Source organism: Artibeus jamaicensis, unplaced genomic scaffold (assembly GCF_021234435.1).
Source record: "Artibeus jamaicensis isolate MK-2021 breed Jamaican fruit bat unplaced genomic scaffold, CSHL_Jam_final contig_490, whole genome shotgun sequence".
Lineage (NCBI taxonomy): Eukaryota > Metazoa > Chordata > Mammalia > Chiroptera > Phyllostomidae > Artibeus > Artibeus jamaicensis.
In genome coordinates, this window is record NW_026521861.1 from 7,556,585 (window position 1) to 7,678,480 (window position 121,896).

Consider the following 121,896-nt stretch of genomic DNA (forward strand, 5'->3'; position numbering starts at 1 on the left):
AAGCCAACTGCTAACAGAACATTAAAAATAAGAGCCAAATAAATCAAGTAATAGAAATATACAAGTATGTCGAGAACTGTGAAGAGTTTGAGGTTTTCCTCATTGCTTACTCCCTGTTTGCAAGTGATCACTAATAAGTGATTCTGCCAAAGTTTCATAAACACAGAAAATCAAGATTCCTGGGCCACAGGCAAGGCAGCATGAGTTTTACGCTCCCTTCAGGTCCCCTTGTCCCCCAGGTCCCCTTGTCCCCTAGGTCCTCAGGGATGATGCAGAGCAGCTGGGTTGATGCTGTATGTGCCGTGAGTCTGCATAACAGCTGAGGAACCCAGAATCTGGGAAACCCCAATCTTGTTTTGAATACATTTGATTGATTATGCTATTAGCGTTGGCCCATTTTCTTTTTCCCCTTTATTCCCCTCTGCCCTGCACCCCCCTCCCACTAGCATTACCCCCACTTAGTTCATGTCCTTAGGTCATACATCTAAGTTCTCCATTTTCCATACTATTCTTAACCTTTCTCTGTCTGTTTTGTATCTACCATTTATACTTCTTATTCCCTGTACCTTTTCCAGCATTCTTCCTCCTCCTCCTGCCTGCTGCTAACCCTCCATGTGATCGCCATTTCTGTGATTCTGTTTCTGTTCTAGTTGTTTGCTTAGTTTGTTTTTGGATTTTTTTAGATTCAGTCATTGATGGTTGTGAGTTTGTTATCATTTTACTGTTCATAGTTTTGATCTTCTTCTTTTTTTTAGGTAAGTTCCTTTAACATTTCATATACTAAGGGCTTGGCGATGAGGAACTCCTTGAACTTGACCTCATCTTGGAACCACTTTATCTGCCCTTCCATTCTAAATGATAGCTTTGCTGGATAGAGCAATCTTGGTTGTAGGTCTTTGGATTTCATGACTTTGAATACTTGTTTTCAGCCCCTTCTTGCCTGTAAGGTTTCTTTTGAGAAATCGGCTGATAGTCTTATGGGAACTCCTTTGTAGGTAACCATCTCCTTTTCTCTTGCTGCTTTTATGATTCTCTCCTTAGCTTTAATCTTGGATAATGTAATTATGATGCGCCTTGGTATATTCCTCCTTGGGTCCAACTTCTTTGGGACTCTCTGGGTTTCCTGGACTTCCTGAAAGTCTATTTCCTTTGCCAGATTGGGGAAGTTCTCCTTCATTATTTGTTCAAATAAGTTTTCATTTTCTTGCTCTGCTCTTCTCCTATGATTCAGATATTGGAACATTTAATTGTCCTAGAAATTCCTAAGCCTCTCCTCATTTTTTTTGAATTCTTGTTTCTTCATTCTATTCTGGCTGAATGTTTATTTCTTCTTTCTGCTCTAAATCATTGATTTGAGTCCTGGGGAAACCCCAGTCTTTTATAAGGACTCTATTAGCAAACCTGCCCAAACTTTGACCCACAGAGAGGCATTATCTTTATTATCTTGGGAAGCAAACAAATCTTCCCTTTGATCTGGAGAATGATACTATACACTCCAAGGTTGTTTTTTATATAAACATCTTTGAAAAGACTACTCCAAACAAAAGCTGATATAAAACAGGAAGAAACACAAGAGACCTGTAGATATTTATTATCACTCAACCATATCAAAGTACTTAAAAGTTTAAAGATAAACTTTTAAGATAATCTACTACAACCAGGAAATAGATGGGAATGAGGCAAACTGAAAGGAAGAAGAGGTATACTGATCTCCACCATCGTTCATAGTAAAGAGTCCATGGTGCCAGTTAAAAATTACAATATTTTTTTTAAGTTAGACCAGATATACTTGCAACTTGAGAAATAAGCCATGCAGCATCACTTGCAAAAGCAACATGTCCATTTATCTGTGAAGTTCCAACTGAAATGTGACTTCCTTGCAGAGGCCCTCCTTGAACACAGACCGCATTCGCTGTCCTTGGTGTCATCACCCATAGTTGCCAAGGTCACACTGCTAGTTAGTGGTGGAGCTGGTGCAGAAGTCTGCACCCTCTGTCGCTCAGCACTGCTGGCCACTCACGGATGCATCGAATTATATTCCTTTGACACCTAATAGTACATTGTTTGTTTTGTCCTCTAACTTTTCATAAATGCAAGCCTTAATTCTCCAATTTCTTCTAAGGTATCCTGAGCAATAGCTTATGTTTTCCGAATACGGGACCTAGTGTGAAACAAGTAAATCATTCAGAACATGATACTGAACATCAATGAGCATTTGAGGAGCCCAAATAAATGCAGATTAACCACACTGCCTTACAGCACACAGGTAACAGACTGAAGGAGAAAAGCCAGGACCAACTCTACCTCCTGACTCTAACTCATTATCTGCCTCTAGTGAATTATGTGTGAAATCTCTGAGGTTGTAAGGAGAAGCCACATACAGATGGTGAAAGAGCTTTAAGGGGTGAATAATGCATGTCTTATATTTAATGCATGAGAATGCAAACGCAGATAATTGCACAGAAGAGGTCAAACTTCCATTCCCTGCAAGGAGGCTGCCTTCTATCTTCTCAGCAATAAATGAATCACTGGCTATTATATATTTTTAAACATCGAAGCAGCACCCCTGAGATCCATAAAGTCTGTTTTTCTCTGATCTTTTTGCTGCAAGCCATTCTTCTAGTCACATACTTTCATATGTCTGAGCAACACTAAGGAGTCTGCACCCTTCTGAAAAGCAAGTGTCACAGCTATAGTTCCTAATAACAGCAGCTACCACGTTGCAATTAGAGGAAAACTAAAGCTCACCATCCTGATGACACAGTCTGTAGCCAGTATGTAGATGGCACTGAGAAAATTGAAACTTTGTCAGCATAACTGTAACACTGTCAGCTTTTTTAGCTTTTCTCTTAAAATGCACTCAATTTTTTACACAGCTATTACTTTTTGCCATCAAATATCACTTTGGAAGAAGTTAATAATTTAGGAACTTTTATATGCTTTTTAAAAGACTAATACAATAAATACATGAAACGCCATAAACAGAGACCCCTCTCTCCTGGGGAATTTTGGGTGGCTGCTTCAGTCGGCACCATCAGCACAGGGTGTCTGGGGGGGGGGGGCGATAAAGAGACACTCCCAGGTTCCTGGAGGCCAGAGAGAGACTCAGCAGCAGCACTGGAATGGTTTAGGGGCATGCTGTGACTTTCGTTTGGAAAAGAAAGTTTTTCTACTCAGCACTGGTCTCATCCTTCACTTTTAAATTTAAATAAAGCATCTTTTTATTGCAAAGACTTTAGTCTGAAGGCTGAAGTTCATTGATAAGGGAAATGCATTTCCGACATGATGGTGGCAATGAGCTGACCGAGTGCTCGCCACGTGCCAGGCTCTGTCCTTGGTGCCTCACACATGCTGCCTAGCTTAACCCCTAAGTACCACTTGGTGGGTGCTATCAGTTTACAGAACATTGTACAGAAATGAGAACTGAAGCACAAAGTAACTAGGCTATGGTCAGACAGCTAGTGTGAGTCACAGCTACTGTGACTACTATACTTTACTGGCTTCTAGCAACAGCTACCAATTAAGTGCATTAAGCACATGCCAATGGGCCACATGCTAAGCATTTTCTCACTTGATCCTCTAAAAACAAGAGGTAGATCTTTTGTATTCTCATTTTACAAATGAGGTAACTGAGGGTTATAGAGATCAGCAACTTATCTATAAATAGATTGTTCCCATTACCTAATTTGTAACTCTGTACTGAAATACATTAAAAGGTGTGTAAATTTGATCCTTTTCTGGGTTTAAACTTTTCTTGTTTGTGCCCCTGGAACCTCATTCTCAATTTTTCTCAGCACACATAGAGCCTTTGCAACTAGAGGATCTCATTGGGCCCTGAAAGAAGTCTTCCAGCTCAGGACCCAACCACAGTTGACCTGCCAAAGGATAACCAGGTGTCTCTGAAGAGGAGAAAGCGGTGAAATCTTGAGAAACACCCCTGGGTGATGCAGAGGCTGGGTGAGACTGTGGCGCTGGGGTGGCTTCAGCAGGCCTCTGGCTCTCCATGCTGCCTCTAGTCAGAGCTGTGCAGTAGAGGGAGAGAGGACTGGGTGTCCTGACATAATCAGCAAAGCCTTTGTTTTCTGAGCCTCAAAGTGATAACCCTGTGAAATACCCCACCTCTCTCCACCAATACATCTCTCACTTTTGCATTATCTCTATAGCAACCAGGAATGCATCCAAGCCCTTGAGGACATGTTTCTCAGCCTTTCTACCTGCCTCAGAGTTACATTTGCTAACATAAGTGTGTCATAACCTGAAGGTTTCCAGCACACTTTTGAATTACCTCAGTGGTGAATCCTGAAGTTCCAGGGATTAAACTGCCCCTTTTCACACCCATACTATGCAGCTTATCACCTGTGTGTAAACTTGAGCAAGTTAAGCTCAGTAAAACCAAGCTTCTTCCTAGTTGAAACAATGAGGACAGGAATATAAAAATATTAGCAGGACTGAAAGGGATAAGTACTGAAAAATAAAAGCTACAATGGTGACTGGATTTTAGAAAGTGCTCAGCAAATGTTAGCTGTGCCATCGGGGGGCACCCGGCCACTTTGCATCCCTCTAGCTGTGCAATGTGTTGGTTCAATGGACATGGCAGATGTGTCCCAGGTTTTACCCCCACAGGCTCCCAACCCCTTTGCCTTTGGGAGATAGTGATCACACCCTTCACCGTGTGATACCCCAATTCTGTTTTCCAGTTGATTCCCTGTGGGTCATCTCAGAAGCCTGGTGGGGAAAATTAGGGGATGTACAGATTAGAGAACCTTGTGGTGAAGCACATAGGCTAATAAACCAGCCAGCTCCACACCTTGCAAGCCAAGTACCCTTGGAGACTGAAGAGAATTGGTTTTACTTGCCAAAACACCCCTTCTAAAGTGCCTCCCTGTTTGAGAAAATGAGTTGAAGGGATTGAAAAAAACGCCACCTCTTCCCTATCTTTGTGAGGTTTTCTAGGAATAGAAGCAATGAAGCCCTCCCCTCACCTCTCCACTGCCCAGTTTTCTTCTGAGGAATCTGAGATAAGAGACCTGAGTACACAATCACGAATGTTGAGCTGCTCCATGAGAAGCACCTCAGTGTGACACTCAAACAGGATGAAATCCCTCACTCATTGGAGCAAAGCCCAGTCTGTAAATCAAGGCAAAGCTGAAAGTTTTGTGCTGTTTTTTTTTTTTAATGATGCTATATTCCAACCAATGACAAAGCTACACAGAATCAATACTTCCCACATTTTCCCAAGGCACACCATCTGTCCTGATCCAACTGAATGACCTACTACAACACACAGGAGCAACTTCTGCACATAGGTCCTCACACCTCCCATCCCCCTCCACCCCTGCCCCCTGCTCCCCATCAGCCTGGGAATGCTTCTCTTCACCACCAGTCCTTTATCCATCCTCCAAACCCAGAGCACCATCCAGGGCTTCCATGTGGTGTTTGGACAGCTCCTGCTCTCAGAAATCCAAAGGAACTGGCCATCTCTACCAAGCAATGTTTCTCACACGGTGATTACTCGTTTGCTACAAGTGCTAGAAATTGCTTTTCTACCTAATTATTATTTAAAGACAGACTTCCGGCCAAGATGGAGGCGTAGGTGGAAACACTGTGCCTCCTCGTACAACGAAGTTTAAAGACAACAAAGTTTTAGTAACAAAAACGCAAAGCTTTCATTTAGAATGGAAGGGCAGATAAAGTGCTTCTCAGATAAGGTCAAATTCAAGGAGTTCATCATCACCAAGACCTTATTAGAAATGTTAAAGGGACTTACCTAAGAAAAAGAAGATTAAAAAGATGAACAGTGAAAGGACAGCAAACTCACGGTTATTAACAACCACACCTAAAACAAAAGTAAACTAAGAGGACAGCTAGATCAGGAGTGGAAACATAGAAATGAAGATCACATGGAAGGTTAGCAACAGGGGAGTGGGAGAGGAGAAGGGGGGAGAAGGCACAGAAAATAAGTAGCATAGATGGTAGGTAGAAAATAGATGGGGGGCAAAATAGTAGGGGAAATATAGAATCTAAAGAGCTTGAGACATGAGGTCATAAACTAAAGGGGGGATGTTGGGGGAGGGGTGTGCAGGGTGGAGAGGAATGAAGGGGTAATGGGACAACTGTAATGACATAATCAATAAAATATATTTTAAAAAATAAAATAAAAATAAAGACAAAGACTATGTCACATGCTCCTCCATCTTTTCACAGCATAATAGGTTCAGTAAATATTTGTTGGTTGGTTCATAATAACTTCTGTGTAAATACTGCAAATTTTGTAATAACCCATCAATTTGAATACTTCGCAATAAAATATTCCTGCTCCATCTCTCATCCAAAGGACACTGCATTTTAAAACCAGGGGGGAAATTCCTCACTGTTTAGATTAATTGGCTGAAGCTGAAGGAATTGAGGTGGCTAAGATCACGCAGCTAAACAGGAGCCGGTCTGGGGCCAGAGCCCAGATCTGCACGTGTGCAGTGCGGTGCCCTTCCTGGAACTCGGCCTGCTGCCCAGGCCTGCACTCTACTTGTAAGTTGGCCATCACGGTTCAGTACGGGGACAACCAGACCGGGAGTCAGCGGGCATGGGGTCACGACCTTGTTCTTTCACTAATTTACTATATGGCCTTGGGAAAGTCATTTAACCTTTGGCCTGAGACTCCATAGCCACAAAAGGAAGGATGACAAACACTGCATGATTTAATTACAGCCCACAGGCCAAATCTAGGTCCCCCCGGTTTTGTACATGAAGTCTTATTAGCATACCCAATCATTCACTCGTTGCCAATGGCTTGTTTCAGGCTATAAGGGCAGGACTGTGTAGTAGCTAACACAGAGAACATACGACCCACAAGGCCAAAATATTTACTATTTAGCCCTTACAGAAAAAAATTGTTGCGGGGGGAATATATATATATGTATATATGTATATATATACATATACATATATATATACACATATATACATATATATATATAATTGTGTGAATCTAATACAGTTTAATAGTCTATCCAAAGGCTCTTTTAAACTACAAGGTGCTATGCCCACATTCTAAAAATCACTGTTATTGGCAAAAATAGTAGTAATAGCAACAGTGAATTATAAAAGGCAATTACAGTGAGAATGGTCAAAGTTTTCCTGGTTTAATACATGCCATCTCTGGGGCAGTATTGCTTGATTAGAGATCACCTTGCTCTTGTTCAGCGTAATGTGTTTTTACAGAACCTGTGACACCTTTAACAGATTCTAGGAACACTCAAGAAATGACTAGGTCATCTGTGCATAAACTACAAAACAAATGTTTTCAGGAGAACGTCCACGGAGGGCATCTGCCCTCACTTTCCTCACTAACCTGACCTGGCTGGCAGTGGGGCACCAGCCTGCACTGTAAGCACCTTGAAGGACTTGAGGGATGGAGTTAACATTCGCCTAGACGTACTGCCTTGACACACATCGACCTTTAAGGTTAGGCCCGATGCTCTGCATGTATTAAGCTTTTCCATTTGCATTTTGAGAGAGAGATTGGGGGCTCAGAGAGTGGTTTTGCCCTGGCATTTGCTCTGGCCATGGCCATTAGACAAGGAAGACAAATTGTTCCCAAGAAAGTGTGGATGTGAACCATGTCCAACTCGCTGTCATGGTAATGACACAGGATTTTGTCGAAAAACCTCAGACAGCCATTGAAGGACCTTGGAAGAGCTCTTCCTCTGATGTAGCCACACGTGGAGAGGGGGTTAGAGGACAAGAGCAGAGGTGGAAACTGTCCAACTAATGCAGGCTGGAGACCAGGGCGGTGCTGAGTAGAATTGACATGGAGGTGGAGATAAGCAAACTGTCAGTGACAAGGCGAAGATGGGGGTGACTTGGAAAGAGGGGGCAGGAGGTAAGACAGGCACGGGATCTACATTAACCCAAGTAAAGCTTAGAGCTATACAAGGGCAGTGAGGGAAAATCCAGCCAGTTTAGTGTTTCCCTCAAATTCACTGCCTGCCCCTCTTTCAAATAGACTTAGAGACCCATAAAACCAATTCTCCTTAGAGCCCTTTATTTTGCTCCAATAATACTTAAAACTGTCATTTGCTCCAGTTTGATTCTTAACAACGCCTTTTTATTTCCCTCTTCAAAAAGCCATTTTACATGATCTAAATATAATAACTATTTAGTAGTGATAAATAATTTGTACTTAAACAATTATTTTGTTACATATTATCAGCTTTAAAATGTTGAGAGTCTGAGGCCTGCCAAAGAAAGAAATTATTTTATTTACAGGAAATGGGCTGAAATACTTGACCTTCCTGGCATGAAGGAGGCAGGAATGAGTGGTATGAGATGAGGCAGGATACACGAGGCTCCAGTGCCAAGATTCCTGTCTTTGTACATGGATGTTTGTACACGTGTGTACGTGTGTGTATACAGGGCAGTTTGCAAGGAAAGATAAGAAATTCCTACACGATGTGAATTCTCTCCCATCCCCCTCACTAAGAAATTCCTCTGAAGTCTCTTTACCAGAAACCCCAAAATATCAAAGGCAAATACTCTTCAGAGAGGTGAAACAGAAAGCTTTGATGAGCTCTAAATGACTCGGTGGAAACATACGTATAAGATCCGTCATCTCCTACAGCTGAGAATAAAGTAGTGGGCCTGTCAGAGCTTTGATGGACGAACACTGAATTCATAAACCGCAACTGGCACTTCCAGACATCACGCTTTTAGTATCTAGGCACCGGGTACCACTAGGCTGTTGGTTGGGGTAATAGTAACCAAAGAACATATTTCTGATTTCACAATTTTGCAGAGATCAGCATGACTCTTAACCAAACCATGTTGAAAATGGGCTTTATTTCTGCCCATATGGACAGGCTTCTCCAAGGCTTGTCTTCACCCAGCCCATTGCCCCGGAACTTGGTTGTGTTTGTATTATGAGAATGAGGTCTCTAGTAATTTGGCTTTATGAGTGTGTTTTCTAATGACAGGAATGGACTCCTTTAGACCGAGCCACGGTTTTTCCCCTGGATCACCTCAGCATCGATGTCTCTATGAAGAGGCTGGGACAGGGGATGAACTGGAGGCTACTGGAGACCACTTAGCCCCAATGACCTCCGTGCCTGCAGCTGCAAAAGGAGACGGGTCTCATGCATGCTGCTGAGTGCAGACCAAATGGAGGTCCATGGTCAGACAAGGGCACTTTTCAAATGGATAGTGTTACATCCACGCAAACCACTGGTATCATAGCTGTAGGAGTAACAGCAGACTAAGTCATGAAATGTAAACTTTACCCATGCCCATCAGGACTTTGGTCCCTTCTATTTGTGACATCAACATTGCTTCCATGGTGTCCACGAAAATGTGTCTTGTAAATTTAGATCGTACCTTTGAATGTCTGAAGTATTTTAGAAATAACTGATATAAAGGTTTATGTGCACAACGCAACTTAATATTGTCAGATTAGCAGCTCACCCAATGTGGGCATCTGCCACCATGTCCATCACTAATGTGGCCACATGTGGGCGCTCTTGTGTACGTAAATGTGGAAGCAGACCACTCACCTGGGACACTGACTGAAGCAAACTGACTTTCCATGTTTAAATTTGTTTCTCTAATGCATTGGATTTATCATCATCATCATCATCATCATCATCATCATAAGATTAGCATAAGATTAGCATTAGCACTTTTGAGAGGGAGGTTTGTGCCTCTAAGTGGTTTAAGTCCTGTTTGTGCTTTGAACATGGGTATCAGTTAAAAAACACCATTCTCAGGAAAACAGGAAATTTAAGTGTTAGACCCACTCAGCTCCCGGACCTTGGGAGAGGATTTATTTATGAAAGTGAGACCCTGCAGCCGGAAAGCCAGTTTCTGCCCTCTGTTTGGTGCTCCCCAACTGTCTATCTGGGTCTGCTTTCTTAGATACTTCTAAACAACATCAGGGGGAAAAAAGAAAGGTTCAATAAAAGTTATTGTGAACATGGAATGCTTAAAAAGAATGAAGCACCAAAAAATTGTGTAACAGAAAGAATCAGCCAATGCTTATAAAGTCCTAATTTTCTCAGACGTCATTCTAAGCACTTTACATAAACACGGTTGGCTAGTAGTAAAGAGTAGATTTAATTAAAAATTTACCCATATAGTTATTCACAATTTTCAAGCCAAATATCAACGCCTTTCAGCCCTCTCCACATACCACTCTGCCGGGACCCCAGGACAGGAAGTAGAATTATCTCCAAGCCTCAGGAGATCTGTCGGAAGATAGTGCAGACTGTTGCATCCAGCAGGGCCTCAAGCAACCAATGGAAGGAGCGTCTTTCCCATTGTATCCTGGGAAGGCAGCGAAATTGTATCCTTTCCTTCTTATATAATCCCCCCTGCCAGGATGAAGGTGCTGGCTGTAGTTGCAAACCCTGTGAATAAAAAGATAACAAAATGCACATTTCACTCCATTTGTGGGTATTTCAAAGGCTGGCGGGGTTGATCAGGGGACAAGGAAGGAATAACATGGCAGTTATTTAAAGAACCAGAGGATCGATTGCATGCCTTTGTCCAACTGCTGCTGGACTGATACGTCCACAAAGAAAAGATTTAACATGTTGGCTCCCAGGTGCAGGAACTAAATAGACTCTGGCTTTTTTGTTGTTGTTCCCTTCGTTTTCTGTCTCTAAAGGATATACCAGCAATCTAACAACTAGAAGTTTCTCCAACACTAACACTCACTAACAACTCCCAAATAGATCATGGGCAGGCTCTATAAATGTACAGCCTTATTGGTCACTGGTGGAAATAAAATAAAACTAACATTTTGTAGCTGGTGAGCTGACTGGCTGGTGTCACAGTCGTTCATTTTGTTAACTGAGCATTTTTTTGTGTGCCAGGTACTCTATCTATCAGGAGCTGGGTGGGATTTTAGGGGAATAATATACTTTCTGCCTTCAGTGATACCAAGGGGGTATCTTTGAGTATCACTCTGTGCAGGCACCATTGTGAAAGACCCTTACACCAGTCCAAGAGATAGGCACCATCATTGTCAATCACTACTTCACACATAAGGAAACTGAAACACAGAGAGAGGTTAAGTACCTGGCTCAAGGTCACTGGCCAGTGAGTAGAGTTGCTGGGACTTGAACCCCAGTGATCTGGCTTTAGTGCTCATGAGACTGACCACTGCACTGATCACCTCTCCTGTGGGATATGACAGATAACAGGTGTGATCACACCTTTTGGTCAGTACTCCCCAAATTGTCTGCAAATATGTGCTTCAGAGAAGAAAGATGACTGATTTAAAAAGCCTTCAGAGAGGAGGAGAGCCATACTAGTCTTCTCTCTTTTCTTTTTGTTACCTAATACACAGAACTTCACAGGCAAATGTTGGGGGAGGCCATTGGCAGCTTTTGGGAAGGGCGTGAGTCATCCTGGTACAAAGAGCTGTTTGTCACAGTGTTTCTCAAACATTGATACAAATATAAGTCGCCCCGTGCACTGTTGAAAGGCAGGCGAGGCCCCGCTGAAGGTTGCACAGGTGGTCTCTGAGAAGCCAATCAGAGGAGGCTTGGCCCACAAACTCAGTATCAAATGGACACACGGGCACAGAAGACCAGCTCCTAGCAGGGTCTCATTCCTCTTCTTCAACAAAATCTGAAGCTTCCACCTGATCCAGTAAAACTCTGAACAACCTCTTTTTTAACTTCCCTCTTTTACAATATATTTTATATGTTCTAAGGAAAACAATTACCTATGCATGAGAACATCTCCCTCATTCCACATTCATTTTCTTAAAAATCCCCAGCTTAGAAACGTTTTAAGTCTGAGATTTAGCTAGACAATTATTTATTTAATGTGTATTATGTTTCTTTTAAGTAATTAATTATCTAACTGTTAGAAAGAAAAATAGTTGTTTTCTCTGAGTTTCATCAGGGTTGAAAGCTCTGATGTGTAACTTTAGACTTTCCTTCCCTGGCAGAAATTAAGCAGAATTTGTTACTATGAAATTAGCAGGATTGATGTGTCTTTGTGGCTAAGGCTCTGATTTCCTATCGAGGTGTGAGTGTGTGTTCACACGTGGCATTACGTGTGCCCATGCATACATATATATTCATAGATTATCATAAAACGGGAAGTGTATTTAAACAAGAGACTCATTTTTAATCTCAATGGCCACGAGTGGAAATAAGTGACTAGGGAGCGTATCCCCTCCCACCCTTGTCAAAATACATGTCTTGACTAACTCCCCAGGAGGTGGTATAGGATACTTCAGTTAGTTGTTAATGACTCAATGGGAACATAATGATCAAATCCTCTGTATTTTCCAACAAGTAAGAATAGATCCCATGAGTGTAGGGAACTGTGCTGCAGGGCAAGTTGGAATAATCGACTGGGACCTGGGATCATCAGGGCACAAAGGAATTTGAGGAACAAAGGAAGAGCCCTGAACTCTGTGAGGCGGTAACTGGAGCACAGGTAACCGAAGACCAACCTGGTTAACTAATCAACTCCACAGATTTCTGGGGACCAGTTTTGTCTTCTAACTGATATATTAAAATCAGACATGATTTTTGCTCACGTGGATAGTCTGCAAGGACTAGCTTGACTCTCTTCACTGCTCCAGAATTTTTCTTTGTTCTGTCTCAGGCACACAGTCCGATCCTGGGCTGTCTTCCTTATTAGAAACAGATTTGGTATTTTTTAGAAAATTCTCAGATAATCTTCAAACCCTCATGCCCCCTTGGGAAACTGGACTTTTATGAATGGAGAAACCCTTTGAACTAGGATACAATACAAAGATTAAGGGTTGAGACTTTACATTCTCTCTCTCGCTCCCTCCTTTCTTCCCTCCCCTCTTTCCCCCTTTTGTGCCCTTTTACTCCTTTTCTCTCCCTTTTTCTCTCCTTACTTCTCTCCGTCTTCTGGCTTATTTACATGTCTCATCCACTTGTTCTTGGCTTACTCCTACTAGCTTCAAGAACAGATTAATATTATTTCTTTTAGAAAGTCTCCTCATCAACCCATCTTCAGCCTCCCAGTCTCCAAATTATATTAAACACCATCTTCTGGGCTATCAGAACATCCTGTCCCCTCTTTATCATAGTTCTTATTTTATATTGTAATTTATCCTCTTACTTGAATTATACAAATGTCACTAAGGGGTCATCTGACCCCTGAGATTGGAATAACATGTATTGAAGGAAAAAATAAACAGATAATGATTATCCTGAGAATGGGGGGTAGTTAATGACTGAAAGACAGTATGAGGGGTGAGAGGGGTTCTGGTAGATCCGTTTCTTGATATGACTGCCATTACGAGAAGGTATTTACTTCGTGAAATGTCATTAACCTGTAAGCACATCATTAGTGCATGTTCGATATGTATTTTATTCTTCAAGAAATTTTACACTAGAACAAACAAACCAAAAAATATACTAGCCATTCCAAATCCTAATTGAAAAAAAAGGACAAGTATAAACATAGAAAAATGTTTTTTTAGGTGCCTAACCCCCCTGTGAATCTTTACCATATTTAAAGGGAATAGTAACTATTAGAAGGAGAAATACTTCAGTTCCATATAACGGCAGGATGCTTTGGGAACGAATCCTTGTTTACATAGCCACCTAACACAGATTTCCCTTTTAAAATATGGAGTGAATACTGAAGAGTCTGATTTGTTTTAATACCTTATATGCTAAAGCGTTATGGTTGAAAGGTTTTCTTAGGCTCTGCCGAGAAAGAAATGTCAATCAGCCACAAAGTCAGGCAATAAAGAGCTTTATTGGGGTTTGTGCTCCCGGTCAAGGTTCTCTGGTCTGCAGAGAGGGGCTGGGGAAGTCGCGCCCAAGCAGGGAATATGGCGGGGTTTTATTTCAGCTGGCTCTCTTCGTGGGAGCTGGCTCTCTTCATGGGTCCCCTTTGAACAAAGCAGCAATATATCATTGGTGGCTTTCCTTGGTCTCAGGTTGCTGTGCAGATATCCACTTTGGCAAAGCCCACCCCTTTGGCTCTCTGGTTTGACATCAGCCGTATTTTCTAGATTGTAGTCCGGCCACCATTTCGTCCTACCCCACCCATTCTGACAATGATATTTAATAAATTGCATTTAGGAGGCATTAAGCTGAAACCTACTGTTACCAAAATCACAGAACTCTAGCAGCATTTGTCACCCTGCCATACAGTGTAATGGAATACTAAGGATGTCAGGGACATGGGGAGACCAGGCATATATGAAAGGGATTCTAGTCAGACCCATTAACATTGATCACATTTAGATAAAGGTAACTCTTTCTTTACTATTAAAGGTGACCCTTCCATTATGCTGGAACCCGTGTTTCCAATGAATGGGCTGTTGAAAGTTGGCAGTAAGGAACTCTGAAACTTCTTCAGACACTGAGGAGAATAGTGGTTTCAGTTCATAAAACAGCAGGGGATGGATGGGAATCTTGAACAAGCACCAACCTATCTCTGAGGCCCTCGGGCAAGCTTGCCAATAAAGAGCATCTTCTTGTAGAAGTCAGCACCTGAAGAGGCAAGCGTGTGTGCTGGAAAACTGAAGTTTAATACATGTAGATCTATGAGAGCATAATTGGTACAGCCAATTTGGATCATTATCAGGCAATTGTAGTCAAGTTGAGAATATGCATCCTCTGTGACCCAGCAATTCCGCTTCTTGGTATGTGCCCAGTAGAATCCTGCCCACAGATATCCATGGAGACATGCTTAAGACTCTTCCTAGCAGCAATGTTTGTAATTCTAGCCACATGAAACTAGGTAAATGAGTGCTGACATGTTCATACAATGAAATACTGCTCAGCAGAACTGCACAAACAAGAATGACATGTATCAACATGCATTTATCTCACCAATGTGCTTTTCATTATGAATGCAAGTTTCAGAAGAATGCAATATGGTATTACTTTGCAAATTTTTAAAATGGCCAGAAAATAATGTACTTTTGTTAGGGATTCATACATACATAAAAAATAAGATCAGGATTCACTTGTGCATCCATCCATCTGTTTATTCATTCAACAAGTATTTATGGTCTACCTTGGGCTAGGCACCCTTTTTGAACTACAGAGGGAAATGAGAAAAGTAAAAAGAGTAGTCACTGTGCTCACTGCAATAGCACATATACTAACATTAGTATGACACACAGATTAGCAGGGGCCCTGCTCAGGGATGACATGAAGATGTCATCTGTGAAGCATTCCCTTAAAAAAGGGGGTAGTCAGTGACCTCAAAGGTTTGCAGTCTAGACGGCATGAAGTGACACACAGGGAAATACAGACAACAGTGTAAACATTTCACAGTGAAGGAATCTGTATATAAAAGGAAGATGCAGCTGAAGGCAAAAGTGCACACAGACCCTGTCTCTCAGGCATGTGGCCAACAATGAGAGGGACCGTGGAAATGAGGCAGACCCAGCTCCACCAGAGCCCAGGACATCAGCCCTGCGCTGGCCTCCTAGCTCTTCTTCCAGGATGCACTGCAGTCCGTTATCCAGCCAAGTGCTCCCACTCAGCCTGGGCTGTTTCACCCACCTTTTGCAGTGGCTGAAATTCTGCACAAGGGATCATTTCCTGCTGTTTTGTGCATCTTTTTCAATGTAAGTGTCACCACTCCTCACCTGGAGGTGTAACAATGATGGGGCTATATTCGTCAGTCATTTGGTGGCCTTGTGTTTGAAGAGCTCTTTGAAGCTCTATTTCCCCCAGAGTAATTTATATAAAAACATGTTGGTTTAGACTAGAGCCTATGCTCTCCTTCACAAAAGAACCATGATGTGCATTGTAGGAAGGCTCAGTTGTCCTTGTTACCAACCACTTGTGGGAACTTGGTGGGGTGGGTTACTGGTCAATGCATGACACCAGAAACTGAGCAGGGAAAGTGGATGGGGCAGTGTTCTAGCATAACCAAGACAGGGAATAACTTGCAATATTTTTCACAGCCTGTATGATGCTAATGACAGCAATAACCAGTCAACTAAATAGGAACAGATATGCACACATATTATTTGGGTCATAATTCCAAAGATGTCCATTATCATTAAATGGCACACAGAAAGCCCAGAAGTAGTTTACGGTAGAATTAGCATTGCTCTTGCATTAAATACCCATTAGACATCTGGAACCCAAAACATAGTAGCTAAACATTACTACCATTACTAACATTTAGAGTCCATGATTTTAAATGCTTTAATAAAATGCACATGTGTGTTAATGTATGCTTTATAGCTTCACAGCCTGTTACAGGAGGATTAAATCTAACCCTGACATTGTCCAGATGAGCACACTGAGACCCCAGATGGGTTAGGTAGCAAAGTTTAACCGTTTGTGAAAGAGCTCTCCTTATTCCCCCAGCACAGAGCTTTTCACCTTCCATCAGCGAACATAACAGTGCTAAATCATTGGCAATAACTCCTAGAGGCAGTGGCTCTCACTTCAACTTCCATTTGGGCTTGAAGTTTAGGGATGATGCAGAAATAAGATAATTTTCCATTCATGAGCAACCAGGGGCTGGGCAAATAAAAGGAGGATTGTCGCTTTCCCCTCTGAGCAGGGGAAGAGGTGGGCAGTAGCTGCCTGCACTCTGCAGGATTCATTAACCATGAGTGCCCCTTGCTCAGGAGTACTTCATAAAAATCATGCCTATCCTCTCTCAATGGTGATATCTACACTGCAAAGAAATCAGAGGAGTGAGTGCAATAAACATGAGGCATATAAAACTCAAAATAAAAGAGCAAGCACTTTAACTTCCCTTGAAATATACAATCGGCTGAATCCCTGGGATGTAGGTTTGTTTGTTTGTTTGTTTGTTTGTTTGTTTGTTTTCACTGTAGAGAAAAGGGAGAGCTAAAATTGCTGGTCCTTGGTCCTGGACCGTGTGTCTGCAGGCAGGCTTGGTGGCCCTACAAAGTCTCCAGTATCCTATCGGTTGTGTTGGAAGCAGGTCATTCATTTGTTCTTCCATTGGTTCCTTTGGGGCTGAGCAGTAGTGCCGATGTCTGAATTGCTCTGCCACCTGCATATTTAACCCAAGTTCTTCTCCATGCGAGGGCTTTGGGGGCATCCAGCCTAGTCCAACTTGGGGGCAGGGGTCACCTTCCCTGCATGCCTCTGACTGGCCCTAAGAACAGGTCATTCTACCCAGCTGTTAGTTAGTAAATCACAGGGCTGCCTCAACAGCCCCTCCAGATGGCCCTGGGTTTAGCTGGTGTCCCCCGTTGACTGAGCAGTGCTTGTTTTCCCAATGCGCTGATCCACAAACTTCAGATCCTCCTGTTTGGATCGCTAACATTAGTGTATGGCATTTTCCTTCATCTTGGTTCTCTGAACCCAGTCACCTTACCATCTGTTATTTACAGTCTCTTAGGATTGGATGAAATGTAGCACTGATCTTGCACTTAACAGCCTTACCAGGGAGGGGTTAGCCCCAGACAAGGCAGGCAACTGCCATAGGACTAGCTGCAGAATCTAAACCTGCCCTGATCCAACATGCTATCCTCAGCACCAGCAGGGTGGCTGACCTGGTGTCCACAATGCCACAGGCTATAAAGAATCACACAGTTTAATGTGGAGATCGCCCCTGGTGCCATTGAACATAAAGCCACCAGAACAGGAAGGAAGCTGAGAAGTAGCAAAGGCAGGCACTGATCCCAGATTCCACCCTTCAAGTCTTTTGCTCTTTCTGTCCCCTCATTAGCTGGATGGCCTTAGGATGGCTATTTCACTTCTTTGAGCCTTAAGTTCATCATTTATAATATGGAAATAATAATACTAACTCCATTCACAGACAGTTATACTTATTATATAGTTCTTGGTGTGGAGCCAGGCACATGATAAGCCTTTAATAAAGACTGGCTTATCGTTATCATCCTGACTAATAAAATATATGAAAATTCCTGGAATATAGTCACTGCCAAACATGTGTTTATGGAAGGGTGTAGATTATTCATGGCCTTTTTAAATCTCTTTACAGATTTATAGAAAAACAGGTGCCCATCAATCTTTTCACCGACTCTCTTCTTCCCTGTGCCAAGTAATTATTGCTATGGTTTGTCGAGGGTCCCAGGAGAACCATGACACAGTGTCAGTAGTGATACTTAGACACTGGTGTGGCACCAAACAGTGTTTACAGTTTTCATCTCTTGCTTCCTTCCAACACCCAAGTTGGGCATTTGAACAGGCGTTATCCTTTTTCAGCTGAAGTTAGATCTTCTAACCTTTACTTAACTGTCAGCAAGGAAACCAGAGGCCAAATCATACAATTTCTCACTCCGGTTCCATATCACAAGCTGAATCTATCACCTGCTCCAAACCCCTCAACACCTGTGAATTGGATGGTTAAAAGCAGCCATGTCACCCGTTCCTCAGTTCTAAGTTTAGATTCAAGAAAGCCATTCTGCAGTGCATAAACTGTCGGTGCGCTCACCCCTGTGTAAGGGACAGTGGTGACCTGACATACCTTTGTCCATAAGGTGCCTGTGGTCTCTTTGGAGGGACAGTGTGACCATCATGAGGACAGCAGCATGAGACCAGACACAGTGTCATCACCACAGGATAAAAAGGCATTTGAAGATTGCACTAGAATCTGACTCCATGTAGATTAGATGCTTGATTTTGTCAATTCATTCATATCCTTCAGTTTCAAGTTACTCACAGAAGATTTTTGATTATTCTTCTTCCAGAGGTGACCTGGAAACAAGACAAGCAAAATGAACAGTTAGGAAAACAAAGATACAAAGGATTGCCTGCTACAGATCTGGCCCAGGTTGGGGGGAAAGATCTACATTTTACACACATACACACACACACACACACACACACACACACACACACACCAAGTATTGGCATAAGAGGAAGAGAAGCAAAAAAAAAAAACAATGTTACATTAGTTTCAAATTTGTCTGGTCTGGGATGCATTTTTTACTTCCCATTACAAAACCCCATTGGATTTGTTAAAGGGCCTTGGTCTCCTGATGAGCGTCTGTATGGCTGTGGCATCATCTAGATCAGAAAGAAATAAACCTCTGGGTGATTGTGGTTAGGACATTGCAATATGGTGACCCATTAAGAAAGCCAACCGACATTAAGGAGGATGAAACTTAGAAAGACTTACTGAGAGCCGCCTATGCCATTCCATTCCTTTACAAAATAAGTTGCAGCGCAGCAGAGACATTTGCAAGACAAGGGCTCCTGGAAAGTGGAAGGTACTGAATATATTCACAGCTGTCTCCCCTCGGGGTTTCGGTTTTGCTCCAGAGCCGGTTTCAGAGTCTTATTTCAATTGAAAGCTTTTACTTGATCTGAAATGCATTGAGGTTTCATCAGGTAGAATCCATTGAGGGAAATTACTTCCTGCAATGATGTACGACTCATTCATTCACATCTCTGAGCTATTTAGAGGAAATAATCCTTGGACTGTATCATTGGTTTAAAAACCACTGTTGTCTGTCAGTATAATTTTAAGCCACACAGGATCATTAGTTGGGAAAACATACTTGAAAGGATATACAACTATTCCTGTCACTGGAATGGTATGATTTATGTTGGAGAGATAGAGCACTGGAAATTAAACTTTTAAGCATAAGTCATCCTTAAGACTGACGTCTGAGCCCCTCTTCTCCTTTAGCATACCATACAACAATCCAAAGACTTCATGAAAGATGCCCAGAAAATATAAGGATATTTCTAGGGGTACAGAACAATATTGTGAAGGCATCCAGAGTACAAGTGCAAAATTATCGTAATGATAAAATGCATCTCCATTGGCTCACTCAGCAAAAAGCCAAGCAGCTGCTCTCAGGCTTCATTATTCTATTTGCCATTGTTCCATTGGACCATTAAGCAGCCTTAGCATTCGTTCTCAGTTTGGTGGCCTCCTTGAGGGCTGTCAGTGTCTGGCTGCTGACAGCTTCCTTGGCCATGAATTAGGAGGCAAAAGTGCTGATTATATCTCTGCCCAAACTGCTGACGCTGACTCCTTAGAGCTCTGCTCTCAACTTTCAGATCACCTCTTCTTCTCTCCTCCCTACAAGGGTAAAATTCAATATGAGATGAAATTCAATACAAGATCCATAAGTGTCATGTTGAGGTTTTACAGGGCAGAATCTTATCTTTTGTTCTCTCTGTATGTCTGACCACCCAGCACCAGCTGAATCATGCAAATCCTTCCTAGGAATTAAATACAGTATGAAATGACTACATAAACTACTTAAGCAGAGGGATAATGGAAAAGGCAAGGGTGAGTGGAGCCAAAGTTTAATAAAAGGAAAATACTATGGTTTGCTGGCCGTTCTTGGGCTACCATCAGGACTTTGGGTTTCTGGCTTGCACAGAAGAGGAGGTACACCCCAAACTACATGTTCTAGGAGGTGAAGCAATTTCACCCAGTGGGGCTGTGGTGGGATCTGTAGATGCTGCCTTCAGAGAAAGGCAGGCAAAATTTCCAGATAGAAAGTACTGAGATACGTGCTGCTGCGGGTTCTCTTATTGCAACCTTACCATTTTTTAAGAGTACAGCTAATTACATTATAGAAAGTCCTTTGTTTTCAATTTTCCTATCGTCCTCTCATGATTTTGCCTTTTTAGCAGGAATCCCTGGAAGCAATACCACACTCCTTTCGGTGCCTCATACAGGAGGCACATAAACGTATGTGCCTTTCACAGGCTCTGTGACCTCTTATCACTTGACCTGGGGTTTCTCCACTGCGGAGTTCATCAATAAATACATGGTCCATATTTGAAGCCACATGTTAGGAATCGTCGGTTTTCTATCATGAAAAGTCTTCCCACCCAAGGGAAAAAAAACTCAACCTGCCCCATTTTCTTAATAAAAGGACTGAAGGCAACAGCGTTCCAGCTTGGTGGTACAAAATAGGGCTTCGTCCTTTCCCAGCCTGGACACCCATCAGCTTCAAACCATACACACGATATTACATTGCAAAGCAATGGAGCAGGAAGGCCTTGAAGATGAGCAGGCCTAAATTTGTTTTATAATGGGAACCATGAGGTCCCCAACTGTGAAGTGCCTTTCCCAGGGCCCCCCTTGAGTCACTGGTAGAAGTGGGAGGACAGAGGGCTCCCGGAGCCCCTGGTAGCTGTGTTTTCCCCGCACCATCTTGGCTCCCAGGCAGGGACCTAGCAGGTGCCACAGTGCCCTTCAGCCAAGAACAGTCATTGGAGAGCCCAGAGTAACCTCAAAGCCTTTGGAAATGCCTGTTTATCCCAACCTAAACGGCAACTGTGCTATGCCTTCCGCCTTGACCAAAGATGGAGACTGTGAAAGGAGGGGTCAGAAAAATGTCCTAGAAAAATTGTTCTTGTGCTTAATAACTCTTATTATTTTATTATGATTAGCAGGGCAATAGATATTTAGGGCAGACTACTTAGACACTACAGGGAGGAAAAGCACTCGGATGAAAATAAACAATGACCCACATTCCTGCCACAAACGAATAAATACACTTTCTTTAAATCTTTCTGTCTCTTTACATATGCATGCTACAGTAGATAATAATATGTGATGATATAGAATAATATTTTTCTACCTAGCTAACCAGCTGCTTTTTAACAAAATAAATGGAGGTTATTATAGTTTCATAATTGCATATAGACTTGATTACTAACTTATAGCTTGGCAACTTTTTCCTTTAAAGATTCACATAAATAATATTAATGATTGCATAGTGCCCCACAGTAAGAATACATCATTATTTACTTAACCAATTTTTGGAAACTTTAGGGGAAATAAATATAGGAATGCATTTTAATTTTTAAATTTATGTCTTAAATTATTAATGAGGAATAACATTTAGAACATATTTCTGGGTCTTGCCATTTCCTTATTCGTGACTGATATATACATAGCTTTGAACACAGAAAATTTCTCAATATTAATAATAGTAACTATTTCCTCTCATAGATGTTACAAGTATTTTTTCATTCATTATTTACCTTTTACTTTAATTAAAAGTGATGTGTCTATGTGTATATTTATTTTAGGAGTTAGAAGAAAGGGGTGGAACCCTTCTTTCTAAATAAATCTATGAAATGTGAAAATTCAAAGTTTGTGTATTGACATCAAGGACACTCTTACAGGAATGGATGCCTGAGCATAACACATCTGGCATTTGACTCTTTATCTTTGCTACAATCCTTGCCAGGCCGGCACACCTGTTTCACAGCCTAGTTCTCTCTGCCCAGCATTTAAGGCAGTAGGTGTTCTTGCAGGAAAAGCAATAAATCTGCAGGAGGGAGAAACCTATAATGTCTCGTTCAAGATGCTGAGTGTGAGAGACTTTGGTGGATATAGAAAATGCCAACTATATTGACACTAAGCTGTTCAGAAAATAGGCCATTGAGCCCTGATTAATGAGCATTTCCCACCTCCCTTACACCCAACCTTTCTGCCACTTACTTCTGCAAACTCCAGTGCATGGCCCCAGAGGAAACACTATTTTCTCTGGCTTTGCAGTCTCTTTGCCTACCTCCAGTATTGTTTTCCAAACCACATAGACAGCAATCATGTTGGTGAAAAGAATAAAATAACTATTAGGCTTAAAAAGGCAAGGAAAACAAAGAAAGAACTCTCGAATATGAAATGTCTACTGAAAAAGTTCTTTTTCTTGTACCTCTGGACTACCAGTTAACTTTGTTTTTTCTACTCACAACTCAATAGCAGCATCAGTATGAGTTAGCCATGTAAAAAGGAAGGTGGAAAATTTGTATCTTTAATGTCAAGATCAGACCCAATCCTTCACAAGTCTTTCTCAACCTTGTTTTCATCGTCATCCCCCAAAGGCTTTTAGACATTTTTTTTTCTAATGGCCCTCCTCCAATGAAAGTTTAATATGGCATATATACTGTATATCTCTCTATGTACTGTATCTATTGCTATATATTAAAAGAAGACTTTTTTCACAATTTCCCTCCTGTGAGAACCAGGGTCTGCTGCTTGAGGGCAGTATCACCCCTACTGAGAATGATCTACAATGTTTTCTCTCAACAACCCATCCATACTCACCTTTAGGATCAAGAATCTCAAAAACTAAAAGGAAACTTATCGTTCCACTACTTGAATTGCTCTTACACATTGCTTTGTAGTGGACTCACCTAGGGAGACTCATAAAACACAAATGCCGGGCCTGGATCTAAGACAGACTCTATGAGACTCTGTGTACCGGTGGCCCGCATAACTTTTTTAATGCCAAGAGACTTAGGTGCACACTCTAACTTTTGAACCACTCATCAAGCCCACCATTTATGTAATCATAACTTTTAAAACAGCTTCCTTTTGTTGAATGCTAATGACTTTCCAGGCCCTGCCCTAACTCTCCGTCTCAGACTGCATAAGTAAACCCACAAGTTAGGCACCACCATCATTTCTTTTTTACAGACTGGGAAACTGAGACGTAAAGAAACTAAAAAATGTGCCTACTGAAAGAGAACTAGCTGGGCGATCTGAAGCCAGAATTATCACTCTAGTCCACACAGCCACACAACCACCCCTGTGCCTAAATCATCTTTTGAGGTACAAATTTTTTTGTAAAAGACACACACACATACACACACACACCACTATTCATCTCAAACTCCAGGATAAAAGCATGTTCTGAGGGGAATAAATAAATGGGCTTTAGAGTCTAGTAAATTCTGGTTGGAATTTTAAATCCTCCATATTCTCAGTATTTTACCTAGGAATTTCCTAACCTTCCTGAGGCTCAAAAATCATCACTTGTAAAATGGGCTTCATTGTACTTTGTAAATAAGAGTGATTGGGGGAAATATAATAAAATAATGTGTATAAAAGTCCTGGCCTAGTGAACACATTAACAGGTAGCCAATAAATATTTGTTCTTATCCCTCGACCTTCACTTTTCCCATCTCTGACATGCCTAGTGAAAATAGCTCACGACTTGCATAGTGAGCCAACGAGAGCAGAATAACATCCGTTTGGGACTGATGGCAGCAGCTCCCAACAAGGGCTCTGGGGTATACTGGTGAGTGCTCTTCACAGATGTACAACCAAAGTGTACTCCATGAGTATAATCAATCTATTTTTGCAACAACTGAACAGTCACATTATTCGGATAATGAGTAAGAAGTCAAAGGTGAGCTTAACATCAAACTGAAGAAAAAGTGGAGTCTTGAAAGAATGTTGTCCTTCGAGAATATAAGAGAATGCTGTCAAGGCAATAAGCGGTCTAACAGACCAAGTGACCGTGACAGTGACAGTGACAGTGACCAAGCAATGTGGTGAAAACTTTTGCTTTTGTAGCAAAAACGGAATGCTTTTGTAGATATTGTGTGTCCTAGGAAGTAGACTCGGAGATGTAGATTGGCACGCAGGATATTAATTCAGAGAATGTTTTCCAGAATCATTGCATGCAGGGGAAAAGAAGTATCGTCAATAGAATTGTGAAGGAGAAATTAAAGCATGCCACACACAGTCACAACAGTGTCCTCAGTTGATTCCTACAGGAAGGGAGTGTGAACTTGGGGGAAGCAACTCCCTTCAGCTGAGGGAAATGCTCAGACAGGGACTCAGCTGAGAGCGGTCAGGGGCCAACCCCCTCAGAAACTGGGAGGATGAGAATCTCGGCCCCAAAGGGAGGAGGGCGGTGCTGGGGGTGCACCACGGCATCACGACAGTCCACCCCTTTGAGATGATGGGATTCTCTTGCTTTGCATGATAAGTTCTGGGAGCACCTCCTTCAATATTCTGGTTGATCTCCTTTCCTAGGAGAAAGTCACACTACCGAGTCCATGGTGGAGAATTAATTCTTCATCCTGAGGACTTTTTCCTTATTCACACATCCTGACTTCATTCAGAGTGGTGTCTGCATACGTCCTCTGTAGAAAAATCTTCTTTACTTACATAAGAAGACTAATAGAGAATAGGTCATGGGAAGAGGTGGGAAAATGAGGTCCACAGAAAATGTGTCCAGTTTGAAAGTTTGTACAGCTGAACCAAGTAGATGCGGCATGAGTCGGGGCGAGAACGCAGAGAAGCACAGTAGTAAGAGGAGAGGGAAGGTGGCCTCCTGGAAGGCAGATTGGAGCAGTGAGAGGAACTGACAGACTTCAGGGGGCGTGGCCTGGGGAGGTGGAGAAGGACAGTGCCCAAGTGTGAGGTCTGGTCACACATGCAAGGGACATCTTAAATGACCAGCTTTGGGCATCTGCAAATCTTTTTTCTGCAATCTAGACTGACCCAGAGGGAGAGGTTGACTTGATAAAGGAAATGAATGATGTTGGTCTACGGGTCTTTAAGGGAAAATATGCAGATTGCTCTGCAAATGGGACAAGGACCTTCTTGGCCTTTCTCTTCCACGGTCCCTTCTCTGGGTGGGGGTGGGGCGAAGGCATTCCTTTCCCTCTGATACTCTGTGTGTGTATGTCAGCCACAAATAAATGTCCTTTTGCCAAAAGATAACAAGCCAAAAGCCAGGCATTTCAATTCCTAACCATTGGTGGCCACACTGCCAGCGAGGCCTCCCTGATCAATAATAAGATCTGAGGGAAGCGGGGCCTCCCAGACTGAAGTTGCTGATCCTCCTCCCAAAGTTTTCCTGCTGAGGCGTTAACAGGTGAAATTTTGCTTTTGTAGAAAGTGCCATTCCTGCAAAGGGCAGCCCCATATTTCTGTGTGACTTGAGCAATGTCATTACTGCCCAGAGAATGGAGAGAGAGGGGATTTACTGCTTAAAAGTCTCCTCGATAAGTCACTGGCCTCAGCAGAGATGCATATCCATAATTTATGGAGAAAGCGATCAATCACTAGAAAATGCGTCCTGCCCATTTTAAGTGAGCCACTGGTCTCCAGGCTCCTGTCAGCCCATCCCACAGAACCGGAGGGCGTGGGCCAAGGACACCTGGTACTGCCTCTCTCTCCATTGGTTTTCAGGGCCCAGGCAGGAATGTCGTCCTTGCCTGAGAACCTTCGAATCCTAGAAGGGAGCTGGGGTTTGGAAAATAGGCTTATATTTATAACAGGAGGAAATAGGAGAGAAAGAAGGGTCCACACTTCATCAGGTCTGTCCCAAAGGGAGCAAGCAGCTTTGGCTATTTCTGCAGGTGATAAGAAAGTGTGCATGAGTCAGCAAATCTTAGAGATCTGGCCAAATAAGATTTGAGATTGAAGGCTGGGGGTCAAGCTGGGGATACAGAGACACGCAGTGAGCACTGACTTGTGTAATCCACTTGCAAGATAAGAAGAAAGGGCAAGACAGAGACTGAAGGGAAAACGAGAGCAAGTGAAGGACAGAAGTAACCCAAAAAGGAAAAAGAAAGTGAGTATGTACTAATCCAAGAACCAGAGGGAGACAGAGGAAGCTGCAACCTGGAATCATAATGTATTTGTAATTGCTCAGCACTGCAGCTACCTTGGCCCGGATTTAACATCATTCTTAGCAAATGCACAGGAGCTCTAAGGGATACGTTTCCCATTTCCTGAAATTTATGAAAAAATGGAAAAGCCCAGACACCAGGGCAGCTTGGCAGACCTTTCATGTCACACTGGCCTGAGCTCCCACTGGTCTTCTGACCACACAGAGGCAGCCCTGGGACCACTGCTTCCTGACCCACAGGTCCTGTCCGTGAGCCCCTTGCCCTCTGGAGAGGAGAAAGACTTTGGCCAAGAGGAGAAACTGGAGATGTTCCCTCTCCTGCTCCCACCGCGGCGTTGCTCTAAGGACCTCTGTGGACCGAAGTGAGCAGCGTCCCCAGCACTCTCATTTCTTTCATGCCGGGCTCCCATTCGGGAAAGCGTCCACTCCTCCCCTAAGATAATCTGCTGCAGAGACGTCTCTTACACCAAGACGCCAGTAGAATTTCTCCCCACTCTGCGTTTTCACATTTTAACTGGGATCCAGGCCTAAGTCTAAAACAATGAATTGCCAACAGTGGGATTTTAGTTAATAGCCAGCCTCGTGAGTAGCCTGGGCCTTAGTGAATCAACCTTGATATGGCCCATTAGACACTGAAGGACCAAGCGTCTGCTTGGGTCTTTGAATTATGTCCTACCCCTTGTGACACTTGTTCCAAACACCCTACTGTATCATTAGCTCCAGGGCCGTTGAACGCATTCTTCTCTTTATCTGGAACTCTCTTTTCCAGCTCTTCATGTAGTTATTACTCCAACTGAGCCTTTATATCACAGAACAACTATCCCTTCTTTAGGGAACTCATCCACGCACCATTCCTCCACAGCATGTGTGATTCATTCCTCCTTCCTCCTAAAGGCCCTCAGGTCACACCAAGCTTGGCAGCTTCCTAAAGAGGAGCAGTGTGGGTGGGATGGAGTGGAAAGAGGAGATGAGTAAGTCGGAGAGGCCAATTAGTTAGGCCCATGAAAGCTTAATTCAGAGGCAATCAAAAAACTCTTAAGGGCTTTAAGCAATGAAGTGGTGAGATCTGATTTATATTGCAAACAACTACTCCAGCTACTGCTGGAAACGGATGAGGTAGGAGGCAACCTCGGAAGCAGGGAGATCAACTGGAACGGTTAAGCAGAGTGGGACTGTGCTCAGGGTATTTCGTGGAGGTGCAGAGGAGTAAATGGACTTAGTGCATGTTTGGGAAGAAGACACCAGCGATATATTCATAGGTTGAATAGGGTGTTTGGGGGAAAGAGCAGAAATAGTTTTCTCCCAAAAACTAGTAAATGCTGCATTAGTTATTGACATGAGGAAGAGTGGATAGGAGCAGCGGGTAAGTGAGGGAAGCTGGTGTTGTTTCAGGGAGTCAACTTTAAAGTCTCTTGGATACCCATGTGGACATGTCAAGAGAGCAGATGGAATTGCTAAGAAAAGCTCAGAGCTGGGGTAAAGTTATTGGGCAATTATTGACTTACAGAGTCAAGGTTGCTATCTGAGTACAGTGGAGAGAGGGGCTGACATTGATGTTTGCACATGAGTGAACCTATGGAAGCTAACTGAGTTAGAAGGGAAAGACGTACCTGAGTGTGAATAAGGAGAAAGTTGTTACAGTCAGAGGACTGAAAGTCACAAGGAAGTTGTGTAACTGAGGAAGTGGCAGACGTGAAGGAGGGGAGACGGAAGGAGAGGCCACGGTGGTCAGAGAGTGGATTTAAGGAGGCAGAGACCTCCACTCCAGACACACCTGGTTGGGCCAGCTGCACCCCATGCCTTTGTTATGCTGATGCTGTTGCTCTGCTCCAAAACGCCTCCTTCCTTTTTAGGCACCCGCCCTTCCATGGCTGCTGTTGCACACTCTGTAACTTGAAACCAGCTTGATGTGCCTGTGGGTTGCCTACACAGTGACCATTAAATGGGCCCCAGAAAGTCTCCAGAGCCATTTATGAACATCCTGCATCACTTCCCCCTGCTGCTTGCTGCTCCGCATGACTTCTCACCCAGCTGGGCTCTGCTTGGCTCTTGTACTCTCCGCTCTAGTCCAGAGTCCTGGGTCTCTGATCCATGCAAAAATCATGCCTTCTGTCCTGGATTCCCTGGGGTGGTAATCACTGCTTATTTCCAAGGAGCTGAGCCTCCAGCTGGCACGGTAGGCACCCAGCTGGCTCTGACAGGTTCTCCGTGAGAGAAAGAGGATTGGGCACCCCGCAGACTCCCCCCCTCCCCCCTCCCCCGTCCCCTCCAAGGAAGCCCTTCCGTAGCAGAGGCCATCTCCACATAGAAGATCCACCTCCCATTTCCACTCCACACTTGAGAATATGGTCTCAACGGCTTTATAAGCGGGCTCCTCCTTGCATATTTAATTATCTGTAGGGGTGTTATTCTGCTCCTTAGTCACTTTTTTTATTTTTAACTTTTTTGTGTGTGGAATTTGGTCTCCATCTTTCTGCGCACTTTCACCCTGGGATGTATTTTCCTTCCTAACTTCATAGCTCTGGAGCGCCCTCTTCTGCTGTTTTTGTGAAACATTCACAAAACGTTGCCTCCCTTTCTAAAACTCAGAACACTCCGTTCACCTGAACTTGGTTTTCTTCGTCCCTGCTGACCCGATGTGGCTCACTGTAGATCCTATTCCCAGCAGTTTCTATTGGCTGTGGGGCTTTGTCTCGGAAGGGAATTTTGTCTGGTTAGTTTAGAGAGTTTGTGGGGCCCGGACTACCACCCAGGCCCCTTCTGAACTCACCACTTGCTGACAGGCCAAGTCTGAAAAACTCCCAGTTTCAGGAACTACTCCTGACCAGTTCTTTGAGGTTCCAGTGGAGTCCTGTCCACCTATCCGGGGGACTGCAGCTACATCAATGCCCCGTTGTTTGTTTTCCTCCCCTCCCCTCCCCTCCCCTCCCTTTCCCTTCCCTTCCCACTTTAGAACTTGCATGCAGTGTGGTGGTTTTTCCCCACCTATTTATATTCAGGGTCAACTGGCTTTTTCTGTAGATGTCCACTACAGATTGGGGGAAGTTGGCGGGGTGCTTCCATCTTGTCGTTAAAACTATCAGGAAGATGAATAGAACAAATGAGCAATAGGAAGAAACCTGTTCTAAGCTGAAAGTATGTGACAGACAAAGGTCCTGAGTCTTCCTACTTCTGAGGAATTAGTAGAAGCCAGTGTGACTGGACACTTACTTGTGAGACATGAGTCAATATCCTGAAACGATGCATGAAGAAGAAGCCAATGTAGATTATTCAGGATACTGCAAGCCACAGAAGAGATTATGGATTTTATCTTATAGGCAATTCAAAGTCATCAAAAAAGCTGAAAAGTGTATGCAACCTTCCAACAGAGCTGGGAAGGAGGACCCCTTTGCTCCTCCACTGAAAGAACTAGGTTGGGTATCTTTGGCTGTGAACAATGATTTGACCACAGAAAAGATGAATGAATGCACCGTATGATGTGGTGCATCCATTGCCCATGAAGAAGTGAACCAAGATAGGAGTAAAAATAGTCCCGGGGGGGGGGGGGGGGGAGTCCTGAGAAAGGAGGGACCAGATTGAGAAGGCCCCACACAGCCCTCGCTCAGCGAGTTCCTGGAAGCCACGGGCCTTTCTTCACATCAGTTGCTACTGGGAGGAAAGTGGTGACAGAGCCATAGAACCTGTGACACAATTGGAGCTAAAGAGAGCCACTGCATTAGATTGAATAGAGCAGCACGTTTTTTTTCAAGAGGCTGCACCTCCTCTTACAGTGTTCAGGGCTCTGTGTCAGAAGGTCAGCCACGTTCACCTGTCAGGACAGTTCGGATAATGATGACTCTCCTTTCTTGCTATTCATATCAGTTGCTTTTTGTTACAGTCACTGATGTTTTGCGAGCCAGCTTTGTAATGAGTCTTCTATATAATGTAATAGTTGGCACTTTCCCATTCTCATTCCAACTTCAGCAAAAGTGTCAGGGAAAAATGGAAGAAAGGAGAATGCCTGTGATTTGGGTATTATTGTTATCTACATTACATAAAGGAAAGTTGCTTAGATGGCCTGGAACGGTCTTTCTTGGATATCATATATTCAATAAATATATAAAGCAGAGTTACTTTTTCAGTCATTGATGATTGAATTTCTAGAACTCATCTAGGCTTCAGTTTTAAACTGTGCCTTCAAGTTTGGAGTCATTGGGAATTATTTGTGGAAAGGCACCAGGTGATACGATGTAAGCCATAGGCCACTGGGAGTTCAGCATAGCTGTGGTCAGCTAAGGTCAGTTACATGGAGATGAGTACAGGTGTGAGCCATCAGCAGCCAACACCTGCAGCTGCTGAGGGATGAGCGTACCACCTGGCCAAGGTAATCGGGTGGGGCACCAGTCACATCTACTACCTGGGCTTAGGTAGGACCACATTTGTGATATTTCTAACAACATTTTGGATAAAAGGATCTACTCAGTAATATCTTAGGCTTTCCAGAAAGGCTAAAGGCTGTGACGTTTACTTACTCTGACATTTGATCTTAGTGACACTGCTCTGGATGTGGTCTCAGTCCTAAGCTGTGCCTCACTTCGAAATGGTTAAAAGCAGTTGCATTATTCAACCCTGAAAGACCCAGAAAATCTAGGCTCTCACTGTCCATCTGAATCTGTTTGCAAAACTTCTTTTCTTCGCTCATCTTTTTCCTTTACTACTTTATCAAATAAAGCTAACAGCAACCAGCACATTTCAAATTCTACTGTGAAACTGGCTAACCCAATGCTCAAGAATATTGTTTTCCAGATTACCACAGGTGATCACTTTGTGAAAGGTTTACTAGCACACATGACTTGCCATTCTTCCAACATCCTGTAACAGTTCCCACGATGCCATCTGTCCTCCAAGAGGCCATGCAATGATTTTAGATAAGTCTTCGAAGGTTAGTGAAGAATTGGGACCAATACTATAATTAATACAGCACCTGCCCCCAAGCTGGGCCAAGGAGAATTCTTTTCATGGGGATGGACAGAGAAGTTACCCCGGTGGATCTGATCCAGATCCTTTCTGCCATGGGACTCGCTGCAAAGAGGATCTGTCTGCAGACATGAAGCAGAGGAACAGAACAAAGCACGCATGTGAGACGCACAGAGAAGTTTCCCTGGATCCCCCTCTCTTTGCACATTCCTCCTCCCAGCTCTTTCCAGGGGCTCAGCTGTGTTCCCTTGCTTCTATGAGTCCCCCTGCCCCCATCTGTATGATGAATTCCTGTTTTTGTTTTACACTAGCTCTAGTGGTTTCCTATTACTTGAAATCAAATATTCTCGGCTAATTAAGAAGAACATGATGTTTCTGAGACAAAAATCATGCATCAATCCTCATGTGGTCCAGCACCCCAGCCTCAGCCCCAGCCTCAGCCCCAGCCTCAGCCCCAGCCAGTATATCTGCATTTGCTTACGCAGCAAAGAAGGGCAATCTTCTGGATAGAGGGAAACTGTGCTCATATACTCACTTCATATTTGATGATGATGATGATGATGATGATGGTCCCACTGGACAGATATGTTCTATAGCAGATGAGATCGATGGCCCATGGAGACTTGGAACAGGCTTTTAAAAGGCCATCTCTTTCAGGAATCCTCCCTAATACAAAAATGAGGCAACTTCTCATGTCCATGACTCAGAATTTCTTGTAGAATGACTTACATTGATGTTTGTAATAAATTCAAGTTGGAAAGATGGCATTTGTTCTTATAGTATTTTGTTATGTTTTAACACAACTTACTTATTGTATATCATGTAATCTTAGGCAGTTGACTTAGGCCTCAGTTTCCTCATCTGTCTAGTGGAAATAATAATGTCTAGTGGATATAGAATTATTATGAAAATTATAATAGAATAGTTTGAGCTTATTCCATAGAGTTAGTCCCCTTTCTGCCTCTCCTGTTATTTTCTCCTTCACATGTCTTGTGTTAAAGCATTGTACACGAAAACCCCGTGGGCGAACCCCTTTTCACAGGAAAAATGAGGGGCGTCACCTCGTGACCCTCCAGTGTTTAATGATCCTTGTATCAGACATGTCTAAACCCACCACTGGACAAGAAACTGCCCCATTCCTCTCAAGTCCTTTGAGGTCTGTGTATCACATCTCCTGAGAGTGTTAGAACCAGAAAGGGCCTTAGAGTTGGTCTATTTAATGTAATCCTTTCATTTTATAGATAAAAGCACTGACCACAAAAGTTAAGATGACCAGTTCAAGGTTATGGTTAGTACAAAGCACAGATTAAAACGCAGATGGACTTTTTTCCAGTCCATCTTCCACTCTGTTACCATACCTAACAGATCAAACTGAAGACATCACAATTTTTTTTCTTGGTTAGTTTCCTGCTAAATTTTTAACTGTTAAAAGAAATGGGGAAAGAATCCAATACTCCTTTCACTTTATCTCGGCTCTAGATCACGCACCGAAAATTTTAAATCCAGAGAATAATGGAAGAGGCACAATTATGGATGTCTTTCAGAGAGCAACAAGAGCTAAGCTATTCTATAGAGTTTAAATATATGAAAAGCAACAATCTCCGTGGAGTTCAGCAAGGAAACACAAAAGCCCTCCCAGACCACCCACGTGGTCCTGCTTTCAGGAACACCCAGCGGGAGGCCAGCAATACCCAGAGGGAGGCTAATTAAGGCCACCTGAACCATTGATACCCAGTGTTTGTTCAAACAACTGTAGCATTGAGAGAAGAAAAGGTAAAGAAAACGCCACTTTTGTAGCTGATTCCAAGAGAGGCAATGCTGAGGTGTTTGTTTCACCAGAGCATGTTGCAACAAGAAACCCAGCCTGAACATACACGGCTGTTCAGTTGGGAGGTTTGCATTAGGACCAGACAATACCATGAGAGGCTGCTAGGCTGGACCAGTGGTTTCTCCATGTGTGACTTGGATACAGAACAAGACTGCTTTCAAATGGAGGACTTTACAGCAACCCATATCTGTACCATGCACTGAGGTGGCCACGACAGTGGCAGAAGGGGAACCCGGTCTCCTTGACCTAACTAGAGAGACAAGGCCACTCCACACCAAGACTACAGACACCAGAAACACCAAACCTCAAAGCCAGGTGGCTGAAGCAGCCATGAGAGTAGGAGGAGTCAGTCCAGCTGAGCAGAGACACCTGGGCTTGGAGCTAAAGGAAACTTAGGAGGTGAAGTCCTGACTTTCTCCCCCTTCCTGGTCGCCTCCTCTTGGACCAGTGGGTCTTCACCTTCATAGTTCAGTTTGGGTCACTATAGTATCGCCTACCACTGACCTCTCTGTGTTCCTACTGAGGATTTATGGGAAAACGGGGAACCAAGCTCCTGCTTCTCAGCTACGGCCTCATGTTCCCAGCACTGGCCAAGGCTGTGTGGGAAACTCTTCACCAACTCAGTCAGTCTCAACGCAGGCTCTGCTTACACACTTTCAGGGGGACCCCCATCTTCCTCTCGGGGAGCACTGTTCACCCTCATTTCTTTATAATCACATCTCCTAATAAGGCTCTAAAACAGTCTCCTTTGTCCCGAAATGACTAGTTTATTCATGTACCGCAGTGACTCCTGTAACCACTGGGCTTTCTACCCACCAGTTCCCTTTACTTGTGTTTTTGAATGATGGGGCTCCAGGATGACTGATGGTTGGTGTTTATCTTTGTAACACCAGTGAATGCCTCCACTCTTCTGATACATATTTAACGTGGACTCAAATATCCCAGTGAGCTACCCACAATATAAGAATGAAAAGGTTCTCTAAGAGCCTTCTAATTTTCCCAAGACGTATGCTGTGGTTGTTATACTGCAATTGTTATCCTTAAGTATTTTATTACGTGTTATTTAACAGCACACTGGCTGCCGTGCAGAAACAAAGATTTGTTTCCTTCTCAGTGAGTTAACAAGTTAAATCAGAAAAAATCAAAGAAAGTCAGAGAAAGCACACCAGGGAAGGAAACAAAACACTAAGGGGATTGGCAGTTACTTTGTAAGAGAGTGGGAGGTGCCCGGAAGCTGTAGGTTTCAGAGAAGGTGTTTCGCACACGTGGGAACCAACCAGAAGATACTAGTGAGACCCTTGGAGGGCTGCTTCCATGATTTAAACTGGCAACAAACTAGTGTCCAGTTGGAAGAGGTTTCCATTACTCAGTTTAAACAGGTGTTGTTATTGTTCTAATCACTTTGAATGCCCACCCACAGGTCTTGAATTTTTGGAGGTTACTCTTGGGTCATTCCTAGGTGGGTCTCACACCTTGCTCTCAATAGACTTGTCTCTGAGTGGGTTGAAAACTACATTGTCATTCTTCGAACAGAAGGGAGGAAGTGGCCGGGGTGTACAAAGTACTACTGGTTTCGAGGATAGAGTGGGGAGCAAAGAAGACAGGGACTTGGTCCTCATGAAGCACACATTCCAGTGGAGTGGACACACTTACATGTGTACCTGTGTGATTGTGTGTCTAATTCTATCTGCTCTGGAGGTGAAGTCCCATATATCAGAACTCATGACAGGGACCCCACCTGTCTGGGAGTGAGGGTGGTCTGAGAAGTTTCCCCTGAAGATGGGGTGATAGCAATGCTATGAGACGTGAGTGGGGATTAATTAGAGGAAGGGGAGGAGACTGAGGGGTTGGCAGCATCTGAAAGCCCATTAGCACAGTGGAGTAATGCCTGTGAGCAAATGGACAGTGGTCACTGTGGCGACAGCACAGGCAGGACTGGCCAGACAGGGGTCCCGAGAGCCAAACAAGGACCAGGTCAGGCAGGCATCTGTGGCTAACATGGACAATTTTGAATTTTATTCCAAGAACAATGACAAGTCATTGGGGCACGATAAACCATTGAATTTGTGGTTCAGTAACTATGAAAAGCTGAGTGTTTAAATCATACTGACCTTCGGCTGATATAAAGAAACAGTTCTTTGAATCTTTCCAATTTGTGTATGTCTTTTTACAGAATTTAAGGCCTCTCCACATTCATCTGGAATCTCCGCTCCTGACTGCCCCCATAGGAGGTAAAGTGGGGGTGCATCTGGTTCCCGTCTGGCTCTGGAGACGGTACAGCCCTCCTGCTTTCTGTGTGCTATGCATCTGCCCTCTTGTGTTTCCTCCAGAAATCTACTTTGTAAACCCAAGTTCAACAACAGAGCGACAGGGGAGTGTGAACCACGGAGAGGAAGGTACCATGTGGTACAGAGTGACGCTGTCTTCCTCACCCCCACGCCCCAGTCCTCCCACGACTGGTGTTTGAAACTCGGGTGATGCAGGTTGACGGGGACAGCTAAGGAGTTTCGAACTAGATTAAACATCCATTTGAAGTGAACAACCTAAAAGCTGATCAGATCCCCAGAGATGATTGAAATCAACATCTTCATGACACACTTCAATTTAGAGGGAAAGAAAAAGGAAATGAATGAACAAAATGAAGAAGGCAGTTCCCTGTTGACCCCGGGCCATGGCTGCCCCTCAGATCCACTCTGAGGGGCATTTTCCCCATGGCTAGTCCTTTCTTTGAGCAAATCCTGGCTCAGTCCACTTCCTGTCCCTCCTCCTACCAGCCAATAACTACTCTCCACCCCGTCTATCTCCTACCTCTTTTCTCTTTTTTATTCTTATTGACTTCTTTGTGGAATACAACTAAATAAAAGAAAATATATGAAGAAATTGTACACAATAATATGTCAAGAACTTGTAAGGCTCATCTCCATTACATGGTAGAATGACTTTCCCAGGGAAATAAGACACCCGCCACCTCAGTTATTTAAAACTCAACTGGACAAAGTCACCGAGGATATCCTGGCAGGAAGGCTCCAGTTTCAGCCACCCTGGAATGAAGAAAATGGTCCTAAAAGGATTTTTCTCTCTTCCTCTTACTTTTTCTCTAGGCCAAATTCTCTGACTCGTCCTGAATTCAGTTATATCCATAGACAGATTCCTGGGGCCAAATTCATCAGACACTAGAAGAAAAGTAGCGGCAGGGTGGGAGGGATATTAAAGATTCCCTTCTCCAGCTATCAAGGAACACCCTGGGCCCACGAGAAAGAATCCGTGCAGCCTTCTCATGCTCAGCCTGCTCTTGATTCTGTGATCAAAGGAGAAATTCCCTGGAAACAGGAGAGTAAGTTCTGCTAACATTTCCTGGTGAAAACTGCTCTGTTAGACCTAGCTTTCTGCAGTGTCTGCCTATCATTTTTGTCCATCAACAACTAAATTTTTATCCTCCAAATAGCATCTGTTTTCCCATTACATGTTTATGGTAATTTCTCTGAAATCTATTTAATACTGTTTTTTCTGTTACAACCCTACAGAGCATTGCAAAAAATTTTTTCAAACACAAAATATATTAAATATAAGCATTACTATATTGGGGCATATCAACGTCCTTACCACCTAGCACCCTTGGGTCCAAGGAAAGAAGTGTTGTGGTTTTTTTGTGTTAGCTTCAGATAATCAGATTCCTTGACTTTACCCAAACGTCAGTGAAAACATCTACTGTGATTTAATAATTCAGCAATACTTCACACATAAAGCACTTGTACTTTGTAAGCTTTTCACGAGTATCCACTCTTTTGGTCTTCAATTTGGGCACAAAGTCTAGTTTCCAAACAAAGGATCTGAAACTCAAAAAGGGGAAATGAGCTGCTCCGTGAATGATGGAGAGAGAACAAAGGCAGGCTGGCACACTTCGCCAGATCTGTCTCCAAAACCCTGGCTTCTTCCCACTCTACCACCCTGCCCTTCTCAGGGCTTTTGGGAAGCTCAACCTAGAAACAAACAATGTGTTTTAGGTGCTGAGTATATACTCTACATACGCCAGACTGAAAAACTACACATTCAAATAGACATGACGTATTACCAAAAATGGTGTTTTACTCAGTGGCCCAAATGAAATCCCTGCCCCTCTACTTTCAAATATTTTTCATTCACAGGCAAACAATTATGCAAATTAATTTGGATGTTACATGTTTAGGTTGAAGGAATTCACCTGGTGACCCAACATTGGATCCTGTCTGCCTGCCCTCTTAAAAAAAGAAAAGGTTTTATTTATTTATTTTTAGAAAAAAGGGAAGGGAGGGAGAAAAACATCAATGTGAGAGAGAAATATCCATCAGTTGCCTCTTACATGCCCCCAACTGGGGACCTGGCCCACAGCCCAGGCGTGTGTCCTGACCAGGAATCGTACCAGCAACATTTCCCTTTGTAGGACAACGCCCAACCGACTGAGCCACACCGGTCAGGGTACGCCTGCCCTCTTTACAGAACCGTCTTCTTCTGTTCTCCTTAGTCCACCTGCCTTCACTCCACCAAGCCAGGATGCCCACAGGTGTTCCACTGGCTTTTAGGAAGCACTGTGTTGGAGTATCAGTAACTTCCAGTTGGTTAGGTTTAACTGGAAGATCAAGCAGTGTAAACCTACACAATCTCTTGAGCAGTAGCTCTCTCTTTTCTGTAGTTGACAGGTTCTCCACCAATTCCAAGGAACCATCAAAAACTTGACCTGAAGGATGGCAAAGAGTAAAGGAAGCCAGCTCGTGAACATAGAATTAATGCCCTGCTAAAGGGAGCCTCAGTCAAGACCTTAATAATACCTACCTGTCCCCTTCTTGAAGGTAGGCAAGACCTGACTGACACTTGCTCCTAATCAATAAAATATGACAAGTGTGATTGGATGTCACTCCTGTCTGTTTGGCTTGATGAAATGAACAGGTATGTTGAGAACACCCATGTGATCATCATCTGTAGGTGGACTGCAGGAACTGCAGCCTCTAGGAGCTGAGAACAACTCCAACCAACCACCAGCAAGAAGCTGGGGCCCTCAGTCCTAAAACCACAAGGAAATTAATTGTCAACTCAGCAATTGAAAAATAATATACCGTACAAAGATACTCTTACCTAGAGAATGAAATAATACTTGGGTAGGTCAGTTAGACATTTAAAGGGTACACAGCCCTTTTCTTAAGAGCTGAATGGCCCTGGTTCAATGACTTTGTCTCTCTATATTTTGAATGCCATGTCCTTAAGTTGCTGTGTGACACAGTATTATAACCATAAACCTACATTCGTCTGCCCCTGTATAAATCACATAGGTACCCCTACAACTTGGACATTTTGCTTCTTTCCTGTGTGTTTTAAAGCCCATCTGTGTCACCCCTCACCAAAGGTCAGTCATGATCAGATTTCCAAGTAAAATCCTTATGGACCAAGCTTATGCTGCATGGGCCTCTGCCCCAGCAACCAGGCATAGGAGAACATCAGAAAGCACCAGCACTGTACCTGTCTCCTCCCAAAACCCAAAATAGAATAACCATTATTATCCCATGAGAAGTCATTTTCACGAGGGAGGGGCAGTGTATGGGTTCTCTGTTGCCGCGTAACGAACTACACCAATTTAGAATTTAAAACACTTGTGTATTTTCTCACAGTGTCGTAGGGCAGAAGTCGGGCGTGGCTTAGTCAAGTCCTCTACTCAGAGTGTCACGAGGCTGCGTTTGAGGCACTGGCCACACTGGGAAAGACCTGACTAAGCCCGCTCAGGTTGCTGGCAGAGCCCATTTCCTTGTAGAACTCATGGCGGCTTGCTTCTTCAGGGCGCTGGAGAGGGAGTTCTGACCGCAGGGAGAACCCCATTCCCACTTTCAAGGCTGTTTACCTTGCTAAATCAGAACCACACAAAATAATATCCCTCCTGATTTACTCAAAATCAACTGATTTGGAGTCCTAATCACATCTTCAAAAGTCCCTTTATTTTGTCTTATTCTATTGACTAGAAGCAAATCACAGTTCCCTGCCACCAAACGAGGGACAAGAGTACAAGGGGATGTCTGAGTTCATCGTAGGCTGCGTCCAGCACAGGCAGGGTGCAGTCCAAACTTCTTGGTCAAGGTCAGGAAGTGCTTTCATTTAGCCATATTATTTTACCAGCTCCCATTAACTTTAAGAACTTTCATTTAGCCATCATTATTGTAGCAGTTTTTATTATCTTGATGACAAGGCTCTATACCTTATACATGTCATCAGTTGATTCCCTATTACGGGTCAGCATCCTAATTAGGTTACACCTCAGTACATACTGAATTCTGTCCTTACTTAATACATAAACTCCAATTTATAGGTGAACCAAAAGGATCTTGTAGTCCCCTAGCTGCTAAGTCCCACAATGTTTAAGTGTTACTTAATCTTATAAGAGGCAAATTTTGGGTTCTGCAACCACCGTGCCTAAGAGAGATTTGAAGCTCCTGACAAACCGTACTGACTTGATCCTGATTAGTGTTTCCCCGAAACCTCCCTGCCAGCACCCCTCTGGTGTCCAATTCTCCCGTCCCGAGTGTGGGAGAGCCAAGGGACCTCTCACTGGTCATGATGAGATCAAGGGACCAGAAGTGACTGTAGGACTCTCTCAACGTTCTTTCTTCATTTTCACCTTAATTTCAATCTCTTTGGGTTAAATAGTTAAGTGTTTTAGATACGCCCAATGACTTTAGCTCCTGATCTGCCTAACAGAGAATAAGAGAAAGGGTCTGTCCTCTATCTAAAACTAGTAGGAAGAACAGAGAAAGACAAATACCACATACCTACTACCACTTTTATGTGGAATCTATAAAAAAGGGGGAAAATGGTTGAATTCATGGTAACAGCAGAAAAAAGTAGTTGCCAGGGGCTGGGGGTGGGGGCAATAGAGAGGTTGGTGAAAAGTACAGACTTTCAATTATAAGATGATTAAAGTCTGAGGACCGAATAAATAACATGGTGACTATGGCTAATAGCACTATAATATGTAATTCATATGTGCCAACAGAGTAGAACTTAAATGTCCCCACCAAAAATAAAAAGGGGCAAGTATGTGAGGCAATGGATGTGTTAATTAACTCCATGAAGGAAATACTCCACAATGTACGTGTATCTGAAATCATCACACTGTATACTTTAAATATCTTACTATTCTATTTGTCAGTTAGTTATACTTCCAAAAAGCTGGGGGGGGGGCAGTAATAACTAGTCATAGAGTACCAGTCAGGTTCTTTTATGATTTGAGAAGGCAACAAAATAAGAGAAATAAACTAAATCAACTTTACTGTAATTTTACCCTCTAATATTCTGTGATTCCAAGATTTAAAATATTTTTGCGGACCTACTGTACACCTTCTTGGATGGGTTTTTATGGAAAGCAAACATCCCTGTTTTGGAGCCATTGAGGCGAGGTTCTCTGACCCCTGTGGGCAGACTCTCGGAGTGAGGTCCTTGCACAGTCAGTCTGAGAGACCAGTCACAGCTCAGTGATTTACCAACTTCCTGACTTGCGAACAATTAAGTCACCTCACTCTCTGAGGACAACAATACCACCCACTTTCTTGGAATGTTAAGAGGGTCAGATACGTAAAGTACCTGGCACAGTGCCTAGTGCAGAGTTGATTTTCTCTCCCTAATCACATGTGTTTGTCACTGAAGATTCTGAGAGAGAGGAGAGCAATGAAATGACGAAACCGAGAACAGGCACACAGTAGTCCCCCCTTCCTCTGCGGAGATGTTCCAAAATGCCCAGCAGATGCTTAAAAACATAGGCAGTATCAAGCCCTATATGCACCATGATTTTTTTCCTATACATACATACCTATGATAAAGTTTAATTTGTAAATTAAGCACAGTGAGAGATTAACAACTATAACACCTATAATTTAGAGTATAGCATTTGTAACAATATACTGTAATAAAAGTTATGTGACTGTGGTCTCTCTCTTTCTCTGCAAATAGCTGGACTCATCCATTTAATATTTTTCAACCATGGTTGACCACGAGTAATTGAAAATGTGGAAAGTAAAACCTCAGATGAGAGGCAGCCACTGTAATTAGAGATGGCGGATACCTGGGAGGCCGGGCCTAGCCATTGTTTTGGTTCTGAGACATTCAGGCTGTGCAGGAATGTACTGGTCTGGAGCACTAAAAGGAGAGCCGAAAGCCCTCAGCTTCAAACTCACCAGGAATCAGTGCAGAACTAATGGCAACTAGAGGACTCCTAAGACTTTGAGAGAGGTCAGCAGGGGCCGTCTTGGAGAGCGGTCCAGCTTCCTGGAAGATACAGTCAGCGCTCTGGGGGTAATTTTAGGTTCATCTTATTTTTCCTGGTGCTTTATGATTCACATGTTTTACTGCCTGGGAATACAACCAGGTTATGAATCCGGGAGTTAATGTCCTATATTTTCATGAAGCTGGGGAATGCATTTTCCTCAGGGAAAACAGGTTGGCTGGCCATGAAAAGCATTATGAGTCAAGAGAAAATGGAAATTATATGAATTCAAGAATGGAATTCACAGGCAGGGATGTCTGTAAAAGAGGGCCAGGTCTCAGCGGCACCCCTCCCCCTAAGGGAAAAGGGCCACAGGCTTCCCTCTGATGACCTGAACAGGATGGTCACTTCTCGAGAGAAAGGAAGACATGACTGCCCAGTTGAAGCTCAATTGGGTTTGAGCTTCTGACCCTCAGACTATTTAATGAAAATAGCTGAGGCCACAGGAGCCTAAGAGCATCTCAGCTACTACTTACATGGAAGCAAACAGAGAAGAAAGAGGAGCCAAGTTTTGTTTAGTTCAAACAACAGGACCTCTATTATTTTTCCAGCATTTGGGATCCCTTCGCCCTTCTTTAGGTAGAACAGTGATTAAAATTCCCTTTGGAAGGTCATTCTTCCCACACTCACAGTCTCTGAGTTTTAGGTAAAGTTGGCCCCCATCACCCTTCCAGGGGTGGGAACTGAAGCGTCTGTGTCACTGCTTTCAAACCTGGGTGCACAGTAAAACTGCCTGGTGAGTTTTCAGAAAATACTAATGCTTGCATTCTATCCTCAGATTTTCTGTCATAATTCTAGGGTGTGGCCACAACATGAATAATTTTTAACAATTCTAGGCAACTCTCCTCTGAAGCCAGACTGCAGAACCAGTGGGAGACCTCATTGGTGTGTCCTATCCTCAGGGCTATAGTGATTGATTTGGAAATAGGAATTCGGCCTTACCTAGTATGCTGAGACCCCGACCCTAAACACTTGTCTATTTGGAGGTGGGAAGAGAAGGGCACAAATCTCTCTCTTTCCAGCGGTGGTGAAGCTAAAATAACATGAGACTGGGAGGTGCTGTGACCCTGAGAAGCATGAGAAGGGAACCAACACATCGGGGAGCACTCACTCAGCAAGGGGATGAAGGAAGGGGTGTCCTGGTGACAGTGTTCCAAGCTGCCCTGAAGCCATCATCAGTCACAGTTCTAAGAGCCAGTCTGTTCCCTTCTGTCTTGAGATGATTGGGATGAGGTTTTGTTTTGTCTCATTTTGTGTTACTTACAACAGAAATTGCCCTAATACACCACTGCCAGCAAACTCAGATGAAAAGTCCAGTTTCTCAGGTTGATCTCCATAGCAGCACGGACCAATCAGACCAATCAGAGTTACAGTATTTTTTTTAAGATCTGGAAAAGAATCCATTGAGGGTAGTCTCTGGTTTTCTGAATCTTTTCCCCTGTGATGGAGAGTTTGAAGAAGCCTGAGTTCATCCACACCATCCTCCAAGCCCAAGGTCTGTGTCCAGCCATGTAGCAAAAGATCAACAAAAGGAATTCTTGGGTCCTAGAGACCAAAGAAAGAATCAGCAGGAGTGCCCAGGATGAACTGATGGATTGGAGAGCCCAGCTGTAATCTGTTATTTCTTTTAAACTTTATTACTGTTTCATCTTTCGATACTTTTGTCCTCTTTTCTCGGATTTTCTGTTTTATTTCTTCTTCTTTTCTTTCTAAACTTATTGCTCTTTATTTCATTCCCCTACCCTTTTTTTCTTTCTTCCTTTCATTTCTTTCCTTGTTTTTTCTTTCTTTTACCCACAAGAGTCACAATCACCTTGAAAATATGAAAAGACCAGAGCTGGACCCATAGAAGAGGCCTCCCAATAGTAGAGTCAGAGAGACAAATTGCACTTTGCTGTAGGAGAGAAGCCAAAAGTTGCTGCATATTTGAGTAGGTGGAAGCAGAGAACGACAGGATAACCAAAAGAGACTGCACCACTGAAATTCACAGGCATTCCACCACAAAAGTTCACACCATAAACCCAGGGTGTCAAAACAGATTAATCTAAGAAGCTGAGGCTAACAAGAAGAGTCTCACAAACAACGGGAAGACAAAGAAACGATCCCCAAATGAAAGGAAAGGAGGAACCCTCAGAAAGAATGTTAAATGAAATAGAGGCAAGTCAACTATCAGATACTGAATTCCAAGCACTGGTTATCAGGAAGTTCAAAGAGCTCACAATGAGCTACCAGAAACTACAGGGGAGCTATAACAATCTCACTACCAACTATATCAACATGAAAAAGGAAATGGAAACTATTAGCAAGGTCCAGGAGGAAATGAAGAATACAATTTCTGAATTAAAAAACACAGTAGAAAGCATTAAAAATAGGGTAGATGAGACAGAAGATCGGATTAGTGAATTGGAGGACAAAGTAGAAAGCATCTCACAGAAAGAACAAGAAAGGGAAAAGAGGCTCAGAAAGAATGAAGGGGGATTAAGAGAAATGCAAGACAATATGAAACATAATAATATCCGAATAATAGGAATACCAGAAGGAGAAGGAGAAGAACAAGGGATAGAAAACATATTTGAAAGAGTAATGAGAGAAAATTTTCCTAATTTGATGAAAGAAAAAGTCACACAAATCCAGGAATCACACAGAGTCCCATTCAAGAGGAACCCAAGGAGGCCCACTTCAAGACACATCATCAATAAAATGGCAAAATTCCAAGACAAAGAGAGAATCTTAAAGGCAGCAAGGGAGAAAAAAGAAGTAACATACAAGGGAGCCCCAATAAGGTTAGCTACTGACTTCTCAATGAAAACACTCCAAGCAAGAAGAGAATGGCAAGAAATATTGCCATTCTCTCAAAAAAAAAGTAATGAGATATAGAGGCCTACAACCAAGGCTACTTTACCCAGCAAGGCTCTCAATCAAAATAGAAGGCCAAATAAAGAGCTTCCAAGACAAAAGAAGTCTAAAAGAATTTGCTGCCACCAAGCCAGCTCTACAAGAAATACTAAAAGGACTGCTTTAAGGAAAGGAAGGAAAGGAGACAAACAGAGAGGAACACAGGTACAAAAATGGCAATGAATAAGTACCTATCAATAATAATCTTAAATGTAAATTGATTAAATGCTCCAATCAAAAGACACAGAATAGCTGCATGGATAAGAAAGCATGACCCACACATATGCTGCCTACAAGAGACCCACCTCAGGACAAAAGACCATCAGAGACTAAAAGTGAAAGGCTGGAAACAAATTTTCCAAGCAAATGGACAAGAAAAAAAAAAAAGCTGGGGTAGCAATTCTCATATCAGACAAAATAGACTTCAAAAAAAGAGCCATAAAGAGAGACCCAGAAGGTCACTTCATAATACTCAAGGGAAGAATCCACCAAGAAGACATTAACATCATAAATATGTATGCAACCAACATAGGAGCACCAAAATATATAAAGAAAATCTTAGAGGAATTCAAGAAAGATATAGACAGCAACACAATTATAGTGGGGGATTTTAACACCCCACTATCAAAAATGGACAGATCTTCCAAACAAAATATCAACAAAGACATTGCGGCATTAAACAACACCCTTGATGAAATGGACCTAACTGATATATACAGAGCTCTTCACCCCAAAGAAGCTAAATACACATTCTTTTCAAATGCACATGGAACATTCTCAAAGATAGACCACATGATAGGACACAAAATGAGCCTTAACAAATTCAAGAGTATTGACATCATACTAAGCATTTTCTCTGACAACAAGGGACTGAAATTGGAAACCAACCCCTAAGGAAAAAATCCAAAACACCCAAAATTATGGAGACTGAATGGTATGCTATTAAACAATGAATGGGTCAAGAATGAAATTAGGGAAGAAATCAGAAAGTTTCTGGAAACAAATGAAAACGATCTCACAACAACCCAAAACTTATGGGACACAGCGAAGGTAGTCCTGAGAGGGAAGTTTATAGCAATACAGACCTACCTAAAGAAGATAGAAACATTTCAAACAAACAACCTTACTCTACGCCTGCAAGAACTCGAGGAACAACAACAAAAACAGCCCAAAGCAAGTAGAAGGAAGGAAATAACCAAGATCAGAGCAGAACTAAATGACATAGAGACTAAAAGCACAATTCTAAGGATCAATGAATCCAGGAGTTGGTTCTTTGAAAAGATAAACAAAATAGACAAGCCTTTAAGTAGGCTCATCAAGAAAAGAAGAGAACGGACACAAATAAACACAATCAGAAATGAAACAGGAGAGATTACAACTGATACCACAGAAATAGAAAGGATTGTAAGAAATTACTATGAAGAACTGTATGCCAAGAAATTTGAGAACCTAGGGGAAATAGACACATTTCTAGAAAAATATAATCTCCCAAAACTCAATGAAAAAGAAGTAGAAAACCTGAATAGACCAATAACAGCAAAAGAAATTGAAGCAGTAATCAAAACACTCCCATCACACAAAAGCCCCGGACCAGATGGGTTCACAGGAGAATTCTACAAAGCATTTAAGGAAGAGCTAACCCCTATTCTTCACAGACTATTCAAAAAAATCCAAAAGGATGGAAAACTCCCAAACTCCTTTTATGAAGCCCGCATCATCCTAATTCCAAAACCAGATAGAGACACAACAAAGAAAGAAAACTTCAGGCCAATAACACTGATGAACATAGACGCTAAAATCCTCAACAAAATATTGGCAAATCACATCCAACAATATATCCAAAAGATTATACACCATGACCAAGTGGAATTCATCCCAGGGATGCAAGGATGGTTCAACATTCGCAAATCAGTAAATGTAATACATCACATAAACAAAAGCAAAGACAAAAACCACATGATCATATCAATAGATGTGGAAAAAGCTTTCGATAAAGTACAACACCCATTTATGATAAAAACACTCAGCAAAGTGGGAATAGAGGGAGTATTCCACAATATAATAAAGGCCATATATGAGAGACCTACAGCCAATATCATACTCAATGGGCAAAAACTAAAAGCTTTTCCACTAAGATCAGGAAGAAAACAAGGATGTCCACTTTTACCACTTCTATTCAATATAGTTTTGGAAGTTTTGGCCACAGTGATCAGGCAGGAAAAGGAAATAAAAGGTATCCAAATAGGAAAGGAGGAAACAAAACTGTCACTGTTTGTAGATGACATGATCGTATACATGGAAAATCCTATAGACTCTACCAAGAAACAGCTCAAACTAATTAATGAATTTGGCAAAACAGCAGGATACAAAGTCAATATCCAGAAATCAAAGGCATTTTTGTATATTAACAATGAATCAGCAGAAGCAGAAATCAAGGAAAAAATCCCATTCAACATAGCAAAAAGAAAAATAAAATATCTGGGAATAAACCTAACCAAGGAGGTAAAAGACCTGTATGCAGACAACTACACAGCACTGAAGAAAGAAATCAGGGAAGACACAAACAAATGGAAACATACACCGTGTTCACGGATTGGAAGAATTAACATCATCAAAATGTCCATACTACCCAAAGCAATATACAGATTCGATGCAATACCTATAAAAGTACCAATGGCATATTTCACAGACATAGAACAAACACTTCAAAAATTTATATGGAACCATAAACGAGCCTGAATAGCAGCTGCTCTTTTGAGAAAGAAGAACAAAGTAGGAGGGATCACAATACCTGATATCAAACTGTATTACAAGGCCACTGTAATCAAAACAGCCTGGTACTGACATAAAAACAGGCACATAGACCAATGGAACAGAGAGCCCAGAAATCAATCCAACCCTCTACAGTCAATTAATATTCGACAAAGGGGGCAGTAACATAAAATGGAGTAAAGATAGCCTCTTCAACAAATGGTGTTGGGAGAACTGGACAGCTACGTGCAAAAAAATGAAACTTGAGCACAGACTTACACCATACACCAAAATAAATTCAAGGTGGATAAAAGACTTAAATATAAGCCATGACACCATTAAAGTCCTAGAGGAGAACATTGGCAAGAAAATCTCAGATATTCCACGCAGCAACATTTTTATGGATATGTCCCCTAGAGCAAGGAATATAAAGGAAAGAATAAACAAATGGGATCTCATCAAAATAAAAAGCTTCTGCATGGCTAAAGAAAACAGTATTAAATCAAAAAGACAACCAACTGTATGGGAAAACATATTTGCCAATGATACCTCAGACAAAGGTTTAATCTCTAAAATATACAAAGAATTTACATGACTCCACTCTAAGAAGACATCTAACCCAATTAAAAAATGGGAAAAGGACTTGAACAGACACTTCCCCAAGGAGGACATACAGAAGATCCAGAGACACATGAAGAGATGCTCAATATCATTAGCTATCAGAGAGATGCAAATTTAAACCACAATGAGATACCACTTTACACCAGTCAGGATGGCTATCATAAACAAAGCAACCAACAACAAATGTTGGAGAGGTTGTGGGGAAAAGGGGACCTTAGTTCACTGTTGGTGGGACTGCAGACTGGTACAACCATTATGGAAAACAGTATGGAATTTTCTCAGAAAAATAAAAATCGACCTGCCTTTTGATCCAGCAATTCCACTGCTAGGATTATATCCCAAGAATCCTAAAACATCAATTTCAAAGAACCTATGCACCACAATGTTCATAGCAGCACAATTTACAATAGCCAAGAGTTGGAAGCAACCTAGGTGCCCATCAGTAAATGAATGGATCCAAAAATTGTGGTACATATACACAATGGAATTCTATGCAGCAGAGAGAAAGAAGGAGCTACTACCCTTTGCAACAACATAGATGGAACTGGAAAGCATTATGCTGAGTGAAATAGGCCAGGCATTGAAAGACAAATACCATATGATCTCACCTTTAACAGAAAGCTAAACAACAAAACAAACAAGCAAACAGAATAAAAACAAAGACACTGAAATAGAGAACAAATGGGCAGCGACCAGAGGGGATAGGGAAGGGAATTTAAGGGGGAAAAAGGGAAGGGATTTGGAGGAACAAGTATGAAAGACACAGGGATGAGGACTAGGGGGGAGGAAATGGGAGGGAGTTGAGGAGCATGGGGGGGGGGGGGGGCTGGGATGGGAGAAATAAACAAAAAACTGTACTTGAAAAATAACTAAATAAAATTTTAAAAAAAAGAATCCATTGAGCTTAAGTGTGTGTGTGTGTGTGTGTGTGTGTCTCAGAGGGAGACAGATTATATAGGTAGAGAAAGTGAGAGGCTCAGCGAGGGAGCACAGAGAGCAGGCTACTCACCCTTGAGAAGACTGTTCTACATGCGCTTTCACTCAGTTTGACAAAACGACTTTACCTAAGCCCTGTGCTCCCATAGAACAGTGACAGTTCAATTCCCCCAGCATTTTGTGTCTCATTAAACAGTCTAACACACACACACACACACACACACAAAACTACTCTTCTCATATGACTTAGGTAAGAGTCAAAGTCCACCCTTTCTCATGACTCTCATAAGACATGGGAGTGGCTCCCTTATTTACCTGCAAGAAACCCAAACACAGACATTTACCCTTCTCTCTGAACCTGTTGACAAGGCTGGACACAGCCCTCCAACTTCCTCTTCTTTGTCTCATGATGGATTAGCTGAGATGGGAATGATATGTCCCCCTGAAACTAGCTAACCACAGAGAGAAACATTTCAGGTCTGACAACTAACAGAGACTTGTCCTGCGTGCAAAACAGCCCTGACTGTAAATCACCTCATCAGCAATTTATTTACTCCCCTACTTTTCCCAGAAAAGTTTAAGGCAAAAGCACCCTACAGAGACGTCTGATCTTCAGATATGGGGCGCTCTTTTTATTGCAACAGCCTGAATACAATCAGTCTTCCTGTCTGGGGTTTGCCTTTTTCATCCCAGCTTTATTGAGATATAATCAACTGCTTTTTGCCTTCGACAATTCGCCCAGGTTTTATTGAACCTCTAACCTACATGCACGGGATAACTATGACACTCTTTCTCTTCTAAGAGTTCAACATGGAATAGAGAAAAGAATCTTAGTAATCCTAGTACCTGGCAGCTGTAGTAAGTGCTCAGATCCATCATGAGTGCCAAGAGAACTGTGGAGATGGAGAGAAGAACTCTACCTGGGGAATATGAAATTTAAAATGGGTATGAAAGACAAAGCCATCTTCCCAATGTGTGGTCCCCTACTGGGGGTACTGTGGAGTGAGCAGAGACAGTTCCAAACACACCTGCAACAACTTTCCCCAAGCCATCTCCTACCAGACAGTTGAAGCAAACCCAATGTCCTTACATGCTTCAAATATGATCGCTTCAGAGAAAGTCTTCTGGCCCCCACTACCAACCAGATTGCTTCTTTCTGTGGAGAAGATCAGCGGCAGACATTGGCTGCTTTCAAGAGTCAGAAAATTACGAGAGCAGCCTGAATGAAACCAGCTGACATGGGTCAGGATATGTAATGTCCAGCCAGCTTCAGGAAAGTAATAAAGGGACGTCGTTGCTGCATGAAGGTTATTTGCACAAACCCAAGGTGATCCTGCCAGTGAAAAGAGGATTGAAAAGAATGATCAGTTAGTGGTTCATCATAATGCTTGCCTTGCCTTAGTCTGCATAGGCTCAGATTGCGGCTAGTAGGGTGGTTTCCCTCCCTTTCGAAATTGAGAATGGGAGAAAGAGAGATAATTGCCAGATAGAACCAGATTGCAGGGGGCAGTCTACCACAGCTTCTGGGGAGTCACAAAGGGCATCGCCTTCATCATAAATCATAAGTGTACATAAACTTAAATGCACATTGCAGTAGCTGAAGCCTAGCCTAAATTGGTGCATTTTTGTTTCAATAATATTTTATTGTTCTTGTTGTGTTATTACTATGATTATAACTGTTGAAATTTCCCAGTGTATACAGAAGGCTTGTCCAAAGAGATGCAGCTTGAAATCAAGAATAACAGAGATGATGTGCTGTAAGCACCCATGGGGAGGGCAAATGGTCGGGCAGCACTCCATGTAGAAAGCTCAGCATGTTAGGGAGAACCTAGAAGGATGCTGTGGAAGAGAACTATCCTTAAACCCAAACCTTGCTGTTGTTAAACAGTAGCATGACCTGGGATAGTCATTTCACCCCCACCCCCAATAGAGGTCTTGTTAAACATATTAAATTAACACTGCCAGATCTTTGCACACCCTGTTTCCTCTGTGGAGAAGGCCCTCTTTCCTGCAAAGGTCTGTCCATGTGGTAAATTGTCTTCCTTCAAGTTCTGCCAGAGCATCCCTTCATTAGATCCTCCCTGGTCTCTCCAGGAAGAGCAGATGACTAAGGATAGCCCCCAACATTTATTAACTCCCTGTGTATAAGGTAGTACGGTGGTAGGGACGCTCATTATCACTGAGTATTAGAACTATTTCTCTACTTATTACCTGCCTGGCAGATTCTAAGTGTCTTAAAAACAGGAGGTAATGTTGGCTCAACTTTCTATCCACTGCCCAGTGATAGCACCTGAATCTGTCATTGATTTCTTTCTCCCTGGCCACCCTGATATATTTAAGTGGAGCCTACACCTGTCTTCCCTCTCAGGTGTGAATCTCCTAAACTCTAAAGGTTTCTACGAGACTTGCAGCCAGGGGAGCAATGGGCAGTGGCAGTGGGCTCCAGGCTGACCCCCTGAACCTGTCTCCAAAGTCCCTTTTCTCTGACTTTCCAGGGAGCTAAAGCAGCCCTGCCTAGACTCTCTCCTGTAGCCTCTTCTACCCTAAACCCTTTCTTGTTTCACTATCCCCAGGTTTAACAAACATACTCTCAAAATAAAAAATGAAATGAAAAGAGGAACACTGGCTGAGACACCAGAGATGCATGTGCACAAAGACCAAATGAGGAAACTATGAGAAGGCGGCCATCTGCAAGCCAAGGAGAGAGCCTCAGAAAGAACCAGCCCTGCCAACACCACAATCCTAGACTTCCAGCCTCCAGAACTGCAGGAAATAAATCTCTGTTGTTTAGGCCAATTAATTAACTAATTAATCAATTTAGATGGAAATATCCAGGAAAAAAAATTCCTTCCCCCATATGTCTGTCCTCTAAAAGCATGCTATAATCCTCTTAGTGAAGCCAGCTAAGCTACTTGCTTCTGTTAACAAGTCAGTGGGAAAAATTCAGGGAGAAGACTCACTCATTACTTCTTTTTTGCAGGGAGGGGGTGCCTAGTAATTAGTTTTACAATTACTATACCTTGTTGGCTCCAGTAAACAACTGCTTGTCATTTGGGAAGCAGGCCTGAGTGATAGAGGATGACTAGATGTTGACAAGTGCTGGAACTCTGTGGCGGCAATAATCTGTATGGCCTCTGGTGTCCTGAGACTAATTTGCCAGCTTTCCCCACACAGCCCCAACACACTTAGAGATGTGCTCACTGCTAGGCGCAAGACTCCCCCCATTGCAGCCACTGGGGAGAACACATTGGTTATGCCGACAAGGAAATTACTTAGTCCTTAAGTCAGAATGCTATATTCCCCTCCTGGGACCTGAGGCAGGCGCTGCCATCCTTCCAACATTCATAGCCACAAGGACTTAGGACCCATTTAAAGGACTCCTCGAGGACATCTCTCAGGCATTGCTTGTGACAGCTGGATGTCACTAACAGGAAGCTGCCAGCTCAGAACATGAGCTTCTCAGCACATTCAGCATGTTGACTTTTGAAAGGACCCATATTGCCTGAGAAATGGGGACTAATCAGAAAGGGGGAAAACTATTATTGTCCTTATGGCTGACTCTTTGTTTTTTTTAACCAAATTTAATGTACAATGAAATGCACTCCTTTTATGTGTACAGTTAAATGTTTTGGCAAATGTACATTAAGTGTACAAATAATGTTTTGGCAAATATATATACCTTAGTAATCATCACCACAATCAAGATGTTAAATATTTTTGTCACCCTCCAAAAGATACAATGCCTTCGTACTCAACGCCCCCCACCCCAGTTTCAGGCACCCACTGCTTTTTGTCACTGGAGATTAGTTTTACCTCTTCAGGAATTTTAAGTGAATGGAACAACATGGTATACACTCTGTTTATGGCTTCTTTTGCTTGGTATGTGGTTTCTGAGAGTCATCCACATTGCTATGCGTATCAGTAGTTCTTTCTGTTTCTGAGTAGTATTTCCTTATATAAATACATCACAATTTATTTATCCATTTACCTATTGATGGACCTTTGGGTTGGTTTAATTTGGAGGCTATTATAAATAAAGTTTCCAGGAACGAGAGTCTTTTCTGTAGACATTCATTTTCACTTTTCTTAGGTAAGTACGTAAGAGTCGGACTGCTGGATCGCATGTTAAGTGTAGACACAAATTATTAACAAACTTGCCAATGGTCCCTGAAGTGACTGCACTATTTTACATTTCCGTTAGCAACTTGTGAGAGTTCCAATTGTTCCATAGCTCCACCAGTACATGGTCTTAACAGCCCACATTTTATTCATTTTAGTGTGTTTGGAGTGGTATCTCCATGCAGTTTTAGTTGCATTTTCCTAGTGGCTGATAATGTTAAAACATCTTTTTATAAGCTTATTGGCCATTTACATACCTTTTTTTGTGAAGTTCCTGCTCAAATTACTATTAGGTATTATCTTCTTATTATTTTTGTAAGTAGAAAAAACTCTACAACTTTTCAAATGTAATTAATATATTTTCTCCTCATCTATTGCTTGCATTTTTATTTTTAATAAGTAGGAGTTTTAAATTCTGATTATGAGATTATGTAAAATAATATGTAAGAGGTAGGAGGGGGTTGTCCAGGCCATGGACATGGAATAACTCAGAATCTTCTGCATAAGAAAAGAATGAAGCAGAACAGAGTGAAGTAGACCCGAGGCCTGAGGGTAGCAGCCTAGGCTCCTGAAGGCTTCCAGATCCTGGTTCAAGCCCTCATGAAGCCTGGCTATGTGAACTGTCCCTGGGCCTCAGGAGCAATCTCTGTGTCCTTCGGGCACATGCATAAGCTAATTCAAATGCTGCTCGCTGCTTTTAGGAGATTGGCTAATACAAGTATTCACCTGCCCTACTTGCAATAGGAATTCAGAGAAAGAAGAGGTCAATGCAGCCTGGAGCAGCCAGAGGAAACTGTCCAGAAGAGAGACCTTGAAGTGGATCTTAATAAATGAGAAATATTTGGAGAGGAAGACAGACAAAAAAAGAAAATGGTATAGATGGTGAGAGGAGTGTGACCAAGGCCAAAGAGATGGGATGTGCAGGGACAGACCACAGGACCAACCTGAGTAACAAGGCATTGCTTATGCTTGGAGGCTATGGCAGGTGGAGCGGGAACATCAGAAATGCTTATTTTGAGGACAGTCATGACTATTGCCTCTTGTAAGGCTAAGCTAGAAAGGTCAGGAATGCTATACAACAGCCTTAACTTCCCATTAACTCATCTGCAAAATACTGTGACAAAGTGAGGCGGTCATTTGAGGACAAAGGCCCCTAAACGTGGGACCAGCCAGACTGGGACTCAAACTTACCTCCATCATTTATAAGTAAGACTGAGCAATATATGCAGACACCCTGAGCTTCAGTCTATTCTAATGTAAACTAGAGGTTATTATACCCACAGCAGAGGTAATATAAAGGCTAAATGAAACTATAAGTGCCTGCTACAGTCACTCAAAAACACTAAAATGTGTGCCATTACCCACATGTATTATAAATCAGCATCCCTGTTAATTAGGCTTGTAACACAGCACTGATTAGTAATAATGATGGTAATAGCATTGCTGATTTTTTCTGATTACTGAGCATACTCTGAGTCAGAAGCACAATGTTGAATGCTTTTCTCTGTCACCTCATTCAGTACTCACGCCAACCCTGAGAGGGAGACAATCCAGTGAAAGTCTGCCCTTGTAAAAATTTTCCAGTGAATTTATGATCAAATAATTATCAGATTTGAATAAGAACTTCTCTGTTGTGGATTTGGACACAGCCATAAAAACAAATGTTCTCCCTTGACCCTAAGCCCATCAGGATTCAGAAAATTGGGTTTATTCTCATGCGAAGTGGTGCAGGAAAGTGGTTCAGGGTTCAAAGACCATTGATTGCTGGTAAGTTGAAAAATGGGAGAAGAAAGCAACAGGGCCAAAGAGCAGCATGGAAAGGAGACTTTGGTCCTGAATGCATATTTGCTTTATTTTATTTTTTAAAAATTGTTGTATTAGGTCTTTTCTGTGACCCTCAGACAAGTCACCGGGCCTCTGTAGACTTAAATTTCTTCCCTTGTAATAGATAATGTTTTGTCATATATAATATAAGGAACTTACCTTAGATCAATGATTCTAGTTCCTGGCCACACATTAGAATCACCTGAGGAGAGTTTTATAGAAATAAGGTGTCCAGGCTTCTAACGAAGCCAATTCAATCAGAATCTCTGGAGCGCAGGCCTCTAGCATGGATTTTTTTTCCTCAATTTGCCCACATGACTATAATGTGCAGCCAATTTTGAAACCCAGCAAGCTACATGATTTTTAAGGGCTCTTTCAGGTTTAATACTCAAAGTACCAGACATTGGTACAACAAGATGAAGAAACAGTAAATAAATACCCCATTGTTTAAACTGAAACAGGTCAGTGAACATGGCCTGGTGCAAACAGAGGAATGGCTGCCTTCTGCTCTGCAGAAACTATTTGAACAGCTAAGCCCAATGTGGAGAAAAGACATGAGTCTGAATAAAGGTGATGGGATTGGTAACAGACATAAGAATCCCATGAGATTTCCTGAACTTATTCATCAATAAACATTTGTGAAGCACTTACTATATGTGGGTAAATCCCTGTTGGACTCTATAGTGGAAACACAGGTAAGTTGGACGTGGGTGATTAGACATCAACATAACAAAAACACTACCAATGAATATATGAATCACTTCTTCGTGGACACAAGGACATGCTTCATGGAGCAGGTCGTGTTTGCATTAAACCTTGAAGAATGGGGGAAGTCAGATACACATGAACTCAGGCTGGGGGTGAAAAGCACCTTTAAGGCAGGAAGAAGAGGGCAAGTAAAGCTTTGCACTTCACACTCAGAAAAACTCATCCCTTTGCTTCTCCACACACACCCTTCTACACCTCCATTCCTTGAATCACGTGTTCTGCCTATCCTCTTTACACCTGGACAAGTCCTGCCACTTTTTAAGAGTCAGCTGAGAGTAACTTTCTCTGTGACACTGTCACTGAGGTACCACGTCTGTCCCCCAACATTTCACTAGGCTTGGCTCCATCAGTGACATTCACACATACCAGCCCCAGGCATGCTGGGAACTCTTCAAGGCCGAGGATGTCCTGTATATTCATTCATGGTCTTGTTTCCTAGGCCTTTCTCATGCCTTGGCTCTTAATGGGTCCTAAAAAGCATATTTTTAACTGAACCGAGAAAATGAAGCAATCTTTTTAAAGAATAAATCAAATTATATCATTCTTTAACCGAAAATGTTCCAATGTTTGTTTATAGTATAATCCAGACTCCTATATTTGGAGTAATTTGTCCCCTATATATTTTTCTAACCTTAAACCATCATATTTTTCTAACTCTTTTTCACTATGTGCATGACACAAGCCTTAAATTGGTCCACAAGTAAATTAACTGCCTGCCAAAACAAAACTACTGCTGACTTCCAGCCAAGATGGAGGCATAGACAGATGCATTTTGCCTCCTTGTACAACAAAAGAAATACAACAAATTTAAAGTCCTTGTACCAAAAGAAGTACAACAAATTTAAAATCAAGAAATAACCAGAACTGCCAGAAAATTGAACTGTATGGAAGCCCAACAACCAAGGAGTCAAAGAAGAAACATTTATCCAGATTGGTAGGAGGGGCAGAGACAGGCAGCCAGGGTGGAGAGGACTCACAAGGCAGCAGCTAGAGGACCCAGCAGGTGAGATGGCAGCTAGCAGAGCAGGCAGTCCCACATTCGTGTGTAGATAAACTTGGAAAAATGACTGGGGAGCAAAACAAATAGTATACCCATGGTTCCAGCACCGGGACATAAAGCCTCAAAACCTCTGACTGAAAACACCTGTGGGGGTTGCAGCAGCAGGAGAAACTCCCAGCCTCACAGGAGAGTTCACTGGAGAGACCCACAGGGTCCTAGAATGTTCGTAACACCATCTACCCTGGAATCAGCACCAGAAGGGCCCAATTTGCTTGTGGGTAACAGGGGAAGTGACTGAAAGTGGCTAAGAGCGGAGCAAGCAGCACTGTTCCCTCTCAGACCCCTCCCCCACATACAGTGCCACACAGCATGACGTGCTTGCCCTGCCCTGGTGAATACCTAAGGCTCCACCCTTTACTATGTAATAGGCAAGCCAAGACCAAAAAAAAAATGGCCCAAATGAAAGAATAGATCAAAGCTCCAGAAAAAATACAACTAAGTGATGAAGAGATAGACAACCTATCAGAAGCAGAGTTCAAAACACTGGTAATCAGAATGCTCACAGAATTGGTTGAGTATAGTCACAAAATAGAGAATAAAGTGAAAACTATGAAAATTGAAATAAAGGAAAAGGAAACCAACAGTGAAAGGAAGGAAAGCAGGACCCAAATCAATGGTTTGGAGCAGAAGGAAGAAATAAACATTCAATCAGAACAATGAAGAAATAAGAATTCAAAAAAAATGAGGAGCGGCTCAGAAACCTCCAAGACAACTTCAGATATTCCAACATCTGAATCATATGTGTGGCAGAAGAAGTCATTTTACAAACAGTGAAATGACAACAAACTCACAACTATCAACAACCAAACATTTAAAAAAAAAACTAAGGAAACTAGAACAGGAACAGATTCACAGAAATAGAGATCACATGAAGGGTTATCAGCAGGGAGGGAGAGGGGGCCGAAGGAGGGAAAAGGTACTGGGAATAAGAAGCATAAAAGGTAGGTACAAAATACACAGGGGGAGGTTAAGAACAGTATGGGAAATGGAGAAGCCAAAGAACTTATATGTATGACCCATGGACACAAACTAAGGTGGGGGAATGATGGTCAGATGTGGGGTACAGGGCAGAGGAGAATAAAAGGGGAGGGGAAAATGGGACAACTATAATAGCATAATCAATAAAATATATTTTTAATAAATTTGAAAAACTTAACACTTCTATCAAGAAAGATGATAAAATACAGATAATCACACCACAGCACCCAGCATACAATCAAAACTTTCAGGTTACATGAGAAAGCATGAAAATGTGACCCATATCCAAGAGAGAAATCAGTCAATAGAAACAGATACAGAAATGAACAGGGTAATGGAATTATCAGAAAAGGGTTTCAAACAGCCTTTAGAGGAGATAAAATACACTTTAAAAAAAAAGTCTCGTTGACTTTTAAAGAATGCAGGGAAGGAGGGGAAAAGGACAAAGAACACATGGCCCAAATAGAAAACAAATAGCATGATGGTAAACGGTAACCCAATTAAAGGTAAATAGGTTAAACACTCCAATTAAGGACAGAGGTTGTCTGATTGGATAAAAGTAAGAATAGAAAATAATCACAGGGGAAGTGGCAAATGTCCAGTCTGACCTATTCACCAGGATCAGTAAGTGAAGTAGCAGGAGAGAGACTGGGAAGTTTGACGGAAGCCAAATTCTGTTGCTTCATAGATGTCGAATCCTGTGCTTACTACAGACACTTGTGCTTTCTGTGTGCAAATAAATAGCCCACACTGTGAAGCGCAATGACCTTCTGCAAGAACAGGTCTAAAGCTGACTTACTTTTCAGAATATTATATTTGATAAGAAAGTGACGCTTTAGCCCATCTTCTGGTTTTTATTTTCCTTGAGAGGAAGCAGGGTGGCCACGGTCATTCCTTTCAGCTGCCCAAGCCAACAATGCATAAATAAGCCAGGAGACAAACAGAACGACCTGTATGCTACATACTATGATCTTTCCTTTAAAAATGAAAATGTACTTGGAAGCTGAAGAAAGTAGTAAGTCTAATCTCCCTTTGTCATTAAATCAATAAAAATAAATTAAATGCAACATTACTCAAAAGTGTGGTTCTTAGGAGATCTTGCCTTTTATTTTATTATTGTCCTTATTATTATTGTTATTTCATTTTTCAGTGGCCACCAAGTATGAAGGTTCCCGGAGTTAAAGGCAGAGCAAGATATAGGAAAGATATTGCTTTTGCCTGAGTTTCATGAAGCTGATATCAATCTTTTATTTCATAAACAGCAGGCTGGTTATTACTTCAAACACGGGCTTTGGTGCATTAAATGTGGCACTGGCAGGAATACAAATAAGAGATTTCCCAGTGGTACTAAGCAGGGAGCCTGGGGAAGGACAGATTTTTCTCCCACACCTGGGGAAAGAAACTCAGGAAAGGTCACAAAACAGCCAGACTTTGGAGGTAAATTTGAGCTCAGCTGACTCAATGAATGATTCAGGGGCCCAGTTTTTGCTGTTGTTGTTTTTTTTCTCCCAGTAAGAGGAGAAAGGACAAAAGATTTGATTGAACCTCAGGAGAGAGTCTGATGTGGTGAGGTTGAAGGGCTCAGACCTCAGAATCAGAAAATCTGGAGTTTATCCCAAATTCAGCCCACCTTTGTGGGCCTCAGTTAGATCTGTGCAGCAATTAATCTCCAGAAGTCCTTTCTGATCTGAAATTTTAAGGACCAATATGAAGCAATCATTAATATTTGAAAAATACTTCCCAAAACACCAGTTTTCCTGAGGCTAATGACAAGCTTGAAAGGAACAAAGGGGATAGTTGAGGAAGCTGAGATTTAATTAAGCTGAAAAACACACAACTAGCTAATCAATTACTAGATCTGCTCTAGGTTGCATGGCTTCTGGCTTCTGATCATGTATTCTTTATTCCTCACTGCCTTTCACCAAAGAGAATGCAAGACCTATTTAGCAGGGAAAGTTCACACAAAGTGGAGAAACGCTGCTTTTGGATTCTTTGGGAAGGATTTGGATCTGGGACTGAACGATAAAAATAGAATGGAGTGGTCTGTCTGGTCAGGATTGAGAATGGAGTTTGCGCTACACCTGTATATACTCAGACAAATTCAAAACAGGTCCTGAAACAAATCATTGTACATACAATATCATTAGTGTTGGGAGAATGAATGAGTCTTTATGTTACCGGCCACCTGGATTTCTTCATGGACAACTGTTTAAAGGCAGAGCCCTTAACTTTCAAAGTCCCCAAACTCCTACCCTTCTCTTGCCTTTCCAGTCTAATCCTCACCACTCTTCCTCAGGCACCGTGCCATCCAATTCTTCCCTGCACCTGCCGAATTTCTCGGCATTGTATCGTTGCTTGGACAGTATCGACCATTCCTTGGTCGATAATTGTATCCTCTTCCTTCATGGAAACACGTCTCCAGTTCTAAAAAGCATTCTCTGATTCTTCGAGATGGAAGTGCTCCTCCCTCCTTCTCCTCTAAACACTTTCCTCTTTCTTCTCTGTGTACCTTACTTTCCTCTGATATTGTAATTATTCCTGAACTTGCCTTTAAGTGGTACATTCCTTTAAGAGGAACATGGACAGACACAGAACATGGATTTAGGGATTCAAACCAATCTTATCTTGATCTCCTAGGGTGCCAGGGGCCACTAATTTTTACCTCAAATTTGATATTTGAGTAAGTGCATGAAATATTTGTGGAATGTTATTTATTCATTTGATTTCAAGACCACTGCAACATTAGAACTCTTTTTGATCTTTAGTCCCTAATTTATTTAAAAGCTGGCTTTTGGAGTAGTAACATTTCATACCAAAGCAAATTTGTGAAATAGCCAAGGACTCCCATGAACATTTTTAAGGGAATTTTCTCCTAGCAAAAAACGGGGAGGCACTGAAGACCAAGACTCGGGATCTCTTCCCCATTGCTCAGTTCTGTTGTCACCAGGAGAACCTTCTCCTAGGAGACAGGATTTTCTTTGTGACAGATTTTTAAATCCCCCGGGTGGAAACATGCTAAACTGAAAGAAAACATCTTCATTCTTTTGCTTTCAACCCTATTCAGTTGACTACTAACACACAACCTAATCATGGCACATATTTAAAGTCATGAAATGTTTACAGTGCAATGCCTAAAGCAGATGTTGTATAGTTTATTCATTCTACAGCTAAATAAATTCTGAATACAGAGATTCAAATTGATACTCTCAAGTTTTTGTGTCAGTGCAAAAAAACTTTCCTTTAAAAAAAGACTGCTTATCTCCAGGATTTGATTTTCATTCTGAAAGATGGTGTTCTCTAGATATGATGATATAACTAAATCGAAGCTATAGCTCTTTCCTACAGCCATCAAAGTACATTCCACCTTGTGACCGAATCATTTCTGAGCAGGTGACACTCTTCCTGCCATTCCTAACATGTTAGAGCTACCACGTAAAAGGTTACATCTAAGTATTTGCTAAATGAAATAAAAAATCTCCATTGAATTTCCCAGAGTTCTGAGCAACTCCTCGCTACTGTTTTGCTGCCTCATGGAAGTGCTGGCTATGGCAGTGAGTCTGTAACCCTGGGCAACCACAAGTACCTGGAGGTAGACAGGATCCACAGTGCAACTTGACAAGAGCCTTTCTTTGTCAGAGACTGTGAGACTGTTTGATGAACTTCTCCATTTTATTCACTGGCCTCTTTAAATCATGTTGCCGCTGCAACTTTCCTCTCTCCAGGGATGCCACAACCATCAGCCTTTGGGATCTTTTTTTCTTTTCTTTTCTTGCTTTGTACAATAGTTGCTAGAATTAGTTCATGGGTGCTCCGTAAATATTTGTTGAGCAAACAGAAAATTCCTCATGAACCTTTGTTGCCACGTGTGAGGTAGTGCTCAGTGCCAGAGATGACACTACGAGAACAAATGTGGCCTCTTACCTCATGGACTTCACAGCCTAGTGTGGAAAACAGACCATCAGCCAATCACGACCAAATAAATGCTGGCTCACAGATGCAACAAATGCTGTGTAAAAACAGCATGATGCGAGGACTTCTACCAAGATGGAGGCGTAGGTGGAAACACTGTGCCTTTTCGCACAACCAAGTTTAAAGACAACAAAGTTTTAGTAACAAAAAACACAGCCAAAACACAGAAAATTGAACTATACGGAAGTCCGACAACAGCAAACCTTCAGCCAGACCGGTGAGAGGGGTGGAGCCAGCGACTGGACGATCGTGGGTTGCGCAGAAAAACTCAGTCAGACCAACCCAGGCGCACAGGCAGCGGTTGGCGGATCCCAGGCTTGGGTTGCGACGGGCAGACCCAGTGAGGGCGCAAGGCGGCTGGCTGACCACGGTCACACATTCGCCCGCAGATGAACCAGGTGAAGGAGCGAACAGTGAGACAGACCGCATGGGCCCCAGAGGCAAGAGAGAGCGGAGGGGCCACCATTGCTCCTCTCTGACCCCGCCCCCACGTACAGCGTCACAAACCAGCGACCTGGGTGGCCCCGCCCTGGTGAACACCTAGGGCTCCGCTCCCCCTGCGGAACAGGTGCAAACAGACCAAAACATGGCTCAAGAAGAATTCAAAGTGCCAGAGCCAATAACTCTAAGTGACCAAGAAATAGCCAAACTTTCAGATGCACACTTCAAAACACTGGTGATCAGGATGCTCACAGAACTGGTTGATTTTAGTCACAAATTAGAGGAACAAATGAAGGCTAAACTAAATGAAATGAAGGGAAATGTACAGGAAACCAATAGTAATGGAAAGGAAACTGGGACTCAAATCAAGGGAGTGAACCAGAAGGAAGGAAAAAATGACCAAACAGGAAAATATGAAGAAACAAGAATTAGAAAAAATGAGGAGAGGCTTAGGAACCTCCAGAACATCTTTAAATGCCCCAACATCTGAATTATAGGGGTACCAGAAGGGGAAGAGGAACAGCCACCAGTGGAAAACTTATTTGAACAAATAATAAAGGAGAATTTCCCCAATCTGGCAAAGGCAAGAAACTTTCAGGAAATCCAGGAAGCTCAGAGAGTCCCAAAGAAGTTGGACCCAAGAAGGAACACACCAAGGCTAATGTAATCATAATTACATTAGCCAAGATTAAAATGAAGGAGAGAATCCTAGAAGCAGCAAGAGATAAGGGGATAGTCACCTACAAAGGACTTCCCATCAGACTGTCAGCTGATTTCTCAAAAGAGACCTTACAGGCAAGAAGGGGCTGGAAAGAAGTATTCCAAGTCATGAAATCCAAAGACCTACATCGAAGATTGATCTATCCAGCAAAGCTTTCGTTTACAATGGAAGGGCAGATAAAGTGCTTCTCAGATAAGATCAAATTCAAGGAGTTCATCATCACCAAGCCCTTATTATATGAAATGTTAAAGGGACTTACCTAAGAAAAAGAAGATAAAAAAGATGAACAGTGAAAGGACAGCAAACTCACAGTTATTAAGAACCACACCTAAAACAAAAGCAAACTAAGAGGACAGCTAGATCAGGAGCAGAACCATAGAAATGAAGATCACATGGAGGGTTAGCAACAGGGGAGTAGGAGAAGGAGAAGGGGGGAGAAGTTACAGAAAATAAGTAGCATAGATGGTAGGTAGAAAATAGATAGGGGGAGGGCAAGAATAGTAGGGGAACTTGAGACACATGGTCATAAACTAAAGGGAGGGAATGGTGGGGGAGGGGTGTGCAGGGTGGAGGAGAATGAAGGGGGAAATAGAACAACTGTAATGGCATAATCAATAAAAATAAATAAATTTTAAAAAACTTTATGCTCAAGAAAATAGAATAAACTAAAATGGACTAAAAAAATTAAATAAATAAATAAATAAATAAGTAAATACAGCTTAGGTGCACCCTAAAAAAAACCCAAAACAAAACAGCATGACGCCTTCTGGAGAGATGGAGAAAGTGCCAGTATCAACAAGTCTCACTCCAAACTGGTGAATAGTACAGTATGTGAATTACAGCTCAATAAAGGTGCAATTAAAAAAAAAACAAGTATCTCAGGTTGGGCTGGAAGACACAGGCCTGCAGGCCGAGCTAACACTCGGGGACACTGCGGGAGCTTCCTCACTCGGTCCTCACAACCTGTAACAGGCAGATGCCTCCACTAACCTCACTTTACAGGGACAGAAACGGGGGCTCAGAGAGGTTGTATTCTGGCCCGAGGACTCACAGCTGGTGCCTGGCGCCGTCTGCTCTACAACTGTGCTCCTCATCACTGAAGCCTTTCACATGCTCCCTCCACAATGGAAAAGTGAAGTAAAACTTTCCTTAGAAAAAAAACACAAAGTTCCCCCTCGATTTAATACAATTATGATAAGAAGCAACCGAGATGGCTTTCAATAAGTGAATTGGACACAAATTGATGTATTTATTCAACAGAATATTATTCAGTGATACAGAGAAGCTATCAAACCACAAAAAGACATAGATAAATCTTAAATGCATATTGTTAAGTTCAAGAAGACAGTCTGAAAAATCTGCATGCTTTTTGATTCCAATTATATGACATTGTAGAAAAGCCAAAAGTATAGAGACAGTAAAAGGATGCATTTTTCTGGGAGCTTGGGGGAGAGGAGGGAGGTCTGAATAAGTAAAGCACAAGATATTTTTGAAGTGGGGACACTATTCTATGTGACATTATGATTGTGGATACATGACACTATGCATTTATCAAAATCCACTGAAACTTATAGCACAGAAAGCAAACCTTAATGTATGCAAATTGGAAAAAAATCATTCAGGGAGTGAGGGGAATCCCAGGGTAGGAGGAAGAATGTGACAAAGGAAGTTCACTGTATTAAAATGGATGGAGCAACCGCACTGAAGGGAGTGGGAGGAGAGGGTGCTGACCTGAGTGACTCGGGGGGGTGGGTGGAGTGTGGAGAGCCGAGGTGCCAGGAACTGCACCCACCCATTGCACCGGGCCCAACACGAGGCTTCATCAGCTATTAGGACTCAACCGTAGCCACACCGCCATGTTCCTCCTTCTTCTGACCTGAAGTTTTGCTCTGAAAATTTCTGATGGCAATCTCCTACTTTTTCTACTGTAACTTACTGGATCACTGGTCTGAATACTAAAGGATGTTTTTTATTTTTCTTTAACGTATAATAATTCTATTATAATATGTCCTGCTGGCCATTTGAGGTCTAGTTATTTAGTTTTAAAGTGTTTCATTTCCATGTGTAGTTTCAAACTTTTAGGTTTTTAAATATCAGAAATGTTTTTTTCTAGAAATTATACTTTTCAATGTTTGTTCTATTTCCTTGCTTTGATTTTCTTCTTTGGGGAAACCTATTTATTATACAAGGTCTGTCCAGAAGTCCAACCATTGTTAATGTAATGAAAATGGTTTGTGTGACATCAATGTAAACTGGCAGCCAAGGAGAGTGGACTGGAATGTGTATGCATGAACAATGATAACTTCACTGTCCTAGTCAGTGAAGTCAGTAGATGCTGTTGGGTGAGCATGTGGACTGTGTGGCCGTCGCGTTCAGAATGACCGAGCCAGTAGAGCAACAAATCTGCATCACAGTTTGCGTTAAGCTTAAACATTCCTCCCCAGAAACTATTGGGATGATTCAGAAGGTGGCAGCTATGGGCAACTGGTGATTGGCAGCTTTGTTACAATAATGCACCCACTCATGCATCATGTCTTATGCAGAGATTTTTGGTGAAATCAAATCATCCAGGTGACTCAGCCCCTCTACAGCCCAGGTTTGACTTCTGGCTTTTCGCAAAACTAAAATCACCTTTGAAAGTGAAGAGATTTCAGACCATCAATAAAATTCAGGAAAATACAACAGGGCAGCTGGTGGTGATTGGGTGAACTGTGTGAGGTCCCAAGGTGCCTACTTTGAAGGGGACTGGGGCATCATTGTCTTATGTACCATGTTTCTTGTATCTTCTTCAATAAAGTCTCTATTTTTCATGTTATATTGACTTTTTTACCTGTCTTCTACATTTGTCATTTTTCTCTTCAATCCTTTTCATTCATTTTACTTTGAATTTTTAAGAATTTCCTGTTAATCACCTTGTACTTAAGACATTATCATGTTTGTTTACATGTTCCTTTTAGTCTTCATATTTAAAATGTTTTTTCTAATTCCTTCCAGGGTTCTCACTAATACTAATTTTTCAGCTGTTCTAATTGTTTTATGTTTTTCTTGCATATAGTATCTTTAAATCTGTAAATGTTTTTTCAAATATCATCATTTCCATCTGTTTTATGAACAAGGCTTTCTGATGTGGTTTCACCAAACGTCATTCTGCACCTTTTCAAGTTTGCATAGCATTTTACCTCAGTCTGTTTTTTGTTGTTCTTTTTTATGTGAAATTAATCTTTCTGAGGTTCTGGGACAGTTCATGAATAGTTTTTATTTAGGGCTCTTAAGACTCTTTCCCCCACTTCTGTGGTTGATTCATGACCTTCTTTACGCCGCGCTTGCCTTCCTGGCTTTTCCCTGACTGACCTCCTTCCTTTGTCTCTCCTGCACCCCCCTGGCTCCAGTTTGGGCTGCACGTCCAGCAGTTTCTCATCAGTGCAGGACTCTGTGCCTGCAGTTCATGAACCTCACACTCACGCCCCTCTGGTCCCTGTCCCCCTGTTCTCTATTTCAGTGTCTTTGGTTATATTTCACTTGCTTGTTTGTTTTGTTATTTAGGTTCCTGTTAAAGGCGAGATCATATGGTATTTGTCTTTCAATGCCTGGTTTATTTCACTCAGCATAATGCTTTCCAGTCCCATCCATGCTGTTGCAGAGGGTAAGGAGCTCCTTCTTTCTCTCTGCTGCACAGAACTCCATTGTGCAAATGTACCAGTTTTTTGATCCACTCATTTACTGATGGGCACCTAGGTTGCTTCCAAAACTTGGCTATTGTAAATTCTTACTCTCTGTACAACTTTCAGCAACTACCAACCACAGCATGAACTTTGAAACTGTCAGGCACCCTCCCTGGCCCCCGCGCCCCGCTCCAGGCCTCCTGTTGTTGCATGTTGTGTCATGTCAGTGCTGGGGTAAATCCCCCAGCTGTGGAGATACCAGGGGCAAGCCCTCCCTCATGGTGAGCGCAACCCGGGCTCCTTTTGCCACTGCCCACTCCCATCTCACGAGAATGCGTGACCGCTGCAGGGCCAGGAAGCTGGATGCCGGGGTGGGCCCTAGAGCTGAGCCCGTGCTGAGAGCGGGGGTGGCGGGGCAGGCCCCCTCACAGGACAGGCCACACAGATTGATTTTTTCTTACCAAAGGGTGAACGGCTGCTGGAAGTCAGCCCTTGGATGCTGACAGCAGACACCCTTCCTTGAGTCCTCAGTGTCTTGAACATAAAACTTCTCAAGGGTATGAAGTGAGCAAGACAAAGAAACAAGATTGGCTTCCCTGGAATTACTCTATAAATTTAGCATGTTTGTTTTTTCACCCAACCTCTTTTTAAATCATTTACTTAAAAGTAAAGAAGACTGAGTCTTTCAGTCCACATTTTTCTCGTCTTCCCTCTGAGCTTCTGCGCAGTACAGGTTTATCCTGGTCCTCAATCTTTCTGGGGCCACCTCCCCAGTTTATGTCTCTTGGACTTAAATGCCAAGACAGGCAGGTCAAGGCAGAGAGCTCTAGGAAACTGCTGCTTGGGCTTGGGCCAATTAAATCAACTTTGCTCCGAGGCTGCCTTGGGAAGTGACAGGCTCAACAGCCTGATGAACCAACAGTGGAGGTGCCCTCACACTTGTTACATTGTTTAAATTCCAAAATCAACTGTAATTCACAACCCCTGTTTTCTGAGACAGGGAAATCTGGGTATCAGAGACAACAGAGTCCTAAAGGGGAGGTCTCTTGACTTTTAAAGAAATGACAGATGAGAAACATGATGTATACATCCTATCATTTGAGGAGAAACTTCTAAGCCCGGTCCAATGGAACATATTATAATTACAAGCAAGTGGGAACCAAAGGCATTCAAGAACTGATCCTCAGTGCGTCAAAATATATCCTGTTGTTGTGAGGCCACAAGACAAACGCAACCTGAGAACCAGCCATGTCTTCTCACTTCCTCCCACAGAGCAAGTTGGAATCAACGGTCCCTGAGAGAAACGCACAGGGGAGGGTGGTGAAAGCTCGCGAGATGGTTTTGGGGCACTGTGTCATTCTAGGCTTGCCCTCTCTGTGAAATTTTGTTCGCTGCCACCCTGGTTCTGAAAGGTAAATACAGATTAGTTCCTTTCATTTCCGGCTCAGCTAGCTGGAGAAAATAACAAGATATTGCCAACCATGCTTTGGAGAAATTATGCTTCTATTTATTTATCTTCCAAAGCCACCCAAATCATTTCCTTAAAAAAATGAAAAGCCACCCAAATCAAAGAGATGGTTTAAGATTTAAGACTAGTTTTTTTAAAAAACATAGCCATAGACTACAATAGTCTACGGTCATTAGAAGTGGTTAGATCTATACGTACCAATATGGAAGAGTAACCTGGCTATGTTGCCAAGATAGTAAAGCAAATTGGATATATACGGAATGACCCCATTTTTGTACAAAGGATATAGGTGTGTATGTCTGAATTCCTTCATATGTACACACATACTCATTCTATATGTAACTGAATACTGAACACAAAGAATCAGCAAAAATACATAGCATGTTATTAAATATATAAATATACTCATTATCATGTATTTATATATTTAGTATATAGCATCTGCATTAAGTACCTATACGATAAATAATAGTGGTCTATGGGCACGTCCTGGGCTGGGTGCTAAAGAAGCACACCCCAGAGCACGGATGTGCGTGTGGAGGATTTCCTGGGGGACGGCTCTAGGAAACAGCGGTGGGAGAAAGGACAGTGAGACACAGAAAGAGAGGAAGAAATTAAAGGGTATGTTATTAAATGAGTTACCATGGTTTCCCATGGTAACGGACCACTAGGGCTCCGTCCCGTGGGGAAACCTCAGGAGACAGTGTCGACCACGCCTCGGACGTTCCAGCCAAGGGGTGGGCAGTCACTTTCCCATGCCCAGCTATGGTGGCCTGCAGTCTGCCGGGACGTCAGCTCTGCTGGCCCCTCGTGAGCAAAGCCCACAGTCTACCAGTGGTAAGAGCATGAGAGCTGTGGTGCTACGGGGGAGACGTCTGCCACGTCTGCCACAGGGTGGGTTGTGGAAGACTCACCTTTGACATTGTGACTTTTTCATTGCTTTTTGCATACCAATGACACTTTAAAATAAGGGGGGAAAACTGATCATAAAAATACCAACGTATTTGGTTTTCTAAAGAAGAAGAGGCTTACCACTGAGCCAGACGATCTACAGGGAGGCCAGGGGGCTCTCCTCCAAGGGGCCTTCCACCTAGAAAACGTCTGCCCTGGAGGCCACCAGCCCTGGAACCGGGCTCCCAACGCAGGGTGGTCGGTGCCGTGAGGAGAGAGACGGCCGAGACAAAGCGCCTTTGGGCATTTTATTCACTGGTCATAAACACCATCTCATGAGCAGCAAGGCGACCACGATAATGTACTAGCACCTGGAACCTGACCGCCACAGAGCACTCCCAGCTTCACCACCGCCAGCCAGGGACTAACTCGCTGCAGTCGCGCAGGCGGCTCCACAACGGGGCGTTCAGCTTTGTGGGGACCCTGCCTCTGGTGCAGCATGTTTATTCTTGGCTCGTTCTCAACAATTTTTAAAAAATCATAGAAGATCAAGTGTTTGCAAGAAAATATCAAAGAGGATAAGAAGATTTTCAGTTCTTCTTAGAGTCTCAAAGTAAAAAGGGGAGGTAGGAAAGGACAGGAGGGGGGAGATGTCATGGGTCTGCCAGGTTTCTCCTTCCCCGGAGCACTTTACAAAAACAGACACCGGGGGTGTTAGTGCTGCCTGGAGATGGGCTGTGTCTCTCTGATGAGCCACTCGAGAGCCTCCTGGCGACCCTGCTTCTGCAGCTCCTTCCCGATCACGTCCCTGCAGATCTGGTGGTAGTTGTTGAGCCAGTCACACTACAAGAGGGAGAAAGACAAACAGATGCAGCGTGTTCACCATCACACCTTTACCAAAGGCTACGCAGGCAGACAGAAAGGGCCCCACGTGCCGAGAGCACCAGATGAGAGTCAAACTCCTTCACCTGCTCATGGACAAGGGGCTTCCTTGTGTTCTATTTTCCTGGACACAGGTGGGACGAGGTCACGTCACTTACAGTGGAAATGCTCCAGAAATAGTCTACTGTATGGGGACTGGCAACAACAGTGAGGGAACCATAATTACCCAGTGGCAGCCACGGCCTCAGGCTTCCCTGAGAGCAGCGTAACTTGTGACAAGGTGTTCCGCTGACAGGCCATTAGAAGAGGGAGGGGGCAGGCGGTCTTGTAGCTCCCGTGCCCCCACACAGTGGCTTCATTCCCCGACACCAGAGCCATGTGAGGTGGTGGGGGGAGAGGGCCTGAAAAATAGCCCCTGGACTGCTATGAAGGCTCCTGCTTAGAGACACGCCTGACGCTGGCCTGCAAACATGCCGAGTTCCTATCCTGTTTCCACTGACCCAGCTGAATAAACCAGGATGTGGGTCTTGCACATGTGGCCAAGGACTGCGGTACTGCACAGTGGGATGGGGAATAAGTTTGACGACCAGACCCTCAACTGAATGTGGCTGCATCAGGAGATCAAAGAGGTAAAAAGGAAGATCCCACAGGACTTGGTGCAGGCAGATCCACTGGGTCTACTGGTTCAAGTCCTACAGCTAGCTGTAAAAGGGTGAGATCAACCGCTGGTGGGGGGTGGGGTGGGGGATGAATGCTGGAGTGAAGTCAGTTTCTACCCGGAGGACAACAGCCCACTCCCTTCACAAGGTGGGCCTGACTGGGCACCCAGTTGTAGTAAGGCTGGCAAACTGCCGCCACCATGGGTGTGGTTGTAAAGAGTCAATGCCATTTGGAAGGCGGTATTATTATAAAATCATGAGCTCTGGGGACTACTGTCTGGACCAGAGACCAAAGCCCAGCTAAGGGGTCGAGACATGAGGACAGACAAATGGGGTGATGATGCCAACTGGTGTTGGCCCACCTAGACCTCAAATCCCCACTGATAAAGAGCCTACTAGCCCCTGCTGGCAGCTGGGGGAGGGGACTGTGTCAAAAGGAAGCTAAGGTGTCTGCAGCAAGGCCAAGCTGTGCTGCAAGGCACCTGCTGCCCAAAGCAGCTCAGCAGTGAAGGCCACAGCCCGAGCCAACCACGGACCACAACAGAAGTCCCAAGGCCCCTTTGAATGGAGAGGTGGTACAGGGTGAAGGAGGGCAGGCAGCCTTAGGGCGCCTGGGCAACTTCCCAAAGGCTGACCGTTTGCTTGCTGTGTTCACATCCAACCAAAGTCCTCTGCTGCCATCTGGCGACAATGGATGGGAGTGCTGACCAAACCCCCGAACTCCCCAAAGTGACAGTGAAGAGTTTGGGAGACAGTGAAGGACCACGACCAGGTATTTTTAACAGCCCAGTGAACAGAATCTTATTGTGGGGTATTACTGTACTCTGCTTGATGTGCTAAACACTGTTGTCTATGGTCATCTTTGGAAAATGCCTATGATCCCAGGGTAAGAAGGTATCTGTCCTGTAAAAACTAAATGGACAAAGAATAGTTCGGTATCTGGGTGTTCAAGGTACAGTGATGAGCACCGGATGAGACAGAGCCATCTGGTCACTCCGTGTCCAACATCACAGGGCAGACTGTGAGTCACGGGTTAACGACTCTCCCCTTCAAGGAAAAGTGGCCTCACTGAACCTTCCTCAGACACAGCTTCCCTGGAAGCACTGGGATGCCATATGGGGGAAGTGCCTCCGGATTAGTACCCTGTATGTGGACCGCAAGGACCGCACGGCCAAGAGAACTACTCGGTAGGAAGCCATCACCTTGGGCTTCCAACGGAACACCAAGACGTATTCCTGGAGCGTCCCTAGCTGAGACCCTGGAGGCTGTGCCCAAGGGCCATTACAAGACTGTTCCTGATGGGGCAAAGGTGTCTAAGCAGGTGGCTCCTGTGTCTGCTGTGTTCTCACCCCTTTCACCTAAGGCATCCTCCCTGGGGCTGGAGAAAAGCCCCTGGACCACTGCAGGGACTTGTCCAGCAGAAGAGTCACCCCGACCCCATGCTGCTGACAGGTGGAGGTTCCTGTTCTGCGTCCTCTACAAGTTGAATGAGCCAGTATCAGCAGGGCCCATGTCAGTCCTGAGAATGGCAATGTTTGGCTGAACCAAGGACACTGATGGTCACACAGAGGTGCCCAAGCAGAGAGAGAAGCTAAGCAGAAAGTGGGTGACCTTCCTCTGTCACCCATCTGTGAGCCAAGTATGGCAGAGAGGCTTCCAGATGGGGAATCCAAGCCACAGCCCTGTAAGAGGGGGCTCCTCAGGCCTCAGAGGGACTCTCTCTTAGTGCCACGCCCCGGGCCTAAGCAGGCCCCCCGATGATACGTTCCTGCCTCAAGAGGCACTCAGTGGCCCCTGGGATGAGGCCAGTGGTTGCCTCCAGTAACAAAAACTTATTTCTTGAGTAATCACCATGCTTGTCCTGCCTTTGGCTCCCACCAGTCACTTGCTTTTTGGTGGCACTTCTGATTACCTGTCTTGCTCTGGAATGTCTGTCCTGGCTTCTGTCTCCCTGGCCCGGGAACTGTTTTGTCTGTCCAGTGCTGACCACTCCTGTCCCTTTTCTGACCCCTGTCTCTGCTCTGACCTTGTTCACCTGCCCGATCCCTCAAGCCTTCCCCAGGGTCCTGGGCCTGCCACCTCCCTGGCCTCGTGCCTCGTGAGCTTGGGAGCCACCCCGGGATGGGAAGCGTTCAGGACCTGTGACCCTGTGAGCTCGTAAGCCAACCCAGGTGAGCACCATTGTGCTCGTGCTTTGTGAAGGGTGTCACGGCTCACAGTGACCAGAACAGTAGGCACCGCTGCTCTCTGCATAAAAACCAGGCATATGGCAGTAGACTTGCTTCTCATTTCCTTCCTGTTTCACACAACACAAGAAAACAACCTGCCACGTGCAACGGCCAACAGACCCCACCCCGCCTGGGTTTTGTAGGGAAGACACGTGGCCCATGTTTGCCGAGCCCGCCTCCCAGCGGCTAAGGCTCCTGTCCTCCTGGAAAGCAGGGGCACCCACAAAACCCTGCAGCCCCGCCATGGTCAGGGCGAGCGGGACCATCTCTACCTGGAGGCCCAACGAATACAGGAAAAGCACCTGTAGTGCTCAGGAGACCTAGATCAGCAGACTCAGCTGGCCCAGACTTCTGGCTTACAGAGAATGCAGTGGACAACACAGGTAGCTCTCCACCCGCCCCCACTGCCACCCCCGCCCGAGACTCCCCATTACCTCTTTGTCTGTAAGAGAATCCACATCTATCATTTTGGTCTGTATGGGAACCAGAGTTAGAGGTTCAAAGGTCAGGCTTCCCCGGTTACTGAAGTTATACTGTGGAAAAAGAAAGAAAACAGAAGTTCTGACTCCTCTTTACCACCGCAAACCACCTAGAGGTCAGTCCCACTGGACACGGCCAGCCCTCAGAGCCAGGGTGACTGGCTGGTCAGTGCTGTGAGGGGCGCAGGAGGCACGCCGAACACGGCTGAGGCCACTCTCCAGGAGCTGCTCTGAGGTGCAGACAAAGCCTGTGCCACCAGGAAAAGCCACACAGAGGGAGCTGAGGGGCTCCCAACAGCAGGGCCATGAGACCACTGTCCACAGTGATCACGAGGAAGCAGGGGCAGGGTATGGGGGTGTCTGAGCTCAGGGGCTTCTCTGGTTTGGGTTCTCGAGGCTCTGCTGGGGTATAATACCCAAAATCATTTTTTAAAGTCACATAAGTGGCCCGCTCTGACCCAGCCTCACCAGGTGACGGATAAAAGGTGTGATAACACACTGAGTGATGTGCGACAGCCTGGGCAGGCACGGCACACGGGGTCTGTTCCCGGCAGGGTCTTGGAGGGGACGTGAGAGGCCACTTTGGAGAACGGTGACTTCACCGCGGAAGCAGAGAGCAGACCCTTGCCATCCACCTCGCTGGAGGTGTAGAAAACCACCGCCCCCCACCCGTTCCATTTCCACAGTCACCAACAGAGGAGGAGCAGACACATCTTTTAGGCACAGCTCCGCACCGGAAGCCCTGTGACCGCACGGTAGTACTGATGGGGGAGGAGGCGAAATGCCTGTCTTCTGAAGGGCTGGTCCCACGGTCTGCCCATGGGCCTAACGCACGCGTCCCTCAGCTTTACCTGAGAAAAACCACCTGGGGCACTTGTTAAAAATACAGTTTCCAGCCCTGGCTGGCGTGGCTCAGTGGATTGAGCACGGGCCTGGCAACCAAAGGATCATGGTTTGATTCCCAGTCAGGGCACATGCCTGGGTTGCAGGCCAGTTCCCAGTATGGGACTCACAAGAAGCAACCATACATTGATATTTCTCTCCCTCTCTCCTTCGTTTCCCCTCTAAAGATAAATAAATAAAATCTTAAAAAAAAAATACAGTTTCCAGGCCTGAAAACTGATTCAAGGTCTGGGAGGGGCCTTTGAACAGGCACCCCCAAACAGAGGAGACTTTGTGACAAGATGTAGCCTCTAAGAAACTCAGAGCCCCAAACCATGTCAAGCACATACTCCATTTCTGGGTCCCAGCTCACTAGGGATTTTCCTTCTGGCTTTGCAGAGGAGAGTGAGTCCCAGGGAAGCCCCTGATACCGGGGAAAGGAGATGCCATTCTGGCCCAGGAATGGCACAGTCTTGGCTCCGAATGTAAGTCTTCGCCTTCCCCCATTAAGGAGTAAGGAGATACTTAAAAACAAATACACCAGTGACTCACCTTGGTCTTCACAGGAACCACCAGGACAACATTCTCAATGCGAATTCCAAAAGCTCCATCTTCGTAGTACCCCGGCTCTGAAACAAACCAAACCCCCGCATGAGAAGCGGCCCCCGAGGAAGGGCACGCACAGAGAAGCTCTCCCTCCTGGGATGGCAGCCCGCCCCACAGAGGGGGCAGAACAGGTGGAGGGCCCCGACGCCCCCTTCTCCCAAGCGGCCACTTGAAGTACAGGAAGAAAGAATGTGAGGTTCCTGAAAACTACGGCAGGGTAGTGAGGACAGTGACAGGGGACCTGCCAAGTAACTCATGACGCGTATCCGACAGACATGATGAGGCAGGCGTTCAAATACATTCATGAGACCTTGGTAATGATATGGGGGAGAGCAATGTGTTAAGAAAGCAGAACACAGACAGTATGTCCAATATAATCTCAATTTAAAAAGATATGTACATACGCAAAAGACTAAAAGCTAACATATCAAAATATTAAGTCATGTTTCCCTTGGGTGCTCAGATTACAAGTAATCATTTTTCTCTATACTGCTCCAGTGCCTCACTTTTTCTATGATGGACACCTATCACTTTTATGGTCATAAAAGGCTGTTTAATTCAAGGTGACAAGGGGAAATTATTTCCAATTTACTTTAAAATAACTGAAGTATAAGCAACAACACAGAGCTTTCAAAGAGACTGAGGATCCTTGCACACGCACCACGGTGGGGGTCCTACCGTCAGTGACAACCATGCCAGCCTCCAGGGGCTCGTCAGAGAAGGTTTTGTAGCTGATGCCACAAGGACCCTCGTGAACATTCAGAAAAGACCCCACCCCGTGTCCCGTTCCATGCAGGTAATCCAGGCCAGAATCCCACAACGCTGAGCGGGCAAAGGAGTCGAGAAGGTGGCCTGAAAGACAAATTAGAACCATTTGCTGATATTTGTACAGCCCTTTTCAACTCGCAAAGCACTTTAGAGATTAGACTTATTATGTCTAGCTCCAGAAGGTGGAATGGAAACCGCGGGCAAAAGTTACTCCAGGGTTCAGATTTCAGCCCAACCCAGAGCTCCTGAGTGGGGCAGCTCCACGGGCAGGCAACAGTCGGCGCTGGAGGGCCGTCTGTCCAGGACGCTGGTGAGGGGATGGTCGCCTGCAGCTGGTAACGGCTGCATTAGATAACACGGACATCCTTCCCCAGCCCCAGGACCCTGAGGTGTCAGAATTACAAAGATGAGGCTCTAAGCAGAATGCAAGCAAGCAGGCAGGCACAGCAGGTGAGGAAAGCGACACCCAGTGAGACGAATGCAGGCCCAACCTAAGCAGACTGATTCAAGGCCCAGGTCCTGCTGACTCCCCATTCAATGCCCCACCATCAGTCCATAAGCAAGGAAGTATATATCTAAAGTCAGGTGCCCAGTAAAACAAATCCCAACAAGGGCCCTGAAAGGAGGCACTGGCCCAGGGCTGAAGGAGGCTACCCCAACATCCACGGGGGTCCTGAGGTCCTCCTGCCCCGCTGCCCTCTCCTGGGGGGTGCCAGCCTGTGCATCCAACACCGTCAGCGGGCAGGAGCAGCACACACAGCAGATACAAGGCCAAACCGTAGGCCCAGCTCCCTGGGAGGCCCTCTCAGCTCATCGGCGGGTCCAGAAGACTCGCTCTGTGCAGCACGCCACCCTTGCCCTGGCTGGGCCCGAAGTGGGCTGGGGGCCAACACCCAGAGGGAAGGACATGTTCTTCCACTCCAACTCAGGCGTTTTTGATGCCTGAACGAGACAGAGCCTGCCACGTGACAGAAGGAACCACCTACCTTTGGTTCCAGCTGGGAAAACAGCTGCACTCACAGCTATGTGGCCCTTGAGGACATACGTGAAGCATTCCTGCCAAAGAAAACCCAGGGGGCATGTTACAGAATGGGCGCAAGCACTTTGATCCTGCAGTTTCCTGGTAGTTCAGAAAGCCTTGCCTCTGAGGCTGTTTTAGCAGTGCCACACAGAAAATCAAAGTTAAAATTTAAAAATCTGGTGGAAAAAAGGATGGTCTTAGGACCAATTATCCAGAAAATCTCAAAATTAAATTTAGTAAAAGAAAACAGTCAAAGAGATGACCCCACAGGCCTTTCCCTTATAATGAGCATCCCGACATGGTCTACCCCATCCAGGCTGTGGAAAGACTGGGAAAAGCAACCATCGGTGCTGAAGACACCGGCTCACATCGCTCAGCTACTCCTCGGCGACGGCCAGGCTGCTGACCGCCGTGCGTTCCGTCCCACACTCCGTGACCAGGCACTGCTGTCACCTGACAGAGAGGTGCAGAAGTAGCACGCCAGGACACGCGGTTCCAAAGGGGCAGCCTCCGGCCTCAGAGCCAGGCCATCCTGCCACAACATCCGTGCTCCTCACCAGCACACCGTACTCAGGGTTGTCCCTCGTGCCCAACAAGAAGGGCGCTGTCTGGGAAGTCAGAGGCTTCTGAGCCCTGGCCAGGTAGGTCAGCTGGTCGGAGTGTTGTCCCAATACACCAAGGCTGTGGCTTTGACCCCTGGTCAGGGCCAACAACCAACCAATGACTACATGAATGAGTGGAACAACAAATTAATGTTTCTCTCTCTCTCAAAATTAAAAACTAAAATAGAATAGAAAGTTAGTGGCTTGCCAGTAAGGTGCAAAGTCAGGACTAAACCCCACACTCCTCAGTCTGGTCTGGGGCTCTTCCCACAGCACAAAAATAGTCACACCAAAGGTGTCTAGACCCAAGGTCAAACTCTTACAAGATGCTGGTGCCTACGAAGAGGTAAGGCAAGGGACCAAAACGATGAAATCCGCCCCACCGCTCCACATAAGACTCTCCCTCCCTAGACAAACTTCCCGAAGGAGCTCCCTGAGAGCCACTCAGAGACTCAGCCGACATTCGCTGGGCAGTGACTACGACCCGAGAACTTGCTCGGCCCACGGAACCTTCACAACCAGCCTTGGAGGTGGGTACTTCCACCCTCACGTTTATGGATGGTCCAAGGGTTTCATTCAAGGTCAGGGAGCCAAAAGACAGCAGAGAAGCCCAGTCTCCAGACTCCTGGTACAGCCCTCTCTACCCCAGAGCTGTCTCTCCCTTTCCTTGCTAGCCAGACCAGAAACTGAGCATTGAGCAGCACTGCAGAGGGCTCCTGGAGAGCTGAGCACGTAAATAGAAAGCTGAACTTGAAAAAAACCTAGAGACTTTTCATAAAAAGCATGTTATTTCAACATCCCACTCCCATCCCCCCAAAGACTTCCTGATTCAAGAGAGGGCTAAGGTCGTTTAAACTTGAACCTGAGCTGCTTTGACCTAAGCAGACAGAATGCTTTTGAAAGTTCTCCAATAATTAATTCAATGAATGTCATAAAGCAGATAAGCCTGACTCCACAGTAATGGGCTATTTTACTATCCCACACATAATTTTTACTGATTTATAGCATCTCTTCATAAAAACAGACTCTTCTTAAGAAAGTAGGGGGACCCCCAAGTTTTCTGTCCCACCTTCTCATATGCTGTAGGGGTCCCAAAATGCATGGTCCGGGTCACATCGGTGGTTCCATCCCTTTCCAAAAGAAAAGGGCAAGTTAGTTTTCAGTCAAAATAAGCTTTTGCTCAAATATGAGACAGGCAAGGATATGGAAAAACTGGAACCATCATATATCATTGCTGAGCTTGTAAAATAGTGCAGCCACTTTGGAAAACAGTTTCCAGTCCCTTAAAAAGTTAAACACAGAGTTACCCTATGACCCAGCAATTCTACTCCTAAGTAGGTGAATACCCAAAAGAACAGAAAACATATGTCCACACAAAACCCTGTACACAAATGTTCACAGCAGCACTATCCATATCCAAAATGGAGAAACAGCCTAAATGCTCATTAACTGATGGAAGGACAAACAAAATGTGGCCTATCCATACAATGGAGTATTATTCAGTAATTAAAAAGAATGAAGCACTGATACATGCTAGGACATGGACGAGCCCCGAAGATGTTATGCTAAATGACAGAAGCCAGACACAGAAGTCCATGTAATTCCATTTACATGAAATGTCCAGAATATAACATATTATGATCATATAACTCCATTCATATGAAGTGTCCACAAGAGGTAAATTCATAGAGATGGAACACACAGCAATGGCTGCCTGGGTAGAGGAAAATGGGAAAGGACTAGTAATAGAAATGGGGCTTCTTTTGCTGGGTCGGGGTGATGAGAACGTTCTAAAACTGACTGAGGTGATGGTTGCACAAGTCTGTGAATACACTAACACCATGAATTGCACACCTGAAGTAGTAAATTGTAAGGTATGTGCATTGTATCTCAATGAAGTTGTCATACAAAATACAATGACACAACGTGTGCATGAAAGGGTGGCCCAACGCAGCGGGAGTAAACTCGGTCAGGCCCTGGCGCACACACCCTTGGTCCACAACGTGAGGACCACTTCATGGGAGACGCCGCCACAGGGATTATGAGGAAAGGAAGGACAAAGTCAACAAGAGCCGAACTCCAATTGCTTCTGTCAGGACGGCAAGGGGTTTACTGGATCCTAAAAATATCCAAATGCATCTCTTTGAACACCCTAATCCACATTCCTGACATAGAAAGAATAACTTCCTGAATCCTGCTAGTTTAGAAGTGAGCCAAAGCTTCCCCATGACCCAAGCAACACCTACCCCCAGGGCTAGGTTGTGGTCTCCGTGGACTTGGCTGAGCTCATTTAATAACTAGGGTCTCCGTCTGCCAGGGACCCCGAGGTAGTGGGGGACAGGCCACTAAAAGGCCTTGCTGTGCTTAGTGCAGACACCACCCATTCCAGCTCCGTCTCACAGTTCCACATCCAGACCCAACCAAATCTTGGGTTCTCCTCTGAGAAACTGTTCTAGAGGAAGACTATGAAAGCAGCAAGACAAGCAGAAGGAAATTCATAAATTCAGAGGCAACTGTCATGTCTCATTCATTCAAAATAAAGCCCTTGCTTCACAAGGCCCCGGGCCGCTTGCTGCAAGTCCAGGGAGACAGCAGGCAGTTTATGGGCTGGGGTGGGAGACTTTCCAATGGTTCTGAAAGCCTACTTTCGGTTATTTATTTAGTTGTTCACAACCTCCAGCCAAGGACTTCATGTTTCTATCAAACAGTCTTCTGTGGGAAAGCAGTCGTATCTGGGCTATTTCAACTAGGGGTGAAAAAAAGGACAAGACCCAGGAACGGTTTCATTAATGGCCAGTGCAGAACGAGATTACCAGCTGAGCACTCTCGGCTGGAGCCTGGTTTGTGCCCCTTCTCAACTGCCTTGACTCGACAGAGGTGAGTTCTGCAGCAGCCCCAGTTCACTTACTTGTACTGAGCACCCGAGTCGATGAGGTACACCTCATCCAGCGACAAGGTCCTATTCGTCTCGGGGACCGGCCTAGGAAATGTAATCAAACACTGATTATTCCACAAATGCTGTATCTGGAGGAAGGGTACACTTAATACTATTCTTACAACCTGTGTAAGTCTGAAATTATATCAAAATACAAAGTTACCCAATAACTCAATTATTCCAACTAATATTAAACTCCCACTATTTAAAGACCCAGTCAAATCTATCTCCCCAACTAAAGAGTTAAAGAAGAATAACATGCTTCTTTATACCTGTCTCCATCTGTGCATGAAACAAAATAGGTATTCATGAGATAATTGTAAAAGCTACAAAAATAATAATCAACAGACACAATGAGACCAAGCCAGAGTCTTGTAAACTAAGGAAAGAGCAGCCTGGAGTCACTTGTCTCTGTGTGTGGGGTCCCAGGCCCCAGCCTCAGCCTCCAGGTCCCTCGCTGAGTCCTGACCTGATCAGGTGCCTCCCCACTTGCTTCTCAGACCACCAGACAGGCAGGTGAGTGTCTCAATGTGGGAGTAAAACCACAAGGGACTTTTGCTGGGGAAGGGAGTGGGTCATGATGCTCTTATGCCAGAGTCCTTTTTCCAATGAACAGGAGGTATTTTTAAAAGTGACCTCATTTCCTGTGCCTTTTCCCACACAGTCAGTGCACTGGGAAATGCTACAAGGGATGAGAGCAGCCCAAGGCCCTGCCCCACAGCCAAGAGCGGTGCTCCCTCAGTTCCAGGCACCCTGTCCCTCATCGCTCAGGCGTCAGCAGCCACTCCAACCAGACGTGCAACCAGATCCAGAACCCTGCTCTCAGCAGCCTTCCAACAGCCTCCGGTGAAGAAATGCCAAACGAGAAGCAAATGTCTCCTCCTTGCTCTGAAATTGTTTTAATGTGTTAATTATCTGGAAATTCTAGGAGAGTGTCCAGCCAGGAAATTCATCACGTAACTTAAACACAGACAAAAGCTGAAGGCCTTTGACATTTTAACATGGGAACAGAAGCATTAATGTGAGAGAACGGTGGAGTCACATTTGCGACTATCTCACACAAGTAGCTTCAGAATGTGCCCCAAAGCTAAAAACCTGAAAAGCAGTGATCAAAGCGGGGTGGGAACCTGTGCCAGAGTACAGAACAGTGAGACAGACCAAGTGCTTTCACTGACTGCACACCACAGACGGGGAGCAAAGAGCTCGAAATGCCCAACCAGGCACAGCCACCCGACTGGGCAAAGCCGAAGCTGGAGCCCCATGGCCAAGGCAGTTCCGTCTCCCACCATCTCCACAGGCAGTGGTGCCCTTCCTATCTCACAGAGCAGGGGTGCTCAGCTCTGGTCCCTGGGCTCATGCAGGTCACCTGGTAACAACCCCACAGGCTGGGGCACCAGGCTTCAGCCCTGGGGGATTGTTACCCTTCCCTTTGGGAGGGAAGAGAAGGGGCTGATTACCTCCCTACCTATAATGGGGTATTCCACAATGTAGTGATGCGTTTTTTTAGTATGGAGTTTCTTACTAGTGCATCAAGAAAGCTGATGTTATCAGAAAAAAAAAACACACACACATACACACTAAAAAATCATTACGATTCTAATCATTACAATTCAAGGGCTATGACTACAGCTTCTGCAGCCTCAGAAAGGAGGGAGGAATGACCAGTTGACTGCCTCACGGAGAATGTCAATGCCACACATCTGAGCCTAACAGGAGGCTCCCAAACGCAGAGGCTTGGGGATTGAGAGCAAGTGGACCTTACAGGTCTCAGTCCCACATCAGAACAGTGTCAGCAGACACATGGAGGTGGGCACTGGGGCCTCTGCTAAATAACGCCTTTCCCCTGCGCAGGCTCCTGTGCAGAAGCAGCGGCCAAGCCGGGCAGTGTGCCCCTCTGCAGGCCTTACGCGTAGTGAATGATGGCCCCGTTGGGCCCCGTACTGGAAATCGTTGGGAAGCTCAAGTCCACAAAGTCAGCCTGTTGCCTGAAACAGAAAGACACACGGAGCAGAGTGACTGGAAAGGCTGCTGAAACCAGGGCCCTCCCAGCCTCACTGAACTTGTTGGGGAAATAGCACAAGGTTCATGGGACCCCAGACAGACCCTTACCTGCGAAATTCCTCAGCTTTGTCAGCAGCTGAGATCTCTGTCACGCCACCTTTGGGCACCTACCAAGGAAGTGGCTTATAAATCATCTGGTGTGATAATTCATGCAGCTCCTACTTATTAGAGAGGGTACCTTGAAAGCTTACTTTCCCCTCAGTTCCCATGTCTCCACTGTCCCATGTACAGGACACAGCCTATGTCTCATTTAACAGGGAGGGAATTTCCAAAGGCTCCCACCAAAGCCATCTAAGGTGAAGGGCTTCTCGACCTGAATTTCTACTTGACTATTTTAGACCTCGGTATTATATCCTGGAACCTCCCAAAACTTAATACACCTAAGTTTGAAAATACAAATGCATCCATCCTCTCCTAAGAGAGTCATCCTAAATAAATAATAAAGATAAATGCAATGATATTGTTACAGAGTTACTGAAAATAGCAAGAAAAATTTAAAAACAGGCTAAACATCTGAAAATAGGAGGAATGGGTAAATAAATCAGTCTGGCCACTAAATGCAGTCTCCGTTTGGACCATTTCTTAAAAGCCTTAAAGCACATGGAAACGCTCACACTACGATACCAAGTAACTCAGATAAACAAAACAAAGTCGTGTTTGTGCACCAAGAGATGAATAAAAATGATTTACACAGATGAGCAACAGCCAGAAAGAGTTACACTAGTGGCAATATGGGTGATATTTCTCAAATTTAAGCTACTTTCAAAGAGCTGTTTAATATTTAAAAGGAACATGATATCGGGTGACAATAACACAAAGAGTCACCCTCCTCTCAGCTCTAGGGAGTGAACTGGCGGGAGACTAGTGGCTAAGAGTCTACGTAACATAAAAAGTTTAATGGCTTAAATTGATGTTCAAAATGTACAGAAAGATGTTTTTCTCTGAATACAATCGGTTTCCTCATAGTATTATCATGAGAGTCATTTTTCCTTATAATGAAATTCCACCTAGTTACAAGACAATTCCCTAACCCCAAAAGGACCCACTCTGTTGAGGAATGTCTTCATCCTTGTTACTATTTTCCATAATTAAAGAATTTTTAAATACACACAGAAAAAACTTCCAGAAAACAACTACTGAAAGAGATCACTAAAAATCAGACGAGGATCTGAGACACCACAGTCACCGGGGCACAGGAGACACCTCGGTTGGAACCACATGCATTCATTCCTGGACAATCTACAGCCATATATTAAACAAAGACTAAAGAACCAACCTCTTTCTCCAGCCAGTTAAAGAGTTCACAGAGGGCAACAGCATCTTTTATCTGTGAAAACAATGGAGACATTTTTTAAGTTATTGCTGAAACTCAGGTGAGCACATTCGGAGCCCAGCCCTGGCGTGATGACACAAACCATCAGCAACTGGGGCTCGACAGGCACTTCCCCTCTCAGGGACAGGCCCCCTCTGCTGTTCAGCAGTCCAGACTCAGTGCGGAGGGGTCCACCACAGAGCACACACAACTCCCTGAGAAGGTTCCCTCCGGTCCTACCAGGGCCAGGAAAGACAGGCCACCATCCAAAGCCATCTCTGAGCCCCAGATCTTTCTAGACCCTCCCTAGGTCTCATTCCATGGGGTTTGAAACACAGTCTGGGCCTTTTAACAGGCTTCACCTTCTTCACATTCATCTTCATCATCACCACTATCTATACTATCATCGACATCTTTTTGGTTGTATGTTATATAGCCTGTAAAGATCGAGCCCATCAAGTATCTTATTTCATTCTCTCATTAAATCTAGAAGGCTCAGAGAGGTTCCAACCTTGGGCCAAGCTCAAGGCCACAGAGCAGGTGAGGAGCTGGGCCTTCTGAGCACCACACATCCCCTCTTCTGCACAGGCTGCTTTACTCACATGAGCTCGCCGCATGCCCTCTGATTCGGCAGAATTCTTCACAGCTTTGGCAATGCAGATGGGTGTGTAAGGCATATAGCAGCGATGTCCCTAGGGGCAAAGGGCAACAGGATGGGAAATTGAGCCCAAGGCCAAGGTGATCACCTCTTTACCCAAAATATCACATAAGACGAATCATTTGAAGAGTTCCCACCTAGGGCCCAGCCAAGCTGGCCAAACCAGGAGACCCAAAGACCTGCTTCCTTTGGTTCATGCCTCTGAGCCTAGCAAAAGGGGCTAGGGGCCATCAAAAAAGATGTACATCTAACAAGTATTTCTTTTCAATCCCCTACCCCCTTGGCTCTCTGAGATTGCTGTCTGCTGCCATCAGCAAGACACCGCTTTTCAAGCCTCCGTAGTTGTGGTCAGAGTCCACCAAGGGCTCAGAGCTTGACTGAAACAACCCCTTCATTTCTGCCCAAAGGAGACTTTCCCAGCATCTTGGGACACAGGTGCCTAAGGAGGGAGGGCTCCTGCCCATCCCCCTTCTCACTCAGGGATCGAACCTCAATTACTATTCACGGTCTGATCTTAAAGGGCTGAGAAAACCCTTCCCAACTGGAGAACAAGTTAGAATCCGGCCTGTGTTACAGGGCAGCAGGACTCGGCACCACCTCGCACTTCCACACCAGCTTCTCAAAGGGCCTCTGCTCCCTCCGCTCTCCTTATTCTCTCCCTCACATACACACCCTTCATGAACAGAGAAGGCAGGCAGGATCCCCATGTAAGTCAAGGAAGAAAAGCTCTGAGCAACTGAGTGTCTCACCCTGTGACAGTCACAGGGGTGTTATGACAAGCCAGGTCTAAGGGGCAAGGTCTGGGCTCTCCCCAGGTGGCCCACAGCTTGACTGAGAAGAGGGACATAACTGGGCTTGTCAATGGCCACCTGGAAGCCAGAGACTCAGGGCAGTACAGTCAAAATGGTGACATCTAAGTTGGCTCAGGTTCCAGTCCTGCTCTGGGCCCCAATTAAAATGAAGGGACGGGTATCGCTCAGCAGAAGTTCGGTCAAGGGCAGGGCTACCACTATTACTGGACCTTTGGCAAATCTCCAACTCCCCAAGCTTCTCTGGGCCTCTGATCTCCTTATCTACAAAATGTTAGGGGGTTGGGGATGAAGTATGTTCCCCAAACTTCAAGCTGTCTCATACCACTTGCAAAGCTCCTACCCTGGCCACCTAACCCCTGGACTCTTATTTACTTAATGCTTTTCTCTAAACTATCCTTAAATCAACTTAGTTTATTAAATTCAACTTTATCTTAGAAAATAATTTTTATACCATGGTCTGATATGCTAGGTATATTTTTTTCTAGTATACACTAAAACATTTTTAAAACAGATACTTTTAAATAAACCAAAGCACTAAGGTACACCACCTAAAATCAACTCTCACGCCACACCCTAGAAAACACAGGACTCGATGGGTTCTAAGGCCACTCAGACTCTCGAAATGGCTCCAGCCCAGAGGGCTCACTCAGGGAGACAACGCCTCTGACCCAACGGCCAGTCTCGGGGAGCTGCCTGACCAGCCTCTGCTTCAAAGACAAAGCTACGAGATGCCAGGGCTGGGCGAGGGGCAGCGGGTGGAGCGTGGCAGGGTGCAGATGGGCTCCAGTGTGGCTACCAACCTTGGGGATGGCCTCGCTCACGGCATAGCTGGCCTTGTCGCTCACCCACACCTTCTCCTTCGGGGACAGGCTGGTGCACAGGACCTTGAGCTCGCTCAAGATGGACTTATAGGGAAGCACCTGGATTCTGTATTCGGCTTCCAGGCTCAAGTCCAGAAGCAGGTGCTCCTTCACATTGGGGGCATCTATGCGGTCACCGTCAATGAAGAGCCTGCAGAGGGGCCACAGGTGAGGTGACAGGAAAAGGAGGGCTCATGAATGACAGCACAGACCCACAGTACAACGGGCCCACCCTCTGGCAATGCAAACCAAGCAGCTCTGCCCTCCTTCCCAGTCCCTTCCCGAATCCTGCTCTGCACACTGCACACTGTCCCCATGTATACTGTCACCATCTACCCAACTCCCCAAAAGTCAGGACCTGGGCACTGTCCCCCTTGACACCCCTCCCCCCTCCTTAAGGTCTTTAGCCCAATAGCCTGAACGCCTATCAAATCTGTCCAGCTTCAGCCACCACCTGGCCCAGTCACTGCCCTGGTTCAGGCCACTGCCATCTCTCAGCCCAATTAGTGCCACAGCCTCCGACCTGGTTTCCCTGCCTCCAGTCTTTCCTACCCAACCTGCTTTTCACAGCCAAAATATTCTTTAGGATTTACAAAACTGATCGATCATATGGTTCCCTGTGAAAAACTCATTCAATAGCTCCCCACTGTCCTTGGGGTAAGAGCCAAAGGTCCTGAACGTGGCTCCCAAGGCCTCCCTTTGTGTGGCCTCTGCTCACCTCACACGCTCCGTTCCGCCCACACTGACCCCTCCGGGTCCTCCACGTGCACTGTGCTCTCTCCTGCCCCAGCCTCTGAAGCGCCCTGCCCTGTGCTCAGCCACCCTCCCTCCAGTCACCTCGGCAACTCACACGTGCCCTAATCTCTGCTTCAGTATTGCTTTCCCCAAGAGTCTGCTCTGACCCCGAGTCTAGCTCAGGCCCCTCCTATACACCTGTACCCATCCCACTGATCAGCTGGTGCCCAGTAGGCACCCAAATCCCCTGGGGAGACACTCATCTGCCCGACTCTCACCAAGGACCCCGTCCGTCTCATTCAGCCCAGCAGCCAGTAAGACCCTAGCACATAACAGACACTCAATACCTATGTTGCCTGAATGCAATAAGCCACCTCAGTGGAAGAGCAATGGCAGGAGGACACAGGCAACACGTTAAAAGATGAACTACGATTTGGGGAGGTGCGACTCAGGGGAGTCTTCCGTGTCGGTTTGACCTTCCAAACGACTGGGTTTATTTGCACTGTGAACCCAGGGTTGTGTTAACTGAGCCAGCACACCCATTGCTCTGGCTGCTAGAGCACCTGGAGTCAAATGTGTGGCCTGAACGAGACTTTGCAGCGGGAATTTCCCTGCCTAGTTATTCTTCCCTCTCGCAGTACTGTAGAGACTTTCACAGATTTCAATCATTTGGGATAAAGGCAGTTTGTACATAAACACCTACTGTCAAGGAAGACAGGAAGGGAGAGGAAAACGGAGGCAGGAGGGGAAGACCAGGAGAAAAGCCGCGAGTCTGCAGAATGTGAGGCAGTGGCTGGCGGCTGCGACCAGAAAGGGGCACACGGGACCGCGGCTGCCTTGGGGAAGGACCACAGCTGCCGTGGGGAAGGACCGCAGGTGTGGGGCCAACTCACATGATCGTCTCTAGTCCGATGATTGCATAGGAGAAAAACACCGGATTGTGCTCCACATCTGACCCTCGGAGATTGAACAGCCCTAAAAGAAACCAAGAGTCCCCGTCAAGTGCCTGACTTGAGATTTTGAGCGGTGGCCTGTAGGGGAGGCGAGAGGTTCGCTCGCCCTGGAAGGAGGCGGTGGCTTCTCTCAGAAAGGCTGGGCCCTAGGTCCTGCCCGCACCTCTGAGCTGCAGTTGCTCGCGGCCGCCAAATGATGGCACCAGAACTGTTTCCTATGCGGCCCCCTCGCTGTCCCAAGGCGGGAATGGAGGAGTTATTAGTCAGAAAACACAAGAAATGCCCTCCAAACAAAGAGCTGAAATGGTCCGCCTGGTGGTGACCTGCCAGGCCTTGCCGCAGAAGAGCCTCTGGCAGTCCCGAATAAAGGGGAAGGAGCCAAGCACTGCCCCCCCTTCCGAGGCAAACAACCCAGGGCAGAAACACTGAGACCCGCCAGGACCCAGCCAACTGAGGCCCTCTCTGAGGGTCAATGGGCCCCGCGGAGGCGGAGCTTCCCGGCAAAGGAACAAAAGCAGTGAGTCAGAGGGGCCCACAGATGAAACCTGAGCCGCAGCCCACCCGTGGGTTAGCAGTGCCGCTGCTGGCTGGGTGGAGGACCGCCTACAGCCAGCGTCAGGGGGTCTGGTGAGGTCACTGCCTGTCTGAGAAACTAGAGGGACCAGTCCCAGCCCCGAGCACAGCTCTGGTTCCCGGGCTTCCAGCTGCCTAATGCTTTCTCTCCTAAGGATCGGAGTGCCAAAAGGCCCAGGCGGGGGTAAAAAAAGACTGCCTCTATTTTAAAATAATGGCCTCTCAAAGTAAAGCAGCAAGGCCACATTTTTTTGCCTATCAGACAAAACTAGCACTTAAAAAAAAAGACAGTGCCTGGGGCTGGCGAGGGTGTGACAGGAGGGGCTCCTCCTAGGCCCTGTCACCTCTCCGGCAGGTAAATGGCAAGATAAAGTCCATCCACGCAGGTATTCCCTAAACTGTAATATCACTGCTGAAAGCCAACCGGAAACAGAAGAAAATGATCAGAAACTCAGTCACAAATTCTGATGCACCACGATTTTGATGGCAGTATCATAATTAAAATTGTGGCAGGACCGGAATTAACCAAAGGTCATCCTCAGAGGAAAGGTTAGGTACGTTGTAGTATAACCATATTTTAGCTAGGATATCTAATAATCAGTTAAAATCACATTTATACATGCTTAGAGTATACTGATACACTGAAAAAATCAAGCTACAAAATTATATATGCATAAAATGTTAAAAGTGATTCTCTCTGGGTAACACAAATACTGGTAACTTTTTTCTTCTTTCTACTTTCTCTGCATTTTCAAGGTCTTCACCAATGGCGGTGTGTGGTTTTGTTTTTGTTTTTTTTAGTAACCAAGGGGAGAAATTAGCTTTATATGTCATTTTCTCAGACGCTGAGGTTATTAAGTTAATTAGGGAGGCAAGTCACTGATACACTTGACAAAGTTTGGGGCTGGGGGCTGGAGACGCAGGACACTAGGGTCTCTTTCACGAGTGAAAAAACAAAAAGTTGAGGCAGAGCCCGTCCTTGGTTATCCTGGGTCACGTCTAGTCGGAAAACAGCAGACAGCATAGGAAGGCTCAACCTGATTCCTTCAGGTTCCGGAGATAACAGACGGTACTGAGTAATTACATGAGGGTAATTTAAGGTTTAAACTCTGAGAAACAGCTGTTGTGTTGAAAAGCTTTGTAACAAACTCTCAGTTTCTAATTTTTCTGAGGTAGAAATATTTCTAGAACATTCTTACAGTAAAGAACTTATTAGGGAACCACAGGAAAAGTATATATAGAAAAGAATGTCTCCAATGACCCCACTTGTACACCTGTAGAGAGACACGAATGTTGACAGGCACACAGTGTAGAGAGGAAATGTCCCTCCCTGTAGGTGTCACAGTCGGGGAGAGACTGGCCGGAGGTGGACATCACCACAGATTTAATTAACATCAGCCCTGGCTGAAATACTACTCAGGGCCAGGCCCCGATCCACCCCCCCCAATCCTTGTAATCCTTTCTCCACCCTACTTGGCACGCACATGACCATTTGGTGACACAGGTCTCTTCAGTACTTCCTGGCCACGCGGAAAGATGAGTGGCTCCAGAACACGGCTTCCCAGAGAACCGAAGGGGAGATTGGGTAACACGCCCGAACCGTGAAACCGGAGCACTCACATGCGATCTCATCCAGGGCAGTGACCACAAACCACACGACGTTCCTCTCAGACATTTTCATCCGGAGGTCCGCGACCTTGTCCTTCCAGGAGACGCCTGCAAAGACAAGCATGCTCGCGACTCCAGCCCCGGTTCCGAGGACCTGCGTCCCAAACGTTCTCAACCAGCACCGCACCCCAGGGAATGTGTTGTGTGAGCAGAGAGGAAACCTGGAATCGAGCCGTGTACAAGAGGTGTGACTCTGTCCAAGCCAGTTAGCTGGCTGTCGAGAGGCCTGGCTACCTCACCAGCAAAATAAATTCACTTGTCCAGCTAATGTCTGTGGGGCATCCAGAATTCCCAGACACAGACGTCTGCCAGGCACGTGCCGGTCACTGCTGTCACGGCTCTGAGCTGCACCCAATCCCTGCCCTCACGGGGCTTACGAATCTCTAAGGAAAGACAGACACTGAACCCAGCAATCAGTTATACGGTTGGACAAAAATTCACGCGACGGGGAGCCCAGGGAGCTCTGCGCATACACTGCCCTGCAGAAAGAACTGATCCGGTCTCAGAGGTCAGGGGAGTCTCACCCACCACTTCACATTCCTGGAGCAGCAAGACTTGCCTTCCAGTGCTAAGATCGCGGGAATTCCCTGCCATCTGACTCACTGTGACTCTCCTCTCCAAATCCCACTCGCCCTGTCACATACAGCCAGGGCCCCCCCGCTGCTGCTACCCAGGATGACGTCGTGGCCCTAGAGGAGCTCACACCACCAACGTCACCCACCATCAAGCAGCACTTGCAACTCTAGCTGCAGCCAACTGTGACCAGGGAAGACATCTGTCCTATTCACCCAGCACCTCCCACAATGTCCCGCACTCACACGTCTGCTGAACAGAAGTCTTACCAGCCGCGTTTTCTCTCCCCTCTCCTACAAGCCATAGGTCAGAGCCTCTACTGCAGGGTTTTTTTTTTAATTTCAAAACACGCAGATGGAAAATGTGTAGCTAACCTGGGCCACTCACTGGACCCACCCCCCGCCCCCTACGCCCACCTCTGCATCTGCAATACCCTTGGTGAGGGTGTCAGAAGGAGAGTGAGCTGGGGCGGCCCCCACAACCAAAAGCTGCTTTGAAGCTCCGCACAGGAATGCTATTTAAAACTTGGCCGAGAGTCTGGGCTGCAATGCTTTCTTCCCAGGACCCCTCGGGCAATCTGCCTGCATTCCAGACATCCCCCATCCACCTCTCCTCTCCCCTTTCTACACCCAAGCTCCCTCCCCTGCAGCCCTACCTCCCAGGCCTTTCTCTCTGCACTCCTCTCTGTCCTATCAACTCCCACCTTCATCTCCCACAAACTGTTCACAGACCCTGCTCCTCACCCCCCCCAGCACACAGGCCAAAGAGACCTCCCCACACCCCAAAGGCTCTAAAGCAGAAGGGATACGAGGGCGGGGGCCCAGGAGGGTAAGCCTGCAAATGCCAGCAGAAGAAAAGGAAATGGCACCTAGAAACCTCTAGGCTCTTTTCCCAGTATCAGACACATGAACAGGCAGTTAGCAGCTGCATGGTTAAAAATATATGTATTTTAGCAGCACCCAAAGTCTGCCCAGAAAAGCCCTGCAAGAGTAACTGATTCCAGGTAAGTGGAAATAAATAAAGTGCCTGCTTTCACCAAATGCCCCACTGTTCCAGGGTGGGGCAAACCCTTCCATCAGCTCAAGCTCCACTTTGACTCAAAGGACTGAGATGGAGACAACAGTGACGTGTGGAGGGGACCACGGCTGGAGGTCCTGAGCACAGCCGTGGTTCTGACCTGTGTAATCCAGACCCAGAGTGAGGAGGGGCTTGCACGGGCGCTCAGGACGGTCTGTCCAGATCTTGTCCACAAGGTTCTCCTTGACAGGAAGAAGGTGGTGACCGGCACTTCTCAGAACCTTGGCCATCTTCTTCCAATAATCTGAGGAGAAACACACACGGCGCAGCTGTGAACTGAATACCTGTGAACAGGCAGCGGGGCTCTGGGAGCCTGGCAGCCTCCGAAAGGCGAGCCTTCCGTGGCCCTGCGCTGGATGTGCAGAATGAGAAGCTGTACAAGGGCACCTTCACCACCAGTGGCCTTCCCCTGCCTCTATCTCCTCACCTTGACCTCTACTGTGACATCCAGTCACAGTGAGCCCACAAACGCTCCACAACCCACGAGCAAACAAGGAGGGTGAAGAGGCATCTAGAACCCACTTCCCCACCCGAGATGGAAGGGCCCAAGCTCACTCACCTGTAGGAATAATCAGTGGGTCCACGCCAACCTTGGATCCTTCAGGAAGTACACTCACCAGCCAGTCTTCCTGAGTTGGCGTGTCCTTCAGACCTACAGAGGGAAGAACTGATAAGAAACAAGTCCCAGTGTGCCCAAGTTCATTCTCCTACCAGAATGGAATTCGCCAACAGCAGGACAGCAAGGTTGTTATTAAGCATCTTCTTAAAGTAGATTGGCAGGATGTGGAAAATCTGACCCTCCCTCGCTTCTGGAAGGCTGCGAGAAGTCTAAGATGGTATGTAAGGAAAGCATAAGATAAGGGTGAGAGAGAAGAAAGTGGGATTTTCACTAGTCAAAATGGCATCCCAGGACTCATTGCATCATAGGTCATGCACTGTGTCATCGCAAAGATCAACTCATCAGCTTTCTGTCCTTGGGTGGTGATATGGTCAAGGCTGGGAGCTATGAGCTTCCCTTACATCCCACACCAGGGAAGGGGAACACATGCCACAGGCCCCCCTCCACCCTTGGAAGGGGAAGCATCAAAGAGCGGAGACCCTAGTCCCACAAAGAGACCCCATAAGGGGACTGAACACAAGTCTCGGAAGCACAACAATCTTCCCAGAGATTTCAAGAGACACAGAGAAGAACCGCCATCACCGCCTTCAACATGGCTCCCTGGGCTTCCCAGCTCCTGAAAGAAACAGCCCTTTCTGTCTTCAGGACTCCAGTCACGGGACGATAAATAAGTTTCAAGAAAGGCAATGAAGTTGGTTTTGATATCCCCGTTTTTCTTCACTGAAAGCCATCTATGTTTGAGATGTACAATTTCTTAATTGTATTTTTGCAAAACAATTAACATCTTGGTCAAATATATGCATATTTAGAGTGAAAGCTCACATATTCTAAAACACTACTTATCTTTACTGTGTTCCCTACTGAGAACCAATAATCTCATAACCACAAAAAGGAAGTTCAAAGGTTTAAAAGGCGATGAGCTCATGAATCTCGGTTCTACAAAAACTGCCTGGAAGCTGGCACTGAGTTATTATTTTGCTATCTGAGTCTTTCCTAGTTTTTTTCAAACAGCTAAACAAGCCAGTTATTAATGCAATTTCTTTCATGCCCTTGTATAACTTTCGCAGGATGAAGTCCTGTCATCCCCTACCAGACGGGTATTTGGCAAAGCCCCAGGGATGAATCGCTCACCAACCAAACCCACCAGAATCTCCTGACGCAGGAGACAAGCCTAAGGAAAGGTGGGCTTAGGGGAGAGGCATCTCAGAGAAGCAACTAGAGAGGGGCTTGGAAGGAACAAGGACTCACTCCCCGAGGCCGCCACACACCTACTTTAAGGAGCAGGCAGACAGTGCGGCTCCTCTGCCCCTCTGACCCCCAAAGTGCTAACAGGCCCAAGAGCTGGAGTTCTGAGCCCCAAAGAGAGATGCCCACACCGCAGGGCACACTAAGTGATCCACAGGGGTGCAAACAGAATTTCTATTTGTGTTTATTTTTCTAAAAAATAAAGAAATTAATCTTTGCCCGTGTGTGAAATACAGAGGGACACTAGCACATATATACAACATATAAACAAATGTACCTATGTGTTAAGGAGGCATGAGCCATTACAAAGGCATACAATTAAAAGTGCACAGGCCTAGGGGCCTGTCCATTCATCACAGCCCCACAGCCCCAAATGCCTGCGTGTGTGTGAAGGGGCTGGGGCAGGTGGAGAGAACAGCCTCAGCCATAAATCCACTGCCAGGCCAAAAACGTTCCTAAGGCCTCCCTGGGATAAACCATGCGCGCGCGCACACATGTGTGGACAGCGTGGACCCCCTGCCTATGCACACGAACGTGCATGCACGCAGACCCTCAGGAGGCTGGCTGCTCTAGGTGTCATCTCAAGCCAACTCACTGTCAACGGCCTCGCTCTGTTCCCCGAACTGTGAGTCTGGTGACAACTTGCCTTCCTCTTTACTTTCTACAACACACAAGAAATACCAGGTGTGTCCTCATCTTCTCTTCCTCACTTGGCCCTGGCAGGTCCTTTCCCCTCCTTATCTCTCCAGGTTCAGAATTCAGGAGAAAGAGACCTCGGTACAACCACTAGAACTACGCTCCTAAAGGGTGTTTTAGTGACAAGGAAAAACACACACAGCACAAAATTACATGAAAAACCAGAGTACACACGCACACTTAGTACTGGATAAACACTGAACTCAATGCTTTTGGTTGATTATTTCTTTAATTCGCACCATTTTACGTGGTCGTCACTATTATTTTCATTCCATTTTACAGATGAGGAAACCGAAGCACTGAAAGTGGAGTAACTTGTCTGAGAAAGTTCCAGACCCACGCCCCTGCCCTGTGTTCTTGTCCACGGCTGAGCTGCCAGAAGTGAGTTCAGGATCCTCCAGGCAACAGCTTCCTGGCCTCTGCTGTCAACAGCCCCTGACCTTTACCTTACTCTGAATCAGGAGGCAGTGAAGGGCAGACAAGAGGCCCCAGGTGCATGAGTCAAGTGCACGGCGAGCTATGCAATCTGCAACAAATCGGCTGTCCTGTCTGGCCCTCAGTTTCCGGTCACTAAAATGAGAATCCTGAACCAGGACCTTCCACAACTGAACGCACAATGGTATGTACATACAAGAATGCTATATTCTTGGTTTTCCTTGTGCCATGAACTAGACTGTGCCCCCTCGAAACGCATACATTGGCATTCTAACCCCCAATGTGACTGTACATGGAGACAGGGGGTTTAGGAGGTAATTAAGGTTAGATGAAGTCATACGGGTGGAGCTCTAATCCAACAGGATTGGTGGTCTGCTAACAAGAAAAGGAAAAAGAGATCCGGCCACCTAAGGACACAGTGAGAAGTCTGCAAGCCAGAAAGAGAGCTCTCACCGGACCCTGACCATGCTGGCACCCCGATCTTAGACTTCCAGCTTCCAGGCGAAATAAACTGCTGTTGTTGAGGCCACACAGTCTGTGGCATTTTGTATGGCAGCCCAAATAGACTACAAAGTGCCCATGACCCCTGAGAGGGTTAAGATCCAAGAGGCCTGAGGAGCTCTGGGGTCCCTTCCCAGAGCTGGCCAACTAAGGCTGGGATGGGCCTCCCTCTACACACCCATCTTCATGAGCGTCCAGTTGCTGTCCATCTGCTTGGCAGCCTGCAGAAAGTAGCGCCCGTCGGTCCACATGGCCGCATGCTCTTCTGTGATGATGGCTGTGCCTGCAGCAAAGGGACAAAGAAATGAGAAGGGTTTCTGACCACCACCCAAGAGCTGCACAAACTGACTGCAAAACGGACAAGCAGGGTGAGAGCTCCAGCTCCTGTGAGGAGGCCTAGCCACCCACCAGCACCCTGAGTGGGGCTGGCAAGCCTCTGACTCCAGGGCAGTGCCTGGGCAAGAGAAGACACAGCCACCAAGCACCAGCTGAGGGCCAGGCTCTGAAGAAACCAGTCCTGAGGCAGCCCAGGCTGCCTGGACACTGGTCCCTGCACGGAAAGGCCCCAACCTGTGCAGCATGCATCAAGGCCAGGAGAATGGGGGCCTGTGGATCTCCAGCCCCAGTGGCTTCATGATCAACAAGAGAGAAACTGAAATGGTTCCCGGGCAGTGATCACCGTGATCTGCTCCACCGGACACCCCAAAGGACTGCGTCAGCTCTCCCAGGAAAGCCCCTGTGCGTGTTCCCGATGACACAGCGGGAGTGTGTGCCTTCCACCTCCACCTGCCTCAGTTCCCACAGACCTGGCGGAACTTCGGGCTTTTGGCAGAGGCGTCAGCCAAAACCGATCCTAAGAGCCAACCAACACAAGCACTTACATCAAAGGAAGCAGGAGGCTCACTATGCAGAGAGAGGGGCTCTCGCCAAATCTACCTAGCTTAAGGGGTGCAAGTCTCAATTGGGAAACAGACCCTAAATATCAAGTGCACAATAGCTCTGGAAAAAGTTAGGGCAGGACCCCAATGTAGCTAAACATAATAAACATTACTTAAGGCAAAAGTGAAAAGTCAGAACTCAAAGCCAACCACGTGGAGAATTAAGCAGGACCAGTAAGCTGAGGTGGGGGTGCTGGGAGATATTAGGGTCCTATTAACTATTTGCAGTACTAGTTGCACAGGGACATTCAGTTTAATTGATGATTTTCCATATTTATGTTATCGTTAATAGAAAGTTCAAAAACACGTTTTAAGTAAAAACTTTTTAAAACTTTAAAAGCACAAGCACAGAGAATAGGGTCACTACAAGGGGACTGTTGGAAGCCAGAGGATGCTGGAAACTCCCACTTTTCTGCAGGGGCTTGACAGGGAACGTCTGGTTTGCATTTTCTTTTTGGTGCTATAGCACAGGCTGAAACGCGTTCCAGTTATTTTTGGGCGGCGAACAAAAGTACAGAAAGAACAGAGAGAGAATTTAGCGACTCACCCGCAGAGCCATCGAATCCAGAGATGAAGGCCCGCCGACAGTCACACGGAGCAATGTACTCACTCTGGAAAACGAAAAGGACAAGGGACTGGACCCCAAGCAGCCACGCACCGGCGCCGGCGCACTCAGCCCTGTGCCAGGCCCAGTGGAGAACATAAGGGCTGGCAAATCCTTGGCACCTGCCTTCAAGGAACAGCCAGTCTACTTAAAAGGCAAGCTGAACATTTAAAAAAATCAGCTCACAGCGCGTAAGACCCTAATTAATTAAGGGCTTAAAGAGCTTTTCCCATCAGCCTCTATTTCCTCACCTGGAGAACAAAAGCAAGTCAAGGGAAACAGATCAAAACTGCTCTTTCCTCACTGAGATCTTACCCCAAAAACAAACCCACAGCCTTTCCTCGTCCTGCCCAGTGACATTTAGGCATCTGTTATTTTTTGAAAAGTAAGGCTGACTTTCCGTTTTAAGTGCCAACAATTCTGTAACTTGCATCTCTTTGCGTATGAGCTTGTTTCTGAATTTCCCGTTGGTGGTCGGTGTCCCTTTCTAAGGCGGCATCACCAACCACTCCCACGCAGACAGGCCCCGTCCCTTCCTGTTAGGGAAAAGGGGAAGCACATCCTCCAATCCAGGAGGCTTCAGCAAAACAAAACGTCCTGTCCACATCCAGGTCCTCCCCAGATGATAATCCCCCAGCCTCTGAATGGGAGGGGGTTAGGGACTGAAGAAAGTGAGAGGTTCTCATTCCTGGGAAAAGGGGACGAGGCCACACAGTACGCAACCTCCAGTAACAGTCAATGGGGCACTGGGAGTTAACTTGCCTGAAGCCATGCAGCTGGTAAGTAGCAGAGGCAGGATTTGAACCTGGCTGTCAGCTCCAGAGCCCAGGCTCTGACACCTCATGCCACGCTGCCCCCATGTGGCACATTTCATCTCATCCTCATGACCACTCTCCAGGATAAGACCAACATCAAAAGAGAAAAGGGAGGTTCAAACACGTAAGTAACTCGCCCACTGACAGGTCAACAGCAAGGCCAGGACCTGCTTGGGACCAAAGCTGCTGCTCCTTCTCCTGTTAGTAGGTTGCTCTGAGCTGAGTAGCTGGCAGGGTTAAGAATGCTTAGGATAGAAAACGGGGCTTCAGGCTGGACCTCGAGGTGGTCCACAGGACGTAGGGGGAAAAGGCACCCATGTTTCACTCCTGCTGCATGAATGAGGGCGTCTCTTTTAACCAAGGCAGCCACAGTCACTTTCTCAAACCAGCCGCAAGACCACACTGCCCGTGACAGAGATGCTGGAAAAACCGCGGGAGAAAGGGGCTCTGAGCCACACCTGCCCTCTGCCAGCCCAGCTACGTGGTCTGCAACAAGTCTCATCGCCTCTCCTGGCCTCAGTTCCTCACTCTGAAAAGGGTCATTTCAGACTGCAAAATGCAACAGCAGGTACGTGCTTTATCCCCGAAACATAAAGTAACACATCGGAGATGGTACTACACACACAGAAAGAAACGGCTGTCAATAGTATCAACCGCGGAATCCTTATTTGTTTCATTAACCCAGTAATCATGGTGCGAGACCAAAAAAAGGCAAAAATGGGTGGAGTGGGCGTCTCACCCTTCACCTAGGACCACTGTGAGGGACAGTAACAATGTCTGCAACAACTCACCAGAAACGTAAGAGTGCCGTATACATGCAGTGAAACGAGTATTTCTGCTTCCTGAATGGTGAAAAAGCATCTAAGAGGCTGGAAAAATTAAGTTAACAAAGATAACTCTGACACCCAAAACCACAGTGCAGGAAGACAGAGCGGAGGCTGCCCTGCCTCAGGGCCCTTCTGCCTGTGACACACAGTGAGGACACTGACAAAGGTCTGGCAGAGAAGGTGCTGCTGATCTTGGCGCAGCAGGACTCTTCCACTCAGGGACACAGTTCTGCAGGAATGGCCCCTGCCAATCTGGGCAAGCCTCAGGGGAGGGGCACCCACGGGGGCACCCAGAGGTACTTACTCATCAGCAAAGGCAGATGGAAGAAGGTTTCTCTGAAGGAAGGTGGTGTTTTAACAACAGGTGGAAATGCTGGGTTTCAGATCGAGATGAGGTCTAGGGCAAGAATGTCTAGACATGACCTAAGTGGTCAACACGCCAGAAAGACATTGCTTACTGAAGCTGTCACCTCCACACCAACAGGCTAAACAGAGGCCAGAGCAGCGCTGGGCCCGGCCTCCTACTCTTCTCCCAAACAGGAAGCTGTCAGAGCCCGGGAACATTCTCCCTTGAGAGCAGCGAAGGGTCTAAAATAAGCCAAAATATAGCATGCAAGGAAAAAGGCACCGAAGCACAGCTGCTGGCTTCTCCAAAAACCATCCAATTCTCTCCATCTCTAATACCAGCACTCAGTCCAAGGCTCCACTATCCTACCTGGACCATTGTCCTTACAATTCACTTTCACACACTCAGAGTGAGCTTTTCAAAATGCTGAACCCTTTAGACTTCAGACCTATATAATAAATTTGTGATGCTGCAATCCACTAAGTCTGTGGTCATTTGTTACAGCGGCAATAGGAAACTAATACTTTCCAGGGGTGTCAAACCCATTTTCACCAGGGGCCACATCCACCTCGTGGTTGCCTTCAAAGGGCTGAATGTAATTTTAGGACTGTATACATGAAACTCCTCCTTAACTAGGGGCAAGGAGCTTGGCGCTGCCATCAGGTAGAAACAAGGTGCCAGGCCAGATAAAACAAGGTGGATTCGGCCCAGGTGCCTTGTATTTGCTACCTGTGCTTTATCCAGTAAGAAAAAGACCAGAAGGGATTATAACTGGAGCTTCAAACTCAAATGCCTTAGGGTAGAAGCAGGTAAACTAAACTACCCATATTTTGCCGTGTACAATGCTTCTTTATTTGCCCAAATTTCTGAGGGAAAAACAGGGCTGTGCATTATACATGGGTAGTACTAATTCTGTATCTAGATAAATGGTTTTCATTCTTTTTTTCAAAAGATTTTATTTATTTACTTTTTTAGAGAGGGGAAAGGAGAAAGAGAGGGAGAGAAACATCAGTGTGTGGTTGCCTCTCACACACCCCACACTGGAGACCTGGCCTGCAACCCAGGCATGTGCCCTCGACTGGGAATTGAACTGCAACCCTTTGGGGTTGACGGGCCAGCTCTCAATCCACTGAGCCATGCCCGCCGGGGGGGGGGGGGGGGGGGCGCTAATTTTTTTATTTTTTAAACTGTTCTTCAATCACAGTTGCCCCCACTTTCCCCCATTACTATCCCCTGCCCCCCCACACTGAACGCCCATTGTCCTCGTCCATGGGTCCTTCATACTTGTTCCTTGACCTCACCCTTCTCTTTCTTTTATTTATACTATGCATTAAAAAGGTAACCTAGAAAGCAATAATGATATCTGCATGCAAAATAATACCCTGGAATATGATCATCAGTTTTGTTTCTAAATATAAATAAATAAATAATTGAATTTTAAAATTTAAACAAAAGATTTCTCCCCTGAAATTCTGGGCCAAAATCATGAGTGTGCACTAGACCCAGGAGCGTGTTTTACACAACACAATACAGTGGTAAAGCAGGTCAAGGGCCTATGGTTTCTAGAGAGGGCAGCTCCCACTCAGCTCCGACTCCTGTCGTGCAGGAACGTGGGCCACACACTGCCAACCGTCAATACTGCAGGAGAAGATAAAGACGTGTGTGTTCATGAGAGATCACCCCATTTTTAAATTCTGGCATCTAATTCAAACTATGGAAATATTCAGCAATACACGGCCAAATAAAGCACAGCTGTAAACTACGGGGGCGGAGGGGCAGGGCCGAGAGCCTCAGCCATCTCTCAAAACCCAGCCTAAGTGCTCTGTGCCCACAAAGCTTTCGGACTCATCTGGTTTTCGGCAGTCTTCCACGTCTCTGAATTCCACAGGACCATCCACGGGGTCATTACCCATGCCCTGCCTTGAATGGTGATGACCCTTCCTACTCACCTGATCTCACTCTGAGCCATTGCTTTTTGTTTTCCCAGATAAAAAAAAGTCCTCGAAGGGATTTTGCCGATGTGAAAGAGGTGAAACAAACGCACAAACAAAAACAGAAGTACTAAAAGCCATCAAAATTGACAAGTTCAAAAACAGTTGTTGAGCAGTGGAAAAACATCTCCATAGGTGCAGTGCATCGAATGGAGAGCACTTTGAAGGTGACTGAAGTTTAAACATGTAAGAATACATACACAATTTTTTATAAATCAATTGCAGAGGTTTTGGAGTCCCCCCTCATACTAAGGTTTACTACATACCTACTAGTTGCCAAAAACTATATTCATTTCCTCTAATTCTAATCCCCAAAACAGCTCTGGAAGGTATCACCCTCCCCATTTACAGATTTTTTTAAAAATCAAACTTCAGACAAATAAATTATTTCTCCAAGGAACCACTGCCCCAAGGGGCAGCGCAGAGATCTGAGCTCAGGCCTGACTTTCCAAAGCCCCTGCCACACTGCCGAGCAACCTCTTTCCCACGTGCAGACTGCACACCTGGGCTACACAACTGGGTCACAAACTCTGCGTGTGTGGACTGCACACCTGGGCTACACAACTGAGTCACAAACTCTGCGTGTGCAGACTGCACACCTGGGCTACACAACTGGGTCACAAACTCTGCAGAAACAAAGGGCACGGCCTGCGCTGCGTCTAACTCCGCCTTCGTCAGCCATGTTCGGATGCCCCCACACCCAGGAGTCACCTATGTCCAAGCCTGGCTCCCGACTTAGGAACTGGGTAAACCTCGGGCGCAACCTCATCTGCTGATGATAAAAGTGCCCTCGTTGGAGGGTTGAGGGGTCACATAAAGCAATCAGCACATGCTAAGTGCTTTTAACTACTTGACAGGTGAGGCACTAGACTCTATAGGAAATATAATAAAGTATCTTCTTGGAGTGGACAATCTGGCCAGCAAAATAAGGCAGATATGCATGAAATATTAGCCCTAATAAACAGCCACATGAACCATGCTGGATATGCGACAGGTATTTGCTCTTGTTTCAAGGAGGCTCAGATCTGCCGTAAATCCACAGGCTGAGATCAGAGGTTTGACTAGGACCACTATGGACAGGTGAGGAGAAGCAGAAAGCCATCCAAGGAAGGGGAAAGATGCAAGAAGGCCCAGAAGGAAAAGGTGAGAGAGAGGGAGACAGACAGACAGAGAGATGGAGAGACAGGGAGACAGAGAGAGACAGACAGAGCCGATTAGCCTGACTGCTAGGACAGAAAGTTCAAGGGAGTGGCAGCTGAGAATCCTGGAAAGGGAGGCTGAAGATAATAGTCAAGGACCTCCACTATCACACTTTTTTCATTGTTTTTAGAGAGAGAGGAAGGGAGAGAGAGAAACATCAATGTGAGGGAAACATCCATCAGTTGCCTCCCATACATGCCAGGACCAGGGATAAGACTCACCAAGAACCAAGGATAAAACCCACAACCCTTGTAAGTGCCCTGACCAGGAATCAAACCCACAACCTTCTGGTTATAGGACCTTCCAATTATGCTCCTATGATCACCATAGGTCTGGCCGGGGCGATCAGAGCTGAGTTTCAAGAAGAAAAGTCAACGTGGCCACATGCAGATGAAATGGAGTAAACAGGGCTGACAGCTGAGTGGTGAGATAAGATGACCAGAGTTATTAGGGCCCATGCTGGGGTGGCACCTTTGCCCCTCCCCAGCCCTCCACCCTCGTAAGCCATGACTCTGACATAGTCCCTCAGACATACTAGGTTCTGAAACCGAATGAGCAAACAGCTCTGTGTCCACAGGAAGTCCCACAGGTTAGACTGTGAATGGAGACAAGGGCCACTTGTCCCCAGAGACTAAGGTAACTTCCAGTCTTTAGCACTTTCTTCTCTTTTAAATGAAACCAACTCAAGATATGTGGGGAAAACAGCTGTCCAATGATGCATACCCTTCCCTTAGCGTACAGTTGCTGAAAAGAGGTTTTCCATTCAGGACTCCATTTCCCAGGCCCCCTTGCATTGGGGGTCACAAGACTAGTTCTCACCAATGAAACCTGGGTGGAAATGATGTCTGGGTCAGGGCAGGATAAATGTCTTCACCACACTCCTTCCCTTTCCACCAGCTAGAATGGTGGTGTCACAGGGTGGCAGGAGCCTAGAATCCTAAGTCATTCTTCCTGGTGGAAGAAAGTCACCTACCAACCAGGAACACACACTCTAGACTGCAACATGAACAAGAAATGAAGCTCCAAAGAACCACAAGACTTCAAGACATATCACCACACCTCGCATTACTCTGATTAATAGAGCGGATACAATCACTATAGGATAAAAGTCACCATCCTCACCCCAGGACAGAGTCTGTTTAAGAAACACCAAACAAAACAGGAAGCCGACTCCAGGAGGAATGAGAGTAAGGTCCAAAGAGTTTAGGAAAATCTGATTCATGTCTTCCACAAGGAGGAACCTTGTAGAAAGGTTAGTCGGCAAAAACTTAGTCAGCTGGGTCACCGCTGACAGAATGGGAACTTTTGACAAAATTGATCCCAAGAGGGGAATAGGGGGCCTTACAGGCAGGGAGGACGAAGAATTTGGATTTCTAAAAGAATACCTATTGCCTTGAACCTGATGGTGCAGGCTCAGCCCCAACCAATGCCTCTCCTGGTTTGGGGTCAGTGGTACCCATCAATGTCGATGTTTGACTTAGATGGTCCATGAAAGCACCCAGATTATCAGATTGCCAGTGGACAATTCCCCACTGTGGAAGTCCCCCTGTGCCCAAGTTCATTAATACCACAAGCCTTGTTCAGAGCTGACAAGGCAAGAGCCCCACAGCTGAGAGAAGTGGACCCCTGGCCTGCCAAGTCCTTGCATAATTAGGCGTTTGGGGTACATTTTCTCTCCAACACAGAACAGTGTGTGGGTGTCTGTATTTGTCTTTTGGAAAGCACACAAAAGACAGGATTCAAGATTCCCCTTCATTCTCCGACACACACCCTTCCCTACCCGGAGGAGAAATTCCATCACCCTGAATCTAGCCTGAAATGAAATAATCAGGAACAAGAGCCACAAAGAACAGCCACCTCTCTTTTACAGAGGAGGCTGATGCAGCAGGTCACACTAAGCCAACCTGTCCTCCTCATCCTCACGGTCCTTGCAGGGACGCCCCACCTCTCCACAGGCACCGAAGGAACTCAGGACTTCTGATTCCTTTCTGTGGATGCCACCTGAAACGCTCTGGTTCCAAACTTTCAATACCCTCGGCCATCTGCCCGTATGGTCCACACGCCATCTCTGGTCTACCTCTCCACCTCTGAACCCCTCCCAGGTCCTCTGCTCCTAAAGCCAGCACCCCACTCCAAGTCCTCTGGGAGCCTACGAGAGCACCTAACCGGCTTCTCCGCTCCCAGTGTTCCCTTCTCCAGTCCACACTAAACACCGCTCCCTCCGGTGGATCACGTCACTCCCCGTCCAAAGACCCTCAGTACATCCCTACTACCTAACAAAAGCCTCCACTCCTACTCTGGTGGTCAAGGACACCCATGACCAGTCAGTCATAGGTGGCTCACTGAGTGGCCTTGACCAGGCCCCTATTTTTTTCCCCTTTTCAGGGCTACCCTTATTCATGTTCTCCTACTTCCTCGGATTTGCTCATGGTGTTTCTTGTACCTCTCTATCTCAAGAATTTCAGTCCTATCTGTTCACATTCCAGTTAAATGTGCTTGTGCCCTGAAGCCTTCCTGGACCCTGCCGGCTCAGCACACTCCCTCTCGCCAACGTGCTCAGTCCACACTTGATCGAAATCTGTGCTGTCCCTTATCATCGCCACCAGCCACAGGTGGCCGCTGAGGGCCTGAAACGTGACTACTGCAACTGAGGAACTGAATGCTTAATTTTGTTTCATTTTAATTCATTCAAATACAAACTTTAAGATTCAAGGTTCAGTCACCAGAAAACTTTTAAGTATGTTTGGAACAACTCAGGCCCGTAAGCCTCCTTTTTCAACTGTAAATTTTATGAAATCTAAACACAGACCAAATATTTTCAGTGAATGTTTGACATTTAAATTGATATGTCTTATAAATGTAAAGTACACACTGAATTAGTAGACATAGTGCTATCAATACAAAAACAAATGTATAACAGCTCATTAATAATCTTTGATATTGTTGATGTGTTAAAATGACAGCATTTTGGACATAATGGGATAAATACAATATATTAAGATGAATTTCACTGTTTTTTACTTGATGTTCACCATGGCCGTGGGAGTATTTAAAATCACACACAGACTTTACATATTTCTACTTACATTTTACTGGTAGTGCCGATCCAGTGCTTTCCCAGCGTTTTGTGTGACATTTGTGACTGGCTCATCTAAAATCTCTGGGGAGGGGGGCATTTTCCCTCACTCATCTCTGTCACAGTAATAATGACAACAACAGCAATATTTCCAGACTTACCAGGTGACAGATGTGCTTTGAGTGTTTACATCTATTAACTCATTTAATCCTGACAACAATCCTACAGGATGGAACTGTCGCGATCCCCCTTTTGCAGATGGGGAAACTGAGACCCGAAGAGTTTAACCAGTCAGTACTCAGGAATCTGAGGAAATCTGCCTGAGGTCAGGCTGCCAGGTGAGTGTCACATGGGGCACCTGCACCTGTTTAGTCCACGGAGCCCATACACTCACCGCCACATTAACTGCCTGTCCTCTGTACTTGCCCCGACACTCAGTCCTGAGCAGGCTGTCAGAAAACACGCAGCAAATAACACAGCACAGGTCCCCCCCCCTTTCAGGGCAGACAGCGAAGCTACAACAGTTAAAGATCGTAAAAGAAAAGTGGCGGGGACAGAGGGGAGGGAGCTGAGGACAGTGGCCGTGCAAGAATGTAAGTGCAAAGCTTAAACAGCGACTTTTGTGATAAGGGCCAGCTAACAGAGAGCAAGCGTTATTTTTTGTGTTTTTAGGATATTGCTGGAAAACACATTTTTCTAGGACCAGAGCCCCAATGTCGTAATCGAGGCAGGAGCCATCCAACTCTGATACTCCAGGGTCACTAAGAAACGGGGCACGGAGGGAAAGCCCGAATGTCACCTGTGGTCCGGCCAGACTCACTGCCATTCCCAAAGTTTAACAAGGAACTGATCTGGGTATGTAGTAGGCCCTCGTCTACTGTCAAAGAGGATTTTTTTAAATCAGTAAGGACACTGGACCAATACCATCTTTCTGATGACAACAAAGCTGGCTCAGAAACAGCGTCCAGAACCAAGAATATCAAGATAAACTTGCCTTGACTACAGGAGCCTCCTCCTACTAGTAAACACAGATTTGCATCGTGGCCCAGGCAAAACAAAATACTGAAACTGAAATGCCAACACCGCAAAACTTCTAACACACCCCTCCCCAACGCCTTCACTTTTTAACTCAAGTAAGACTCACAGGTCCAGTCTTGCCACACAGTGAGTTCTCCCTCGAGGGGAAGGTTTGTAAGTACAGTAGGCATCTTCAGCTGCAGCTCCAGGACAGCTTGCAAGACCCCTTTCAAAGGAGAGACCCAATTTCAGGCAACAGTGTGCTAGTGGACTGTCACGGTTAATTTCATGTGTCACCTTGACTGGGCTAAGGGATTCCCAGAAAGCTGGCTGGAAGAATATTATTTCTGGAGCTGTCTGTGACACTGTTTCTGGAAGAGATTAACATTCAAAACAGGAGACAGAATAAAGATGGGCCTCACCAATCACTGCGGGTGGGCAGCACCCCATCTATTGAGGGTCTGAATAGAACAAAGAGGTGGAAGAAGAGCAGGCTTGGTTTCTCCTGTTTACACTGAAACATTCATCTGCTCCTGCCCTTGGACATCAGCATTCCAGGCTCTCAGATCTTCACCTCAGATAGGGACTCACCACTGGTGCCATCTGCAAGCCAGAAGATCAGGGAAGCCAGCAGTATGATTCCAGTCCCAACCCGAAGATCTGAGAACCAGGGGAGCAGATGTTGTGCGAGCCAGGCCCTCAGGAAATAAATCTCTCTACATACTGGTACAGATATATGTATATATCCTACTGGGTCTCTCCAAGAACCCTGCCTAATAGGGGAATTTACAGAAGACCCCAAAGCAACTGCTACATTAAGTGCTCCAGCGGCAGGAACCACCATCTCGCTGAGACAGCGGCAGTCAAATCAGCCCGGGGCAATGGCCTAATGCTTGAAAGGCAGAGAATAAAAAATACCACTTGTGAATTCAGCAGAGAAGCCATGTGACATGGAGCCCAAATCCAAAGGCCAAGGCCTGGGACTGACAGGAGGCAGAGACGAACCTATCCAGGGGCCTGGAATCCCTTGAGTACAAAGCTCGGGTCTGTCCTTCTTAAAGAGTGGGCCACCTGGTTCTTCTACTACTTATACCTCCTTGCAGGCCTCAGGCCCAAGCTGGGTTGGCCAACCTACTTACTCACCCAGTCCTCGGTCAAGATGAGACTCTGGGCCCTGGTTGGTGTGGCTCAGTGGATTGAGTGCTGGCCTGCAAACCAAAGGGTTGCCAGTTCGGTTCCCAGTCTAGGGCACATTCCTGGGTTGCGGGCCAGGTCCCCAGTGGGGGCCTCAAGAGAGGCAACCACACACTGATGTTTCTCTCCCTGTTTCCCCCTCCCTTCCCCTCTCTAAAATACATAAATAAAATCTTTAAAAAGAGACTTTGGTTCCTACAAAGATGGTGAATCTTACTCATCTATTCCAGAGAACAGAGGTAAAGGGAAGAATTCCACTACCAAGCCCACCCTAAACCTCACCAGTCTCTCCTCACCTCCCCAGTGTCTACTGAATTTAACACTAACAAACCCAGCTTCCTCCCATGCCACCAACCCCTTTCCAGCTCAGTCTTCCACTTCTCCTATACTCAGACCTCATATCCTCTCACCTCGCCCTTCATCTACTCTTACATGCAAAACCCTCCACTTCCGTGGCCTCCCCTCTCCACACACTGACCTCCCCTTACTCTCTCCTCTTTGAGAAGCAAGTTCTAGCCCATCATTATAGGAGAAGTGCTACTGTGGGTTAACATGGAACAAGAGCCTGCTAAGGCCACCCGTGAGACGGCTGCAGGAATTCCACAGACACTGAAGTCTGAAAAATGCTGAACACTTCATCCCATCCTTAGAGTTACACAATGCACAAGAATCTATTAAAGTCCCTGAGAATCCTGCAGCTAAGAAACTATTCAAGTGGGCAAAGGACTTGAATAGACATTTCTCTAAAGAAGATACACAAATGGCAACAAGCACAGGAAAAGATGCTCAACAGCATTAATCATCGGGAAAATGCAAGTCAAAACCATAATGAGATATCACCTCAGACCCATTAAGATGTCAGTATCCAAAGAACCCCCAGCAAATTACAAGTGTTGCTAAGAGTGGAGAAAATGCTAAGAATGTTGGTAGGAATGTAAAATGTACATGGTATGAAGGTTCCTCAAAAAAACTAAAAATGAAATTACTATATAATCCAGCAATCACACTTCTGGGTATATACCCAAAAGAACTAAAAACAGGATCTTGGAGAGAACATACCCATGTTCATTGCAGAATTATTCACAAGAGCCAAGAGGTAAGAGCCACCTACATGTTCAATAACAGATGAATGGATAAAGAAAATGTAGTATTGTTTATATAAATACAATGTAATATTATTCAGCCTTAAAAAAAAAGGAAATCCTGTCATCAGCTACAACCTGGATAAAACCTGAGGACATTATGCTAAGTAAGCTAGTCACACACACACACACACACACACACACACACACACACAAAACCAGTATTTCATGATTCCACTTCTATGAGGTAAGCAGTCAAACTCTCAGAGACTAGAATGTGATTGTGGGGGAGGTAGAAGTTGTTCAATGGGTATAGAGTTTTGAGAAAGAAGTTCTAGAGATCTATTGCACAACCACGTGCAAAGTGTTAACACTACTGTACTGTACACTTAAAAAATTAAAGAGATGAACAATGTTAGGCCAAGAAAGGTCAAGTCTCCAGGCAAGGATCCAGTCTGGATGTTGTGCCCACGTTAGTACTGGCCTGATATTGCACCAACCATCTGGTCTGGCAACTTTGGGGAGGGGCAGCTAAAGTGGTCACCTTTGGGAACTTTGCTCAAATACAGAAATACTCTTACCTGCCACGCCCTCCATCCCAGTGGGCCCTCAGCAGTCACATCTGCACCATATACCATCAAACACACACACTCTCTCTCTCTCTCTCTCTCTCACACACACACACACACACACACACACACACGGACCAAGGATAAACATCAAGCTCTAGCTCAACCTGGTATCTTGAAAGTAAAAGATAAAAAGATACAAGTGTGGGAACTTGGGAGGCAACATATTTTTACCATCTACCTTGTTGCATAAAACAATCCCCCTCTCCTCCCCCCTCAAAAATAAATAAAATCTTTAAAAAAAAAAAAGAAAGAAAGAAAGAAAGAAACTGATCTGCAGCAACAGCTGAAACCCTTCCACCCCAGTTCTCCTTGAGGGACAGCTACGTTCCAACCCTCAGGTCCACAAGACGCCAAACCTGAACCCTTGACATTCTACGACTGACTGAGAGCATCACTCACAACCTGGAGCTGTGCCAGTACAGCGGCGCTGACCCCAAACTCCTACAAAGCATGTTTACTGCTCGAGTCCGTCAAGTCGGTCCCAGTTACCTGCAACTACAGACTTCCAGAACGCCACCCATATTGCCCACTATTGCTGTTCACTTCCCTGGGCTTTTGCTAGGGAACTTGCCACACCGTTTCTGAAAAGCACTAACTTTTCCAGTGCTTTTCCAACTAGAATCTGATCAACACATTGGGTCTACGGGAGAAAGAATGAAAGGAGAGGAGGGCCTGGTGAGTTCTATCACCAGCCCGTCTCCACTCGGTACCTGGTGGGCATCTCCCGACGGGATGATGTAGGCCTGGATCGGCTCGGTCACGTACTCCAGGTTCCTCATGGCTTGTCTCAGCTGCCGCAGCAGCTCTGAAGTCACCTTTGGAGGCATCCTGCCGCCTGCAACAACAGGAGAGTGCGCTCTGAAACCAGCCTGCGCACACAACTCAATGACTACTCAACAACAACCCACACAGGGCCCTGGAGAAGTGCCCACTGTGGATGCCCCACACCCAGAACACCTTCACACCAACCACCCCGCCAACCACCCCACCAGTAAACCGAAACCAAGGCTGCCCAAAACTCTGAGGTTTACACATCTCAAATGTCACTTCCGAACAGCCATTTGTGGCTAGAAAACTTGAGCTAATACTAATACTAATTTCCAAATTAATTGGTCACCCCTTTTACTTCTAGGATTTTACACTAGGGAGATGTAGGTCTTCATCTTTGTTTACAGAAAAAAAAAATGTGTGAGGGAGCATACACGATCAGTTCAATAAATTACCAGACATACAACAGTACACTACGAAACAAAAATTACATATACCAAAAAAATTATATTAAACCTATATTTTTTAATTTGCATGGATACTAATAACACTAGTAGGTGATTATAAACAAATTACAAAAGAACATGTATAGACTGTTCTTACTTATTTAAAATTCTGTATGTATATATGCAAAGATTATAGAGGGCCACTAGCCAACATGTGGATAGTGGTTACCTTAGGGTAAGGGGGTTTTTATTTTCTTCTTCTTGTATTTTACTGCTTAAGTTTGCTTAAAAGAGGTATGGTTTATGTTTTTAAGTAGCCAACCACAGATGTGGAGGAGGAAGGTCAGTCCCCCAGAAGTCCAAAGACTTCAGTTGTGTGTCCTAGTGAGTACATGCTACCACCGTGGTGTGCAGCCCCGGGGGGAAGGGGAGCGGGGCCTCAGGACCCTGTGTTCTCCTCCGTAAAATGCGGTGGGGGGCAGAGGAGGCCCCGGGTTTGCAAGCTGAGCCTCTCAGGGGTCCTGAGGAGCCTGCCATCCGCATAAAACTAGAGCTGGAGTCACCAGCTCTGAAAAATACAAAACAGAAACAGAAATACAAAAATCATTTTTTTAAAAGTCAGGGACATGCAATGGAATCCTACTAGAAATTCTTCAACTTTTACTAATTTCTAAGCAGTCAAAATCAAAAGAGCTTTCCTCCTGGTGAGTGTGAGAGACGATGTGACAAAGGCCGACTTACAAAGCACTGTAGTTGGTGCTTCTAAAAAACTCTTCTCTACAAATACTGGTGCCCATAAGCAGTTCTGATGAGTCACACTGTGTGACAGCTATGGATCTATGACTAGATATACAGATAACTGTATCATAGCTGCAGTCCCATGGCTAAAATAACAAAACTTCACAAAAAGCCAATGATAGAACAATAATCATACACATTTCACTACACTCCATATACTGGCACAAAACTATACTATTAGAATTCAAAGTAGAATAAGTTTCCCAACTCATTTCTAAGTAGATTTTATTTTTTAGCACAGGTACAGATTCTTAGCAACACTGAGTGGAAAGCACCGAGAATTCCCACGAACCCCAACCCCCCACACACAGCCTCCCCACTAGCAAGGTCTCCACCAGAGTGGCACATTTCGCACAGCTGGTTAACCGACACTAGCACGCCATTATCCCCCAAAGTTTCCAATTTTTAAATAATTTTCCAGTGTTGTTCAATTACAGTTGTCCCCATTTTCCCCCATTACTCTCCCCTGCCCTACCCACCCCGCTTCCACATTCAGTCCTCCCCGCTGTTGTCTTTGTCAATGGGTCCTTCACACATGTTCCTTGACTTGACCCTACAGTTCACTCGTGGTACCTGCTACGGGGTCTGACAAGTGCATGATGACATACACCCATGTTTACAGAGTCATACAGAACGGCTGAAGAGCTTCCGCTGCCCTAAAAGTGCACTCTGCTCAGTCTCTCCATCCCTCCCACAGCCCCTGGCAACACATCTTTTCACTCCCTCTGCAGTTCTGCCTTTCCCAGGAAGTCATGCAGCTGCAATCATGCAGCAGGTAACCTTGTCAGGCTGGCTCCTTTAGCTGAGCAGTAACAGTGCTCAAGGTTTTCATGCCTCCTCATGGCTTAATAGCTCATTTCCTTTCAGTGCTAAATGACAATCCATTGTCTGTTCTATACCCCAGTTTATCAATTCACCCACTCTAGGCATCCTGGTGGCTTCCAAGTTTTGGCCATTATGAATAAAGCTGCCATAAACATCTGCGTGCAGGTTTTGTGTGGACATAAGTTTTCAGCTTCTTTGGGTAAATACCAAGGAGCATGATGCTATAAAGAGTATATTTGGTTTTATAAGAAACCATCAAATTGTCTTCCAACCTGGCCATACCATTTTGCAGCCCCACTGTTAATAAATGAAAATTCCCGTTTTCCACATCCTTGCCAGTGTTTGGTGTTGTCAGTGTTTGGGATTTTGCCAATCCATTTTTTTAAACAGACGAAACATGTTTTACTTAACCAAAAATGTTCTGCTGCACAATGCTCCAAGTAACGGTGTTACATTGAAGCACTTATACTATAGGTTACCTTCAAGGACTGACACCCTGACTCACCATGGCTTGTACCCATGAGGGGTAGATCCTTTTTATTTTTAGTTCTTTTTAACTTTTTCACCTGCTTTTTTTCCTTCATCAGCAGCACCCTGGGTTTCCATATACCAGTCAATATGATTAGCACCAAAAGAATCCTCTATAAGGTACCACATGGATGGGACTCACTGAAAAAGTGCCCCATTCCCAATCTGCAGCGAGGGGGCAGCTTTAGCCACAAGCCTCGGGGCTCCACCAAAGGAGTCTCGGAAGGACGACAGCACTCGAAGAGAGAGTCCCTGCAGACGGCCCTGTTTACATTCAAACATGTCCACGTCCCTTTCATTATATTATAAACTGCTTCAGTGCTCTTCAGAGGGGTATCCTTTCCTTTGATCTGATGTCCTGAGCCTATAATTCCTCGCCTACCTGAAGAAGAGGGAGCAGAAGTATCTGGCCTGACCGAAGTTTATGTGTCAGCACCTCCACTGAGTCCCAGACGAAGCCTGTTGCGACTTCCTAAGCTTGCCAGCATCTGAAAATTACATTATGACACCTTTCCGGAGCTTCAAAATAGACTTGTTTCCAAACCGTCTTTCTGAGTAACTTAACATTCTTAAACTCAAGTAAAAATGTAGACGGCCTTTGGAGCAGTATTTCAACCTTTGACTGCATATGAGAACTACCGGGGGAACTTCTGATTTAATTGGTCTGGAGCACAGCCTGGGCATCTGGAATTTTAAAAAGCAAATAGATAATAGAAGCCAGTATATTTTCTTTTAAGATCAGTAATTTCTTTATAGAATCTGCTTTCTATCTGAGCACATCCTGACTTAAGGACTTTGATGGCACTGACTGGGTGTTTGTAGTGTTGACTATAGAACATGTCAACATTATCAGTCACTAATTTCATCAACAGAGTCAACAGAACCAGGGACAAGTACAAAACCCTCAATTACAAACTGCAAACCATCAAAGGCAACAGCAACAGGCAGTGGCTGAGACGATGTGCTGGGGCAGTGGCAGCGCCTACCCCTGAAACAGGTACAATGAGCAAGGTGTTGACACAGCTGTGGCCACGAGGACCACAGGTCTTGGAAATAACTTGAGTGGATGAGCAGCTAGAGATGAGGAAGGGACAAAGCTGGTGCAATTATAAGACCCAGCCACTGAGGTGGCAGCAGCTGAAAAGGTAATCAAGAAGAAGATGAAAGGCATGGCTGGTGACCCTCGGAGCATAATTTGTATAAGGATTAAGTGGGTTACTATATATAAAGCACTTAGAAACAGTGCCTGGCACAAAGTCAATGTTATCTGCTTACAATCATTCGAGGGAGATGCACAATTAACTAACTATGACAGCAAGGCGATAAATGGTGTGACAGGTGAATACGCTGCTTCTCCTCAAAGAGGGCCCGTGTCATCTCCACCTCTGAATCCATCATCTAGCCCAGCACCTAACACACACATACGCTCACTCGAAGGTGTCTGAGTGAATATCACTGCTTTGTGCCCATGATCTTTCAGACTCTATATAATTAACAGCAATGAACCTTCAGTGAAAGAAAGCTAGGACCTTAGAAGACACTGTATTAGAGCATCTGTTCATTCCACATCCCATTACTTTTCAGAAATGTCAGAAGCTGCCAAGAGCTAATCAGGGCGTGCAGGGAAGTGGAAAGCCAAGAGCAACAAACCTAGTCCATGATGTAACATTAGCCCATACACTGCCAGGTATTTTTAAATCATGCTTTAAAATGAATGACTCATGTAAAAGTCTCTTGCATGTGTGGGTCTGCTTTTAAAAATCAGTTCCTAAACCTTCAACCTTGACCACAAACAAGGCTTTTCACTCCTTGAAAGTACATGAAAAGCACACCCTCTTCACCTCTCCTCACTGGGTGGCTAGAAGAACTTACCATGACATGTGTGAAAGCAACATGCACAGCATGTGGTACATTGTAGGAGCTCAAGAAATGTGATTTGAATCTGGATCTGGATCTGCACCAGCTGGGATTCCTACATGCCTTGTCATAAGAATAGAAGGGGCTGGTTTTCTCCAATTTCAGCATCTTAACATGTGCACAGCTCCTCCTCCAACAGCAATAGCTTTAGAGGTGGTGGTCTGCTTCTCTGTCTCACTTCTAAGCAAGAGCCAAGGGTTTTACACACATTAGTGGTTAAGTCTCACAATGATCCTCCAAGGGAGGTTTCACTATTCCTATCTTTCAGGTAAAGGTATGGGAGTTAAAACACCAGAACGTGCCCGAGTCACTCGGATATTAGGAACCATGACCCAGGTCTACCTAATTCCCAAGTTCATACCCTATTACGACATAGTATCAGGGGGACCATAACAGAGTCTCTCTTAAAGCATTTTAAGACCAATGGCATCAAAACAAAGAGGTTCTGGTTTCCAGCTGGAATCTGCAACCTCAGACTACTGAATTCCCTGAACCTCTGTTTCTTCATCTATAATAAAAAGAAAGAGCGGTTCTCTTCAACCTCTCAACCTGATGGCTCTATCACTTTTTCCCTTTCTTTACCTCCCATTTTCCCATTCCTTCTTTCTTCTTCACCTCCTCCCTCCTAATATGGCCCAAAATGTGTTGTGTACAGGATCAGTACAATTGTAGTACTGATATTTCAAAGACAGATTAGTCATAGTATCTTGCGTGCTTCAAGGGACTGATTTTTCACTCAGCTAAACGGAAACACTATGGTTCTCCTGGGTAGTCTGTGGAAAAGCACTGGCTGACAACGGCTAAAAATACAGAAATGCATCACTTTTCAGAATTCAGGTTTCTGGCAACCTAACAATACAACTAACCAGTTCTGGGGAGAAGATATAGTTCCAGAAATTTTTCTCAAAAAGATTTCCCTGAATGTACATTCAATTTATAAAGCACAATAATACAGAGTGGGGTAAAAGTCGGTTTATGATTATTCATATGGAAAATGCAATAATTAATAAATAATAATACAAGAATAAACCCTGCATTTCACATACTCACAAGGCATGCTTTTGTCCTACCCTGTATATTAAAAACTTTTCTCATTTCATAATCATATGATAAAAATTGAAAACTTAACCTCTGAGGCAGTCAGTAAAGGATTACATTAGAGATTACAAAAACCAGACTTTTTGGGATTTTTTCGATAATAACCTATCACCACCATAACTACCCCCATAAAGGTAACTTAACTACCCTAAAAAAAGTACTAAATACTTAACTGCCCAGGAAGCCAAGATACAAAATGGTTTTTAATTTCCAGATGTGTGTCCTCCTACTGCCAGCCGTGATCAATTACTGACCCCTTACCTTCTCTCTTCTCCTATCCTGAGGTTGAGGCAAGAGGACCTAAACCCTTTTGAGATGCTCCATCTAATAATAGGCAAAATCATTACCTGTTTCCACACTTGTGTCTCCTGAGTATGTCACCTCGTTAGGTTCAATTATTCTTAAATTTTTCAGCTGAAAATCCCGGTGACTCGCCCTTAGGAAGAGAAAGAACAGGGTATTACAGACTTTGACCACAGTAAACGTGGCAAGGATCAGTAAGCAACCTCCCTTAGTGCGTCCAAAGAACTCCTGCCCCAGCAGCAGTAACGAAGTGAGTAAAAGCCTGACATAAAACCTGCAGATCAAGCATTACCATGACAGCTAGGCCTTCTCAGACCTAGCCTGAAGTTCATGAATATTCTTCAGCTATGTCTCACCTTCTGTTTAACCAGGATAAAAAGATTTGCAATGACTTTGTCATGTGCACAAATTCTTGGTTCTTTTTCAAATGTGCCAGTTCTTCCTTCATGGTGTCCTATTCTTTCACTATGGTTTCTTTTCCTTCTCTTAGCTTTAATTATTTTGGGGCCTTTATTTTAGAATTCATTCCAGACTTACCACTAGAAGGTCTGGGGATAGTAATCCTCAAGTTTGCTGAGTCTACTGGCTCCCTCCTGGAGGGTCATTCCTTGTGGATTTTGTAATCTTTTAGTAAGAGCTTATCTTCAGTAGAGACTCTTTTATGGATGAGAATGAAATATGTCCTGGATTGCACAAGCATTACTGTCACCCTTGTTTTCTTCTGAGACTAATGTTCATTTTAACTTCTTACTAGGAGATTTGCATACCAGTTCATGCCCCCATACGGGGGCAGTCTGACACCCTGGACCCCTGGTATGAAGGCCTGTAGTGCGCCTGATAACCTCCCCAAGGCTCAGCTTAGCTGAGCTCTCCAAAGCCGAACAGTTTAGCTCCCCAAAACTTCCGGCTTTAAGTTCCACTGTATTTCTGGTACCTGAGGGTTTCTTTTTCAAGTCCATTCAGTCAAATATTTACTGAGAATCTTGTACAATCCAGGCCCTGTTCTAGACACAACAGCAAACAAAATATACAACAACGTCTCTGACCTCGAGAAGTTTACCTGGGGCTGGGGAGGGAGGGAAGTTATTGGGAGGAAGGATAGGAACGGAAAGGCAACAGACACAAAACAAGAATACAGTTTATCAGATAGTAAGTACATGTTCTACGAGAAAAAACAAAATGGGACAAGGAGAACAAAGGGTCACAGAGGTAGGGAGAAAGGTTATTTGATAGGCGGTTGTCAGGCAAGGCCTCTCTTCTAACAGATGACATTTTATCAGAGAACTAAAAAAAAAGTGAGGGCTCCAGCCGTGTGGATGTCTAGGGCAGGAACATTTCAGAAATGAAGCACAGCACGTACAAAGAAAAGCCCTGAGGCAGGAGTGGGGCTGGTGGACCAGAGGGAAAGCAAGGGGGCCAGTGTTTTGGAGATGCGGACATAAGCGTCCGGGAGACAAGATCAGAGAAGCAACAAGGAGCCTGTTATACATGTATCTTACTCAGCTGTGAACTTAAAGGTAATTTTGTTATAATTTTACCCCCTTTATGTGTTGGTAGAGGGAAAAGGGTCCACATTAGCTTGGTCCACTGCACAGCCAAAACCAGAACACCAGACATTTTCACCAGTCACTGCGGGCCTGCTCTCAGACTGCTGCTACTCTAATTGCATTGGAAACAGTGAGATGTTCTTTCCTGAGGGAACCATATACTCTTTCACTTCAAAATAAGGCACCTCAATATTTCTTACAAATATAAATGCAAACACCCTAAAAAATATTAGGAAAGTGAATCCAGTGACATATAAAAAAAGATCTGATACCATCACCAAGCGGAATTTATTTCAGAAATACAAGATCAGTTCAACATACAAAAATAATAATATAATACAAAGTCTCCAAAGAATAAAGAACAAAAACTACATGATAACCTCCACACAGACAGAAAAAGCATGACAAAATCCACACCTTCTCATGATAGAAGTACTGAATAAACTAGAAGAGAAATTCCTCAACTTGATAAAAAAAACATTACAAATCCCATGGCCAACACCATCCCTAATGTTAAAGTCCGAATGCTTTCTCCCCAAGATCAGAAACAAGACAGATGTGTCCATTCTTGCCACTTCTAGTGAAGTTGTACTAGGCAAGAAACTGAAATAAAAAGCACCTATATTAGAAAAGAAGCAGTAAAACTACCTATTTGCAAATGGCATTATGTTGAATATAGATAATCCTAAAGAACCCACAAAAACGATTGGAGCTAATAAGCTCATCAAGAATGCAGGATACAAAACCAACATACAAAAATCAAACGTATTTATATATACTTGAAATATACACTCCAAAAATGAAATTAAGAAATGTTCATTTACAATAGAATCAAAAATATAAATACCTAGAAATAAATATAATAAAAGACATGCAAAACTTACACTCTGAAGACTACAAAACATTGTTGAAAAGAAATTAAAGAAGACCTTAATAGATGGAAAGCCATTCTATGTTCATGGATTGGAAGACTTAATATTGTTAAAACGGCAAAACTTCCCCAAATAATCTAGGTTTCTAGTTAGTTTCTATGCAGAAATTAACAAGCAGATCCTAAAATTCATATGGAAATGCAAGGAATCGAGAAGTCGAAACAATCTTGAAAAAGATCAAATTTGGATGAGTCACCCTTCCTGATTTCCAAGCTAATAAAACTATAGTAATCAAGACAGGGTCGTACTGACATAAAGACAGACTTACGGATGAACGAAGTGGAACTGAGAGGTCAGAAATAGACCCTCACATTTACTGTCAATTTTTTCATTGCTTTAATTTTTATTTTTTTACATTTGTACCAAATTTTTTCCCATTACCATTTAGTCCCCTTCTACCCCTACCACAATCACAACTCTTGTCCATGCCCATGAGTCCTGTCAATGAATTTTTGACAATGATGCCAAAACCATTCAATGGAGAAAAACAAATGAGGCTGGGACAACTGGACATACTTATGCAAAAAAATAGACACCACTTCACATCCACTAGGAAGATTATAATCTGTACCCTTACACCACACACAAAAATTAACTCAAAAAAAATCACAAAAATGTTTTCTTAGAAGAAAACAGGCATAAATCTGTCTGACCTTGGATTACACAATGACTTTTTAGATATGATATGAAAAGCACAAGCAACAAAAGGAACAGATGTACTAGATGTCATTAAATGAAAGCATACCATCTTACAGTTCAAAGCATACCACTGAAAGAATGAATATAAGGGGGGGTGAGGTTGGGCTGGGGAGAGTAATGGGGACAACTGTAACTGAACAACAATAAAAAACCATTTTTAAAAAACAGAAAGTGAAAAGACAATCCATACAATGAGAAAAAATTTGCAACTCATATATCTGGTAAGAGTCTAGTATACAGTATACATGAAGATCTATTACCACTCAATTAAAAAAAAAGACAAATACCCAATTTAAAATGGTCAAAGGCTCTAAATGTCTAAGATATAGAAATGGCCCATAAGCACATGAAAAGACTTTCAACAACATTATACATTTGGGAAATGCAAGCCAAAACCACAATGAGATACTTCATATCCACTAGGAAGGAAAAAAACAATGACAAGTGAGGGCAAGGATGTGGAAAAATTAGAACCCTTGAACACTGCTGGTGGGAATGTGGCCCGGAGTTCAAACAGTTAAACACAGAGTTACCCTATAACCCAGCAATTCCACTCTAAAGTGTGGAAATGGAAAACATAAGTCCACAGGAAACCTTGTATGCAAATGTTCTTAACAATATTGTTCATAATATCCAAAAATGAAATCAAATAACTTGCTTAAGACCTCACAGCTATTTCCTGACAGAGCTAGTCTAGAACTGGAATCCAGAGTTCCCAAGTAAATTCAGTGCTCTTCCTGTTCCCAGGACTTCTTCAGGGTACACCTTCTCAACATCAGTGCTAGAGGTGGGTTAAGAGGAAAGAAGCATGTAGAGATCTTCCTGTTCAATCTTTGCATAAGATGGCCATGACACATTTTTCTCCCTCTTTTTAAAGGAACCCCTACAAGGTACGTCTTACCTTCCCTCTTCCCCAAGCCCATGATGAGGAGAAATCTACCGCTCAGGAGGAGGCAAAACAAAGACCACTGAGATGCTCAATCACCCCTTGTAAGGTGAGGTAAGGATGGAATGAAACAAGTTCAAGGGTGGATTAGTGGGAGACTTGTCTTTGCCTACCCAGAATCCCATCTCTTCCTCTTTTGAAGAGAACACCTTGGTTTTCCTTTTGAGACTGTCTCTTCTCCATTTTCAGGCCAGAGTTGAGATGAATCACCCACGAAGTTCTGGGACCCAGGCCTGATCAATCCATCCCTCCAGCCACGTTCACCGGTTCAGGGATGGTCAAGAGGATCAAATCAACCCAGGGAGAATCGGATCTGAGATTTCTCTCCCACCACTAAGTAAAAAGGCTCTATTTCTGCTGGGGCTGTCGGCCTGGAATTGTTCTTACCTGCAGTAAGGAAAGCTGCCTATCAATGCAGCCAACACTAAGAAATCAGAGCCAAGAGATGTGAAAGAGAGGGAAGTATGATGCCAGTGTTAGTCTACTGGACTCGGCTGCACTAGAAGCCAGCTCAACCCCTTTTTACCTAAGTCAATTTGAGTTCAATTTCCATCACTTAAACCGAGTCATTTTTACATTGTGTGGCACTCAAATTCTGCCACAAGGACACCCTTCTCTCAGCCTCTCAGCAGCCTCTTGTGTAAGGTAAAGAGGCTCTATCAGCTAATGCTGAAGGACCCCTGTGCCCCTAAAATGTTGGGGTTCTATGACCCCAGCAAAGACCACCTTGGTCTTCAAAGGCTACTTTTCCACCTTGGACCTAACTCATCATTATTCACTTGCCTGATCCCATTTCCAGCATTTAACATACAAGCAGCTCCCTCCACATGCGCGTTTGCCATACCTCACCCTTCCACAAGGCAGGCATGGTTCGCATCCCTAACGTGCTGTAGCAAGGCCAAATCCAAATCAAGGTTGGGACTGGGATCTGTCCACTTACAAACAAGAACACAAGCCATAGTGTGTGTTCGTCAAGTGAGCCTGTACATACTGCCTACCAGGCATGTTCATTCAAATTTCAAATGGAAGATAGCTGACTCCCTGTGGATCTCCAGGGAGTTTGGCTTCTGGCCCTTGTGAACTCTGAATGCGTCTCTCAGTCTCCCATTTTGTTAGATGCTCTGATAAGTATACCCGGGCTGTTGTGGGGGAGGGGACAGAACAGGCTGAAATGAATTTAACATGAGACTGGAGGATTATCCTTCTAGCCTTGCTACATCCCAGGAGAAGATAGGACAGGTTCCTGATGGGAGTTTCCTGGAGATTATGCCTAAGCGTTGCCTCTGAAACCATTTGGGTAGAGACCCTGAGTTTTCCTATCTTTGTTACGGTGACAGATCGGTAAAATGAATTGCATGTGTCAGTACTGTCAGGATTGTAATTTGAGGATTATTTTCCCAGGGTACAGGGGCTAGGGCAGAGGCTTGCCGGAGGAGGCGGGGGACATCAACTTCCAGCAATAGCGTGGCCTTCCTGCAGGGCCAGAGGCAACGACAGCCACCGCCCCCTTGGCCGAACACAGGCGCTCAGCCGACACACTCTTCCGGGTACCAGACTCCGGCTCTGGAAGCCTAGGGTAGCCCACGGCCGGCTAGAAACAAACCGGAACTTGTCCGCTGCATAGCTCCCTCCCCCAGTGGGGGCTTCCAGCAAGCCCTGGCCTTAGTCTTACGGCAGCTGGCCACCCGCCGCTCTAGACCAGCTCGTCCCTGCCCTCTGGACTGACACACGTGCACCCAGGCCCGGGGGCCCGCGCACTGCCCGGACGCCGGGTCCCTGGCAGTCTCCTCACCTTACTCGCGGTGCCTTTCTGGAGGCTGCCATTCGGCGGTGACGTGCCCCAATCCACGTAAGGGGTGCACAGACCAGCTGATCACCCGCGGATGAAATGGAGGGAGGGAGGCCTGCGGGTGAGCCAGCAGTAGGCGTGCGTGCGGGGTTGGCCACGCCCCTGTCTGTAGCGTGCGTGAGTGCCGTGGCCCCTCCCAGGGCCAGGCCCCGCCCATTACGAGGGTCTTTCTATCAGTGCTAAGAAGTAGGTGGTGGACATTACGTCGCCGTGCGTCATTTTTGTTCGTTTTTTTCCCACCATTCCCCAAGGAAGAAAAAAAAGGGCTTTGTCAGCTGAAATAGTTGCGGCACCAAGAGCCGCCCTCCAAGGAGGAACAAGAAGAGGGGCACGTGGCCAGTTGTGGAGATATCTCAGCAGTGTCTCACTTTAGTGGGTTTTAGAGTTGTACCCAAATCACTTCTCTAGACAGCTTTAAAATCCAGCTGCCCACGCCACTTGAATGGCTCCTAGGCACTCCAAACTTAATGTGGCTGAATGGCCCACCTGGCCCTATTCACCAAAACAAAAATGTACGGCACCAAACAGTAGTAGCCATCTCAATCAGTAGCTACTCTATTCTTCAGATGCCTGGGCCGAAATCTTAGTCATTTCTCACTCCTCTTCACACCCCTGTCTAGTCTGTCAGAAAATCGGGTTGGCTATATCTTCAAAATAGGTCCCTAATCTCACCCCACTTTTTACCATCCCTGCTGTCCACTGTCCCTGTCACTACTGTCTCACCCATGTTATTGATTACTCTGGCCTCCCAACTGCCACCAGGCACCTGCAGTCTAGCTGAAAACACAGCAGCCAGGTCAGTCCCTTGCAGTCTGAAATCATGTCCCCTGCTCAACACTTGGCTATGGCTCCTCATTTCACTCTGGCTAAAAGTTCTACTTGATCTGCCCCTAACTTCTATTCTCACCTTGTCCTCTGCTCCTGCTAAACCCACCTGCTTGCTATTCTTGAAAAAGTTGGGCACACCCATGCCACAGGGCCTTTTTGGACTTGTTCTTCCCCCAAATACCTGGATTCCATTCCTCATCTTGCCCTTCCCTTGCTTTCAAGCCTTTGCTTAAGAATCACCTTTTCAATGAGAACTACCCTGACCACCCTATTTAAAAGTGTAACCCTCCCCCCTATTCCTAATCCCCCTTATTCTGGTCTACTTTTTTCATAGCACTTACCACCTTCTTCAATGATGAAA

At 45.0% G+C, this 121,896-nt stretch overlaps 1 protein-coding gene across 1 annotated transcript; it reads right to left on the reverse strand.

Moving 5' to 3' along the window:
* Positions 1 to 69,104: 69,104 nt before the first annotated feature.
* Positions 69,105 to 120,798, reverse strand: XPNPEP1 (X-prolyl aminopeptidase 1). Its single transcript, XM_037165595.2, has 21 exons — positions 120,651 to 120,798; positions 114,779 to 114,867; positions 108,762 to 108,886; positions 95,815 to 95,878; positions 94,508 to 94,612; positions 91,393 to 91,485; positions 90,934 to 91,077; positions 89,136 to 89,231; positions 86,883 to 86,964; positions 85,195 to 85,405; positions 83,527 to 83,616; positions 82,889 to 82,939; positions 81,661 to 81,719; positions 81,459 to 81,536; positions 79,525 to 79,596; positions 77,686 to 77,746; positions 75,980 to 76,049; positions 74,904 to 75,077; positions 74,172 to 74,248; positions 72,693 to 72,791; positions 69,105 to 69,332 (listed from the first exon to the last, which is right to left on the reverse strand). Exons 1-21 carry the CDS (start codon positions 120,680 to 120,682, stop codon positions 69,204 to 69,206), a joined length of 2,001 nt encoding a protein of 666 aa, XP_037021490.2. The 5' UTR covers positions 120,683 to 120,798; the 3' UTR covers positions 69,105 to 69,203.
* Positions 120,799 to 121,896: the final 1,098 nt, after the last annotated feature.

Coding starts and splice junctions, on each gene's coding strand:
- XPNPEP1 (XM_037165595.2), bottom strand. CDS start 120,682: ATGGCAGCCTCCAGAAAGGCACCGCGAGTAAG. Junction 91,486..94,507: donor CTGGACGCTCATGAAGATGG/GTGTGTAGAGGG, acceptor TTCCCTCTGTAG/GTCTGAAGGACACGCCAACT. Junction 91,078..91,392: donor CCCACTGATTATTCCTACAG/GTGAGTGAGCTT, acceptor GTTTCTCCTCAG/ATTATTGGAAGAAGATGGCC.